General features: G+C 42.4%; 1 long non-coding RNA gene across 1 annotated transcript; it reads left to right on the plus strand.

Annotated features, from left to right (window-relative positions):
* The first annotated feature begins 4,232 nt into the window (after positions 1–4,232).
* On the plus strand, positions 4,233–108,753 carry LOC123365952. Its single transcript, XR_006577851.1, has 4 exons — positions 4,233–4,323; positions 44,530–44,583; positions 107,013–107,183; positions 108,512–108,753. It is a non-coding gene; the product is annotated as an uncharacterized LOC123365952 (long non-coding RNA).
* The last annotated feature ends 35,426 nt before the right edge of the window (positions 108,754–144,179 follow it).

Consider the following 144,179-nt stretch of genomic DNA (forward strand, 5'->3'; position numbering starts at 1 on the left):
TAAAAGAGCCTTTGGGGACTTCTGGCGAAATATTTGAGTTTGCAGCCATTACCTGCAGTAGCTGTGAACTGTCTCTTTTATTTCTTTCTCTCTGGGGAAAGAGCCCAGGTTATGAGATTTCTCTATGGCTCTGGCTTCATGTACGGTGGCATGCAGAGCACTTACACTGCATGCTCCCCAGTACAGGTATAAATAGCAGTGTAGCTGACAAGGCACAGCTTAGGCGAGTACAGACACGCCAGACCCTCAGGGTATGTACCCTACATGCTCTCTACACACCCAAGCAGTGCCTCCTCTGTCTACACTGCTGCTTTTAGCAGTGTAGTGCCCCTCTCACTCCCCATTGCTGGAGTCTTTCACTGTCACGTGTAGTGACACACTGCAGTCAGGATGCAGCCTGCCTTTCACTGTGGCATGTAGCTACCCGTACTTTACCCGCTGCCGCTGCCAGTGTAGACAAGGCCTAAATCATAACTCTGTCCAGTAGTACTGTGTAATATCTGTAGGGGAAGTAAAACTGATCGGGATGGGCAAAACAAGTTTGTTTAAAAATAACTTGCTCCTTTGAGGCTGTCATGGTGATACAACCTTCTCAGTTCAAAATGATGCTAATTGCCTACCACCCAGTTACCAAAGGGAGGCTCTGTGATTTCAGATATGGCACCTGCTGGAAATGGCTAGAAGACAGAAAATGTAATCATTTTCCTCAGGGAGTGGTTTTTATCCTTTTAAAAGAGTTCTTTGTGAAGAGGTATTTGATAGAATATCCCTGGTGTAAGATAAATCGTTTCCCTGAGTTCAGGACTAATTATCCTCAGGGACACAACAGACTGAACAGCTAGATGAGCCAGAAATAAAATGGTATCTTGTGGCTACAGTGGAAACTAGGCAGCTACACTCCCTCAATACATGATTAGATGGCTATCATGCTTGTTATTATAGTAGAGAAAAGGACCAGCTTTCTCTTATGGTCTCAACAATATACATGTATTTTGTATTTGTAGCTGAATTCTGTTTTTTCTTGTGTGTATTTGTATGTAATTTAGATATAGAATCAATGGATTCTGGTAGGCATTTGTGTTCTATACCAGGTATTTGCATGTGGGAATTCTTGCTTTAGATTCTTCTACATATTATAGTGAAACTTGCTGTGTGTGTTGCTGTTTATATATACGTATAAAATACACAAACACGTAAAGGCATCTTAGTTTGGCATAGATGGATACACTGATATGGAGGAAAAGAATAATATATCAATTCTTTGCCCATTTCTAGGACTAAATCCAAACAGAACCTTTGTAGTATTTCTGAAATGTTGTGGTTGAATTTTCTCTTCACTTTTTGTTTCATTCACATTCTCTATCTGAATTTCAGATGTGAGGTTGTGACTGGAACAAGAAGGGCCATCATTATGTTGAAATTGTTCTTGTGGTATTTCTAGTCTAAACAGAAAATACCAGAAAGATCAAGAGAATTCCAGGCAAAGGGCTCAATCTTGAAGTCCCATGAAAGTCAGTTGGAGTTTGGCCTGAATAAGGACTGCAGGATTTAGCTATAAGAGTTCATTTGCTACATAAGCCCTGGGTAAGCATCTGAACTCTAGGAATGTGGCATAACTTTTAGATCATTCTTGATGGGAATCTTGTTCCAGGACTAATCTTGCCAGGCCATTAGGGAAGGCTAACATAGGAAGAAGAGACCTAAAATGGCAAGACTCGGGCTCATCCTGAGGAACTGAGGAAACTGCTGAGAACTTTAAAGATCAGGACAATGGCCCTGAAACAGAACTGGAAGGGAGACACTGTGATATGTTCTGTTTACAATGTCTTGTAGTGGACTATTGTGTGCCAGAGCTCCCATGAATACTTCTTGGTCTTCCCCAGACAGAGTTGCAGTGTGTCACCTGGAGGAGACACAAGCATACATTACTGTGGCTAAGTCATCGTCGGAGAGGAATGGGCATAATTTCCTGACTTGCTGAAGACATTTCTTGCCAACACTGCTCTTTATATATATCTAGGAGAGACTGGGTGTAATAGCCACAGAATCGCCATGTAACTAACCTTGACAGGTGGAGGGCAGATGTCCTTAATAGAGAGTAGTGAGGTCTCTACTTTCCCAGTGCAGCTTTGAAACTCCCTGATTTCTAGTGGGACCTGAATTACCTCAGTCCCACGCTGTCTGGTAACCCTGTTGGGAATACCCTGCTGTACCATTAAAATAGCAGCCTTCACTGAGACAGCAGCTCTGTTCCCAGAATAGAGGTAATAAATCAGTGACAGGTATTCCTGAAAACTTTTTGAAAATTTTTAATACTGAAGTTGCCAAATGAAGAATTTTTAAAAAAGAGACTAACTCAAACTTCAGCAAATATATTCTTAGTCAGTGTTTTAACTAACTGTTGAGTGCTCAGAAGCCTAAACGCAGGGGGTATGCTCGGGGAAGTGTGAAACAGACCTTGTGTAGCTCAAGCAGTAATCCTTTCTGCGTGTTACTTTCTGTTCCTTTAGGCAGTGCAGCTGACATGATTTGGAGAGCAGTCTTCCAACATCCTAAGAATTCCTAACTTTCAAATGAGCATTACAAATACGCATTAGAATGCTCTAAACAGAGCCCTTGTAACTTGTGCATTCATATGTTGCAGTGGCAAAGCTATGAAATTTCTGATTTTTGTCACACTCTGATAAGATTAAAAAACACAGTTAAATTTGCTCCTGCTGGCTGAATTGCAGAAGTAATTTCTCATACAACTGAAATCTAAAACTTTGGAGATTTCTTGCCCAGTGGGATGGAAAGTAATTTATCAATTTCTGTTAACTTTATCCACCAATCAGGGAAGTGTTTATTTTCATTTTAGAAAAGCCATAACGTGTGCCACCTACATTTCATAAGCAGATGTGAATTTCAGAAAGCAAACAGCTAAAGCTAAGTGTCTTTCCCTCTTTAGGAAAGCTCCCTGGATAAGTAAAATGAAGTTTTATATTTGCTTTGCAACTCTTACAAGGAAGATTCAAAAATCACAAGCATGGTGTGCTGAGACTTGGCAGTTTTAAGGCACTTTCAGCTGCTTTGTGTTGGGAGCTCTTGGCCTTTCAAACCTCTCCTAGGCCTTGTCTACACTACCACTTACTTTGGAATAATGTACGTCACTTGGGGGGGTGAATAAGCCACTCTGCTGAGTGATATAAGTTACACCGACCTAAGCACCGCTGTGGACAGTGCTAGGTCAGTAGGAGAAGCTCTCTCCTGTCCACCTCTCACGGAGGTCATTTTATTATGCCAATGGGAGAGCTCTCTCCCGTCAGCACAGAGTGTCTTCACTGGACAGTGTTTCTAGTGTAGACTAGCACTTAGTCTTGTACATACACATCTGAATTTCCTTCAGTGGTTGCTCATTTGATACACAAACATTTGCTAGAGACTTAAGATGACCACCCATTACATTCCTTTCCTGGCCTACAGGGCAGAAAAGGGGAGTTGCCCATCCTTTATAACAACAAGAGTAGGGATATGTATTATGTTCACTTTGGGTAAAAATGCAAAGTATAGGGTTTGCTTGAAAGGATAATTTAGTTTCTTGAGTTACCTGCACTAGAAAGCTTGGAGGGAAGAGATACCGCTGAGTGGGCCAGCTGTATTGATTTCTGCCTCTAAGGAAAATAGGAAGAAGAGAATATTTACTGTACTAAAACACTGGAGCGTTAAACCAATTCATATTGGAGATTATCTTCTGGTTTTAATCCTCCTCTTGGTTTTGTCTTTGCAGAAGGGAAAGCTGAACAATGTATCAATGGAGGACAATGAGGGAGTTTTATATGTACAATAAATCATATCAGGCCAAAATAAGGACTCTTAAAGAAGACTTGTACCCAGCTTGCTCTGTGGCGTGTTTTGTGAAGCAATATTCACATTATTATAAACTCAAATACATTTGAGATTTTAAAAACTCTTATTTCTAAACTTGGTCACTCTCAATGACTATCTTAACATTGGTGTATTATCAGACACAATCAGAGTAGGTAAGGTTAAAAACCATTTTCATTATAATTGTTTTGTTTCAGTTTATATCAGAACCTTTGGGCTCCATTTTTCCATTCTTGGTCTGTGCATGGAGTTCTGGGAGGGTAAGATGGAGCAGGACTGGGCCAGGAAAGCTCAGGCACTACTGAGCATGCTCTTGGGGAAAGAAGCAGTATAAAAAGAATTCCAAGCCAGGGGGAGAAACCCCAAAGCTGTCCTGAGACAGGAAGAGCTGAAGCACTTACTGAAGAGGTCCAGCTGTGAGTCTTTCCTCTTGTCCCTTGTTGGAGACATCACCCAGAGGTACGGAGGACAATGTGGGGCACCAAAGGGTTGTCTTCATCAGCCCTGAGACTCTGGGGGTTGGCGCAAAGGACTATAATCAAAGAACAGCCACGCCATAAACTGAGATGTCGGATGTGGCAGCAAGTGGCCAAGGGGAAGGTGAACAGGAGGTGGGTCAAGTGTAGACCAGCACATGCTGTCACACTTTCAGGGAGTGAGAGGACCTGGGTCCCCCTACTCACCCCAGATTCCCCTAGGCCTAGTCCTAAGATGGGCAGGACTTGGGTGTTCCCAGCAAGAAAGCTGACCCCCCAGCCAGGCATCCCTGAAACACTGAAGTGAAAGAGAGACTAGAGCAGCAGGATCTGGCCACTAGGCCTGCTGGCTGAACAGAAACTCTCTGCAGCAGGGTTAAGTAAAACCTTTTTTGTTTTGGAGTGTTATGTAGGTGACTATTTTTTCTTCCCCATCTGGAGAAAAAAAATCATTGCAACTTTTGCTTTTTAGTGAAGGGTAAGTTAAAAATGACTGAACTCTGAACAGTATGGTTGATGCATAAATATCCCTTATAGTGTGGTTCTAGTCAGAAAAGTGATTCTATAAAAATGGCACCTTCTTACTCAGCTGACCTGCAATCTGTGTGTATTCAGAATCAGATCACTTACTTCAGTGACAGAAATAGGCTGGGTGAATTTTTTTGGCAAATAGTAAATTTGCTGAAAAATGCATTTTGGTGGGACAGGGGAAGGGGAGCACAAAAGCTATTCATGAATTTGGGTGAATAGCTTCAGCCAAAAAACCTGAAACAAAAAATTTCAGAAATATTGAAATAGTGTGCTGCTGGAAAAAAAATCAAAATAGCTTCAAAAATATAATTTCATAATGACAGTTTTGAAATGTAAAGTTGACTCAAAGCAACCTTTCTTTTTGACCCCAATGAATTTTTTGAGGGGTTTTCATTTCATTGCATAAATTTTTTGGGGGGGAGGGGGGTTAGTTCAAAACAAACTAATTTTCCCCCCAAATCTTTTGATTTGGCCACAGATCCAAAAAATCAGTTTTTTGCTTGTTAGACCTGCAGAGACAACCTAGCTAACAGACGAGCTGGATTCTATTCCATCTTGTGCATTAAGGGCCCGATCCAAAACCATAGAAATGAATGGGAGCCAGTTGACTTCAATAGGCTTTCAATCAGGCCCTACAATAATTGTTGACTGATGTCTAATCAGTTACACCTGTGCAAGCCCACTGACAATAATAGTGCTGTAGGTGTAGACAAGGGCCTAATTTAGCCTAGAGAATCTTTTTTATGCTGAAGTATGTGTGAGATGGAAAGACTGTCAGAGCCCACGCTGAGTTTGTGGGGCCAGTAGTTAGAAAAAAAACATATGTCTACTTGTAAACTGACCACATCTGATATGGAAACTGATTGACAGGCAATAAACATGGACTCATACAACATTATTTTAGAGGCCCCTTTCAGAATGGAACTGCACCTTAAATATGAATAAGCACTTGGCTAAACTAGGGGGGTTGGGGGGAAGGAGTAATTGGATGAGAGCTAACACAATTAAAGCTTTCAAAATGCATCTACTAAAAAGCTGATTAGGCTGATGAGTGAGTGACAATAACAAATAATTACTTGGGACAGTATTAGCATAAATTCCACTTAATGGGAATTGATTTAGTGAGTGCCATGTAGTAAAGTGGTGACTTCCTGAATGTTAAATAAAATCTGCTTCCTGATACACAAGTTGCCAAATAAAGATAAAGGGGCATATTGTACTTGGTACCCAGGAGGTCTAGGTTAATAGAAGGCTGGATTCTGCTAGCCTCAGAAAAGGCACAGGCAACTGTAAAGGCAAATAGTTCCAGATCTTGGAATTTTCCTTTATTTAAAAAACAAATCAAACAAATAAACCAAGTCCACTTCACTCCAGAAGCATCACATTTATAAAACAAAAATATTTTAAAAAGACCACTGCTATTAAATAGAACTTTAAGGCTGAGAAATCAAGCACTCAAAAGTATGAAATGGAAGGGAAGTTTGAAAGGTTAACCTTAACTCTGCTCCTGTGTTCTTATACTTAAATATACTTAAACTCTGGATATCATTATTATAAATAATACAACACAATACAAACTAGATTTTTTTTAACACCACCCTAATACAGTACATAAGTCTTCAAACTTGGGTTAATTCTTAAGTCTGAATGAGATCTACTAAACAAGCAATGTTTGAAGAAAACCTGTTCACTTGGTCTAGCTATGGTCATTTAAAGCTGAATGATCCAAAAATTGAAATGGTGATATAGAATAAAAATCAGAGGTCTAGCTAATGTGCAGCCTAGGATCTTCCCAGAATTAGCTAATAAACGCCTTGAATCATTCATGATTATTTTTGAATAGTGAGGTATTAGACGTTTTGAGAGGGAATGGGGGTGGAGGAGCAAATGTGATATCAACTAATGGAAATCACTATCTGTCCTTAGTAAAATAATGAAACAGATCTTAAAGGAAAAATATCTGCAAGCACCAAAAGGCTATTGGAATCATAAGAAATAAATGCAGAGGTTTATAAAGAGTAAATCATCTCTGACAACCTTGATTACCTTTTTTAATTACAAAATGTATGGCCCCTGGGAAGGATGGCATAGACATAACATACAGTACAGTTCTAGATACTAGGAAAAGTTTTGATACAATGCCTCCTATCTTGACCAATTAATTGTTACTGACTTGGGGATAAGCACTGTCACATGGATGGAAGGAGTATAAATAAATGGCAATGATTTGCAGCCAAGTATTGAATCCTGGAGAGGTGTCCACCTGGGGTGTCGCGAGGATCACTGTTAGGCTCGATTTTATTTACCATCTTTATTCATGCCTTGGAAGAGAAGGGTAAACAGCACATTTATTAAATCCAGCTTCTAAATTGGGAGGTGTAGCAGAGGATGGACTAATCACTTTATCATTCACTAGGTGTACCGAGCTTGTATAATTTAGTATACACAGATTAAAAGTAGAAATAAATCCTGCCTGATAGGAAATTTATTTCCTACGTTTATTTTTAGAACTATGGTTTATTTCCTTCAGATACTATATATCTATTCTTTGTATGCTAAAGCATCTGCTTTTCCCTCCTTCTCACGATTGTTTATATATTAAGAAAAGTGGAAATAACAACAAGCATTTTATATAAAAAAAATTGGGCAAACACTAATGGGGCTGGGGAAATAATACAGAGGGATCAAGGAAGGCTAGAAGGATGGGGGCAGATCATGTGTTGGTGAGCCCATGTGGCTTTATTCCTGTTTGTGCAAAAGTAGGTGCAACTGTTTACCTGGCACTGTCCCCCAGTTTGCATAGGGATGACCAGGGAGGGTGGAATCACAGATGACTCTTACCTCCCCGCAACGCATTCCCAGAGAATTTCCAGACAAGCTAATACCGTCTGAGACTATATTGACTTTCTGTGGAACCCTCTGTACTGTGTGAAGCCCCCTTTAATTCAGTCCCTTTCCCTCCTGGAAGGCCCCTGTAAGTGTAGTGAGATGTCCCTGGAACTGCATCTCTGTTGAGTACTGATCTCTAGGTAACCAGGGGAGAAAGGGAGCCCTGGAGCCAGTGTGAAGGCAGAGAGACTGGGCATGGCTAGCTTTCACCTCCAGAGCATCCTGGGAGTGACACTTCTTTGTCGCTTGCACAGGGGGCACACCTTCCGCTTCATTGGATCCTTAGTACACAGTCAGTTTTCTCCTTTAAATTTAACTTTTTAGTAATTTTAATGCCTGTGAAAAAGGCTAGACTGACAGCCTTTAGAGACAGAGATCTAATCACTGGGCAGTTACAGAAGAAGCAGGTGCACAAGCTTTTCCTCCCTAGAAATGTGGCCAAACCTTTTCTGGGAGGAAGCAGTTTAAGAGGGTGAATAGTGAGTTATCACATGGTCACTTATTCTTTAGGAATTGGAACAAAACCCCTTCTCCCTAGAATCTATGTTACGTAGTTCACCAAACAGCTGTTGAACGGTCCGTGCTTGATAAATACAGGAGTGCTCTGGATTCGGTCCAGTAGTCTAGGAGCGAAAGGCTTTGTGTTACCAAGTGCCTGAGCCATCTTCATTAGTAAAAACCTATCTATTTTTTAACAATCATCCATACTGATTGGGCTTGACTGTGCTCTCCTTATAAAAATGTCTATCGGAATGATTAAGCATCGCATAGCAAGTGCAGTCACTCCTTTCCCGTTTCCACAGACGCTTTTGCAGGCATTTTGTTCTGAAGTACCCTCCCCAAAGTCTGATAAATCAGGTACCATCTGGCGTGGCTGAGTTATTCCTATGAGCAAGTGTTGGAGCCTGCACATGGATGCAATTAGGATCAGTTGGAACCTTTGCTTTAACTTTGTGCTGGAAACTTAAAAGAAAAATCAGAAATCCTCCAAAAAACAGATGGGCTGCCAGAATTAATAAGAAATGGCTTGAATGGGCCTTGTTTAGGGACAGCATAGTGACCCCATCCCAGGGCTGCATTGGGGACATCCTGCTTCAAGTGAGTCAGGGTGGTGTTGGAGTTCCCCACACATACAGGGGAAGCTTTCCCACAACTATAATTTTTTTATTGTGGGCTGTAGATTATTGCCCCATGTGCAGCCAGCCAGTCCCTGAGGCCCATTTTCTCTTTATCCCCTTTGAGACACCGTGTACCTCCTGGGAAGTAAGGGAGGTGGAACCCTGGTACTGTTCTGAGCACAGAGATCGCAGTTCTGTGTGTTCTTTACATGGGTTGCTCAAGTGAGGGAGGCTCCTTGCACTCTCTCCTCTATTCCTACCATGTACTCACATAAGGGCCAGACAGAATCTGGCCCAAACTGAGAGAGAGCAGCAGGTGTCATTTAAAAGAAACACTCCTGTGATGCTTCTTTGGGGATACCCAGCATTGTCAGGCAACCTGCTACCAGCTGTCCTTTGCATAAGGAAGCCTTGTCTGCTTGCCATGGGTCAACTCCCCAACTCCACTAGCCATGGGCAACACAAGCACTCCTCTCTAGTCCTTCCAGGCCCTGCTGTCTCTACAGGTTAGCGATAGGCACACTCCAACTCTTGAGTCCTCCGAGGTCTTCCCTGGAGCATCCAGCCCCTGGTCCACTGGCAGGGGCGGCTCTAGGTATTTTGCCGCCCCAAGCACGGTAGGCAGGCTGCCTTCGGGGGTTTGCCTGTGGGAGGTCTCCGGTCCCGCGGATTCGGCGGCACACCTGTGGAAGGTCCGCCGAAGCCGCGGGACCAGCGGACCCTCCGCAGGCATGCCGCCGAAGGCAACCTGCCTGCCGCCCTCATGGCGACCGGCAGAGCGTCCCCCATGGCTTGCTGCCCCAGGCACGCGCTTGGCGTGCTGGTGCCTGGAGCCGCCCCTGTCCACTGGACACTCAGTGTTCACAGATTTGCTGCTTCCAAAGAAGCAGTACACCCGAGCTTACCAGCTTCACCTCAGATCACCACTTGGCTTAACATGCAGCCCTCAGATTTGTTTATTTTGAAATCAGGTAAAAGTTTACTAAACATAACATGGAGATTCAAGAGCACGTTGAAATATTGGAAACAAATGGTTACATATAAAATAAAATCTTAACATGCATTCTAGAGCCTAGACTTACTTAACTAGGTACATGCACATCTTGTGCAGTAATGCTCACCCAGCGTTTTGTAGTCAGGCTTAGCTATGATCCCTCCGCCCCCACGTTCATAAGACAAACATGCTGTTAGCTTGCTGCTTCAGTGAAGGATCCAGGGTGTATGTCTGCACCCTCCCACTCTTCCCCCAACCCTGCCCCAGATATATCCCAACATTCCATTGTCTATAAACAGGATCCCTTCCTGCTGCTTGTTTTTATTTTTCCCCTCTAAATTTCCCCCTCTTGAAGATTTTTGCCATCTCTTGACTAGCATTTGACTCTGTGTGCAAACAGGCATTCAGGATCAATACACACATGACCAGACAGAGCTAGGTGTCTACTACCTCCTGCTTGAAAGGAACCTAACTGAGACTTGTCACTGCCTGGTTACCTGCCTCAAGAACACAATTTTCATTATAGATACATACTCAAATATTCTCCTTACATACATTCTTAAAATGATTCTGACAACCAGTGGGGTCATGGGGCTTGGTAGAGACCTTACATGCCACCCTTTAGTGATGTATTATGTGTATATCTGACCCAGTGGCTCCCAGTAAAACTCTATGCATCCCCTGTACCCTCTGCCAGTTGGCACCCTGGGTCACACCCCCTTCAATACACCTGGTATTTTCTCTTATTGAAAGCAGCTCCACCAAAGTGATAGCAAAGAAAACACCACTTTATCACATAGTGCGCTTTTAATAGGATGCTAGTGCACCACTGCCATCCAGCCGATCTTCCCCTGCTTCTCCGTCTCTGCTGCACAAATCACATGGTCGAATGCCCTTCATGGTTCTTGGATTTGAGTCTATCCTGTAAAGATTAAATAGGGTATGATTATTAAATGCTGTTTAAAGGCCCAATTTAGCACCTCTTACTTGGGCAAAAGTCCCAGTGACTTCTAATGACTCTGAGAGGAAATATAGCTATTTGGAGGGCAAATGGCTTCAAAAGTACGCTGTTAGCTAATGCAAAAGAAGGGGCTGCTGTTTTTATCTGAGGCTTTCCTTTAGATTCCTGCCTAAAATATGCAGTGATTTGCGTTTAAATTTAATTATTTAAAAAAATTATTTCCAGGAATGAGCTGAGAGGCTTTAGTCTTTTGAAGTATCTATCTCTGCAAAGGGCACATGTCCAAAGGAAAGGATTTCTGGATAGCTCTTGCACTGTGTTTGCTGGTATAATTCAGGAGGGTGGTAAAGGTTTAACACTTGCCTGAGGCAAGCTTTAGGCATACTGGCATTGCAGCTGTATTGCTGCTTTGCAAGCAGAAAAGTGGTACCATATAGACTGATGAGAGAGACACATACAAGGGAGGGGTAGAGGATTCCAAGAGGTTTCAAAACATACAACTTGTGTGTGTGTGTGTGTGTGTGTTTAAAAAAACCCTCCTAAAAGATTATCTTAGAAAAGTGTTTAATTCAGTATTTTCAGAGTTTGACATCTATAGGCCTGAGGCTGGTCTGCTACCTTGAATTGAAATCAGTGGAATTACACTGATTTCACTGGGGTTGCTCCAGACTTACACCAGTGTAAATGAGAGCAGAGTTGGGTGCATTATGTAGAGCTGTATCAGAAGGGTAGCCGTGTTAGTCTGGGTCTGTAAAAGCAGCAAAGAGTCCTGTGGCACCTTGCAGACTAACAGACATATTGGAGCATGAGCTTTCGTGGGTGAATACATGCATGCGTCCGACGAAGTGGGTATTCACCCACGAAAGCTCATGCTCCAATACGTCTGTTAGTCTATAAGGTACCACAGGACTCTTTGCTGCTTATGTAGAGCTGAGGCCCAAGCCATAATTTTGAATCAGGATCTGAATTTCACACCCTAAAAGTTGGAGCTGTGTTCAGATCTGGGGTGCTGGTTAGGCCCATTTTAAAGGCAGGGGCAACTGGTGAAATTCAGATCCAGTTCTGGATTTGTCCGTCTCCAATACTAAACATTCCAGAATAGGACTTTACACTGATAAGCATAATCCATGCTTTTACTATTATAGTAAAATTCTACCTTACTTGAATTTAATGATTATCATGCCAGATGCTGGATTAAGTTCACTGGGCACTGAAGTGCATTACAGAGCCAGAATCAGGGACAGCATGCGCAGTTCATGTGCTGCATTCTCCACCCCACCCATTGCTCTTCTGGAAGGGCCACCTGAACACTGTCATCGGTGGCCAGAGGTCTGTGTTTAGAAAGCATGTTTATAACCTATAGGGGTGGGAGCCAAACTGCCTTTGACACTAGGTTAGAATATGCTATTTTTAAACATAATTCTTTTGTCATTTTATCTAGGACAGAGGAAGGAGATTGTATGGTGATTCCATTTCCATACTGCTTCATTTCCTGGTCTCTTTAGAGAGAGAGTTGATACACTGGCCAATTTTGAGTTACTTCAGTGATGTCACAAGGCAGTAAAAGGCGGGGCAGAATTTGTCCTCTTGAGTGTATGCTGAAAGCCATTCTGCTTTGTTACATTTTTCATAGCAGGACAACTTGGGTTTATCGCACCCCTCAGCGACGTAGCTGGGTCAGTTTAAATTTCTGGCTCTGCAATGCACTTCAGGGCCTTTGGATAATACTGTTGCCTATTTCCCCCCCTTTACTAATAGTAACAAGGGCATTCTAATTTTCCCCATCCCTGAAAAACAGACCAGGATGGACCCCTCAAGAATTTTTCAGCATTTGTTATACTTTTGTCTGTTTGACCCTAATTCTCTCAGCAACCTCTCATACGCTTCTTCCTTCCTTTTTTTTGACTCATCAGGCAATGTTAATCAGCTACTTTCTCACAACAGCCTTCATCCCAAATGATGTTTTCAGACATCCCTTCAGTAACACTGATCTTACAAATCAGTCTCCTCACCACTTTCTCTACTAAAATAGTAGTTTCTAATTGGAATCCTCAATCCTTCTCCCCCGCCCCCCCCAAGGGTCAGATTAATCCTTGGTATTGCCCCATTGACCTCAGTGGATTTACAACTAGAATGTAATGTGCCTGTAGTATTCCAGTTCTGAATGGTCGTAGTGATAAGCTTACTGTGCAGTTTTACTAACTCTATTTAGAAGGTGCCATTAAAAAAAGACGTATTGCTCTGTGGTATTTGGACTTTACTATGATATTTGTAGCATTTCCTATACTTAGAACAGGAAGTATTGCAGTAAAGTCAAATTCTGAGGTGCTGTAAATGTTTACTTTAAAGCACTCACTGTATGCTGACAAGATACACCTAATACTTTGGTCTATAAATATAAAAATTGATTCAAGACTATGTCCGGGGAGGGAGAGAAAGAAGTGACATTTTTCTGTTGGAGAAGTTGCTGCTGGTGAGTATCAGTTACATCCAGACTTTCATTTTTTTTTTTTTTTTTAGTTACTCCTTGTATAGTGATCTTTGGCTTTTCTTTTTTTTAATTGGTTCAACTTGTTTTGGTCAGAATCATAGAATCTCAGGGTTGGAAGGGACCTCAGGAGGTCATCTAATCCAACCCCCTTCTCAAAGCAGGACCAACCCCAATTAAATCATCCCAGCCAGGTTTTTGTCAAGCCGGGCCTTAAAAACCTCTAAGGATGGAGATTCCACCACCTCCTTAGGTAACCCATTTCAGTGATTCATCACCCTCCTAGTGAAATAGTGTTTCCTAATAGCCAACCTAGACCTCCCCCACTGCAACTTGAGACCATTGCTGCTTGTTCTGTCATCTGCCACCACTGAGAACAGCCTAGCTCCATCCCTTCAGGTAGTTGAAGGCTGCTATCAAATCTCCACCCCCTCCCACTTCTCTTCTGCAGACTAAATAAGCCTAGTTCCCTCAGCCTCTCCTCGTAAGTCATGTGCCCTAGCCGGCTGATTATTTTCATTGTCCTCCGCTGGACTCTTTCCAATTTGTCCACATTATTTCTGTAGTGGGGGGGCCCAAAACTGGATGCAATACTCCAGATGTGGCCTCACCAGCGCTGAATAGAGGGGAATGATCACGTCCCTCAATCTGCTGGCAATGCTCCTTTAATGCAGCCCAATATGCTGTTAGCCTTCTTGGCAACAAGGGCACACAGTTGACTCATATCCAGCTACTTGTTCACTGTAATCCCCAGGTCCTTTTCTGCAGAACTGCCACTTAGCCAGTTGGTCCCAGGCCTGTAGCACTGCATGGGATTCTTCTGTCCCAAGTGCAGGACTCTGCACTTGTCCTTGTTGAACCTCATCAGATTTCTTTTGGCCCAATCCTCCAATTTGTCTAGGTCACTCTGGACCCTATCCCTACCCTCCAGCATCTCTAACTCTCCCCCCAGATTAGTGTCATCCACGAACTTGCTGAGGGTGCAATCCATCCCATCATCCAGATCATTAATGAAGACGTTGAACAAAACCAGCCCCAGGACAGACCCCTGGGGCACTCCACTTTATACCGGCTGCCAACTAGACATGGAGCCACTGAGCCTGACGATCTAGCCAGCTTTCTATCCACCCTATAATCCGTTCATCCAATCCATACTTTATAACTTGCTGGCAAGAATAAGGTGGCAGACCATATCAAAAGTTTTGCTAAAGTCAAGGTATATCACATCCACCACTTTCCCCATATCCACAGAGCCAGTTATCTCATCATAGAAGGCAATCAGGTTGGTCAGGCATGACTTGCCCTTGGTGAATCCATGTTGACTGTTCCTCATCACCTTCCTCTCCTCCAAGTGCTTCAAAATGGATTCCTTGAAGACCTGCTCCATAATTTTTCTGGGGACTTAGGGGGGCTGACTGGTCTGTAGTTCCCTGTATTCTTTTTCTTCCCTTTTTTAAAGATGGGCACTATATTTGCCTTTTTCCAATCGTCCGGGACCTCCCCTCATCACCACGAGTTTTCAAAGATAATGGCCAATGGCTCTGCAATCACATCAGCTAACTCCCTTAGCACCCTTGGATTCAGTGCATCCAGCCCCATGGATTTATGCATGTCCAGCTTTTCTAAACAGTCTTTAACCCGCTCTTTCTCCACTGAGGGCTGCTCACCTCTTTCCCATACTGTGCTGCCCAGTGCAACAGTCTGGGAGCTGACCTTGTCTGTGAAGACCGAGGGGAGGGGGGAAAGCATCGAGTACTTCAGCTTTTTCCACATCATCTGTCGCCATGTTGCCTCCCCCATTCAGTAAGGGTCCCACACTTTCCCTGACCACCTTCTTGTTGCTAACATACCTGTAGAAACCCTTCTTGTAACCCTTCACATCCCTTACCAACTGCAACTTAAATCGTGCTTTGGCCTTCCTGATTACACCCCATGCATGCTCAAGCAATATTTTTATACTCCTCCCTAATCATCTGTCCAAGTTTCTACTGCTTGTAAACTTCCTTTCTGTGTTTAAGTTCACCAAAGATTTCTCTGTTAAGCCAAACTGGTCACCTGCCATATTTGCTATTCTTTGCTATTCTTGTCTCTGGACCATCCTTGCCAATGGCCCGATCTTGTGAGATCCTGAGCGCCCACACCTCCAGTTGAATGAAATAGCTTTTGTAGGAGTTTGACACTTCACAGGACTGGGCCTCCAAAGGAAAAATGTACTATTTTAGGTCTTAATCCTGAAGTGCTGAGCACCTGCAAGTCTCACTGCACTTCACTCTGTAGAATAAATAAGCCAAATTTCAGATTTGGGTGTCTTAAGTACCTTACATAAAAAGGGACCTAATATTCAAAGCCGCTATGCAACTGCTGGCTTCAGTGGAAGCTGTAGGTCCTCAACTCCTTTGAAAATTACTAATTATTTTGCAGATGATCTTCAAGAGACTTGTAAAAAATTCTCAGCTGTGCCTCTTATTTGAGGGGAAGATTTGTCAAATGGGATGAACAAGTTAAAATCAGTCATTGATACAACTTGAATTACCATATGCAACTCAGTTTACGGTGCCATATATTTGAAACCCTCTCTCATTGCTGATGCAAGAAAATAGCAATTTTATTCACTAGGTCTGTATGGTTCAGAGATTTTCCGCTTCCTATATTGTCAGCCCCATTTAACTTTTACCACTCAACTGTGTTGACCACAGAGAAATAACGTACTGAAACAGACTAACACGTCCCTTTTAGCTGCTTCTTGCAACCCTCTTCAGCTATAGTCTATGCCTGAATTAGTGTTCACCCAGCTGTAACAGTGCATGTGTAGCTTGTTGGGCATGTTCTGGTTCTCCCTATAGCCTCAGAGTTTGCCACCTCTGTTCTCATTCACTGTTAAAGAGCCATGTAACTGGATCTGCACGACGATGTGGCAAGCTGATGCAGTGCTTCACTACTGCATGTACTGAGCCGTGACATTAGCAGTCCCCAGCTGCCGCAAGACCTAGTGAAAAGTGCATTAAAATAAAATGTTGACACGGAGAAACATTTTACATCTGGAATAGTGAGATCCTTTCAGGTATAGTCATGCTGTAAGGAAGCAGGACTGAAATACTGATGCAAGACACCAGGCAGCATCATCACAACTGCAGGATCAATCACATCCTGTTCCTATTCCAGTAGACCCAGAGGTACCGCCTGAAGAAGCCTTACTTCCCCCTCCCACAACATCTTTAGGTTGGATATTAGGAAAAACTTTTTCACTCAGAGAGTGGTGAAGTACTGGAATGGGTTACCTAGGGAGGTGGTGGAATCCCCTTCCTTAGAGGTTTTTAAGGTCAGGCTAGACAAAGCCCTGGCTGGGATGATTTAGTTGGGAATTGGTCCTGCTTTGAGCAGGGGGTTGGACTAGATGACCTCCTGAGGTCCCTTCCAACCCTGATATTCTATGATTCTATGAAATAGATGGATCTGTACTGCCATAGTGTGAGCCTGAGTTTGTAGACCCGGGCTCTGAGACATGGTGCCTCAGGTTTTAAAACACAGTGTAGACATACCCTTATTGGAGACCTGGGTCCATGGGTACAGCCATTGTTACCTCCTAATAACTGTGATATTAATTAAGATTCACTGTTTCAGTGAGCGAATTGGGATGTATTTAAATGGTGTGACAGCTTCTGTGACATAATGTCGCAATATGATTAAAAATAACATCAATAGTTAAAGCAGTATTTTTAATCTAGTTCTTTCTAAAATCCACTGCTTCGGCAAAGAATATTTCTTTCTGTTATGCTGCATTTATCTTCTTTAGGTTTTTTTAAAAACCAGACAGCACCTCGCCAGAAGCTCAAGATTTCTTTAACATGCATTAAAAGTTCAAAACAAAGGAATCAAGAAAATTGCTGTGCTTGCGTTTGTTAAACCAGAAAAGAGGAGAAAAGATCTTCACTTCAGCCACACAGTATACCCCTGCACCCAATCTTCAGCTTGCCCTCATCTTCCCCACCAAAAGCCTAGGAAAAGAGATGGCCTTGTAGTGTGCCCTGAAGAATAACCCATCTAAGCTACACTGAACCAAGGATGGGGTGAGGATCGAGACAGAATTCTGACATCTCAACCCCTTCCTGGAAAAGACTCTGCCAGCAGCTCCCTCTGTTAAACAGAACAGGGCCCAGCCCGACTATCTCTGGCCACAGCTGTGGCAGTACAGCATGGAGAGCGAGACAGTCTCTCAAATTGGTGGGGATGTTAAACTGTGCCATGTAGCTCAGGATTCTGCAAAACAGTCCCAGAATTGGCATATTTCTAATTCAGGGTAGGTGGAAGTGAAGGTTCAGGTATCGGCCTCATGTGACATCACTTTGCTGGTCCTCCAAAGGCTGTTACATTTAAAGGCACCATTATGATCATCTAGTCTGTCCTCCTGGATAACACAGGCCATAGAATTCCACCCCCTAATCTCTGCATCTCTTCTGTTTGAGCAATCGCCTCTTAGAATGACATTCAGACTGATGTCAAGTGATGAGGAATCCCCCACATCATAGAATCATAGAATCATAGAATCTCAGGGTTGGAAGGGACCTCAGGAGGTCATCTAGTCCAACCCCCTGCTCAAAGCAGGACCAAACCCAACTAAATCATCCCAGCCAGGGCTTTGTCAAGCCTGACCTTAAAAACCTCTAAGGAAGGAGATTCCACTACCTCCCTAGGTAACCCATTCCAGTTCTTCACCACCCTACTAGTGAAAAAGTTTTTCCTAATATCCAACCTAAACCTCCCCCTCTGCAACTTGAGACCATTACTCCTTGTTCTATCATCTTCTACCACTGAGAACAGTCTAGATCCATCCTCTTTGGAACCCCCTTTCAGGTAGTTGAAAGCAGCTATCAAATCCCCCCTCATTCTTCTCTTCTGCAGACTAAACAATCCCAGTTCCCTCAGCCTCTCCTCATAAGTCATGTGCTCCAGCCCCCTAATCATTTTTGTTGCCCTCCGCTGGACTCTCTCCAATTTATCCATATCCTTCTTGTAGTGTGGGGCCCAAAACTGGACACAGTACTCCAAATGAGGCCTCACCAGTGCTGAGTAGAGGGGGATGATCACATCCCTCGATCTGCTGGAAATGCCCCTACTTATACAACCCAAAATGCCATTAGCCTTCTTGGCAACAAGGGCACACTGTTGACTCATATTCAGCTTTTCGTCCACCGTAACCCCTAGGTCCTTTTCTGCAGAACTGCTACCCAGCCATTCGGTCCCTAGTCTGTAGCAGTGCATGGGATTCTTCCGTCCTAAGTGCAGGACTCTGCACTTGTCCTTGTTGAACCTCATCATATTTCTTTTGGCCCAATCCTCTAATTTGTCTAGGTCCCTCTGTATCCTATCCCTACCCTCCAGCGTATCAACAACTCCTCCCAGTTTAGTGTCATCTGCAAACTTGCTAAGGGTGCAGTCCACACCATCCTCCAGATCGTTAATGAAGATATTGAACAAAACCGGCCCCAGCACCGACCCTTGGGGCACTCCACTTGATACCGGCTGCCATCTAGACATGGAACCATTGATCACTACCCGTTGAGCCCGACCATCTAGCCAGTTTTCTATCCACCTTACCGTCCATTCATCCAGCCCAGACTTCTTTAACTTGCTGGCAAGAATACTGTGGGAGACTGTATCAAAAGCTTTGCTAAAATCCAGAAATAGCACATCCACTGCTTTCCCATCATCCACAGAGCCGGTTATCTCGTCATAGAAGGCAATTAGGTTAGTCAGGCATGACTTGCCCTTGGTGAATCCATGCTGACTGTTCCTGATCACTTTCCCCTCCTTTAAGTGGTTCAGGATTGATTCCTTGAGGACCTGTTCCATGATTTTTCCAGGGACTGAGGTGAGACTGACTGGCCTGTAGTTCCCTGGATCTTCCTTCTTCCCTTTTTTAAAGATGGGCACTACATTAGCTTTTTTTTTTTTTACATCCCTAAGTAAGTTGTTCCAGAGATTACTTATCTTCACTGTTTAAAAATTTTCACCTTATTTTTAGTCTGAACTTTTACTAGCTTCAATTTCCAGCCATTAGATCTTGCCATAATGTTGTCTGCTAAATTAAAGAGCCCTCTGCTATCAGAAATTTTCTCCCCTCGTAGGCACTTGTAAACTGGGGTCGAGACACCACTTCAGCTTCTCTTTGAGATACTTACCAGACCACTCATTTTGACTCTTTTGCTGTAAGGCTGATGTGCCAGACTCTGGTCATTCTTCTGACCTTTTTTTCAGAACCCTTTTCAGTTTTTCAAAATCCTTTTAAAAGTGTGGACCCCAGACACGGTATTCTAGTAATGGTTTCACTAACATTGTATACAGAGGTAATACCACCTTCCTCCTCCTACTTAGTATTCTTCTGTTTATACATTCAAGGACTGTGTTAGTCCACTTAGGCTTTGTCTTCATTGGAGGGGGGGATTTTTTTTTAAATACATGTTTAGCTAACACCTGTTTATTAATTATTAATATCTGTTAAAATGCTAGGGTGAAATTCTGACCACATTGTAATGAACAGCAAAATTCTTATTGACTTCAGTGAAGCCAGTATTTCACAGCTAGTGTAGACAAGGCAAGTTGTAATTTTAACATGTATAGTCTGATTGAGGTAGACCCTAGGTTCCCTGCTGAGAGTTAACCTAGTTTGACTAATGTGTTAAAACTATAACTTGCCTTGTCTATACTAGCATTTTAACATGTGTGTTAAACACTCTTTCCCCTAAAGCAGATATGGCTTTAGCCAGATCATTGCACTGTGGGCTTGTGCTCCGTGACTTCTTCACCAAGTCCCCTGAGCCCTTTTCAGAGTCACTTCTTTCCCAGATAGAACCCCCATTCCCAAAAGTGTGACCTGGTGCCTAGTTCCTCCAGCACAGTGAGGGAAGTGAAATCCTGGTATTTCGAATGCTAGAAAATGTAAAACATTTGAAACCATCTTTATCCATCTTCAAGGAAGCAGTGCAAGGCAAAAAACAGGGGTTTTGTTTTACATTTGACCTTTAACATGAGAAAAATTGACACAACTCAAATCTTTAACATTGAAAAGATACTTGTTTTTAAAGATAAAATCCAGTTTACTCATACTAGAGTTTGGCAGATTGATGCAGCATGTTAAGATGGTTCATATCCAAGCAAGAGTTCACTGGGTAGCTGGAATACATTGTGTGACCAAATTAATATGTATGAGAACATCCAGTGTGCATATGCAGAAACTCGTTGTTTTTACGGCCCCTTGTTATACAGGAATTCAGTGAAGTCAGTGGTGTAGTCTGAATTCAAGTTACTTTGCAGTGAATTGGAAATCAGGAGACGGCTGAGCTGTTTTGCATTGCTCTAGTTGGTGAAGTTCATTAACGTTCATTTTGGGAATGATTTAATGATGAGTAGTTGATACATTGCCAGCTCATAAAATCAGTTCAATATCAACTCATTAGCAAGAAGTTGAACTCAGTTTACAGTGTTCTGAGACTTGTACCATAAACAATTCTTAAGGGAAAGTCAAATCTTATTAAAAGAAAGAAGGGGGGAGGGGGAGAAAGGAATTTGAGAACCAACTTTAAAAAATGAGGGTGTAAGAAATGTAATAATTCTGTTGCAGCTTAGGAACTGGCTTACAGAGAAGCTCAACCTTTTAAAAATTACCTTTTAAAAAAATTGATTAAAAAACATCTGTGACCCAACCTATTTTAGGTTCTAACACAAACGCTAAAGTGTGGACTGGTTAGGGTTGCTTAAGTGAAATTCCCACCAATGAATTGTTCAAAGGCTAGGAAATCCCCTATTAATTTAAGTTACATTCAACACAATATCCAATTAATAGCAACATAGAGAAAGCACCCATAACACATGTATGTCATCCAGCACTCTAGGAAGGAAATGCCTCCCTGAAACAACCTTATCTCTGGGTCCAGATATAAACTTTGTGGTAGGCTTCTATTTCTATTTGGGATAGGCCAAGCCAAAACTGTGTGTTTGGCTATTCGGTTTCTGCTGCCTTAGCTGACTGACCAACTTTCCTGGTGATCTCTGGAAAAGAGGGTAGAAGTTGTTCAAATTTTGGGAGTGAGAGCCCTGCAGTGTTTTCTTTTGCAGTCAAATTAGGGCTTGTTCACACCGTGCATTAGTGCACACCAGCTGGGGTGTAAAGTTTAATGCGCACCAGCATGTTGCACGCTAACCGGCTTAAGTGGGGTGCGTACTAGAAGTTCCCTAGCGTGTGTTAATGTAGTCCCATTTCAACCGGTAATAACTATTTCACCGATTATGGAAGTAACGAAGAGAGAGAAAAGGAAAGACGCAAAAAGATCTAGAAGGGAGAGTAAATGTGCAGGAAAGCTGAATTCTTGGATGCTTATTTAGGGCTTGAGCATCTTGGAAAAATCAATTTTGTTTTGCTTCTGAATGGTTTGTTCATGTAGAGCCATTAGAAGCATAATAATTTGTGAAATAGCCTGTGACCCTCACTACTTCTCCCTGCTGTCTTAACAAGCTTCCTATCTTATTGTCAGAAGCCTTTTGAGGCTAAAATGATAAATGCAGCAAATCATGCCTTGTTAAAAGGTGAATTAAAGGTTCTTCCTTAACCAACACATAGTTTTATGTGGAAGCAGAGAGTTTGTTTACTATTCATCTTGGAAAGGCAAACAGGAAAGGACAAATTGTACATATTGAAACCCTTTTGGGAAATCTAGAAAGGGAAAGAATAAAGAGCCAAATGTCTCTTTCTTCAAGGTGCACCAAGAATAGCTGTGGCATATTATGTAGATCATGTTAACAGAGAAATTGGCAACATTGTTTGGGGATATAGGCACAAGTTTTTGAAACTAACTTGCATGCACAAAGTATGCATGCTGGGGACAGTGAAAGGCAAACTTATACACAAAGAATGCAGCTGCATATGTAAAAGAGTTACGCATGTGGTGTTTGTACATGCACATACAGGCATCTGCTCAATCACTCCCTTGTTTTGTTGCACAGTTTACCCAACTTGTATGTGTCGCTGCATATTTGGCACCATTTTTCTGTTTGGGGCTGCAGGCATTTATTTTCCATGAGCAGCTCACACGTTTAGATTTGAAAATTTTCCCTTTGTTGGTTTTATTTGAATAGATGCCACTAGGCCCCTATCTGCATTTTTAGGCTCCTAAATACCTCTGAAAATTGGAGTCATCGTTTATAAAAGATCTCTGCGTACTCCTGTTTCTGTTCCTTGACTGAGGTGATGCTATTTTTAGCACTAGCTGGCTATATTCTATGGTCTTCAGTCTCCCATGTTTGCTGTAGTAGAGCCCTATTACAAATATAGATAGGCCAGCAGAACATGACCCTTCTTTTCTTGAGTTGTCCCTTTTGATTTAAGGCTAAGGTGAGCTGGATTAGACTCATACAATGCTACTGTAATTGCTCCATCTGTTTAGTTTTCCTCATTTATAATAATTAACATTTTCACTATCCCCTGTTGGATTGTGTTGGTTACAGAATCAGTTTCCTGGTTTATAAACATGGCTAATATCAAATTCTAATGAGCCCATGTTTTACACCGTGTTACAGCCTTTCAGCTGGATATGGTTTTGACATAAGCTTTCGGGACAAGCTGTCATTTGTCACTCTCGTGAATTTTTTTCCCCCTTGTAAACAGGATCTACAATGTCCTGTTGCCCAAAGGATAATCAGACATTCTTTTCTTGTCTGCTTTGTTTGTTTTTCTTGCGCCACTTATTGCTCTGCTTGAGTGAGATGCACAGAGGCAGCTACTATCCATATTTATTTGCAGCAGGCATTAACGTAGACTAATACCACAATTATTTTTTTTTGGTGATCTTCAGGAGAAGCTAATAGCTGGGCTAGGAGGGAGCAATACCTATGAATAGAACTTGGAAACTTTAGTCAGTTAGCTTGAATGAAGAACTGTCAAGGTCCACTGGACAAGATGTTAGAGGATCTTACCTGAACAATCCTATGATGAGTGCTGAGCAGTAAGCCAGTGCAGCTTTTAAGCTATACCAGCCAATTTACTCCAGGCTACAGATATGACAAATCCCTCAAACTGGAGCCCTCTGTAGCCAGGGCCAGATTAAGCCATAGGCCCTATAAGCTTTTGCCTTGGACCCAAGTTCCTGGCATCATGCAATGTCAAAATCTCAGCTTTCATTAAAAATCTTTGCCCTCATGATTGTCTAAAAAAGCCTGAAAATGTGACCTGAATGTAATTGATGCAGTGATGCCTGCTTGAGTCTGTAGAGAGCCTGAAACAATAGCTGCAAGAGGTGTGAACTGCACATTACACCTCAATGGGGTGTTAGCACCAAGATCCTTGTCTCTGGGCAGACCCTGCCAACACCATCGCTGCAGAGGACTATGTGGCAGGAGGAGAAGAGTGCAGCAGGCCCAGCCCACACACCCAAAGAGAAACACCCTGCCTGCTGGGGTATGTAGTAAAGGAGCCCCTGATGCTGCCATTGATTCTCTGGAAACCAGTGAACCCTGTGCCACAGACCCACCAGGTTGGAGAGTACAGCCAAGGTATGGGGGTGGGTGGGAACCACAGGCAGCTTGGTGTTATAGTGGTGTTAGAGCCAGTGACTGCCTTAATCTGACCTTGTCTGTAGCTCTTTCTTCATCCTGAATTGAATAACTATGAAGGTCCTGACCATAAGTTAAAAACCAGGAGATCTAACTGATCATTCGATAACTGAGAGTTCTTCATGCATCCGACGAAGTGAGTATTCACCCATGAAAGCTCATGCTCCAAAACGTCTGTTAGTCTATAAGGTGAGAGTTCTGGTTAACCAGGGTTTGTCTGACTGAGGTTTGAATGTACCTGTGTCTCAAGGAATTTATAAAACCAATAGGCAAAGCCTATGGAGTGTTAAACTCTACAAATTTGATTAGCATTCATTTTTTATCTAAAGAAAGAAGGACCAATCCAGAGCTAAAAACTAACAATGTAACTCATGTAGGTCAACCCTACATCATTCAAGGGGTGGGGTTGCGGGGGGTGCTTAAAAAAAAAGTGCTGTGTTGGTCCCAGGATATGAGACAAGGTGGGTGAAATAATAGATTTTATTGGACCAACTTCTGTTGGTGGAAGAGACAGCGACAACCTCTTGAGCTACATAGAGCTCTTCAGGTCTGGGAAAGGTACTCAGTGTCACAGCAAAACATAAGGTGGAACACATTATTAAGCACAGGAGTTGGTTGTAATAAAAACATTCAAAACAGAAAATTCCCAGACACAGGTGCTGACTCCGTGGGTGCTCCAGTGTTGGGTTAAGGGATGGAGTGGGGGCGGGGCCTGGGGCAGTGTGAGGGTGGGAAGGGGTGGAGTGGGGGTGGGTCTGGGGTGGAGTGGGAATAGAGAGAGAGAAAGTTGGCGCCTATGTTCCCAAACTTGGGCAAGATCCTCAGACTAACTTTTTGGCATCCAGAGCAGCCTTTGGTGGGGGTGATGCGAGACAACTTTTTGACTGACTCCCTGATCCACAAGCTAGTTTGAGAGAGCAACATAAGGCAGTCTTAGAGATGCTCTAAGTTACACTCCCTGATTACACCCTGTCAGGTCTGATTCCCCACTCTGGCAATTTGAGTGCAGAAAGTGGGGGCCCGCAAAGATTCTAAAAATTAATACTGGCCACTCCAGGCTTGTATTAAACTCCCTATATTACAGAGGGCTGGGAAGAGTGATGTAGAGCTGGCTATGCAGCCATGCGCCAGGGGAATCAAAAGGTATCACACTCTTCAAGCCAGCAGTGCTGATGTCTCTTCCTTTGGTGTCTGAGTAAAGCCAGGTGAGGGACCTTTTGCCACTCACCTTTCATTGTGGTGGAATTCCATAATTCTCCAACTCTTGTCTACATACACACGAGTCATACTGCTTTTAACTGCAGAGATGACCCCTGATAGTGGGAGGGCACAGTGACAGCAGCAGTTTCAGTAGGTGTTACTGAGCATGCTCAGTATAAGACAAGCAGCATATGGGGGGGAGGGGCACGTGACCCCCTCTACAGTTAAACACAGGCAACACCATGGTATTTATAATGGTACAACACCCCCTAATACAGATACAGTTATATTGGACTGCAATTGACCCATGTGATGCAGAAGTAATTTATTTCAGTTTTCCTTCTTAAATGTACTTCCTTACCTCTCTAATCTATCTATGGGTTTTTATGCCAACTTCAGTGCCATGTTATCTGAGTGCCTCTCATGTACTACTGTTTGCTGTCAAATCACACACAAGTGAAATCTACAGTACATACGATGTGGCTGTGTTGACATTATAGGAGAACAGATATTTAGAATTTTCTGCTTGATGTCACAATTTAAGAATTGCATTAAATGCTAGTATTTAAAAATTTGGTATTTTACTATTTGTACAATGACAACAGTGTACTAGGTGCACTAGCCCGTTCTGAGAACAAAGTTTAAATTGACTCATTTTTATGCATTTATATAGTTAAACCTAACACTGCATTAACATTGCTTATTTTGCATAGAATTAGATCCAAATTTCTTATAATATCCTGCAAGCTCTAGTAAGAATCCTGTTTCTCTTCTGTTTTGTGGTAGCTTTCACAGATTTTATAGCCTCTGTTTACCTTGGGCCCATCTGTAATCCTTCCTTGGAAAAGTTACGGTGACTATCAAAAAGCAGCACTTTAATTTTATAGGGGCACCTGTGCATTTAATTCACTCTCTAAAACTGAAAGGGTCATTCCAAACTCGAGGGCAAAGCTATGATTATATCATCTCAGTGTACTACACAAGTGCAATATATTGAATCTGACAATGAAGTGTTCATTAATCCTGAAACCAGTCAGTCCATTGGTTATTCTGAAGGGCATTGCATTAAAATGAAATGTCCTCTTATGACAGACAAAGGTCTCTTTATTAAATTATTATTATTATTATTACTTACAGTTGACAGTCACAAGTGGATGACAATAGCTGCTAGTAAGATCAAGGGTAGTTAAAAGTTTTGCTTTACTGTATATGGTTGAATATTCAAGCCAATTGGTTTGAATAGAGATGGCTCAAGTCACAAAGTCCAGATCCAAACTTACTCAAAAGTTTGGGTGTTTTGGGGGTCTGGGGTAGAGGGGTTCATTTCTAATTCTGCCCTCTGTGTACATATTTTTATGAGCTAACTTTTCTGAGGACAGTGAAATGGATTTGCCAGCATAGGCTGTGTGATGGGTTGGAACACAGAACCTCCCCCGCCCCCGGGAGCTGCCAACTGATGTGCCAGGACTATCTCTGCTCCTGTTTTTTCCTGCCAGCTCAGGACTCCAGCACCCTGTCTTGCTGAGCCAGATACTCCCGTCTGCTCCAACAAAGACCCAGAGTCTGAATTACCTGCTCCAAAGCTGCAGGTTTACCTGAAAACAGCTCACAGAAGTGTGCTTGTCTTTAGCACTCAGATGCCCAACTCCCAATGGGGTCTAAACCCAAAGAAATCTGTTTAAATGTAATCTCATAAATTGTTCACCCTCTATAACACTGATAGAGAGATATGCACTGTTGTTTGCTCCCCCAGGTATTAATACATACTCTGAGTTAATAATAAGTAAAAAGTGATTTTATTAAACACAGAAAGTAAGATTTAAGTGGTTCCACATCCGAAGAAGTGAGCTGTAGCTCACGAAAGCTCATGCTGAAATAAATGTGTTAGTCTCTAAGGTGCCACAAGTACTCCTGTTCTTTTTGCGGATACAGACTAATATGGCTGCTACTCTGAAACCTGAGACAGAACAAAGTAAATCACCAAGCAAAATAAATTAAAATGCGCAAATCTATGTCTAATCAAACTGACTACAGATAATCTCACCCTCAGAGATGCTTCAGTAAGTTTTTTCCTCAGACTGGACACCTTCCAGACCTGGGCACAATTCATTCCCCTGGTACAGCTCTTGTCTCAGCTCAGGTGATAGCTAGGGGATTCTTCACGATGGCTCTTCTCTCTCTTTGTTCTCTTCCACCCCTTTATATATCTTTTGCATAAGGCGGGAATCCTTTTGTCCCTCTGTGAGTTCCCACCCCCTCCTTCTCAATGGAAAGACACCAGGTTAAAGATGGATTCCAGTTCAGGTGACATGATCACATGTCACTGCAAGACTTCATTACCCACTTGCCAGCACACATGTATACAGGAAGACCTACAGGTAAAACACAGCCATTTGCAGACAATGGTCCTAGTTAATGGGAGTCATCAAGATTCCAAACCATCATTAATTGCCCACACTTTACATAATTACAATAGACCCTCAGAATTATATTTCATATTTCTAGTTTCAGATACAAGAGTGGTACATTTATACAAATAAGATGATTACACTCAGTAGATTATAAGCTTTGTAATGATACCTTACAAGAAACCTTTTGAATGAAGCATATCTCAGTTACATTATATTCACTTATTAAATTTTTATAAAACCATATAGACTGCACAACGTCACAGGCTGTGATTAGAAAATGGGGATGAGCAAACTGGTTTGGATGCAGTAAGAAGTGACTTGACTCTTTCCCCAAAATTTATTTTTTTTTAAATGTGGATAATATTGTTAAATTTTTAAGTTATGTTTGTTTTGTGCCCATCTGTTCCTGAAGCAGAAGTGCTGAAATACCATGATCAAGGCTATTCTCAGATTACTCATGGCTTGATTAGACACAGAATATATCAAAACTCTCAAGACTGTCCTTTCTTCTGGGACGCTCAATCTAATTTTGTAGACTCAAAAGGGGAAATCCAGGCCCTGTTAAAATCAATGGGAACTTTGACATTGATTACATAGGCCCAAGATTCCATCCAAGAGATGTAGATAATTCATAGGAGCATTCATTCTTATGGATGGCTGGTGTTTTGAGTGATTATCTGAACCATCAAGACTTGCCAGTCACTACATGTGGATGATATATATTTTGCATTTTTTTTTTAACTGGAAAGGCACAGGAAGAAGGGCAGAAAGGCAAGAAACATGTAGTCAGCAGTCCTTTCCATAACAGTTTATGGCCCACTATCGGGGACATCAAAGTCCCAGTCCGACAGTGCACTTATGCACTTGCTTAGCTTTAAGAACATGAGTGCTCCCATAGACTAGTAATAGCACTGTTTATATGTGTTTAAGAGGATGATTAACTTTAAGGGCCCTGCTAGATCAGGGTCCCAGTGTGGTGACACTACACAGAACCGGTTGTTGTTTGTGGCTATATTTTAAATGACAAAAAAGGGTGTGTGTTACTGCAGGATAGGGTTACCAGATAGCAACTGTGGAAAAAACGGGACAGGGGGTGGGGAGGTAATAGGCACCAATATAAGAAAAAGTCCCAAAAAACGGGACAGTCTCTTTAAAAATGGGACATCTGGTCACCCTACTGCAGGATAACTAACAAGCATTAGCCATCCCAGATTAAAAAGTCAGCGAAGTTAAGGCACTCTGGTTTTACTGCAAGGCAAACTAGACAAGGCCCACTATGGGCAAGGGGGATAATGCTGACTTTGCCTAGCTACCTCATGGTAAACACTACCAGTGCCTTGTCCTCATTTAGGATTTTACATCAAGATAATTATCACGTTTGCTATCTCACTGTAACTCCCACCCCGTCAAATCCCTCCCTCCAAGTCCACCTTTGTGTTAGCAAAGACAAGAAGCCTTAGTTTTGAGAGCCATGGAAAACTTCTGCCCGAGTCCAGTGGCCTCAATAAGGAATTTGTTTTAGATTCAGTATGATTGAATTCTGTCTCTGGGACAGTACAAGAGTGAGGGAAGAAAGACCCCAAGAGGATGGGGGGGGGGGGAGAACAGACACAAAGCATGATTAATATAAAATCTGTGTGCAACTCTGCAATATTTTGACTTCGACTTTGCCTTATACATCTTAACACTGTGTTCTGTTTGTTCTTTACTCTAGCAAAGGATGATTGCTCCATATTTTTGCAAATACTAATGGCCTTAATAGATTAAATCTGTTGTAATGTCTGTGCAACCTAAGAAAGCTTGATCATTTGTAATCCCAAGTATTATGACTTCTGTTCTTATAGTATTGGCAAAAGGGAATATGACCGCTAGGGAAACAAGTCTAACAAAACAAACAAAATCCAAAAAAGATTTCTGAGTCTTCTGACTCAAAGTAAAATGAATTTATAATGAAACAGCATTCACAAAAGGGAGGCTCTGATTCTTCACTGGATTTTCTTTTCTAGAGACATTCGGCAGCGGTACCCATAATTTGTAATCTGGAGTACAAAGAAATTATTTTCATTTCTTCCTCACTAAAATATTCCCTTGGTGTTTGGGCAATAATATAATATGTTGCACTTGTATACCACTTTGCATTTGAGGACCTTGGAACTTTGCAAACACTGTTGAAGTAAGCCTTACAATAACTCTGTGATATAGGGAAATACCCCCATTTCACAGAAGAGGAAATGGAGACTCAGAGATCATGATTTGTCCAAGATCATGCAGTAAGTCTTTGGCAGATGTGGGAATAGAATCCACATTACCTGATCCTGGTCCAGTGCTTTAACCACTTCAATGTGCACTCCAGAAATTGGATAACTACCTGAAATACCCCAGTCTCTTGAATCTGGATATAATGCAAGAATCTGTCCACCTGGCAAGAACCTGGAAGTGCAGAAGCATGTGAAAATGAAGAAAAATATGTTGCCAGTGGGGGTTGCATTGGGTTTGACTTAGGGCAGAATTTGACACATAGCTGTTGTCTTTGTGCTCCACAGAGCAGCCTGTGCTAGGTGTAGTGGTAAGAAAACTCTCATCACTACATTCTCTCATGTCCTACTCCTTTATTTTTTTTATATAATATACCTCAGTGTTAAAAGCTTCCTCGTGCTCTTTTCTAGTTTAAAAAAATCTTGTGTTTTATTTCTAGAACAGTTGTTTCATTAAATAGCTGTCTTGGGCTTTTTTTAAATTTTAGGAGCAGGCTTTTTACTTTTCCTCCATAAAATCCTGAGCTGGAGATATTAATCAGTCCCAAGATGTGCCTGCTACAGTACGTTTACCTACCGTAGGCCCTGATCTCTTGCTTCTAATTAAAATGTGCTTTGTGATGTTAGCTTCTAAGAGACTCTGAGTTGAGCTGGTGGTAGAAATGGAAACATCTTTTCCAAGTCCATTTTGGTGGTTGTTTTACAAAGCATTGTTGGGGGTTTTCTAACTTCTTGTGCCATTGCACATCACATTTGTTTCTGCAAGTCTGTCCATAACATTCCTTATAGCCCCCATTATTTGGCCCAGAATGGATTTTGCTTTCTCTACAGTACACCTTTAAATCACTCAAGGCTATGCTGTCTGCAGAACAAGACACCATTTTGTGTTGTGTTCTGTGCAGGCTGTGGGAGGAGAGGCTCACGCTGTGGGACCGGACGTGGAGCTTTTCCTTTCATTCTCATCTTTGTTAATCTTACACAAATCAGGTTGGCGGAAATGTACTTTCACCCTTTATGTGTGCGGGGGAAAACCATAATAGGGTTGAAATGAAACTCTAGTACAATAACTTCAAATATATTTGTCCAGACAAGTAATTAAATTAGATGCAATAACCAATACTATTTATTGGCTGTATCACCATTTTCCAGCTGGGCTGCTTTGCTTTCTGTAGCCTTTTCCTAAACCAATTCTGAAGCTGCAACTCCTTTGCCCAACTCTTCAGGGGCTGCTTTTCCTGCTCCAGACCCTCTGGTGCTCTGCCTGCAACCTTCTCTACAGTCAGCTGCCTCCAACCAGCTGTCCTTGCCCCGTGTTCTATTTCTCTTCCTATTCCAAAAAGCAACAGGAAGAGACATGTTTTTTTCTAACTTGGAACAATATTGTGAGGTGGAGCCCATCAAATTAAAACTTTAGAAAGGATTCTGTGTGTAAGCCAAATTTAGGGTTTGTTAGAGATTGTTTTTTCTTACTGCTAGCTGGCTAGTACATTTCTTTGCTATACTGTGGAACCAGTATTACTTGACACCCAACCAATTACCTTAGTTAATTGTGACTCTGTGTGCTGAAGTAGCTGAGAGAGAACTGCTGCTGGTTTAGATCCTGTTAAGTCAAGCAGAAAGGCCAGCCTTGTTTGTATCTGTGCAAAATGAAGTCACATGTAACTTTCAGAATTAGCATTGTGACTCTCTATTGAATTCTTTTATTCTAGAAAGCACTTAAGTACACGCTTTAAATTTTAAGCATATGCATAAGTGCTGTCCAGAATCTGGGTCTTACCACTGACCTGGAGGGGTTCTCTTTAGAGGATGAGAGAGGTGGTTTAGGCTTGCTGCCCAGCTGATCCTTGGTGTCTGATTAGTGGAGATTATTAACAGAGGTCCTAATTCTGGTGGTGGCTTTTTGACAGTCTGGAAGGAGTTGAATTGACACCACCAACTCTTTTCAGGTAATCCTCTGAATAGCCTTCAGAAGGCTGCTGTCTCTGAATGAACTGGGGACATCGACTCACAGCACGGCCATCAGATGCTCTCATTCTATGAGTAAATTTTAAATGCTTGTTCAATACGATGCATGGTGGTGGCTTCTTCTAGTGCACAGTTTGTATATGCTTCAGCTAATCTCTGCATGCTCTCTAAAGCTCCTCCATGTACTATACTTGCATTTTTACTGTTATTTTCCTACATTTTTATACTTGGATACTTTTTTTTTTAATTCACTTAATATTGTTAGTATTCCTTAGTCTTGTAACTCTTCAATCAGTTGAATAATAAGCTCCCATTGTATCGGCTACAGTCACTCTGGGTAATGATATGCCTGGTAGTTATTTAAATAATAATATGCCTGGTAGCTATTTAAGATATTTATTATAAATCCTCACCTACACCCACCTTCCCCCCCACTTTTTTTTTTAAACTGCCAAGATGACAAGGGAGAGAAGTGAGTCACGATTGTCTTGGTTAATGCAATTTCAACTAACATTTTACAAGAGCTTATAAGCTTCCAGAAGTTTTAATTGGTAAATGAGCAATTGGTATACGGGGGAGTGGGTTTGGAGTGGGCAGGCAAAAATCCTTCCCTTACCTCTGGTGAATTCCCCCAGGCAGCTCTGCTTGGATTGTGGGCCTTAATATAATTCCTATGTACAGTTAATGTGCCTGCACAAAACTGAATGCCTTTTGTTTCACAAAGAGTCATGCAGGCCTTTTTCTTTTGGTTAGCATCTATTCTTCGATCCTGCGTATTGGGTTGAGACAATATCTCTAAATGTTAAGTAAATCCTGGCTGAACTACTAACTTTTGCCTGGTTTTGGGTGGAAAAATTATAATAGACAATTGAGTAACTATTGCCAGTTCTCACAAAAGAGCATAGTTCAGCCCCAAGATTCACCTGAAACTTTGACCTAAGATTGCCAACAGTTGCCTTGGGTTTTTACAAAGGTTTGCAAATTTGCCTAAACTTAGGCTGGTAACTTGAAACCAGTTGAGATTTTCTTTTCCTGGCTTGTGAAAATCCCTCATAAAATTCAAACTTTAGTTATCTGGCTTTTGTTCTCACTTTGCTCTGCCCCCGCCACTGTAAGAGTGCAAGTAAGATAAGCAGGCGCTTAGGGCTCCACCTATAACTTGTTTAGAGTCTTCCCCTCCCCCACCCCCTCAGCAGTGAGATCAGATTGACAGGCAACTCATGGCTTGATTTCTCTTCCTGCTTTTGGCAGCAGGACCTGATGGAAAAGGATATCCAATTTGAGTTCCCAGCCCTACCAGCTTCCCCATAAACTTCCTTGCTTGTGAAGCAATTTGTTCTAGCCCTGTCTTTTCCCCCTTCACATCACTGACTCTCCTCCTCAGAAACTTTAGTAAAAAACTCTCATGGCTACCCTTGACATCTGACAAGACTGGCTGGCTGGTGACCTACCTCCAAGATTATTATTGCAGTGCCTAGGAAACACAGTCATGGATGAGGACCCCATGGTACTAAGCTCTGTACTAACACAATAAAACAGTTTTGGCACCAAAGAGCTTACATTCCAAGAAGACTGATGTGTTGGTACCCAGCCACCTCACAAGTCACTTATAAAGCAGACAGCTGCTGTTTTAATTTCATATCCCAAATCTTAGCTCCATATTGTTTGGTCAGCACCACTGACACCTGGGGAGAAAATCATGAGGATACTCCCAGTACGAAGTAGGATTCCCATGAGGCAACAATCTGCTTTGCCAATAAGCCCCTAGGCAGGCTACTTAAGGATGTGACTGACAAAGTGATACAGAACTTGTAAAACAAAAGAAGGTGTTATGATGTATTGTTTCTGCTTACATGGTCCATGACAACTGGATTGTCATTATATTTCAGGATAGGTAGGGGGGGTTGACTCTTTAATTAAAGAAGGCTATGGAACAATTCTAATAATGTAGTCCTATTTAATGATTTCGTTACATTTTTCTCTGGAAGAGGAAGGAATTGTCAGAGTTTTGCAAATGGGAGAGAACTGGCTTCTAACACCATCCTGATATATAAGACTTCAACACTTCTCTTGTCTCTGGTGAAAAATGAATTCCATCTGATGACTGACCTTCCAAGTAAGGGTACCTTCTCCAGAAAGGCTCTGGAGCTATTGGTTTCCAGCTGCTGCTTTGTAAGAATCATTGTTAAAGTTTGCAGGGGAAAACTAGTTACTGCTGAGGCTTGATTCAATGAACAGATTTTTTTTAATCCCCAAAATAAAATAAATCTGTATATAAGCAGAATGTGACTTCGGGTTTATGTGGGAAGGGGACTATTTCTGAAAACTGATGGGGCCTGGTGTAAGTCAAACAAAAACACCCCAGACAGCTTAGACTGAATTTACTACCAGTGCTGAGGAGAGGGTGAAGGGTGGCCCCGTGCAGCTGCCATAGCTGCAGGACTTTGGGTCAGAAACCTACATCCTATTGCAGGCTCTTCTGCTGACTTTCTGGGTGGGTAACTGGCATAACATCTGTGCGCTTTTTTCCCAATGTCAAATGGTGATAATGCTTGCCTACCTCTATATGACAATTCTACATGTAATAGTTAATTATTAATTAGGGGGAAGACCTCATTACAGCAATTGGATCCGTCTGGATGGACCCCCAGCAACTTCAATGGGATTCTGAGTGGGTGCAAAGATCCACTGTCATATAGCTGGTTACAGAACAGGAACCTCGCTTGGAAAGGGCTTTGCACACGTAGTGCAGCATATAAAAAGTGATGCATTGCTTTTATGTGTCAATCTCTGTGGGGTAGATTGTCACCTTAGATCTGCCCTGAGCAAGGAGTAGCACATTGATGGGAGTTCCATTTCCCTCGGTGGTTCCCCTGTGCTCTGGGGGGAAGTAATCTGCTTACTTGTCTATACCAGGAGCAGACTACTCTTCTCTCAATGCTACTGGCCAGTGTGTTGGAGGAAGTGAGGGGTGAGTCAAGGTTCCACCCATTCTCTACTCACCTGAATAGGAGAGAGTAGTGGTCCTGCAGAGGCTATTCTCCCTTCTCATCAGCCCCAACCACTCACCGACCCATGAGGTGGGTAACCATAGGCACCAATTCGTAGGTGCTCCGGGGCTGGAGCACCCACAGGGACAAATTGGTGGGTGCTCAGCACCCACCAGCAGCTCCCTGCCCCCCCTCCCAGCTCCCTGCCACCTCCCCCCTGATAGCACCACGTGCCTGCTTTTCCCCCTTAGCTCCCAGCGCTTGCGCTGCGAAACAGCTGGGGAAGGGGTCCAATGGGGGCAGAGTTGGGACGGAGACTTTGGGGAAGGGGTTGGAATGGGGGCAGAGCAGGGGGAGGGCCAGGGGTGGGGGCTCGCGAGCACCCACCAGCGCCAGGGAAAGTTGGCGCCTATGTGGGTAACCCTCACAGGGGAAGTTTTGTACCCTCATTCTCCCCTGTGCCATGTCATAAAGATAGGCCACAGTCTCACTCAGTGCTTGTAAAGCACTCTGAGATCTTCTGGTGGTGCTAGGAAAGTATATGTTATATTATTTTCCATAACCTTTTCCCTGCAGTTTGTAAACTGCTGAGAGGAAAATCATCTCTCCACAGTTTTGAATGACAAATACATCAGAGAATGGAGTTTCTGAGAATACAATAGGAAACAGTAAATTGAGATTTTTTTCCCCCCCCAATCAACCTTTTAGCTTTCATTTCTCTAGTCCTCTTCTCCTTGCTTAAGCCTCTGCCTCCACCAAAACAAAAATCCTTGATTCCGGAAAAACAGAATATAAAGCAGGATATGAAATACAAATCTAGTAAGAGGCAATGTTTGGGAACTCAACTCAGAGTTGCTTTGCTATTTCTCATTGCTCATTTTCCTCTTACTGAAACTGCAATATGTTGCCTGCATTATTTTATAGTCTCCAAGTTTGCTCACTAGTCGCCAGACATGTCCAGGGATTGCTGCTTCCTTTGTTCTGTTCCTTTCCTCCAGACCAGAAGGTTACGGTTTCTCATAGACTGAAAGTCGTACCACTTATAATCCTCCAACTTCTTGATTGTTGATGCTGCAATCACCTAGTGGATGACTTTGCAATATCAGTAGTTTCATGAGAGCACCTTGTGATGTGCAGCCAGAGGAAGAGCTGACTTCTTTAGATTTTAGTTGGATAAAATCTTTGGGTTATTGCCTCGTTTTGGAGGGTGAGGATGGAGGGCTGCCTTTTATGGATAAGTGAGTTCTGAAATGAATTTCCTATTGTTCTGTATAACTTTGTAGTCTGTATTTTTCCTCCAAAAAACCATTCAGGTCTGAGATTTACTTTATTATTTAACTGCAGAGGTAAAGCATATAATGTAAGGAATTCAGAGATTAGATTGCTGCTATACTGACAATAAGCCTTTGTAGATAAGGCTGGGGGGAAAACTATTTTTAATTAAAACCAATTAACATGAAATTGGAGTTTCTGGTCATTAATTGTTCAGAGTGAATTGAAGGTTTGAAACTATCTGGGTTTTGTATGAATGCTTTAATTCATTGGCATGTGGGTGACATGAGCTTCATGAGTGACTTTGAGTTGAATTTATTCTCCAGTCTCTGGACTGATGCAACTTGGAGTCAGCAAACATTATGGAAGGGAAGCGGAGGAGGAGTAAACTCCACAGGGTATGTCGTCATACAGGGTAGAGTTAGCCTGAGTTTTCTACATTTAAGTAGACTCCTCTTGAGTGTGAGTGGCCACACTGGGACATCTTCAAGTTGCTGCACCATCTTCTGCGTGGCACTAAGACTTCCGGGGGCATGCCCCATAGTTCTTAGTGTAGTAAGCTGAGTTGCAGAAGGAATTCTTTCGCAGTGCATTGTGGAAAAACTTGTCTATCCTCTGTGGAAACACTGGGGCATTGTGGGAAGGCATTGGAGGACTAGCGGCACTGTAATGGAGTTAATGAGTTGTGCAGTAGTCTATCGGGCCCAATAAGTCAGCCAACTTCAGTTAAAAGCTCCACTATGCTCACATTAAGGGGTTCTGTGTGTTGATGAGAGTCAAGGTAGGGACAATACTCAAGTTATAACTTGAGTTACTTTTGCAGTAAAGACAAGCCTTTAGGGTATGTCTACACTTAAATCTCTACAGTGGCACAGTTGCCGCACTTCAGTGTAGACACTACCTACGCCAACAGGAGGGGTTCTCCCATCAGCATAGGTAATCCATCTTCCCAAGAGATGGTAGCTAGGTCAGTGGAAAAATTCTTCTGTCAACCTACTGCTATCTACACTGCAACTTAGGTCAGCATAGCTCTGTCTCTCAGGGGTGTGGATTTTTCATGCCCTGAGTGATGTAGCTATGTTGATATAAGTTCCCAGTGTAGACCAGCCTTATGCTCACCAAGAATGGCACAGACTAATGGGTGATTCCTGGCCGGGTTACCTTTATGACTGTCAGGGCCACATGCAGAGGTGTGTGAACCTTTCCTTCCAAAACTAGATTTGATGTGAATATTGCCTGGCTCTGGATTCACAAGCAAACTTCAAACCAGTAGGTTCTTGGTTTCATTTTATTTTGATGACATTGTGTTGCCAGTAACTGAGTACAATTCATCATTGTCACAAATAAATTAGTAACTATGTTTTGGGTGTATGTACGTAGGCCTTCAGAGTTGGCAAGGACACTCAAAAATAATCAGTCAGGCCCCAAAAGCTTGAGACTGACTTAAAATACATGATTTTTTTTATCTGCCTTCTGGCTTCTGAGGTTTTTAAGCGGCACTTGCTTTTGTTTTCAATCTTTTTTTTCCCCTTTTTAAAAAAAACAAAAAAACAAAAAACAACCATAAGGGCATTAAACTCCTTTTTTTTTTTTAAAGGAAAGCATATTTTCATGTAATCTCCTGATTCCGAGAGCTGGGGCTTTAAGGAATACACCAAAAATCACAAGACTTGTGATAAAACCATGAAAGATGGCAGCATTGCAAGGGGATGGTAAGATCCTGTTAGCAGTCTGCAGCAGGGGTTTGGGTGGGAGGGTCATGGGACTGTCCCATGCATCTCTGTTAATGAAGAATTGTTCTACCTTTATCTGCCTTTACTGGTCATCAACCCAAACGATGAACAAGAGTGGTAGCAATGGAGGGACTCATAGGCCAGAAGGGACCATTGTGATAGTCTAATCTGACCTCTTGTATAACACAGGCCATCGGACTTCGCTGTACTGATTCCTGTTTGAATTAAAGGTTTTTTAGAAAAACCTCTAATTTTGATTTCAAGACTTCCAGTGAGAGAGAGTGGTCTGCCCAAATGAGGTCTTTGGGCCCCCCATGGATACCAGAGGACAGTCCTAACATGTGTAACACCACCATAGCCTTGTCCTCCCAACTTTTTCATTTAGTTTGCTAGTGACAGGGGAATGAAGCACAGAAACTGTTATCTCTTGAATACAGAGGGAAAGGGTCAGTCAAGGGTCCTCTTTTGAGTCCAGAGAATGTGGTGGAGGCTTTTGTCCAATCAGTTGTGTAGAGGACGTTAGTGTAACTGGGAAGTTGGTGTCCATTGGTAAGTGACACTACATGTCTTTCTGCAGCTAACACTAGCAAGCCAGGTCCTGAGGATTCCTCTGGTGGAAGAGTAGTTCCTGCGTCACCTCCCATCCTGGCCTCCAGCATAGCGGGCATGGCCAAGGAAAAGGAATGTGGCTGGGAAACCAGTACATCCAGCCAATCCCCAGCTGCTATGACTGCCACTAAGGACTGCTACTAGCTGGTGCAATGTAAAGCAGCCCTGGGGACTATTTAGGGGCTAGTGGACTAAGGACCAGGGTAATAAAGTTGTTTTACAAACATTTTTTGTTATGTTTTATTAGACGTCTGGAAAAGTTTTACTATATTGTTGCCATCCCTTATTTTATTTGTATTTAAATGGTGACAGGGTTCTTTCTTCTGCACAAGATACAGAAGAAGACCCAAGCCAAGGGATTCACAATCTATGTGCTGTCTTTTCATTGACAAGTTGACAGGATTTCAACTTTGCATTCAGATGTTAGGGGGCTTTTGGTGATATTCAGATTTTCACACAGCCTTTCTCCTCTAAATTTGAATTCTGCTTCAGGAATTCAACTCTGCCTTGCCAATAAGAAACATGTCTATTCTGGCCCAGCTGAAGCGAAGCCCCTTCTATCACATCAATGTCAAGTCTTGCTGGGACAATGTGTTGACATTTGTAGGCTCATACAGGAGCAGCCAAACCCTGTCTCCCAGCTTGGATTTGCTCCCTCTAAGAAGTGAGTCCCTGTGGCTGCTTTCAAAGCTCCAGTCTCAATTACAAAGATCTATTTGACTAAACTAGTCTCTTACAAAAACTGCAAATCAAACTTCACAAGTTGCCTCTAGGGACTCACTCCTCTGAAAGGGTGAGTCCAAGATAACTGCAGCATTTCTGTGGAAGATGCAGCTTGATTGCATGTTTAAAGTGATGGGACTCTACATACGATATAGTATGTAATATATACTAGAAAGAAAATAAAGCTATAATCTGCCTATATACCTGCTAATGGATTTTAATAACATCGTGGTAATGACTGATGCTCTAATGGTTTTGTGATATCAATAGAAGCCTGAGCTACTGGAGGCGGGAATCTTTATTCATCGCTTTTTCTGATGTACTAAATACCGGTACTTTCTAAATACTTGAAAGACATCATAAGACTTTACTACTCCCTAAAAGTATATTATTTAAATAAGTAAATACCCTCTGCCACCCTAGTTTTTCCCCCCTTATGGAAAAGTCTTACAAAATCTAACAAACAAAACCAAAAAGTTGCTTTTATTATTTATTACAGTAGTGCCTGGAGGGCCTAATTGGAGATCATGGCTCTAGTGTGCTAAGAACTGTAAACATAAACAGAGTGCATGTTTGAACTTGTGGCAGGGACTTTTTTTTTAAACCTGAAACATGAGCAATAAGAAAATACAGATAAAAGTAATGATTACACAACATATGTAACATGTCTGAAGTACAGACTGTTCATTCCACAGAAAATACTCTAAAATCTAGAGAATGTAATAGATCAGTTTGTTTTTACATAGGTGGTTTTTTTGTTTGTTTTGTTTTAACCATCCAGTAGCGTTCTAAAGTGGGGATCTGTTTCTCCATTAAATTCTATAGAAAAGTTATAATTTTTTTGGTCTGATTCTGTAGGACATTTCCATAGAGGAAGGTGGTGTGTGACTGTGATATCAACTAGACGGTTCAGTCGGATCATGGTTTTGAAGGGGAACTTTGTTTTAGCAGGCTGTGCTCAGGAGAGCTCCATCACAGCATTAGGATGTCTAAAGACCTCCAGGACAGGAGTGTTTAAAGATCTGCAATGAGGTGCGCTGGCAGAGCTGCAGCTAGGTGGGGACCTGATGGAGAGTCTATCAGCACAGTACTAGGTTGCAGCCGGCGCTTAGTACGTCACCACCGTCATCTCATCAAATCTGCTCAAAAATTTACTACAAACCAGGCCAAATCAACAATTGCAATTAAAAAAAAATCCTCTGCAAAATGTTATTTTTCAATCTTGGCTTGCACTTCATAAATTCCTGTCTGCAGCTTCTGCTTTGTCTCCATATTCATATCCGAGTGCTGTCATATTTGCTGGTTTTCTTAAGAATTGTGCTGCCAGTGTTCAGACAATTCACTGCTGCCATGATAGTGGCATTGCTGCAGGGCGGTTGTGCTGTGTTTGCAGTGACAGGGCCTGATGTTCAAAGCTTGGCGTCATCCAGTTGCTTTAATGGGATAGCAAGTGAATGCCTGCCTGCAAGCTACAGCAGCCGTGATGCCAAATCTGCTAAGGAAGCCTGCATTTCAGAGGTGAGAGCTCCCTTCCCTGTCTCATTAGGTGGTAGGATCTGCTACTTTGGCTTCACTTGAACTGTGTTGCAGTCCAATCTTGCCCACACCTTTTCTGGTTTTACCTGAATCATTGGCATTCTTCCTCTCTGTATTTGAGACTCCAGTTAGGATACTGGATTGAAAAGGAGCCTAGAAGATACAGCAGGCACACCACAGTCTAAATCAGCCCTGATTAGAGATGAACAATTTCTTTCTCCTTCTTTATTGAGGCATTGTCTGTCTGTGAACATTAGCATTTTATCCACTCATAAGATGCCAGCCACAATTGAATATTCTTTTGAAATTGGGGTTTTATTGTTAAAAACCACTTGTATTTTTAGATTTCTGAATGTTTATTTTCTTTTTTTTCTCTTTTTTACTTGATGCAATTGATCTTAGCTCCTTGTTTCTGATTTCTAGCTTCTGTGTCAGGGAGCAGAGTGAGCAACAGAAATAGAATGTCAGATCTTTGCTCAGTTGGTAGGGAATTTGTTCTATGCTGTGGTGAAGAGGGTGACAGCTACAGAAATGGTGGTGAGAATGAGTGAGGGGAAAACCCAACCAGGCTGTCATTCCAAGACACTGCTCTGGCAGAAACCGGGTGCGCTACAGCACTATAAAGCATTAGAAAGTGGATAAAAAATTTCACACATTTCCCCTCAAATAAAATCCTATACATGCACTCATGCACACACAAATATTAATCTGATCTCAGTTTCCTTGAGTATCTAGCTATCCTGAGCTAGCTAGCTTGCTGCCTCCCTGCTGCTGCTCTCCCCCTCTTCTCACAGGCAAACCAGGAGTTAACTACCTATTAAACCTCCCTCCTTTTGAGCGCCTATTGACTAATTACCAGTAAGTCTTACTGCCTGACTATTCACAGCTACATAACTGGATGGCGCCATCTATTTTTGAACCAGGGAGCATTTGCTGGGAATGGGTGATTGGTTGCTGGGTCAGTGTGGGCTCATTTCACTCTAACAAATCCTTCCTGTACCTAGGCACAGAGGGCCAAATGAAAGCTGTAACGGCTTTTTCCTTCATACGTGGAATTTTTATTTTGTATGGGTCTTCTGGGGTGATTTTCTTTCTTTTAAGAAAGGGTGCATTTGAAAAATCAGCTGTAGTGCTACAGACATGTGGGGTCAGGGACCTTTCTTCCAAAGAGTTCAGTCTCTAAGGCCCTGGTGCTCCAAAGACATACACACCATGCTTAACTGCAAGGTTCGGAGTAGTCACACTGTCTTCAGAAGGACTATTCATGTGAGTGAAGTTGCTCACATGTTTAAAAGGGTTTGTAGGACTGAGGCTTAAGGACTTGATCTACCACTGATGAGCTACAGGAGGCAGGGGTGCTAGAATTGGGGGTGGGGTGGACAGCAGGCCATGGCCCCATCACTTTTTACCATTCGCAAGGGCGAGCAACAGGACGGTGGGGACAGAGTGGGGGCAGGGCCTTGAGAGAATGGGCCACATGAGGGCAGGGCCTTGGGGGAATGGGCAGTGCCAGGGCAGGGTTTTAGGGAGGGTGGGTGGGTGGGTGGCTGAGGTGGAACCATGGTTCAGGCACTGGTGGCCTCCTTTCTTTTAGGAAGCTTTTGCCGCTCCTGGGCCTTGCAAGCCCCTTGTTGACAAAACCTTTTCTTTAGTTAAAGAAGGCTTTTGGTCCTTGTGCTTAGAAAGATTGCCTTGGAAATGTTAACTGATTGTAGGGGTGAAAATAGTTGCTCAGCACATCTGCAGCAGGAGGCTGGGTGGGACCTTATGGTCACTTATGCAAAATGACTTTAAGTTTGGGGTGTACCCCAAAGAACATCATGCTGACACGCCACAAAATTTTTAGCCTGGCCCCATACATAGTCGCACAGGAATGATAGACAGGACTTCAATGGTTACTTTTTTGCAGTGGGTATCTTTATGGACTTCATTACCAGAGTATCTGAGCATCACATCATCTCTACAATGTCCTTAATCTTAAAACAGACTGTGAGATAGGGACGCACCATTATCCTCATTTCTCAAATGCGGGACTGAGACACTGCCTGCCTTGTCCCAGGTAGAGTGTGATGGAACAGAGAACTGAGCCCAGCTCTTCTGAGTACCAGGCCTGAACCGCTAGACTGTCAAGAAGTACTAAGCCTGGCTTTGCTGGTTAAAATGCCCAGCCTCACAGTGAGCCAGCTGTACCACACTCAGGCCAGCAGGAGAGGAGCAGGGATGTGGCTAGGGGAGGACAACAGAGTTTGAGTGGTTTAGTTTTGGGGGGAATGGTTAGAGGGCAGAATCCTTGGAGGGCAGCATGGCTTGTGGGGAAACCTGACTTGAGAGTAGAGGGATTAGTGTTGGTGGATGGGGTTGTGGAGGAAAAGCCTGTCCATCTCTCCTGCTGCATGGTTCCAGATTTCATTTGGGAAACTTTTATTCACTCTACTTTTGTGTCCACCACTGGTACATATAGGAGTGCGTGTGGGATGAATTGTCCCCAGCTTCCTCCTGCAGCAGCATACTAGGGAGAGATGGTGAGGAAATGGCTAAGGTGCTGCTGCATTTGATTGGGAATCCTGCAGCCACAGAAACCTACCTTTCTCCTCCCCAGTGCCTGCCCACCCAGCCCCAGTATGGAGTTTGGAGAACCTGGGCATATAAAAAACTGCTCTGCTTAGGGGGTGGCAAAAGAATGCTTTACCTAGGGAGTGTCCCAAGTATTGCTGACAGAGGCAGAAGCTCCTTGAAGGAACACCACATTAAAATGTTGGCTGCACATTGCTGGATCCTGCAAAAGGCAAGCAACTCCTGCCAGGTACAGAGCACCCTTGGAGCATTTCCTCCAGTAGACAACATAAAGAGTAGAGCTAAGTGAACAAGGAATAATTATTCTGCAAACATAGTCTGTCTCTGCTCACAGGAAAAACTATAAGGAGATCACGATTTCTTCAAATGTATTCTTTATTCATATTTATTTAATTTTTATTGGATTGATTGATCATGAATGCTCCAAACTGGAGCTGTATTATTTAGTTGACAGGTTGGATAAAATCTTCTGATGTGAAGGTCTGAATTGAGAATTCATTTTCTGTGAACACTTGTGTCTGACTTTGAAATTTTTGCCCAGAAAACTCAAAGGCTTGAATGTTTGCAGAAGGCAAACACAAGGATCATGACTATGGTGGTAACAAGTTCAATTAAAAATTCTGACTAATAGCAATTTTGTTTTTCTTTACATTTGCCCAGTTCTAATACAGGCAAAGCAGTGGGGTAGAGATTCAACACAAGGTTATTTTCTCACCGATTTAAAAAACGTATTTTAACATTTATTGGGGGGATTTTAACTCTTTCTTATATCCAACCCTTCTTTACCATCCCTCTTTAGATTCTTTTCTTCTCTATGCCTTCTTGACCCAGCATAACTATTCCACCATCAGGGGCGGCTCCAGGCACCAGCACGCCAAGCGCGTGCCTGGGACAGCAAGCCACGGGGGGCGCTCTGCCAGTTGCTGCGAGGGTGGCAGGCAGGTTGCCTTTGGCGGCATGCCTGCGGAGGGTCCGCTGGTCCTGTGGCTTTGGCAGACCCGAAGCCGCGGGACCGGGGACCTCCTGCGGGCAAGCCACCAAAGCCAGCCTGCCGGCAGTGCTTGGGGAGGCAAAACACGTAGAGCTGCCCCTGTCCACCATAGACCTTTTTGTAGCTCTCAGCTCGACTTCTTCATCAACGCTTAATTGTCATCAGGTCCTTTCCTCTCTCTTGCCACACTTTCTCCCCATGTGCTGTTACATCCCCAAGCGCAAAATGAAAAAATATTTCTGAATAGCTGACCTGTTGTTTTGTATTAAACTCTCTCCCTCCTCCTCAGTCTGCAGGAGAAGTTGTTTAATTAGTTTATAGTTCATATTGCTTTTTTGTTTTTTTAGTGGGTGAGTGGGCTGTGTGCACAGGACTTCCTGAGGAAGAGCCAAGTCAAAGAGGTGAGGTTTGTTTTTTTATATTTGTGTTTAGTTGCGAGGGACAGTTCCACAGTCTAGGTCTGGCTCCTGGGACAGAAAATGCAGTTTCTGCAAAATCAAAATCTTCTGCAGGCAAACATTGTATGTGTTTTGCTCAAAAATGTCATGCGGGAAGCAGCTTGACCTGCTTGAGACAAACCGGTGTGAATGCAGACTTTCAGTTCAGTTATAACCATGTAATTATAGTGACCAGTTCTGTCAAACTTTGTGGACAAGGCCTCAGATTGTGACCCTTTTGAGGCAGGGACTCTCTCTTGCAGTATGTGTATACACACATACAATGACTAGCACAGTGGGGTCTTGTTTCCTGTCTGAGGAGCTCTCCTAATATAAATAAGATCACTACTACTTGTACTGGTAGCTTTGAGGGAAACTGCTTTTAAAGGCTTGGCTACCTAAACATGCTCAGGCTTGTCTCATGAAAAGCTTTGGAACAAAGGCCTATCTTAGCTGTTGCTAAGAGAGACACACATGGGTGAGGCACAGGCTAAGGCACACGGAGAAGCAGCTGAAAAGGGATGGTGCAGCTTTGTGTCTGCTGAGAAAGAGAGGTGAAAGGATTGTGTCAGGTAAAGGAATTGGGAGTATTTCTTCATATTGTTTAGGAGCCATATAGCAGGCCCACCAGTCCTCTGGAAAATAGCGGTTTGCAATGGAAAAACTGGCAGAGTTGGTTACATCAGCATTAACAGGCATACAGGATAATTGAGAAAGCTGGCACTCACTGAAAACTGAACTGCAAACTTTCTCCTTGATCAAGGAGAGTTTAATACATCTCTGCTTCAGGTAGTTTCCCTTCAATGACAGAAATCCTATCCTGATTCTAAACTGGGTAACATGTCACATCTTTCCTGCCCCACTCCCTATACCCACACACTGATGAGGACTCATTCATTCAAATCACCAGTGAGGGTAGCTCTACTGTACTCCACTGCATGGCCATCCATGCATGAGCAATGTCCAAACAAGTTTTACAAAGCCCTGTTTCCCAGGTCAAGCTGTATAATACCCTCTGAAAGTCCCTAAGTCAAGGAAGAAAGGAGGAGGGAAAGTGGGAGGGTTACTCATGTTTCACAAGTCCACAAACCGCAGCCAGACTCAAAACTGCTTAAGCCTGGGCTGACTACAAAAGGAATTCAATATTCCATTCTCCAGAGTGAATGACTCTGATCAAAGCAACCACTTCTGAAAAGACACATTCTCTCCTTCCTGTTCCCCAGTTGCAAACTTGTCTTTAGACAGCATCATCCAATGATCTTTCAAACTGCAAATCTTCATTTCCTTGAACCAGAACATCCCACGGCCTTGCCCCTGACACCCTCCTGAATTAATAATGATTTTTATTAAGGGGCAAATTCTACCTTAATCTTACTGCAGGCATCCCCTGGCAGCTATGGAACAAAGTATGGTTCCATTGTGCAGGGAAGGAAGAGGTCCGGAATGTCACAGCCCATGGCAAGTGGTCTCTACCCCTGGTGCTTTACAGAGCTCTGCTGCTCCCACTGAGTGTGTGGGGAGCTGGTGGATCTATCACTGCATGGATCTTCTGGGAATTTCTTCCTGTCCCTGTAGATCACAGTATAGGAGCCACAACTGCTGCTGCAGCTTAGAGATTGCATTAGTGGTTGTGGCTCAGTTCAGCAGCTACTCTGTGGTCCCTGAGGAGGATTCCTGCCTGTCTCAGGAGTGCCCACAGCACAGCTGGTTACTTGGGATGTGTTCTGGGAATTGGGTGTGGCCCTCAATGTGTGTCATCCCTCCCGGAAAGGTTTTACATGCAAAACACTAAGAGCTAAAACAATAAAAGCATAAAACTGCATCAGATCAAATAGCCAAAATTATAGGAAACATCTGAGACAAAACCACTTTTCATTTAGCTCTCTGGGGACACTATATTTTTTGTTTGAGGCCTATTATTGACAAAGCACAAGTTCTAAAATTATAATAATTAAAATGGTGATTATAAGTGTCAAGGATTGTACTTTTTTTAATAGCTGGGAACAATCTGTTCATTATTAAAGCCAAAATTTGGCTTGAAATTCACATCAGTAAAAAAAGAAAAGAGAGGATTAATCTGAGTGCAGAGCACATGCCTGTCCATTGAGCCTCTCTCTATAATAGACGTGACCTTTCATAGTTTCACTAAAAAAGGAGGATAGCCTTATGGTAAAGAGAGAAGCTTGAAAATAAGCTGGAGGTATAGAGCTACTCAGTTTTTGTGGACATTCTGGTGAACTTTAGCATTAATCTAGCATGTTACGAACACCGACTGGTTGGTCACTGCAGCTCCTCCTCAGAGATGGGCATGGGAGTTACATATTATGCCCATTTTACAGATGGGGAAATGGAGGAAACGTTCAAAGAAGTCTATGGAGGGCATTGGTGATAATGCAGGAATCCTTTGGTCTCAATTCTATCCTTAGTTCACTACACCAGATCACGCATCTCACCATGGAGCTGTTTTCCCCTCATCTATCACTTATGGAAAAGGCCACACTTGCTGCTAGGCGGAGAAGCTGCTTCAGCTGCAAACAGCGGGCTGGGAGAAAACTCCTAGTGGGGTGGTGGCTCTAATGGCAGCCGCAGCTGAGGTGGTGCTGTGAATTGCTCTGTTATCACACAGGGTTGAGGGACCAGTGACTGTGAGTTTTCACAGGACCCAAGGGCTGGACTTGGATAACAGGGGGTGAGCGGGAGGAATCAAGACTAATCCGAGCAGAGGTGATGGTGGTAGACAGAGGGAAGTATTTGGGGAGTCTAGGAGTACTCTTGGAGTCGTTGCTGATGATGAGTATTGTGTTGCAAAGGCTATGGGTAATGCTTTCTACCCTCTCCAGTTGGATAGGAGACTCTGTCCCATCCTGATGAACAAAGACCTGGCTTCAGTTATTTATGCCTTTGTAACCTCTTCGCTGAACTACAGCAATGTGACACGCCTGGGCATGAAATCTTCAGTGCTTAGGAAACTCAAACTAATACAAAATGCTGCAGTATGTCTCCTCAGCAACACAGGCTCCAGTGAGCATGTCACATTTGTCCTCTGCTCTTTACTCTGGCTTCCCACAGAGTTTCGAATCACGTTCAAAGTCTCCACTCTTATCTTCAAACAGCTCCATGGTCTTGGCCCAAGATAGCTAATAGACCGTTTAAAGCTCCAGGACAAAGACCGTGATCGACAACTTCCCTCTTCTAGCATGATGAAACTCTCAACAATGAGAGTAAAGCCTATCTGGGCAGGCGAGACAGCACCTTCTCCAAGGGCAGTTTGAGACTGTGGCATGTACTCCCTCCAAGATTATCCCAAACCTCACCACTTTCCACACAAGTGCAAGGTGCATTTCTTTGACCAGGCCTTCTCTAATGTAACCACATAGCAACAGGTATATTGAACAAATCCCCATCAAAACAGGACAGATTCCTCTAGATTCTAGATTCCTCTCTCTCTGGGGTGAGGCTGAGAGAACAGACACGTGATATGTGCAGTCACATTGCTTAATGCACTACAGGAAGGTCCTCGGATATTATGGTGATGAGTGTGGTATAAAAATCTCTAATCTTCATGGGGGGAAAAAAATCAGTGGCGCAAACATCCAAACCTTGATTGGCTTTATGTTTTCAAGGCAATCCTTGTAATAAAAGGTTATAAATGTACTCTGCTTGTTCTGTTTTACAGGGTAAATGGAAGTTGATTTCAGCTCTAGCTTTGGACGCCTGTCCAAAACTGTGGAAGAGGGAGGAGGGAACCCATAGTGTAGGCTACCCGGGCCGATCTGTCTGGTCTGGGAGTTGCTTTTTGTCCCTGCATTGATCATACCAATAGCTGAGAGGAAGCGGCTGGGGAGCAGCCGGGAAACGGAGAAAGAATGGGAGGGGGAAGGAAAGGGAATTGGAGAAATGTTGATAAATTCTATTTAGTGAATAATACAATGCGTGTAGCAGCACAATGGCCTTTTCTGCAGGCAGATTATCCCAGCCAGAGTCTTTGCTATATTAAAAAGAGGGGGGAAAAATAGAGCGCCAAAGAAAAGGAAAGGCGGGCTGTACAGCAGCAATCAATGCTGCCCTTTGTGCTGCCTGACATTTGAGGGACTTGTTATCAATGATTGCTGGCTGCTTTATCTAAATGTATCTCCCCAGCTGCCAGGCACAGCACTGATAGGCAGCAGAACGTGCTGATGGCCCCAGCCGATACCGTGTCCACCCAATTCACCCACCTGCCTTCCTGTCAGGTGCTTGATGGCTTCTGTCATTCCACTGCTGACATGCTTTTGCCTAGCTCGATAAAGGCAGTGGGGGAGGGGGAGACGTTTCCCACTCCTGTTCCTCCTCTTCCACTTCGGTCACGTCTTTCTTTTTTTAAAGGGAAAAAAGACAAAAGGCCAAATTTAACAAACAAACAGGAAGCTGAAGGGGGAATGAGTTGGAGAAAGAGGGAAAATTCACTTTATTTTTTGTTTGTCAGGCAACAGCTTTGTCATCTGCTGCTCTGGCAGAAATTGCTTTGCTCTCTTTCCCTCTCTCTCCCCCTGGTTACTGCAGAAGAGTGATAAGACTAATCTACTGCTTGGCTGTTAGCTTGTCTCTATTGTGGAAAATGCCTCTCTTTAATATTGTATATACACTCTGTATAAATACACACCCAATTCTGAGGGTATAGGGGTAGAGGGTAGTGCGTGCATGTAGAATAGAGTTAGTTGCTGCAGTTTCCTAAATTCTGGTGCATGGTGGGGAAAAAACCCTCAAACAGTCTTTACTGGAAAGTAGTTGCTTTTAAGAGTGCAAGCTGGGTCAAAGGAGCTAAGCATTTGCTAAGAAAGTAGCCAATTACTGACAGCTCTTAAAGCACAGAGGCCCTTGGTTGTCTATGGCTTCTTATTTGAAGAGACAGCTTAAATTATTACTTTTGCTGCTAAAAAGGTTTTGAGGTTTGCATGGAAATGTCCGCTAATAGGCTTGCATAGATATTTACTCTTGCTTAGAGACAATGAATCCATTTAAAAAATACAATATGGGCAACATTTTAACACTTCTCTAACAATAAGCTTTCTGTTGTCTTCTTCAGGGAATCGTGCCCTCTTTAAATTGAGTATTGAAAAAACACGATGTATAAAGTAACCAGAGACTAATTCAGCAATCACTATTAAATGGTTGGTTTTTAATGATTCTTCATCGAATCTGAAGTTAATTACATAGAGCTCTCATAATACGGAATGTCAGGAGGTCAGGTTATGGTCTCACCTGTCTCAGGTGTTAAATATTTTCTGTTTAATTTACACACTTACTTACAAACCAGGGACCTGATTCTGCAAACCTGCATGTGTTTGCTCCTGTTGAACTCCACAAGGCTATTCACATGAATAAATGTTGCTGGATTATGGTCTATATATAATAACATAAAATTATGATGAGCCAAAGGTATATAATTAAAATAAAGGTACATAAAAAGGTTTCTTGCAGTAGTCTTCTCTTTGCTTTTTGTTCTGGGGTGTGATGTGTTTACTTGGAATGTAAGGTCTTCAAAGTACGGACTCTTTTTTTGGCTTATGGTACTTATTGTACAGTACTGTGTAAACGGATGCTTTCGATCAAATTCTGCAATCCTTCATCAGTGTTTCCTCAGTACTTCCTCAAGCAGGGTTGTTGCCTGAGTGAGGACTGAATAACTAAGTATGGATTTCAGGATTTAGCCCTACATAAATAAACACTGATGATAATCAAAAGAGCCAGTTCTCAGAAAAGCAGACGTTTAGAAGAGCTATTCCAGTCAGTGAAATCTGTTGAAGGAACTAGAGCTAAAGGTCAGAAATCAGTGTGTGTTGAATGTAGTAAAAATAAAGATATTAATAAAATGTAAAATTGGTCTTTTTAAAATGGGACAATGCTAATAAAACTTCAAGCGTCAAAGTCAAAGACATCTGAATTAGGGGGCATAATGTCTCAAAGGATACCTTGATGAGATTCTGAATAAAAAGACACAGCATTTAAAAAAAAATAGACAGCCAAGACTTTAAAATATAACACCACCATTTGCTTATTAATTCTAGCTTTTATCTAAGGCAAGGGATCAGCTGAAGGCAAGAAGAAGAAATTTCATTGCTAATGGAAAACTAGGAAATGCTAACGTAAGTTATGGAGAGTGAAATAAAATGGGAGAGGGGGTGTCCTGTCTAATTTCATAAGACCACCAAATTGAGAGAGAGGCAGTTTTAACGACTCCTGTTAGTTGCCACTGAATCCATTTGGGTTGTCCTTTGATCAGACTCAACGAATATAGTGTTTTCTTCTACACCCTTTCCCTTCCCATACACCCACGCCTGCACAGATAGTTTCAGCCAGAGCCTATGCTCAGACATGCACACGGCATAACCTTCTAGAGAATTTGTTTCTGTAGAGCCAATGAGCATTAGGAAGCCAATTCCTCCCAAGAGCACATTTATATCCATCTAAAATTCATTTCAGCTGAAATATTTATGATTTTTTTGTGGGGGGGTGTGAAGGGGTGGACTGAGTTGAGCTTGGTCAGATCAAGTTAGCTGCTGCAGGCAGTGCTGATAGAAGCAGTAATCTCTATCTGTCCCTCCCCCCTCAGACTTAAATGAGCATTTATTCCAATCCCTTTCTTAATGCTGTAACATAATTCATTAGGACAGTCATAATGAGCTGATAATTAGTCTGGTGGGAGGGGGTGAGTAGAGGAAACAGAAATGCTAGACAGAGAGAAAGTCAAGCAGGCTGGGGCATCTTAAAGAGCCCTGAGAGAGCTTTTTGTCAACAAAATGGATCAGGCTTGCAGGCAGTAAAACTTTCAAATGACCTTCATGTCAAAATATTAGGCTGCTATTTTTTGCTAGATGGTAGTTTCATAAACATAAAAAGCACACACATCATTCAGTGAGCCATAAAATTTGTCTCAAAGATGTGGTATACCCCCCCCCTTTTTAAAAAAAAGCTAATACAGCCTCCAAATATGGGGTGGGGGGGGGAATGGAATATGACATCTAATATCACAGCCTTCCACTTAGCCTGAAAATGATATTTACAGCAGGCTTGCCTTTGTTCTCTGGGTTGTGTGTGTGATTGTTTTTTTTTTTTTAAAGGAAGCAGTAAATAATATACATTGCTATATAAATAGATAGATCCAGGAGGTAGATATAAACCTATGGAGAAATTTCACATATTCCATTCAGGAAAATTACCCATTGAGGTTTACAGTTTATGGTGAAAGCTAGAAAATGACAACCATGTTGATATTCTGTAATTTAGAAGATAGATATGATATGATTATCATAAAGAAGGTCTTCCCTGGATGAGTGAAACATCAAAACAATCTGCAGTAGGTGTTCTCCCTCAGAAGTCCTCTCTTCCCAAGGCAAAACTTCAATACAGGAGGACAGAGGGTTGAATTTACACTGTCTAAAATTACAGGAAATAGAAATGTGTTACTGAAAACTTTTAACTGCTTTGGTATTGCACTTGTTTTTAGGCTCCCTCCCTGTCTGTCCTTATCTAACAAGTCCCAGAGCTGTGGGACTCATGTAACTTGAACTAGCAAAGGACTGATAAGACATCACTGAAGTTGAACCATAAAAACATGTGTAAGCAGCAGCAAATACAAGGATGACTAGCCAATTTAATGAAAGTAGAACTAAGCAGGTAGCCAGGAGACAGAAAAGTTGGCTTACTGATAAATTGTGTTTAATTACTTGTTTTTCCACTATGACATATGGAATTGTTAAACTGTTCTCTTGCTCTCGCTCTCTCTCTCCACCTCCAGCCACCCTGCCTGTCTTTTCCATTTGAGTACCTAATCTCTTTACCACTAGAAGTCAATGCACTGATGCTCACAGCAACACTCTTAGGTGATTTTTTGCAGCAAGGCAGTAAACCTTTAGACCATGTTTACACTTGAAAGAGCCCTGATTTCAGCCACAGGTGAGCAGCAGTCTGTGCAGCAGTGCTGACCACTAATTCCAGGCAAAGGCAAGCCAGGGAGTGCAATGACTGAACAAATCTATGTTTAGCCCTCCTTGCTGGCCACCAGTGGCTGAAGCAGGGCTATTCCTGAGCGTAGACCTGGCATGAACTGTATAAAATGTTTTACCACACAACCAAAATACCAAAATCCTTTGGTTTCAGAATGTCTTTCTAGCCCAGTACTTAATCAGACCAAATTTTCACTAGGGCTGGCAAGCCTTTTGGGTTAGGCTGTACTAGGGTTGCCAGCCCTGGCCCCCCTGCCCCCTCACCTAAGCCCTAGAGACAGCCCCATGCCATTCTCTCCCCAGCACCCCTGCCTCCTTCTCCCTGCTGGCAAGCCTGGGGTCCATCCTGCTCTGGCTCACCAGCGCCAAGAGGAGCCACTGTGGTTTTGGCAGGCATGAGGGCCTAGCATGCAACATGGGAGCTAGATGGCTGGGAGTGCATCTGACATGTGATGTGTGTGGTAGTTACAAGATCACTGTGTGGCCTGCAGCATACAAGGAATGTTGGTCCAAAGTGTTTGTGTGTGTGTGTGTGTGTGTGTGTACATGTGGGAAATATGTCAATCTTTTCACTGGCAAGCAGTAAAAAACCAGCCAGGCTGTCCCCAGTTTCGAATGAACCTGAGTTAGTTTACATTTTCTCTTCCAAACTTGTGTGGATATTCACAGTAATGGCAAAAAGTGCTTGCCTCCAGGGTGTTTTGCAATGTTTTGGAGTGAAAAAACTAACTGCAATGGAACTCAGGTTTTGACTGAACTTTGCTTTAAGGTTTGAGGGTTCCTCCCCCGCACATTAAATTCAAAACTTAGGCTAGGATAAAGTGAAGCATGGCATCCCCATCTGGACCCAAACAGGAGAAGAGGTTTACATGAATATCTGGGAGGGTTAGACCCTCTTTTTCCCACAGTTCTAATTACGGGTGATTTGGAAAATTAAACAATGTAGCTGGCACAATTTTTTTCCAGGAAAGTGTCTGTTTTTAAGTACTGTCACAGTTGAGTTCTGCCAAAAAAGCTGAATATGGATCTCAATGACCTCTAATGAACATGCAGTTTAGTACACATTTTTTTAAAATGGGGAACCACCATGCAGTTATAGCATACAGACTCACTTAGACTCTAGATTTGATCAATTTAAAAAGAGGCAAAACTCTGACATTGCATTCAAGTGACATTGGATCATGCTGGCTGGCTAGATCAAGACTATTGATAAAACTCTCCTTTTATTTTTCTAATTCCTTCGTTGAGAGACAGCCACTTGTCTCCGTCTCCCAAAAAGGTAACAGTTAAGAACCTCTAGAAACCAAACCCACCCCGATGCCATAATACTAATTGAATACTTAATAAAGGGCATGTAACTGATCGCTAGAATGCAGGGCACATGCCTGCATTTTAACATCTTGTGCCACATTCTTATAATTTATTAAAAATGTTAAAAATTTTAATTTACATTGAATTGTTGTACTGTAGTTAGAATTGGGAGTTTCCATTGTGTGACCATTTGCTTCTCTTTGTGTAACTGTCCGAGTGGTATGTGTGGATTTAGGGTAGAATATAATTACAGGAAAGGCTGGTAGCAGTGCCTATTAAGGTTGCCTGACACTTCTCATGATAAGATCCTGTTTTCAGTTGCTTATAACATGGCCAAACCTTAATCATTTGAGCTGAAATTTTCCATGCTGGCTGTCTGCTTGAGACTGAATTTTACTTCTGTAGTTGCAGCCAAAATGGTTCAGCTGTTTGATAATGAGGCTGGGGGGAAATGACATTGTTTTGCCCATGTTGAAACATTCTGATGATCTTTTCTTGAGATGCTCTAGTCTTCCCTCCCCCCGCTCCCCATATGCTTTGGAGCAGGGGCTAGAAATTTGGTAGGGGAGTGATCTTTGTGTCAGGGAAAAGCCTTTTGCTATCCCTGTGGAAAATCTGCCCAAATTTGGCCAAGTTATAAGTCTTTGGGGAAAAAACCACAGTTTATACCTGCCTAGAAGAGACTTGTAAGACTGCAGGTAAATATCTTGCCGATTCCATCTGCACAGAACATGCTCCATCCTGGGGCTACATGGTTGCTGCAGGCTGGGCACCAGAACTGAAAGCAGGGAGTCTCTCCTGGGCTGTTGATGAGCCCTGCTGGGCCCAGGAAATATGGAGGAGGTAGCTGCCTGATTTGAATGCAGAGAGGACAAGATCTGGAATGGGGAAGTGGGTGGAGGGAGTAGATTGGGAAAAGGAGCCTGAGGGTGTGGGATATTGGGACTAGAGACTGTGAAGGGAGAGAAGGAAACCAGGACTGGAAGTTGGGGTGAATGTGGAAACTGGGACTAGGGTTGGGGAGAGGAAGAGAGAAAGAGTGGACAAGGAACTGGGAGGAGAGGAACTGAACTGGTTGGGCAAGGAGACTGGGAATGTGATGGGGACTATGGAGAGGCAAAAAGACTGGGTCTGGGATGAGACACCTGAAGAGTGGAAGTTGTAACTCCACAGGCAAGGAGAATAGGATGGGGATGAGGAGCCAAGGGTGGGGAAGAGAGGACAGATAGGGTCAAGTTTTGAGGCAAAGGGCAAAAGTATCTATACTAGAGCATGTTCCCCTCCAATGCCTGGAATGGAACCCAGGATTCCCAAGTCACACCATTCTGCTGCTGTCAGCAAATATGTGTGAAACGCATTGGCACAGTGTTCCATCCCTATCTAGCCCTGGTCCACATAGAGGATGAGAACCCATTACTGCTATCAGTTTCTCCATTAGCTGAAGTGGCAGAGGTTTGTGTGGTGAATCTAAAGGTTCCAGCCCTGATGATCACCCATGTGGGTGTCAGTGATATTCCATGATGGATTTTTTTGGGAGGTGGGAGTTGTTAGTTTACTTTCTCTCACACTCACAAAAGAACACCAATGCTTGACTTTGCACCTTAATAAAAAGTTAGGAAGTCCCAGAATTAAAGTTGCCTTAAGGATGATCTGATGGTTAAGATGGTTAAGCTGAATGCTACCTTGGAGAATTGGTTTCTATCTCTGCCTCTGCCACAGAGTTTCTATGATGTTAGGTGTCACTTAAACCAAAATTTTCATATGTGGTCACTAATTGTATGTTCCTTGTTTCCTGTATGCTGAACTTGAGACACTTGGTTTCTGATTTTCAGAAGAGCTAAGCAATCACAGCTGCAAGTCAAGTCAATAGGAGCTGTGCACTGAACATATAAAGTGCTATAAATATGCTAAGGACTCTGAAAAAACAGGACTTAGATGTCTCAAAGTGGACATGCAAACCTATTAAACGCTTAACAATTTTGGTTTTAATATTTTTGTGACTCAGTTCTCCATCTGTAAAGTGGGGATAATACCACTCTTTCACCTCATGGGGGTGTTGTGAAATTAAATTAATTTTTGTGAAGCACTCGGATATTCTGAGAGCATAGTTGAAATGTCCATGAGGAAATTAATAATTTTGTATTCAGGGCAGGATTTGGATGGTATTTTTAAATAAGAGCCGGGGCTACATACTGAATGACACGGTCACATGTCTTTGGATACCATTTCAACTGAATGAAGCAGGGATCCAGCAGGAAAAAAAAACTTCATGGTCGTGTATAATTAAAGACTATATTATAATGCATTCTAACAGGGAAATAAAATTAAGATTAGGTGGGGGGGGCCTTATCTTTGTCATTTTCAGACCAAGTAAAACAACTTTGCTTCTGCAGGGTGGTGTATAGCTACTTACTGCATGGCTCTAAGTGTCAGCATGTGAAAAGTGCAATTATACATATATTATGCTTACCCTCACCCGAAACAACAACACCCCTGCATTATTAGGTTACAAAGTTGAGCACTCAAGTTATGCAATGCCAGAATTGAAGTTGCCTGTGCATCCTTAATTCAGTACCCTTGAGCATATACATTACCATAGCAGTAATAGGCTGTCATCCTTTATATGGATAAGTCATTATAGCGGGATGCGAGCCATACTCTGCCAGTGGGCTTCATAGCTATTTCTTAGACAGCAGAGAAAAGGGGTTACTCAAGACTCCTGGCTTCTATTCTAGGTTCTCATGGGAGTGTTCTTGAGGGGTTACAGACTCTTCCTTCCTGTCTGCTGTAGCCTGTTCCCCTTGCTCCTCTCTTTCTGTCCTGCCTAGCATGTCCTTATTTCCTGTTTGTTCCTGTTGTCTCATCGTGCCTCTCCCCATCCAGCCTGTCCAGGGGCAGCTCCAGGCCCCAGCACGCCAAGCGCGTGCTTGGGGCGGCATGCCGCAGGGGGGCACTCTGCCGGTCGCCGGGAGGGCGGCAGGCGGCTCTGGTGGACCTCCCGCACGCATGCCTGCGGAGGGTCCACTGGTCCCGTGGCTTCGGTGGAGCTTCTGCAGGCACATCTGCGGGAGGTCCACCGGAGCCGCGGGACCGGCAACCGGCAGAGCGCCCCCTGTGGCATGCCGCCTTGCTTGGGGTGGCGAAATGACTAGAGCCGCCCCTGAGCCTGTCCCTGCATCTGCTTCTTATCCCTCTACATTCTAGTCAGGATATTCCCTCCTTTTTCCTCCACTCTTCATGTGCATGAGCAGCTCAGCACTCAGAGCACAGCAATGAGATTCTCCCTCCTCTGTTTTGTTGTCATGCTCCACAGTAGCCCCTAGCACGAAGGAGGAACAATTGCAAGGAAAGGCCCTGGGCTGGAACATGCTCAGTGAAGGTTGTATTTAGCTGACATTTTCAGCCATTTGTACTCCACCAAATTTGTATAGATGTTCACAGTAATGTCAAAAAACACTTCCTGCCAGGGTGACATTTATCCCCAACCCAGCCAAACTTCAAGTCCTTGCTCTTTGGAGGTACTAAAGCTTCTCAATTAAATACCTGTAAGATTTTTTTTTAAGATTGGCAAAACAGTTTTCCCTAACCCCATTCTTAGGGTACGTCTACACTACGGGATTATTCCGAATTTACATAAACCGGTTTAGTAAAACAGATTGTATAAAATCGAGTGCGCGCTAAACACACTAAACACATTAAATCAGTGGTGTGCGTCCACGGTCCGAGGCTAGCGTCGATTTCTGGAGCGTTGCACTGTGGGTAGCTATTCCGTAGCTATCCCATAGTTCCCGCAGCCTACTCCGCCCCTTGGAATTTCTGGGTTGAGATCCCAGTGCCTGATGGGGCAAAAATCATTGTCGCAGGTGGTTCTGGGTAAATGTCGTCAGTCACTCCTTCATCTGGGAAAGCAACGGCAGACAAGCATTTCGCACCTTTTTTCCCTGGATTGCCCTGGCAGATGCCATAGCATGGCAATCATGGAGCCTGTTTTGCCTTTTGTGACTGTCACCGTATGTGTACTAGATGCCTCTCACAGAGGCGATTCAGCAGCGCTACACAGAAGCATGGTTTTGCTTTTGCATGACAGCAGAGATGGTTACCAGCCATACTGTACCATCTACCATACCATAAATTGGTAATAAGATGATCATGGTTACCAGTCCTTTTGCACCATTTGCTGCTGTCATAAGTGCCCCTGGCTAAGATCAGCCAGGGGCGCAAAAGCCAAAATTGGGAATGACTCCCTGAGTCAATCCCTCCTTTTTGGTATCTAAAAATAGAATCAGTCCTGCCTAGAATATGGGCAAGTGTACTAGAAAACCACTGTATCATAGAACCAGAGAGCACAGCTGCTCTGTGTCAGATCCTGCAGAAATTATGAGCTGTATGCTATTCACAGGAGATGCTCCTGCAACAACCCCACCTGTTGATTCCGTTCTTCCCCCAGCCTTCCTGGGCTACCGTAGCATTGTCCCCCCACTTGTGTGATGAAGTAATAAAGAATGCAGGAATAAGACACACTGACTTGTTAGTGAGAAATGAGTGGAAGGCAGCCTCCAGCTGCTATGATAGTCCAGACAGGACAGTAAGGAGTGTGGAGGAGAGGAGCCCAGCATCCCTCTGCTAGTCCAGGGGCAATTGAATCTTTTGTTTACACATGAAGGGTGGGGGCTGACGGAGCTCAGCCCCCTGTTTCTATGATGACGATGGTTATCAGCCATACTGTACCATCTACCAGGAAAAATTAGGGCCAGGCGCCCTTGATCGACCTTACGGATGCTAGTCAGCATGGTTACCAGCCCTTTTGCACTGCCCCATGTGCCAATAGGCTGATGATGAGGACGGGTACCAGTCGTTTTGCACCATCAGCCACCCATGGCAGGGGGGAGCAAGGATGTTGGTGTTGAGTGCTGCAGCATCGCGTCTATCTGCAGCATTCAGTAAAGATAGGGTGACATGTAAAAGAGTCAAGAGAGGATTGTTTTCCCTTTCACTTCTGGGGGTGGGTGGGGGGTTGCGTAAATTGCTGAGCTATGCCCTGACCCACCGCGGACACTGTGTTTGACCCTAGAAGCATTTGGAGCTCAGCCAAGAATGCAAATGCTTTTCAGAGAGACTGCAGGAACTGTGGGATAGCTTGAGTCCTCCAGTCCATGAGTGTCCATTTGATTCCTTGGCTTTCCGTTACGCTTGTCACGCAGCAGTGCGCTGAGTCCCTGCTATGGCGTCTGTCTGGAGATTTTTAAAAAATGTTTTTTAATTCGTCTTCTGTAACGGAGTGCTGATAGAACAGATTTGCCTGCCCTTACAGCGATCACGTCCGCATGGTCCATGCGGGAGCTCTTTCTTTATTTTGATTTTTAACTGCATCACCACACGTGCTGATCGGAGATCCATGCTGGGCAAACTGGAAATATTCAAAAGTTCGCGGGGCTTTTCCTGTCTACCTGGCCACTGCATCCGAGTTCAGATTGCTGTCCAGAGCGGTCAGTGGTGCACTGTGGGATACCGCCCAGAGGCCAATACCGTCGATCTGCGGCCACACTAACCCTAATCCGATATGGTAATACCGATATTAGCGCTACTCCTCTCGTTAGGGAGGAGTACAGAAACCGGTTTAAAGAGCCCTTTATACCGATATAAAGGGCCTCTTAGTGTGGATGGGTGTGGCGTTAAATCGGTTTAATGCTCCTAAAACCGGTTTAAACGCGTAGTGTAGACCAGGCCTTAAGCAGCTGAGCAACTTTTGCTGAAACTTTCTATATAACCTCAATCTGAGGAGAGAGACAGCACAGAAAATTTCAGCCAAACAATTAGTCTGGTAAAGTTAGAACAACTGAAAATAGGGTCTTATAATGAAAAACATCAGGCAACCTTAACTACAGGTATCACTATGATACATTCAAATAATGTGTTCAAACTCATGAAGGTTAAGAAATGCTAAATTAAGGCTAATGTTCTGTTCTCGGCTCACATTGATGTGGAAAAAAACCATCTCTTAGCTACATTCAGCCTGGGGAAAAATTTTATGGTGGAGTTATAAACCCCTGCAGGTAGATGTTTTTAATGGAGTCACTGTTAGACCTTAATTACAACAGTACAAGTGGCTTTCATAAACAGCATTTAAAATGTGAGCCCAATGGAGCAGGATCCAAAGACATAAGTCAGTAGCTTTGACAGTATTAGCAGTAGCCAGATAACAGTGAGCATTGTAAGGGTGTGTGTGTGTGCATGACATAAATGAAATAATAAATATGATTTATTTTCTTGAAACACTGAGAGGCAAACCTGAATTAATCTCATGGTTTTATCTGTAGTCTACACCTTACCCTCAGTGCAGGCAGATGCTTACTGTTGAATAAGACGAAATGTCTCACTGTAACATTGAAATGAAGTGCCAATTGTTTTTTTTTTCATAGGGACAGAGACAGTAGATACTTGACTAACATCCAGTAATAAAGCATTGCAAATTGTGTTGGCTTCAGTAGGGGGTGGGTAAAGATGGTTATCTAACTGCAAATTTGCAATGGGTTGGGGCAGAAAGAGGACTACAAGGATGAGTGGAAATGGGTGTATCAGTGATCAGGTGCAACCCTGGGAAAATTAGAAATCAATATGGGGGGTGTGGCGGGGAGAAAGCAAAAGAAATTCAGACACAACACTACACAAGACATTGGGGTTGAAAAATCTTAAAACCAAAAGCTAAGAACACTTGCTCCCAGGAAGAGCAATGCATACTAGGAAAACGACTACTCTTAAGTCTCTGAGCATCTTGTCTGCTGTGGGTGGATATTTCTATGTGACATCTGAAGTGCTGCTACTGGATGTGCATTTTTAGTTGCAGCAGAGGGCAGGTAGAATTTAAGTAAGTTTTGCTGCTTATCTCTGGTGTTGCAGGAGAAAGCAGGGAGAGGTTGCTGGCGGGAAGAGTCTGTGGGAACAGGTCATCTTGTATTGGTAGTATTTTAGCTTCTGCTCAAATGTGGTAGCAGTGGGCATTCACTGTCTACAACCCTTTTTAAGGAGTGATTAATTAACTGGCATTGCAGCTTATCATAATGGTGAAGGTGAAGGTAGACCAGTTGTTCCACTGCCAAGGAGAAAGTGGTGTGTAGATTCTGCCTTGGATATTTGCCCATGAGTCACATTGGTATGAACAAGAGTTGAACATGCCTATTGGTGAGCACCTGTTGAAAGAATGGGAAAAGCCTTTTACGGAAAGGAGCAACTTAACAAACTCCTCTACCCTCACAAGCCAAATCCTGCTCCCCTTTCACAAGTAGCCCCATTGAAGATTATTTGCACCAGGAAGGTGAGCAGGATTTGACCCATGGTGACCTTCATAGAGCTTGGTGTAGAAGAGGAATTGTGTAACTCCAACCAATGAATGGACAAGGGAGACTTGCAGCCTGCAGTTTCTTTTACTTTGGCAGGGGACATGATCTTCTCCACACAAATGCTTGGAGCAGGAGGTGGACATGCGAGCTGTGGCATGTTTAACTTTGCTATGTTTCTACCCTGTCAATCATATATATTTGTATATGGAGGAAGTTCTGGCCAGTACGGTACCTTTTGACACGGGGTTGATGTTAAGTTAATCTAAAGCAAGATAAGAGGAGGAGGTACTAACTACAGTGACTCCTCACTTAATGTGCTCCCGCTTAATGTTGTTTCAAAATTACATTGCTGCTCAGCTAGGGAATATGCTTGTTTAAAGATGTGCAATGCTCCCTTCTAACGTCGTTTGGCCGCCAGCTCTGTCTGCTGCTTGTAAGATTCTGTGGAAGATCAGTGACTTTACAAGGGAGCATTGCACAAGTTCCTCTTCTCCACCTTCTCCCCCTCCCTCCCTGTGCTTCTGGTGCTTAGGTCTTTAGCGGGGGGAAGCAGGGATGCACCGTGCTCCAGAGAGGAGATGGAGTGGGGCTGGGAAGAGGTGGGCCTGGAGTGGAGCGGGGATGGGAAGAGGTAGGCCTGGAGCATCCCCCAGCAAAGTTAGCGCTTGTTCTTCTCCGGGGAAGCTGCTGCTGCGAAGGTGCTTCCTAGCATCCTAGCCTGCAGCGGGCTGTGCCTGTGTGGGGTAAGCCAGGGGCACTTCCCAACCACAGTACAGTACTGTACCATATAGTATATAATGCCTTTTTGTCTGCCCCCCAAAAATTTCCTTGGAACCGCCCCCCACATTTACATTAAATCTTATGGGAAAACTGGATTTGTTTAACATTGTTTCACTTAAAGTTGCATTTTTCAGGAATATAACTACAACATTAAGTGAGGAGTTACTGTAGGGAAAGCAGAGATGTAGGAATACATCAGTATAAATGACCCCTTTATTTTGTATTGACAAATCAAAATGAATGCTGGTTGGAATTGCTATATGTCCCCCAATAACAATAAGCGCCACAGGAACCAGACAGAAGCACGTTAATGCATGCGATGTCTTCCTTTAAAACAACATACCCATGCTTTAGTTTAGAGGGCTTCTCGTCTCTCTCCTCTGCATTCCACTTCTTCACAGCAATAGCATCTTACCATAGAATGTTTTCCTTCCTTCCTCCTGTAAAGGAACAGTAAATTGAACTTGTGTCTCTTTATGATTTAAAAAGGAAGTTTGAAAGGGTTATATTTTTAAAAAGATTGTTTTTCTTGTTTGTTTTTGTATGTTAGAAATTTAAGTCCCATCTAGGCCGGAGGACTCTGATTGCTGGGGAAATAGTGGTGAAGCAAGAAAGTAAAAGTAGAGCTATTAAGAGGGGAAGGGATTATTTTAGTCAGACTGTGTACAATTTTTATTAACTTCCACTGAATGAAATGGGAGCAGGATGGGGTGCCTATGGCTATTCTCACTTGGTATAGTACCAGTACATAGCTTCCATTAATATCAGTGAAAGCTATGTGCACACTCAGAAGAAAAGATTCTTTAGCCCCTCTGCTACGTTTCTACCTTGTCAATCATATGTATTTGTAGACATACAATTCTGATCTTTTTGAAATAGCCATTTCAGGCCTGGAATCCAGAGGGTTAAACCTTCTCAGTAGGTTTAAAAATGGGGCAATAAAACAAAAGAGAATCTCACACCAAAAAACATTAATAATAATAATAAAAAAGACATTTTGGCCATTTGGTCATAAATAGTACTGTTCAATAGCACAAGAAATCATGCAGACTGTGCAGGGAGACATAAAACCACTGAATTATGTATTAATGTGTCATATAAAAGGGAAAAAGCACTAAAGAAATATTGTAGGGAAAAAAATAAATAAAACCACCATTAAAAGTCAACGTGCCCCATTTGGTCAATTATGCTAAACATAAAACAACAAAAAGCATGATTTGGAAGTTAATGAGTTAAACACTTAATGGAAAATCCAGTATAAAAATTATAAACCATAGAAAGGTGTGGCTAGGCTATAGGTTCAAGAATTGACTTTATGTCTGCACTCATCTAAATCAGCTTTTGGGTGTTTTTGTTTTTTAAGAACTTGGAAATCTAGAGATGTATGAGCTGGCTGACATTAAACTGGAGCTGACACCAGCTTAAAGAGGGTATTTTGGATGAAAAGAGCCTAAGATGAAATCTCCTGGCAAGAGCAGTGAGACTGGTGCTTTTCTGCCATAAGGTTTGTGGTGGTGCTGGGTACACACATGTGAAAAAATTACATCTTGTGTGCAGAAGCACAGACTGTTCTGAAGAGAGGAGAAAATGTGAAACAGTACAGGGGAAGGTGGCCCAGCCCACTTCAGATTGCAGGTTTGATTTCACTCATTTCCCCAGTGGCTCTTAACATAAAATGGCAGTTGCCAGTGCCTGACTGACCTAGTGGAATTTGCTGGCACAAGGCATGCAGGATGTAGAGAAGGGTTGCCCACACTCAGGGGTGAAAGTGGGCCGGAACAACGATACCGGTAAGAAGCTGGTACCGGCCTGTATGCAGCTGACATTAAAGCGCTGCCCTGGCAACGTTTTAACGTCGCTGCCCCTTTTGGGCCCCCCAGGCCACTGATCGGGGGAAAGGGCAAAAGGGGCAGCTGCCACGGGGCTGACGATTGAAAAGGGTCCGGGGCTCCCGGCCGCTGCTACCGCAGCAGCAGCTGGAGCCCCAGGGGGCACAAGGCAGGCATCGTGGATGGGCTGGCTGGGGGAGGCTGACCCCCACCTCCAGCTCTGCCCCTTCTGCCTGAGGCCCCGCCCCTTCTGGGGGCCTGGCGTTGGGCCTCTGTACTGGTAAGAGTTTAATATTACTTTCACCCCTGCCTACATTTTGCTCAACTGGGTCCACTATGACAATTTCAAGGACCCCTCTTTTGCCATGCCCACCTAATTGGTGTAATGCTGAAGAGATTGTAGCTGCCCTCCTCTTCAACATGGAAGTGCTGCTGATGGAGATTGCAGGATGTGTGCTGCTCAGTCTTGGCTAGTCAAATCTAGATGGTGCATCGGGACCTTTAACCCCTGTGGGACAAAGCTCCGTTTTGAGGGCTGTGTCAACAGAACATAGCATAGAACTCTGTGGTTCCATTTAGCCCACAAGGCCTCACTTCAACCCCCTCCCCCGGTTTAGAAACCATGAATTTCTGCCTCAAACACAAAACTCTGGAAGACTTGTACATTATTTTGATAGGCCCGTCAGGAAGCACAAATAACATGAAAACCACTATATGACTGCTTTGTTCTACATCGCTACAATGCATTCTACAGTCTTCGTTCTACATTCTAGAGCTGTATTTCAGATGTAATTCCAGCACATTTTGGAAAAGCAAATTTCCCTTTGGTCATCTCTAGCATGATTTGTCTGCATCTTAGTCCAGCCCCAGTGGTGCCAGTAACATCGTCATTGCAAGGTGAAAAGCATTCAGCTGTTGTTGTGACAGCTGTGGCTGATTCAGGTGCTCAGACACCTGTATGTGTGCTGCTCCCATCTGCTGTTGCTTGTTCTTATTCCCCAGCTATGGTGTAGAGAATCTATACCGTTTCCACTCTGAGAGTCCATAGATCAACACCAGATGAAGACAGTGAGGCCTATCTCCCTCCTAAGATAAATGGAGATGCCTAAAATACTTGTAAAATATATTGCAGTCCAATATCTCTTGTCATCTGTAGAAAAGAAGAACCTAAAAATTTACTCTGGGGTTTTGACACCAGTCTGTGGATTAGATTAGGAGGGACCTGAGCTTCAATGTTTTTTCTTTTCAACAGAAGCTGATCTCCAGAACTAAAAAGATGCTAGATTTTATATTGTTCCACTTGAGTATAAAATGAGTGAAACAGTGTTAAAGGAAATTAAAAAAATCAAAAGAATTGACTACATACTTGCCATGTATCTGAAGACCAAGGGTGTGTCTACATTGCCATAAACTCATGGCATTGAGTCTCAAAGCCTGGGTCAATTGACTCAGGGTCACAGGGCTCAGGCTGTGGCACTAAAAACTGCAGCGTAGCTGTTCAGGATTTGGCAGTTGCCCAAGCCCAACCATCGACACTGCAGATTTTAGCCCCGCAGCCTGAAACCTGTGAGCATGTGTCAACTGACCCAGGCCAGCCATGGGTCTTTTATTACAGCGTAGATGATGCCCCAGTGATCTGTATTGCTTACTACTATTTACCATAGGCTCTAGCACTTGTGTGATACTCCCCTGCTCACCTGTTGTAGGGTTATGTAGCGTGTGTGCAGATCTTGGCAAATCTGTATTTTTAGTTTTATTAACTTTATGTAGAAGCTAACATTTAGCTTTCTTGTAGTGAGTAATGTTGTAGCATATGTTAGTGTTGATACTGCATTGGAAACTGATCTCTTGACTAGAAATGGAATTTTATAATCTAGTAATTTCATTATTTTGCAAAGTTTAGAAGCTAAATTCATTGGGACAGGTTAAATGAAGCAAGTTGCTTGTTAGAAGAAATACTGCACCATGTGTCTCTGTGTCTGTGATTGCATGAGTCTGTCCTGGGTGATCAAGAGGATCAGCCCAAAGCAGAGGCGGTTCATTTCAGAGAGAGTGAAAATGTAGATGAGGTGGGGTTGCTTTGCATATTTTCTCTGATTCAGCTGGGAAAATGTGTGTATTTTGGCAGAGATGCCTATAGCTTTTTTCCCGGTCCTGTCTGTGGGTATTGCACTCCAAGCACGTGCTTGGAGTGGCAAGCTGCGGGGGTGGGTGGGGGGGAATTCTGCCAGTTCCACGAGGGTGGCAGGCAGGTTGCCTTAGGCGGCTTGCCTGTGGAGGGTCCGCTGGTCCCGCGGCTTCAAGGACCTCCCGCAGGCCAGCGGACCCTCTGCAGGCAAGCCGCCGAAGGCAGCCTGCCTGCCGCGCTTGGGGCGGCAAAATGCCTAGAGCCGCCCCTGCTTTTTACAGTGGGAAATATATTTGTTTCACTGAGTTCTCTACTGCCATCAGATGTGTATTATTGCTAGCCAGAGGTCTGGAGAGTGTCTTCTCTAATTTTCCACAGTTAATGGGAAGTGTTTTAATAACACTATTCAAAAGAATGCATGTGTTCCAAATACTGGATCTGATTTTGAACCTCTTCGCCTTGCTGGGGTTTGGGACTGATGGATCCGTTTCAGCCTGTTCTATATGCCCTTGTTGTAAAACTCAGATCTCAGACCTTCTCTAAGTTTTGGAGTGTTTTGGATTTGGGGCTGATATCTGTACCTATGTCTAATCATTTATATTCTGGTCAAACCAGCAGATAACTTCTTTGTTTCCCTGACTGTGGAGTTCTCCTGCATCATCAAGCTAAGACCTAGAATGCATGAGTCCTGGAGGCTGGGAGAGCGAGATCTTGTCCACACTGAAGGTTTGCCTGAATGGTGGCCTGCCATCGGAGTAATCACTACACTAAGTAGGGGCTGGTAATAGGGAATGTTCAATTTTGCACTAGTGGAGCTTGCCCCAGTTTCAAGCAAGGAGTAAGCTTAGGAAAAGCAAGTAATGGCTGTGCTCATTTACATGAAAGGTTTTCACTGGTGGCTGGTCACCAACAGCTGTAATTGGGCCAAACCCCCAGCACAGAGAAGATCTCGGAGTTTTTAAGTGCATAGCACATTTTACCCGCTGCAGTTCCCGTTACCAGCTTAGCTCAGATGTACCTTAACTCCCCTCCCCTTCCCTTTTTTTTGTCTTCTGTAGTTAGGTTTGGCTGCTTCTGGATATATAAAAGCCATCTGTGTGGGAGGAAGAAAGGGAGTGTCAGTTTTTTCCATTTGTTTCCCTTCTCATTACGTACATTTTACATCGTACATGTATGTTCTGTCTCTGAAGTTCACTCTATTCTCTGAAATATCTGTTTTCTTTATTTGATGAAAGTCTTATGGGATTTCTGTGTGCAGCACACAGCTCACATTCAGTAATAAATAGCTTTGGCTACAAGTAAATAACTATGGCCTATGACCTCGTCTGATGTCTCAGGCAATATGTCTGATTTCACAATGAACAGTGAAAGAGGGTGTTGTGTGGCTAGGGGCTGTTTCATTCATGCAAGCATGAATATTCTGGCTTGTGATTCTCATGCAAACCTAATCAGAAAAGTTATGGATTTACTTTCAAACCAGAAACAGGCTCATACAGTTCTGTGAGACAAGTACTGTAAACGTTTTTTGTATTTTGTCCAGTTTTGTTTTGAGTACAATGCGGATACATTTTAACTGTGCTCTCCAGGCTGAAAATAGAGGGAACTATTGTGAAGTGAATCCTGAAATTACTGCTTTCAGGAACAGAAAGAAAATCAGGGCTGAAATATGCTTTTAATCTTGACTTGAAGATATTTACAGAACTGGTGTTTCCTGAATCTCTGGTAGTGACATGTCCCAGAGCTGAGGGACATTATAGGAAAAGGCTCTGACACCTAATGATTTCTGTACTAGCCAGAGCCCAATGTCTGCTGAGCACAGAACATGAGCGACTGGGGTGACAGGGAACCAAAACCTCATTTAGTTACAGGGGATCCTGAATTGAGCAGTGCTTTAAAAATCAACAGAATCTTAAAATGAATCCCATATCCACATTAGTAGCAAGTGAAAACACGCGGGGGAGGTCTCTTTGATTAGCTTTGTATTGTATTGAATCTGGGACAGCTGGACTCTACACATCTCCCAGTCTTCTGAAACCTGCGAAAAAGGACATTTCAGTGATTTGGTAAATGCTCCTGCTTCCATTTTCAAGCCATTTTGTTGTCTTGAATATTTCCTCAAACACTTTTACTTTGGTTTTCTGGACACTCTTATTCTAGCTCCATCCTCCCGTCTTTTAATACTTTCAAATCTAAAGCTCACCAGCCTCAGAAATCTAGCTTCCAAGGCGTTTGCAAGGAGAGGTGATTTTTAAAACTAGAAAATGCTGATTTGAGGCTATATGAAATAAACTCATCTAGGAAGTGCTACTGCATGGCGTAACTTCCTACTTTTTAATTTATTTATTTATTTAATTAGTTTGGGAACCCTGAGGACATAACTTTCAATGGACTGACCTGATGGAAAAATTAACAATAAATGTATGTATCGAGATGTATGTATATGCATTTTGTGTGGCATGCCACTAGGAAAGGTTCAAAAGTAATGGTAGTTTTGAACACACTGGTATTCAGAATTATGCAGGTGCTTAGGAAGGAGGGACAGTGCAAAACTCGTTTTCTGATCCACACTATAAGGTACAATCATGGGTGGGTGGGTAGTTGTGCATGCTTGAGAGAGAGCAAATTATCCAGAATTAATATTTTTTGAGGTAAGTGCTGAGTAAAAGGACCAGAGGTCTACTGCTGCAATCCTCCACAGGGTTGGATTGCACCACCAACTATAATGTACCTGGTACTCTGAGGCAGTAATTATTATTGATATTACTCCCTATCTGCACCAGGATAACTCAGAGACCTGTGTATTTAATAAATCACGTTTGGAAATGAACTTGCAGGTTATAAGATCTTACAATTTGCTTCAATACTATTTCTAAACCAATTTTAAATAGGCTTTACCTCACTGTATATAACTGAGTACTTAAAAAGAACCAAACTGATCCACGTGCATGGAAACAAAATGAATGCTGGCCAGTCCAGCTTACTGGATATTTATACCCCTCCTTCCCCCACGAAACTCCAGCTTTCTATGGAACAAAATACATTTGAATTTGAACACTGGAACAATCAGTAAAACCATTACACTGGATTGACAAAGATAGGAAAAAGCTGTCTTTAGCCAGGGAGAACTGAAGTTGACAAAGTGATAGTGGCATCTATGTTTCCTCTTGTTTCTCACTACTTTTCTCTGTGACTGGACTTGGGGGAAAATCTTTAAGTCTTTAAATAAGCAGAATGAAATACTCCCTCTGATGTGCATTGTGGAAAGTCCCTATTACTTATTCTGTGCCTGGAGCTTCCGATGACATCAGTAGTTGTTCCACCTGCACAGATAATAAGCAGTGTGGAAAAGGACGCTTGTATAGTGCTGGCTGGAAAGAAGAATTGTCCTTTTTAGTAGAAATTCATTGGTTTGGGCAAAATACAGCTTTTATTTCCAGAAAAGCTTGAAAGCACGACCGGCCTAGGGAAGGAATGAATCTTCCAGATATTTCTTCCCTTTGAGAGGGGAAAAATTGAGAGTAAATTATACCCTATTTTCTTTGGATGTTCATGCCAGACATTGGATACTGGTTGCTCTCAAGGAATGAGTTTGTGCCTGTGCAATGTCAGATTATATCAACCCACCTCAGATGTTCATTCTTATCTTTCTAGGTTTTTGTGCTATACCCATTGCCATGAAATCTGAGTGTCTAATTGGTCAGACTGGTATTTCTTGCAAAATATAGAATGTGCAGCCATTCTTATATTCCTAATGCAAATTGCTACTGCATTAGGAACATATTGGCTTGCTTGGCTCCTTTGCACAAATGTTCCATTTGAACAATGAAACAATTACATCACTATTGCATCTGCCAGCTGAGGATCTCAAAGCACTTCACAAATCCTGTTATGTTTAATCTTGTAACACCGGTGACAGGTAGCTATTGTTTTAGTTTTTGCAAGAGCTGAATGAATAAATCTTGGTGAATAATTAATTCCACAGATTTGGCCTCTTTCCTATTTGTGAATTGTCCAAAGGCACCTTTTGATTTTTTTTAAACATATTGCTTGTTCAGAATTACCCCTCAATAATCTCAATAAGCAATTTTTGCTCTTTGTGTTGCCTGTGGGAAGTTTATTGTGCATATTTAATAACTGAACTTTGATTCATTTTGACCAAATTTCTATGTAGATCAGACACATGGGTGACATGGTATGTTTCTATGTCAAATCAGTTTTCTGCTGCAAATATTCACATTTCTGAAATCACAAATCATGCTTCACTAAAGTATGCTGCTTTAATAAACATTCCTGTGACTAAATTCATTTGTTAGAATGTTGATGAAAAGGGACCGCAAAAGAGATGTGAAGCAAATACATTTCTAAAAAATTGGGTGAATATTTGTTGAGAATTTTTAGAAGGGGGAAAACCAAAGCATAGATACAAAGTGAATATTCTGAGGACATAAAGCAACTTTGTGGCAGAGTGAACCAGTACTGGAACCTAATAATACCTAGCTCTTGCGTAGCAGTTTACATCCATAGGTCTTGAAGTACGTCACAAAGGAGGTCAGTATTATCTCTGTTTTACAGATGGGGAACCTGGGTCACAGAGGTGTAGTAACTTGTTTGAGGTCAGTGGCAGAACTGGAAATAGAACCCAGATCTCATGAGTCCTGGCCTAGTACGCTATCCACTAGGCAAGCCTAGGTCTCCTGACTCTCAGTCTTGAGTTTTAATCACAAGACAATGCTTTCTCTTTTGGGAGAGGCAGGTAGGACACAAACATGAGAGAAAACAAAAGTTGTCAAAGCAGTTTAGTGCTTGTATCAACATCTTTATTGTGTTTTCATACAGCACTCACAGTCTGGTAGACATATTAAATGTAGTTACTTGAGCCCTCTCTGTTCCATGCCAGAGCTGAATCCCTGAGTTTCAGTTCTGAACAAATTCCTTCACTTGATTTCTCTTCTCATTCAACTGAGGAGAAGCATGGTCAGTGCACGTCGTTAAAATCTTCTGTGCCACATATACAAAACTTTAAAGAAAGACATGCCAGGAAGGAACAATTCCTCATTACAAATGGTCATAGCACAATACATGTTGATAGTTTGATGGTTTATAATGCATTTCACAATAATGTTCCCAACTTTTGCTGAGGGTAAACATGTGGCCTCCCTGCCTGCCTGCTTGTGGCCTCCCCCATTTGGTTCCCTTCTCATTACATACATTTTACATTGTACATGTATGTACAATGAAGTTCACTCTATTCTCTCAAATATCTGTTTTCTTTATTTGATGAAAGTCTTATCAGTCCCCAGTAACTCCATGCTATCTTGGTCCTTTAGACAAACAGTTGATGGACAACAAACATTGGTCCAGATTTCCAGCTCTGGAGAGATCGCCAGATAAGGTGCTCCACTGCTCCGCTACATTCAACCCTATCTGGCCCTTGGCTCTAGCTCTCCAGCTTAGAGCCAGCAGGCATCTCCCTCTGCTGCTGGTTCTCCTGCCTACAGCCCTCTGGCCAGGGGCGGCTCCAGGCACGAGAGCACCAAGCGCGTGCCTGGGGTGGCAAGCCACGGGGAGTGGCCTGCCGGTTGCTGTGAGGGAGGCAGGCAGGCAGCTTTCGATGGCTTGCCTGTGGGAGGTCTGCCGGTCCCAAGGCTTTGGTGGCAATCCGGCGGTGAGGACGCCGATAGCGTGGCACCAGCAGACCTCCCGCAGGCAAGCTGCCGAATCCCCGTGACCAGCGGACCGCCCGCAGGCGTGCTGCCGAAAGCCGCCTCCCTGCTATGCTTGGGGCAGCAAAAAACATAGAGCCGTCCCTGCCTCTGGCCCTGGTTTTCTGGCTAGGAGATGCCAGCCAGCAAACCCCTCTTGCTGCTCTCCTGCCTTTAGCCTTCTCTGAGGAACCACTTTCTCTCTGTCAGCGAAGTTCTCATGACTCTGTTCTCTGTCACTGGATGTCACCAGACCTTTTTTAGCTCCCCAAGTGATGCCCGTCCCTCTTATTTGGGAGCAGCTGGACTGGAACAGGAGAGCTGAGCCCAGTTTCACTTAATGGGCCAGCCAGTTACAGCTTAGCAGGTACCGAACATTTAGCCTTCTGAATGAAGTTATGTATGTAAGGGTGGAAAGAAGTCAATGGGCTAAACTTGCTATTGGCATAAGTGATGCAACTCATTGAAGAAGACCCTTATGGCAGTAGTGACTATGTCCCACAGTCTCTGACTTGTTTCTTCTTTCTCTTACATCTTTCGGTTTACTTTTTCCTATGCTCCTATGTTTGAATTCATTTTTATAACTATTAAGAGTAACAATTGGTGTTTTGATTGTGTTATCAGTTCAAGATACTCAATGTGACATGTTTAGTATTTTTTGGCTATGCATTTTGATTATTATATACATTATCAGATATCTATTGTTCATTCTATAAAGAGCCACTGGTATTTTTGGGTGCTGGATAAATAAGATGGTGTGATGTGCTATTAATAAGCTGATCCATAGTAAACGTGGTGTGATGTGCTATTAATTAGTGTTTGGTAAAGCTGGTTAAATTTTGTGATTGATTTTCCTGCCAAAAAGTGGGGTTTTGTTGGGAACAAGATTTTTAACAGAAAAATTTTGTCTTGAGATTTAGCTAGGGGAAATGGGAATTTGTTTAATTTTGAATTGCATTTTTTGTTTCTGAAAATAAAGAAAATTTTGTATCGAAATGAAAAATTTCAATCAAAATTAAAAAAAAAATGCATGTTTCATTTCAAAATCCCCTGCAAAAACAACTTGGAATGAACATTTTTAATGGGACTGGGGGTGAGGAGGCGGAAAAAACCCAAAATGTTTTTTTGACCAGCTCCAGTGTTTGGACTGAGAACTTACTGGAGAAAGGGGATGCAGCTGCTATTGGTGCTTATCTAAGGAGTAGGGTGAAGGATTTAAATAAAGGTCTAACAATGATAAATGTTCTAATAAAAGGTCTGATGTTGCTAAGTGCTGAGCATCTCTTGGGAAGGTACAACATAGACTGTTAGTATGCCCAAAACATCAAATACTGTAAGGTGTGGCAAGATAACTTTTGTTGTTGACACACAAATAATTGTTTGAAATTGTGTGATTTTTTTTTTCAATCAAGGTGTTTAAAGAAATCATACTATCCTGTCATAATAAATAAAAACACTTCACAGCATATCATATGTTGTTATTAATGAGATGTTACATTCTGCCTCTAAAATATGGATCAGAGCCAGTACCAAAATGGTGAACATCCATGATTAATCAAATTGTTTAGAACACAATCCTGTCTCAAGTTGATAAGCAAAATTGGATATTAAATCTCAAAAGTTATCTCTTCTCTTGTGGTTTTAGGGGGGAAATCAGTGAATGTCTACAGGCGCCCCTCTGAGGTGGGAAATTTTATATTTTCTTTTAATCCTCGCATTTTTCTAAGACTGGAAATACCTTGAAGTATTACTGAGGCTGAGTCATTGATACATTATAAAGTTATTGCCAATGCTGCTTAATATGTACTTCATTTAGCCGTAGGTCTCATTGTCTGGAAGATTTAAGAAAAAACTTTTTAAATGAGTCCCAACTATGCATTTAATTTAGATTTATAAGACAGTCATTTGTTCTAGTAATTAAAAAAAGACACTTCATATTAAAAACATATTAATTGGGGATTTTACACAGATGTAAAAGATTTAGACATCATTAATGAAGGTATTCTAAAGAATCAATTGGCATTTACGAGAACTGATTATTGTAAACATATTTGAGGTTTAACAGCATTAATGTAATTGCTGATTTTGAATTCTGGATGAACAAAGACTTGTCTGATTCAGGTCAGGGTACTTTGGTTCTATCATTTTTCTGAGGCAATACAGCTGATATCTAGTTCGGGACCACTTCCTTTGAGCCTTTTTATACTTCATTTCAGTTTTTTTTTTTAAATGTATTCCTGTGAATGATGCCATCAGAAACACTGAGACACTTATAGTCTATGGACGGAAATTGCCTTCAGAACACAGAGTTCTGCCATTTTCACTACAGTTTAGGTATACACTGCTGGTTGGCAAAGAGTCCGATTCATATTGTTGCGGTGAAGAGGCACTGCCCTGTTCCAACAGGATCTTCTGTTGCTGGGTGTGGAGGGGATTCACCCAAGAGAGGGCTGTCAGTGTTAATATCCATGTGCTCCCCTGGGGTGCCTGCTGGGGAAGGATTGGGGAAGTCTAACTTTGTGGCTACTGTTGGGGTATATACCTCTATGCTGTAGATGGCAGCGAGCCTCCCAGCCCTGATTAGACATGCTTCTGCTAGCAGGGCTCAGCTGGTGTGCTAAAAATAACAGTGTGAATGTTGCAGCTCAGGTTCTCCAGCCCACCCAACCCCCTGGGCCTGAGCTCGGGTGGCTAGTCCAAGCCTCTGCTGCAGCTGCAGGTCCACACTAATATTTTTAGCATGCTAGCTCGAGTCTGACTAATGCATGTCTGTCTACCTGGTTCATTCCTAGCTGCGGTATAGATGGGGTGGGCTGAATTGATGTGTCCCCAGCCTCTGTGCTCCACCCAACCCAACCCAACTGGACCCATGAAGATTAAGTGGAAAAGTAACACATTCTGTAATTTATATTCCTTTTCATTGACCCCCTCTCCCCTTTGATGGGGGAGAAGGTTAGGGGAAGCCTGGGAGTCATGCTGCCAGGTGGGTAGGGGAGGGGATGTCAGCATCTAAGGTACGGCCTCCATGTAAATGACGGTGGTTTCTGGCAGGACCAAAAGGCTTGGGGGCCACACTCATGCCATGCTTTACAGGTAGAGCCCTGCAAGTCCACAGATACCTGCAGATCAGTTTAGAAAATTGCAGCACAGATGCAGATAAAAATTTTGTATCCGCCCAGGGCTCTGCAGCACACACTTACCCGAACGGAGTGACTGTCACCCAGGCTGCAGGCTCCAGCTCGGCTCTCTGAATCACGCAGCAACATGCTGGGTATTCTGGGAGGAGTTGTCCCCAACTTGCTCGTTGGGAGGAGGTAAATGACAACTCCCGGAAGGGAGTGAGCCAAGCGCCGTTTTGAAGGTGGGGTGGTTCTTTAAACAAGCAGGCAGCAATGGCTGCATGCATTAGAGCCGCCACAACTGCATAGGGGTATCTGACTCCCCCATGAAGAGGGCAGCGCTGCATAGAAGGTCCCAGAATTGTAAAATCAGCAAAGAGTCCTGTGGCACCTTATAGACTGAGGGCTGGTCTACACTAAGGGGGAAAATCGATATAAGATATGCAACTTCAGCTACGTGAATAACGTAGCTGAAGTCGAAGTATCTTATATCGATCACTTACCCGTCCTCACGGCGCGGGATCGATGTCCGGGGCTCCCCATGTCGACTCCGCCACCGCCGTTCACGGTGGTGGAGTTCCGGAGTCGACAGGAGCGCGTTCGGGGATCGATATATCGCGTCTCATCTAGACGCGATATATCGATCCCTGAAAAATTGATCGCTACCTGCCGATACGGCGGGTAGTGAAGACGTAGCCTAACAGATGTTTTGGAGCATGAGCTTTTGTGGGTGAATACCCACTTCGTCGGATGCATGAATTGTAGCCTCCCTGCTGCAGTGGGGAAGGAGGTACGGCAGGGGCAGAGCGGGCAGCAGGACAGGAGGCCTCTGGGGAGAAGTGGGGCTGGGGGGCGGTTGGAGGCTTGACACAGCCCTGTGTCACTGCTGAGCAGTAACCTGTGGAGCTGTTTAGAGCCATGCAAATCTGTGGATATCTGCAGACAATTTTTGCAGATTGCTGATCAGATGCAGATACACCTTTCTGTATCTGTGCAGGGCTCTATCTGCAGGGGCTTGTAGGGGTGGAGGGAGAAGATAAATCCCCACCTTCCCCGGTGGAAGGAAACACTGACAGAAACTGGCCTATGTTTTTAACCCAATCCTTACTCAGGCAAATCTTCAATTGTCTTCAGTTTTGCACAAGAAAGAACTGAGAACTTGACCTAGTAATTGAGGGGGCTTATTTTAGGATGGTGCGGGGGGAGTGAATGCAAACGCTTTTTGCAAGCACAATAGTCTTTTGCATTTATTTTACAGGGTACTTTTTCAGAGCACCTGGAAGAGGGGGAAATAAGAGGCTAGGGAACTGGGCCAGGCTGTGGCTTCGGTCAAGATTGTTCTCCTCTTTTCAGCTTGTGCCGAATAGGGTGACCAGATGTCCCGATTATATAGGGACAGTCCCGATTTTTGGGTCTTTTTCTTATATAGGCTCCTATTACCCCCCCACCCTCGTCCCGATTTTTCACTTTTGCTGTCTGGTCACCCTAGCGCCAAAGCAGCCGCTACCAGGGATGACTATCCCATTGTTTTTGTAGATCAGTTACTGCCTCAGCAATTTCCTGTCCTTTCATTCAACTTTCAGTCCTGCCCAACAAGTTATAAGTCAGCTTCAGGAAAGCATTGACTTTGATTTGACGTCAGCATTCCCTTGTGCACTGTGAGACAGTGGACAAGCATTACACATGATCTTGCCTTCAGGGTTGCAATTCAGCCTTGTAGCAGTGTCTGGCAGGGCTGTATTATAAGTCCTTATCATGTTTATTTCACTTTTCATTCGCATTCCCTCCAGTCCTTTGATTTTTTAGCCTCAGGGCAGATTCAGCTATATATCCAAAGAGGCAACTTTACATTGAATTAATGTGTATCTATTTGCTATTTAAGAAGTTAACAAAAAAGGAGTAGGTGTCACTATTTTGCTTATGGTAGGAATTTGACAATGCACTCAACCAACTACAACATGCACCTAGAATCTTAACTAGTCTCATTGCACCATCGACATGGTTATTTCGACAGCCCTGCTTTCCAGCATCTGGCATAATTGGAAGCAGCAGCCAGCAGGTATCAAATGTCAGTATGAATTGTCTCCTGCTGCGTAAGTACTGACTATGAAATTGATTTGCGGTCTTTTTTATGCAGTTTTGTAATGAAAATAACGCATTGTCCATAATGGACACATTTACTATTCACTCAGGTGCAGTTTAAAAGAATATTTTCAAAATTAGGAAGAAAAATCCCACCAACAAAATAGAATGGTTCCAGCAAGGCCTGCCTCTCCAGAGATGGTGATAGCACTTCTCCAAGTGCTTCTAAAGCTGAGCTGAACAAATATCTCAAAACTGGTTCTTGCATTCCAGGATGTAATCTAGATCAGTGAGGGGTTGTCACCACCTGCCCTGCAACCTTGGGTGCCTCACAATATTTGGTGCTATAGATCTCCATCCAGAAGAGGGTGCAGTATACATACACCCTATTCAGACCACTATGGTACTTACCTGCTTCACTGTAATGTTATGAGGATTTGATGAGCCTGAGCCTGCTTAAGCCAGATGAATCATCAGAGGCAATTACCTGCAGGTCTTGCGATAGGCCCCATACCCTTCAATGAGGGTTCAGCCAATCCACAGGCAAGGATTCACCCAGGTGATCCCAAGGCAGGTATATAAGCTCCCAAAAGAAGCGGTCTCTCCAGCCTGCTAAATGTCACTACCTGCCAGGAGCACTTCCATGGTCTAATAGTTCTGACAGTGCCTGTGCTCCTGCTCCCCCTTGCTGCTGCTTTAGCCTCTGGCTCTTTCCACACTAGCCACCCTCTGCTCCAGCCTGCCTCTGCTGGCCACTCAGTGATTCTGACAGAGGAATAATCCTTCGATGTTATAAAGTGCTTTGAAGTACTCTGTTAGTGTAACCCTGCTCAAAGGTGGAGCTCTGGGCTGCTCAGCCAGGAAATGCTCCTCTTCTCTTCTAGGGGGTGATCATATTCTCCTGCTGAGCTCCTTGTTCTCTCTGGAAGTACCCTGAGGAGGTTCAGGCTTCAAATAGCAAAGAGCGTCAGAAGAAAGAAAGAGAATGTCCCCATCTGTGGCTCACTTAACTGTTGCAGGGAGAAAGGGTATTTGCTGCATTGGTGAAACAACTGCCTGCTGTGCTAGATGCCTCTGAAATCAAATGGAAAAGAAGAGGGAAGTGATCCAACCCTGTTTTCTGCTGAGTATTAAGGAAAAAGGGAACCCACCTCCTTCACTAGAAGATTAGTGTCACTAAAGGTAAAGAACTGTTATATGTTGGTGCACATTAAGGAGTAGAAGAAAGAAGATTCATATAAGAAACTAACAAAACAAAGCTATAATGATGAGTTAAATATCAACTGTCCTCCAACAGCAAAACATAAGCTGCAAGCCAAATATATTTTTACCCACCCAACAAACTTCAGCAATCTCCTTTCAGGTCTATCTGCCCCTTCACTGTCTTTCAGTGAGTTCATTTATCTATCAAGCATGTGTTGTGTTGCGAACATCAAGTAGAGTAATATTGAATATTGCTGTCTCTATAACCCTATTCCTACTTTTTCTAAAATGCACCACAATCATTTTAACATGACGGTTCTGGCTTTTACCTTTCCTTGCTCCATCAAAAGCCACTTGGGAATTCTATAACCTACATTTCTCAAAATAAATGGGAGCAGATTTAATATCTAAATCCAGTATGGCAGGTACAATAACTTCCAAAGATGGCCCAGGAGGATCCTAATGTGTCTTTCTCCAATTCTCTCAGGTGAGCGTTCAATTGTTGTTTCTCTCTCCCTTGAGTGATTTATCTCTCTTAAAGAAGAATAGACCAGCTTAGCTTGTTCAGCCTTCTGCTCTTAGATCCTTTACAGAGAAATTTTCAGTGGGATCAATCTTAATGGAACCTGCATAGTTAAACTCATGTCTCTGCAACTTGCTGAAAACTTACCTCTTAGCTATTGTTTCAGTAGCTCTGGAACTTTTTGCAAGTGTGAGAATTTTTTGAACCTTTTGCTGTTGCTTTTATAGCAAATTTTGCAGCACAAACTTTTCAGATTGCTCTTATGAGCATTTGATTTTAGTGATGTGAATGACATAAATGAACTTGAGGAACATGCTGTCAACTCAGGCTCTCAGTGCCCTGTTTATTGCTGTGACCTGATTGCATAGTACAAAGAGTTTCCTGCTGAACTTCATGCAGCTGCCTAGCTGAAAAGCATGTGAGAGAGCTTTATTTGTCAGGCACAAAGTCTGAGATCTTCTTGGAACTGGCTCCCAGAATCCCTAGCGAGGCGGCTGTCTATGATATCACCACACAGGCTTTCTAAAGAGCCTGGCCTGCCTGGAATCTGCAGTTATGGAATTGGACTGATTACAGCATGCAGTTCAGCATATTGCTCCAAATAAAGTGACCCAATAAGGATTAGTCAGCTATGGACTATCAGAGCAACTTTGTCAGTTTTAGTTGAGAAAATGAATGTAAAGGAAGTGAGCATGGGTTTTGTTTCCACTGATGTATAGTTTTATGAATATATTTCTTTTAAAAGTCATATAGGCCCTCTGTCTGTATACTGCTAATACCAGCAAGTAAACTTTTCAGGGATCTTACCTCATCTATGTCTGTGAAGTGTTTAATAATAATTCTTGATCCAATCGCTTCATGAGACTGTTTGTTTGCCAGCCCAAACCACAGCAAATTGTGCAGTCAAAATGAGTAGGAAATATTTTCAAATAATCCAATGAGCTGCTGTTCTGGGTCATTGGCAGGCAAGGGTATGGTTATCCATATCAGTGGAATATGTTATCATCTTCCCTTTCTTGTCTGGATGCCCATCATAGGGCTCAAATGCCAAAAGGCAGACAAGGACATTTTTTCTGGTGGTGCCATCAGTTTCTTAGCTTACTTATGAGGTGGCTGTGGAGTATTTTCGAGTTGTTTTTGAGCCTTCATGTGGTTCCAACACTGGTCTCTTCAGATAGCTTTGCCCTTTGGATGCTATTTTCTCCTGCCTATTTTAAGTCTGACAAGTTTTCTTCATCTTATTTATTTTGAGCTGTTATCTTGGTCCTACTGAAGTCAAGGGGAACAAGTTTGGGCCCTTGAGGATATAAGAGGAGACTCTCCAATTCTGCTGTGTCCCTTGCACAAGACCTTAGCATTTCTCTGTCATGTTCTTTTAAAACAATGTAAAGTTATAGTAACAAGCCCACATTCTATTTATTATTTGTATAGAGCCATAGGCATGCGTGGCACTTTACAAATCAGTAAATTAAATGGTTCTTAAAATTTTAAATGATCATTACATGTTAATGATCTTGATTGCATATGAAAGAATTTTTTGTGTATGTTAAACTTTTTTATTTAAAAAAATGGGAGGACTGTGTAGAGAATCCTTGGCCAGCACAAACTTGTACAAAGTCAAAACCAAATTTTTGTAAACAAATTCTCCTGGACACTTCTCTTATTATTCCTGGTATGTGGACCATCCTCTCTCCCATTTTCCAGTTCCCTACTGTCTCTTTTGCATCAATGGCAATTGCTTATATGGAAAAATAATATTAGGAAAGTATTTAGTGTATTTTTAGATGTCTTTAATACGATGTAACAGCTTGAAACGAGGAGGCGAGCCAGCAGCTTGTGACCAGCCAGCTGTTCATGGACCACATTTTGGGAGCCATTGATTCAAGAGGTTGGCAATGAGTTACGGAAACTTTCCCATTTACATCACTGGTTCATATCAGCACGAGGTAATAGTGACTGAAAGTGGTTCCCATTTGAAAACCGCTCAGTGGCTATTGCAAAATGTTAGATGTCTTTGTCCAGTTACTGGTGGACAGTTGTCTGCTTAAAAGAAAAAAAAATCATGGTCACAATTGACACTAATTGGGACTTTTGTCAGTTTCAGTAGAGACATAAGAACTTCATACTGGGTCAGGCCAATGATCCATCTAGCCCGGTATCCTGTCTCCAACAGTGGCCAGTGCCAGAGCTTCTGGGGCTGTATACAGAACAGGATGTATACAGTTGGAATGATCCATCCCTGTCTTTCCCTCCCAGCTTCTGGCAGTCAGAGATTTAGGGTTGCCTAAGCATGGGTTGCATCCATGACTGTCTTGGCTAATAGCAAATGATGGACCTATCCTCCATGAATGTATCTTTCTTTCTTTTTTTAAAGCACAGGAAGGAATTCCACAGGTTAACTGAGCATAGTGTGAAAAAGTAATTCCTCTTGTTCGTACTAAACTTGCTGCCTATTTATGTCATTGAGTGACCCCTGGTTTTTGTATTGTGGGAAAGGGTAAATAACACTTCTCAATTTACTTTTTCATGATTTTATAGACCTCTATCTCATCCCTCCTCACTGGTCATCTCCTTTTTTTCCTAAGCTGAACAGCACTAATCTTTTTAGTTTCTCCTCATACGGAAGCCATTCCATACCCTCTATCATCTTTTCAGATAAGGGCAATAAAGATAAAATATATTATATTGCCCTTATCAGAACCCTTTCCAGTTCCACTATAACCACTTTGGGATGGGGTGACTAGAGCTGAACACAGCATTCAAGGTGTGGGCGCACCATGGAGTTATATAGATATAGATATATAATATATAGATATATAATATATAATGGTATGATATTATGTCTTGTCTGTCTATCCCTTTCCAAATAGTTCCTAACATTCTGTTAGCCTTTTTAACTGCTGTTGCCAGATGTGCTGGAACAGTTTTTACTGTGGGGGTGCTGCGAGCCACTTTGATTGAATGTTAGCACTGACCCCCCACTTTGTAAGGCAACTCCCATCTTTTCATGTGCTGTAATATATATATATATATATATATATATATATATATATATATATATATATATATACTGCTTACTGTATTTTTCACTCCATGCATCTGATGAAGTGGGTTTTAGCCCATGAAAGCTTATGCCCAAATAAATTTGTTAGTCTCTAAGGTGCCACAAGGACTCCTTGTTGTTTTTATTGAACCAAACTGTAAACCCTGGATATAATGGAAACCACTTCAAGACAGGGGTACAGCAGCACCTCTAGTTCCAGCACCTATGGCTGCTGCATGTTCAGCTGAAGTTTTCATAGAACTATCCATGATGATGCCAAGATCTTCCCTAAGAGGTAACTGCTAATTTATATTCCATCATGATATATGTGTAGTTGGGATAATTTTTGCTAAGGTGCATTTCTTTGCACTTATCAATGTTGAATTTTTGTCTGCCATTTTGGTGCCTAGTCACGCAGTCTTGTGAGATTCCTTGTAACTCTTTGGACTTAACTATCTTGAATAATTTTGTATCATCTGCAAACTTTGCCACTTCACTGCTCACTCCCTTTTCCAGATCATTAATGAATATGTTGAACAGTACTGGTCCCAGTATAGGTCCTTGGGGGGACACCACTATTTACCTCTCTCCATTCTGAAAACTGATCTTTTATTCCTACCCTTCATTTTCTTTATTTTAACCAGTTACTGATCCATGAGAGGACCTTCCCTCTTGTCCCATGACTACTTAATTTCTTTAAGAGACTTTGGTGAGGGACCTTGTCAAAGGCTTTCTATATCAGCTAGATCACCCTTATCCACATGTTTGTTGATACCCTCACAAAATTCTGATAAATTGGTGAGGCATGATTTCCCTTTACAAAAGCAGTGTTGACTCTTCCCCAAAATATCATATTCATCTATGTGTCTGTTTCTTACTATAGTTTCTGTAATATACTGAAGTTAGGTTCACTACCCTGTGATTGCCAGGATTGCCTCTGAAGCCCTTTTAAAAAAAATTGGCATTACATTAGCTACCTTCTAGTCGTCTGGTACATAGGCTCGTTCAGCGACAGGACACATAGTGCAGATAGTAGTTCTGCAATTTCATGTTTCAGAACTCTTGGGTGAATACCATATTGTCCTGGTGATTTATTGCTGTTTAATTTATCAATTTGTTCTAAAACCTCCTCTACTGGCACATCAGTGTGGGACAGTATTTCAGATTTGTCAACCAAAAAGAACAGCTCTGATATGGGGATCTCTCCCATATCCTCTGCAGTGAAGACTTATGCAAATAATTCATTTAGCTTTTCTGCAATGGCCTTGCAGAGAAAACCAAGGACTTGCCTGGGCATGGAGACTGAGGCAGACTCTTCTTCTGTGAGGTAGTGTTTTTCAGAATAGGGGGTGGAGGAATTGCAATGTGGGGAATAATGCACATAGCAGAAGCTTTTCTGTGGCTAGAGCACATCAGCCTCTACAGCTGTCACTCCTGCACCTTCCTTCAACTCCCTTTAAAGTAAAATGGTAAAACCGCATCAAATGACAATAAGTGAAATAGGGATTACGAATAACTCATGTAGCGTGAAGCTGTACATAAAGGAGAAATACCTCGTTAGTGCATACACCTCTTACAGAGTGAAGACATGTAATAAATGAATTTAATATGAAAGCACTGAAGCCTAAACCATTTACAAATAACAGTGACTAAAGTCAAACTTCTGAACCAAATCCTATAGCTTCTACTGCCATTAGTTTCACTGGTAACTTAACCTGAGGGTGAGGTTCAGTTTCCCTGTGTGCTGTGTAAAAGTGCTATATAAATCCCCAGATATTACCCCAGACAAATCCCCCTAGTGCAGGAATGGAGGCAGAAAGCAGTAGGCTGTCTTCTGAAGACTCCATTGCAAGCCCTGGTATAGGGCGAGCACCAGGGATTGGGCTGAGTGGCATCCCAGCACCAAGTGCTATGGAGATTCTGGATGGCCACTGCTGCACCACAGGTGGGCAGCAACAAGCTTCTGTAACTGAGGTAGCACCTACGGCTGTCTAAATTACCCCGGGGTGGGGGGCCTCTTTCCCCCCCAAAACAGCCCAAAATGTGGAGGGTACAAAGTTATCTGAAAGCCACCTTATCTCCCTGTCCCCTGGGCTGTGAGGTTCTGTGCTGAATCTCTCATAGACATAGCCTAGACTTTCTCCCTGAGTATGTACTTCAAGTTTTCATCCTATGTGAGTACTGGAGGCCTTGCTTCAAAGTGTTTGGCTGATAAATAGTGCCTAGCACAGAAATTTCCATATCATGCAAGAAATCCCAATGATCAAAATCATTTTAGGTGAGTCTTTCCAATTAAGTAGCAGATAGTACAAACCAGAGACCAGCTCCTCAGCACTGATGTCAATGGAGCTACACTGATTTACACTGACTGAGGAGCTGGTCTGCTTTTTAAGGAATTAGGATTAAATAAAAGCAATGGGCATTGACCTAGAATCTGCAAAGTCTGTCTGTATGAAACTCCTGCATGTTTTCAGTGTGCGGTATTCATAAACCGTTGCTTGATGAATATGGCCTGAAGTGATGCAGGTGATTTAGTGTAATTTTTTTTTTTGCTGTGCTTTGTTCGGATTCATTTCCTAGTCAGTCAGGTTGTACATTCTGTAAATTAGCACACACATTTTGAATCCATAGACTAGTACTTGAGGTGAAATAGGAATGTTTCAGAGCAATAATGACCTGAGTTTCTAGAAATAAGCACAATAACAAATGGCTAGTTTCCCCAGTCAAACACAGGGAGCAGGAACTCACAGGCTCAATGTAAGAACACTTCCCTTCTCTCTAATGAGAATCACATGGATGTGAACTGAACCAAGGTGAGTTTGTTTCTGTAACTTGTCTGATCTCCTTTTAAAACAGTCCACCTTAGGAAGAAATATTACTTCATAGTCATTTAAAAAGTGATTTTGGGGGGTTATATTTGTTTGGCTATAGAGTTATACAATAGACATTCAAACTGAGAAGCATTCAAACATCTGCATTTTAATTTTATTTTAAGAAAATTGTATAGATTATTCTTTTAATTTTATTATTGTCTTTCAGCAAATGTTATTTTTAGTCACCCTCTCCCCCTACCCTCCATGATACTCGCACCCCACTGTAAACTAGTTGTGTAGTGTGCAAGGCACTTGTTTTTGGGGAGATCTCAGCTCAGATTGGCAGGGTTGGGTGGATATGGAGAGGCCTGTTCCACTTTTGAAGAATTCACTTTAAGAAGATTCCACTGTGTGCCTCTTTAAAGACTTTACCTCATGGGAAATTCCCCTTTGAATCTGTGGCTTTCCTCTCTTCTCAGGACCTTTTGAATTCCTGACTTGCATCATATGTTAACTGTAAGAGACTTCCCTCTTTAAAGACTTAAAATGTCTTTTGCAGTCTGTTTTTTAAAGGGAAAAGGCTGGTGAGGAATTAATGAAATACTACAGAAGCATCCAAGGATGCTGTGACAGATATGGCAGTTTCCTGCAATATCCTTGGGAGATCTTATTAAATTAAGTTTAAGTATTTTGGGGGGGTCCATTTGTATTAAATGAAAGGTTTATGTATTGTGGGCTGGGACTGTATGTAACTTCTTGAGGGGGAGAGGTGACAGCTGTTTGACCTGGGGGTTCAAAGGACCATTTTGAACAAAATGAACAAGAATGGACTTTTGGAACAAACTGTGTCAAGTGGCTTGCCTGGAAAAATCTCTAGGGGGAAGTGAATGCAAATTCCCCACCTCCAGTTGTGCAGAATCCCAGCCCTTTGAAGCTAGGCCCTGAGGAGTGAATCATTGTCTGCTGATCACCTGTTATGAGTCCCAGTTCAAAGGTCCAAGATGTATAAAGGAAAGACAGAATTACTCATGGTTGCTCTGGTTCTGAATGTGAGACAGTTATGAACATGTTACCCAGTTGTGGGTTTTGAAGGACTGACACCAACCAGAGCCAAGCCGGGTGCTGGGGTGATCTCTGGTATGCTTTTTAGCATGCATGTAAGGTTCTACCATAAGAATACATGTGCTTGCTTATAAAGATCTCTAAGTGCAGGCAATTACACTGTTCATAGCCTCTGGAGAGAAAGGGAAGTGCAGATGCTTGCCTTTTAGACAGTCTGGCTTTCAGGGGAACTCAGTTCCCTGTCTATCCTGTGCAGTCTGGAAAAAAACTCAGGAAGGAGAGAGAGATGGGTCTGCCCAAGACAGGTGAAGGCTGAGGAGCTAGAAGTTTAGAATAGGTGCCCTCGAGAGACCCTGGAGTGGGAATACAGGTGCAGTTGCCCTGAAGTGTGACAGATGTGCCTATACTGGCAAAGCTTCTACCTCTAGTTTAGCAGCCCTGCCAGTACCAACAATGGTGGAGGCTGTAGTGTGGATAGATCGGAGTTAGACATTTTTATCATGTCTTCTACCTTGCCAAGCCAATACCTTGTCATTCTCCAAGTCCATCTTTACAACTCACCTTTTCTACAATGCATAAAGTACTGAGTGATAATGGCAAGTCAGCTGCAGAGCTGTGATCACTATTACTGGCTGGCTAAGAATTGTTTATATCCTATTATATTTGTTTGTTATCGTGGCCCACTTTAACAGGTGGATGAGATAGACATCTTGTCTTTTCGAGAGTAAGCTCTTCGGGACAGGGATTGTCACTTACTATATGTTAAGTTTAATAATGATCATTAATAATAGGTGTAACCTTTCTCAGAACAAATTTGGGGGGTTTCACTTCCATGGCTCCAAGTTCTAACAGCTTGTCTCCACTGAGAGTTAGTGCAGCATGAGCCAGAGTGTGGATCTACAGCAGACTAGCCTTGCCGCGCACTAAGGCTACATCTATACTTCCCGCCCGGGTCGGCGGGTAGCGTTCGACTTCTCGGAGTTCGATATATCGCGTCTCATCTAGACACGATATATCGAACTCCGAACGCGCTCCCGTCAACTCCGGAACTCCACCACCGCGAATGGCGGTGGTGGAGTCGACGGGGGAGCCGCGGACTTCGATCCCGTGGCGTCTGGACGGGTGAGTAGTTTGAACTAAGGTAGTTCGAGTTCAGCTACGCTATTCGCGTAGCTGAACTTGCGTACCTTAGTTTGACCCCCCCCCCAGTGTAGACCAGGCCTAAGTGACTGTGTGGACTCTGCTACCATGCACTAGAAGTTCTGTAGTGTGCTTTGATGTACTTGAAATGGCAGAAGGTCAAAGTGCACTAGGATCTTTCAGTGCACGGCAGCAGGGCCCACATGGCCAGTTGGTGTGTGGCAAGCAACACACTGTAGAGTCACAGCCTGGCTTGTCACACACTAGCTCTCTCTGTAGAGAAGCCCTGACACCAAAAGTTTCAACCATGTGATAGCCTGCTTGGTGGCTGTGTGGAACAAGTTGGTGGTTATAACTGAATGTACCCATGTATTCACACCCTACCTGCTGTTGTAATAATCTTTGTGCAAAATATGCCTTGTGAGGTATCATTGGAAAATGAATAACTCACTGGTCAATATCATGATGAAATGTATGTAGAAAAGTTACAAAGATAAGCTGAAATTAGGTCTGAAATGTGTTTATCAGACAAATCTGGGTAAACCAGTTTCTCAAAGACAAAAGACAAGCTAATGATCATCTAGTCTGACCTCCTGCACATTGCAGGCCACAGAACCTCATCCACCCACTCCTGTAATAGACCCCTAACCTCTGGCTGAGTTACTGAAGTCATCAAATAATGATTTAAAGACTTCAAGTTACAGAGAATCCGCCATTCACTCTAGTTTTAACAGCAAGTGACTAGTGCCCCATGCTGCAGAGGAAGGTGAAAAATCCTTGGGGTCTCTGCCAATCTGAGCTGGGTGAAAATTCCTTTCTAACCCCAAATATGGCAATCAGTTGAACCCTGAGCATATTGGCAAGATCCCCAGCCAAACACCTGGGAAAGAACTCTCTGTAATAACTCAGAGTCCTCCCCATCTCCCACCATTGGGGAGTTTTGCTACTAGCAGCCACAGATTGGCTACATGCCATTGTAGGCAGTCTCATCATACCATCCCCTTCATGAATTTATCAAACTCAGTCTTGAAGCCAGTTTGGTTTTTTGCCTCCACTGCTCCCCAGGGAAGGCTGTTACAGAATTTCATTCCTCTGATGGTTAGAAACCTTTGTCTAATTTCAAGCCTAAACTTGTGGATGGCAGATTTATACAGAAGGTCAAATTAAGATAATCACAATGGTCCCTTCTGGCTTTGGAATCTATGTCCAAAGAGTGAATGAGGCTGGAGAATGAATTTTTTTTATCCTCTATTTGGGTAGACAAACCAAGTCAGCTGCTGCTTGTGTTGAAACTGCTCCTTAGCTAAAGAAACTCATTCTCCAACGCTGTCAGTCTGGCAGCTGCTAATTTCTGGGTTGTATAGTCCCTCCCTCATCCCTCTTTTGCTTTGATGGGCTCTGCCCACCAATCCCAGTTATCAAATAAGATTGGTACTTCTCATTAGTATGGAATTTCAATTTTTTTAAGCGATGGGGTAAGGGGGATGGAGATAAAATTTATTATGGATTTTTACTGAGTGTGAACTTTTGAGCCGCCTTTGTTTTTCTAGAGGGATTAAGAATATTCATATGTACTGGAGAGAAACTAGCAAACTGGATTGGTCTCTGGTTATGTTTGGTTACATTGGAATCTTCAGCTATCAAGGAATCCCAAGAAAGAAAAGCAAAACTAATATGTAACCCATCCTTCTATTGCCACACAAAGAACAGAGCTGATAGGCAGAAGAGAGTGGTACCGATTAGATCTGCAGCAGTGATTCACAGCCTGGGATTATAGTTTCTGCAATTTGCTTGAGTTTGTACAACCCAAATATCAGATAACATTAAGGTTTACATTTTCCATGGAACGGTGTCTCAAGAATGTATTGATTCCTGCAGCATCAGATTACTCCAGAGTTGGAGAAGACCAAAAGCAGAATTATACATTTTTTTTTCCTGCTGACCTTGGAAAAACAAGATTGTATAACCACATATATAGCTCTGTGTGACCTTGAAGGACATGAATCTGAAAGTTGCTCACGATTTACCACAGCTTTTCTTTAAACAATTAAAAGGTACCCTTACTACATTATAAGAGAAACATTTGTTTACTTGTAGTTGGGTTGGTGTTGGAGAAGTGTGATGTACAGAAGGGGTGAGATAAATTACTGCAATTCTGTGCCCTTCATGTACAGCCCCTCTTTATGATAGGCTAGGCTCTGACATTGTTACTCTAACCTGGCAGTACCTGAAAGCCTGATCCAAAGCCCACTGAGAATCCTTCCGTTAACTCCATCTGGGCTTTGGGTGATCAGGCCCTGACTTCAGAAGTACTTCCATTGATTTCAATGAGTCTACTCACAGAAGAAGGTGCTTTCAACAGGAGTAAGGAACTGGCCCTTTGTTTTTGCGATACCAGTTGACTGTGCGTTTAAATTAAAATGTAACCTATTTTCTGAAAGAACTGATTTTAGGAAAATGAGATGAAATCTCAGACCAAATTTTCCAAGTTAGATATTAGGCATCATATGTTGTACCAATATAATAAAAACCAGCAGGATCTTATTAAGAGGGATAAGGCAAAGATGCCACATTTATTGTAAATACCATAACAAAACAAAAGACAATGTTTTCCTACTTGTTTCTATTACTACTTATTCCTTATACACACACACACACACACACATATATTCATCCACACAATCATTCATTCAGGTTCTGTATAGATGTTATAGTTACCAGCCTAGATGTTGCTCATGCCAAGTTACTGGCCAGGTATCTTGGTCATGAGGATGGAGCCGAGTCTGTGTCAGATGCATCTGATGCTCCTGGAGGCTGGCAGCAGAACCATAGACTCAAAGTCCTCAGTCTTTAGAGTCCAGTTTTATAGGGATTTTTCCCTATGTTAGTTCATAGGAGTTGCTTCATTCTGCTGTTGCTAAATCAATCAGCAGATGGCTGGCTCCATGTTATTAGATGTTTTGTTTTTCCTTCCTTTGAGGTGTGGTGGGTGGATTCCAGTTTGCCCTCCGGGGGGTCATCTGGTTGATCCCACTTGACACCTTCTTCAGCCGACACTGAATTCTTCAGGCTGGTGACTCCCTAACCATTCATTCATTGTTTAAACTAGGCATGCATTCACATACATTCTCTATCTTAATCACATCTATTTCACTGTCTCTTTACCTTTTGGGGTGTTACCAATTTATGTGAGACTCCCTGTCTTTTAACAAGCAAAGATAAAGTGAGATGAAAACTTACAGAGGGTGGGGGTCTCTATCTATACACTATAACAGCTACTGTTTTGGCTTACTTAGAGATAATTAATGTTTAACAACTTTTATACAAAGTATTTCTTTGAGCTTAACAAGTTTTATACCAAGTATCTCTTTGAGCAGGCTTTACACAGACACAGCTGGTGGCTTGCAGGTTAGAAGCTAAATGCTGGGGATCACAAATTTACTTCTAACATAAACCTTAAGTTATAAAGTATTAATTAACAATAAATCAATAAATCATTTCTCATATAAACCATGTTTAATATAAACCTTCTTTAATATCCCTACACATAGTCCATGTTTAGGCACCTAATTAGAAGTGGCCTGACTTTCAGAAGTGCTGAGCACCTACATTTCCTACTGGGTTCGTGTTTGAAACAGGGAAGTCACTGGAAGTTGTGACTGCCCAGCACAACCTCAGAATCACACCACTTCTATTTATATGCCTAGCTGTAGGCACTCAAGTTTGGCCTAAGATCTCACTCTGTGGGTGGATTTTTTTAAACTTTTCAGCTGCTTTGCTTAGAAGCCATAGACGTCTCTTTGTAAAAGTGCAGCTGTGACTAGCCTGTCATACAGTATTTTATTTTAAGAGTGGACAAGAGCTAGAGCAACATAACTCCTATTGTTACTTGTCATCGTGCATTAGTGAAATTCAATGTGTGCAGTTGTTCATCAAGGAGATGTGACATTGTAGCTGCATATGGAGATGAAGGCTCCCCAGATGGACTGCAGTGAAAATTCCAGAGCAAAGATCACACAGCAGTTTTGCTCTTTGGAAATTGTATAACTGTATAAGATGCCACATTACAGGCCTGGTAGTCTAAAAGGAAATAATAGCAATGGCTATAATTGGTCACATTATGATGGAATGGAATGCGACACCTTTAACATGCTGGGGCCGGGGTTCTGCAATGTAAAATGTCAATTTGAAGCTAGTCCAAAATACTATAATAGTACTAAAAGTGAAATAATTGTAGAGGATGAATGCCAAGGTGCTTGAAATGCATTTGTATTTGAGGTACACTGAAGTTCAGCAAACATCTTTAGATGTCAGTGTCAGTAAAACAGGTCCAGGGGATCTGGTAGTAAACAATATGTTACAAAATTCAATTTATAGTGAAGCAGAATGAAATTCCCAGATGCACTACAATAGGCCCACTGCTCTTCTCGTTAGAGCTAAAATTGGACTGAATCCTGTGCCTCTGGCCAAGTGGGAGGCATTTCACTGGGTTAGGAATGGACATTTTCCCCACTTCACCTCTGAAGTTGTGGGTGGAGTTTCTGTCTCCCTTCTCAACAAAAGACAGTGGTCAATGAATTCTTGTAATGGCAGAACCCCCATCTCTGCTTCTGTTCCTTTACTGGCTGCCGTTCAGAACCCCTTTGCAGGGACAATGCACTGACCCTGTTTAGGGAAAGGTATTACAACAAGCAGGGAGTCTATGTCCCTACCTAAGATTCCAAAATTTGGCCCCTCCACCACCATGGGACTGCATCAGTTTTGTTGTCTAGGACCTTTCATGGCTACAGAGAAGGGAGCAAAATTTGCCACATAATGAAGTTGCTCTGTGGAAAAAAAGATGATTTTGCTATAGCCTTTTGATGGAATCTCTCTCTGTAGATGATTATATTGATAGCCCTCACCTTAGTATCAGTATCCAAGTGCCTTTTCCTTGGTAGTTTGGAGATGTATTGTAGCTATTGGTTGGTTTCCCCACATTCCCAATAAAGGGTAGCCCCCATTTCTCCCATATCTGATTCCTCGTTATCAGCAATCCCAGTGCGGCCTGTCCTATTGAGCTCAGCAATTACATTGGCCTTTTCCATAGCAGACTTCAGATGTTCAGGGGAAAACACATGCAATTACTAAACTGATCAGGATGAATGGTGATAGTTGGTAGGAAACTGAAACCAGTCAAATCAGTTCATGCCTTTAGTGTATTAATATGTGAAATAGTCTGGTGCTGTATATAGTAGGGGGAATACACAGCTACTCCCTGACCTACTTCCCTGGCTAGAGCCCCAGTATTCAGAGATAGTTAGCCAGACTAGGATCTGGTGACAACCTTTGCATAAAGCCACCCCACAACACACACAATGTGCTGGTATGTATATAATGAGAAAAACTGCTGTAAAGTCTTCTAGACAGTCAAGAAATCTGGCCTGTATTTTTCTCTGTATATCAGTTATAAAGGAACCCAGCTGTATTGAAATTTGGTCTGCAGGTATGTAGCCAAATGTTGAGCCTCTTTGTATGTAAAAGAGGATCGGACGAGATATAAAATGTTCTGAAATTCCCTAGTCCTGCTTATCTCTTGCTATCTTTCTTTCCCTAATGGGCTCCTCCACTGTCCCCACTGAGAGAACCAAAGCCCCTGGGTTTGTTTTTAGTTTTTTTGGTCAGGTACTTCTCCTATTCATAAGGCATGAGTCATCCAATCAGGAAGCGGAAATAACACCGTGTGACTTATCAAACAGCAAATGGCAAAACACTCAGACTGGACAAACGATTCATGTGCTAATATTTGTTTGCACAAATAATGAATGAAGCAACTAGGAATACTGAAGCCAATTCACAGCAATAGCTAAACGGATTGGAAAAAAATTGTTATGAATTATTTGCTCAATTTTTAGGATGTCTCCCACCTCTTCTCTTGGATTTTTTCTTAGCCTGAGTATATAAATCACAGGGGATATAACACTGGGATTTACAAGAAAAAAATTAACATTATTCTCCTCTATTTTTAACAGACTTTTTGTCAATGTATATTCTGTTGTGCCTCACTCCCACCCCAAGTTGTTACAAAAAAGTTGTATAAAACGTATACAAGGTGCTGTGTGTTTGAAATAAAATGTTGTCGTTTTGTTATTGGCTTTTGAAGCTGTTACTGGACTATTCCTTTTTTAAAATAAAGTATCTGCTTAATCTTTTGAGAATTATGTCCAATATTATACAACTTTGTAAGACTGTATGAAACAGCAAGATATGTTATGAAATGTTTTTTTTTAACCAAGGTCTCTCATGAATGGTTTTTTTTTTTAAATTTATAGTGTGCTTTTTTTATTCTTTGTCAAAGTATTTTATTTTTTTCTACAAGAGGCTGACAGTAACTAGGACTGCAGTTGTATTTTTATATATCTACAAACTGCTTTTCTTTGTAATGATGTGCTGTGTATGCTATGCATGGGTCTGAAAATACAACAATATAATAAATTAGAGAATGTTGATGATTGATTTGAAGAGACCTATTATTTTTACCCTAGTTCTGCTAGAGGAATACCAGGACTGACATTTTTAACCAGACAATCCACTGCTATCAATATCTCTTTAGTTATGCTTTAAATAAACCATTGGAAAAACACTCTGTACATCTCTTAGGAAGATAATAACCGCAATTAAATTGTGATTCTTTGGGGAGAAACCCTCAGCAAACCACTGATGCAAATTTATTTGAGATCTTCTTTAGTAAGATATAGAGATATAATGTAGAAAACATAAGTGACCGAGCATCCAGAAGACAAATCCTTCTCTTGTTGGATTGCAGCTGGAGTCTAGCCACAGCAGGTGTCCTGGATTTGCGGTGGCAGGCACAGGCTCCTGTGCCTATCACCTGACTACAATCACAAGCCCTATCCCCAGATTCTTGCCCTCATCTCATTCCATCTTTCTGACAGCTGCTGCACTTAGCGGCCCTGCTGTTTCCCAAGCCACCATGTAGCCCCTGTGGTAACTGACACCAGGATCCAGGGTGGAAGGTCAGCAGAAAAAGAAAAAAATAAATAAAAGAGTTGCAGTCTTAAATGGATGCAATGCCACTAATTCCACAGGTTCATAATGACCACCATATTTGGGAAATACGTTAAGGGGCATCATCTCTGAGGATAAAATAATCCGTGTGTGTGTGTGTGCAGGGGGGAGAGGAGGATGTTCCCTCTCCTCTCAGGCAATGACAAATAGCTGAAAATCTCCCTAATTTCAGAACATATGGTCCTCTCTTAGACTGAAAGAATAATACTTGTTGGTATAATTCATTCCTGCAAGGGTTTCAAATCACATTGCAAGTGACTAATAAAATCTCCAGCCGTTCTTGTGACATACATAAGTAGTAGTATATCCATTTTACAGCAGGCTAAGATAAGGCACAAGGTGCTTAACTGATTTGCTGAGTAAGTGACAGACCTGGGAATGGACCCTGGGGGTCTGCCTGACTCCTGGTCTCCTTCTCTTTCAGTGTTAGACACCAGTCCCTCTGTAAAAACTCTAAAAATAAATCCATGGCTAGGGCTCCCAGGCTCTAGGATAATACAAAAACAACTAATAAATGTATAACAACTTGTTCTGGATAGAATGCGGATTTCCAGCTTGATGTGACTTGCAGTTGTTGAGGCAGAGCATCATGAAAATAGGGTTTATAACTTGGAATAGCCATAGTTGAAATGGTGTCCTCCAATAGACATAGCAGGCTAAATCACTATTTATTTTGTATTCATTCTTTATTCAGGCAAACTCTCATTGACTCCATGGTAGTATCCCCCGTGTTCAGAGGATCACCCTTTCATTCCCTCCACAGGAGAATAAAATCAAATCAAGCACTATTCAAAGTGACGGCTGTCTGAGCAGTACTATTCAATGGTAAATATATTCTGCATTACACCATGTACAGTAGGTAGTGAGTCAGTGTAACCAGAGCAAAGAATAGCAGCAACCTGCTTTCAGGTATCTGATGTTTGAGTTCTGCATTCTGAAAGGAACTTATTGCTTGCAGGCAGGACTGTTTTATTGCGGGAGCAGTAAAAAAAAAAAGAATGCTGTATTGTGTTTAAAACAATCAAGATTCATTGGTATCAGTCACTAATGAGTCTGTGACCAAGAAAGTGATGAGTAACTGTTAAAACCAAACTGTAGTGACAATGCTCAATGGGTGACAGGAAATCAACATGAGCTTTGCTTGAGCTGGAAGGAGTAAAATTTTCAATAAGAACCTCAGCATTCCAGCCAGCTGGAGGGTTGCATGCCCCATGCCCAGCCAGAAGCTTACTTCCTGCCACCAACTGAGTATTGTTAAAACAAAACTGCATTAACAGTGACTCATCATTTTCTTGACTGCTTCTTCTGTAGTAGAACAATTCAGCCTAACACCAATCAGTTCCCTTCAGAATAATGTTCAGATATCATTTGAAAGAAGATTGTAAGGAGGCTCTTCTGTAGTAAAGAAGAATAATTCCTATCTCTTCAGAAATTTCTCAGATGAAATTCTGTGGCCTGTGTTATACACGAGGTCAAACTACATGATCAAAGCCATTCCTTCTGGCCTTAAAAATCAATGCATCTGTTGTTCTTTGCGCTAGCTAAGATGGCTTACCCTCTACCTGTTGTAATGCATTGCATGCTTTTCACTGAAATACCAGCATTCTGCTCTCTGTAACTTAGAGCCCTGTTTGATTTTCTTTTAGGCCATTGGGAAGGGTTGATTTTATGCATCCTCTTTGTGCAGTGAGGGTACCCTCATCTTTTTGTGATTTAATGCCTCACCCGCCCCCAACCCTTGTTGTGACAAATCTCTCTGTGTGACATGTTTTGTTCAGCTTTCCTTTTTGCCTCAGTTTCCAATCTTCTGCTTCTCTTGCCTTTTGTTTGTCTTGTCTAGTTAGGTCCAGATTGTGGCCTGCCCTGCATGTTCATGTAGGGGAGTAAGGGAAGTAACACATCCCTTTATTTCCCTTCCCCAGCTACCCATACTGTGGGAAACAGCGCAGAAGGGAAAGTGGCTTCCATGGGGTTATTACATTCCCCACCCCTGGACATGTGGGTAGGGCGAGGGCAAGAAAGGGTGGGAAGAGGGCAGATTTCTTTTTTGACTCCTCCCCCCTCCTTCCCCGCACAGGCAGGGCTATGTATACTGTAGGAGGTATAGGGCTCGGCTCAGGATGCATCCCCTATCACCTCTCTAGTGCAAGGGGAAACCAGGAAGCAGATTGTGACACTGAATCACAACTTATTTGGGGTGTGGGGGAGGCCTGCTCTCTGGGCAACACAGCTCTTTGTTGTCCCATAAATGCAGATTGTGGAAAAGCCACAATGTAGCTCATTGATGGACACTCTTTAGGGGTTCCACAGCTGTTTCAGAGTACCTGTTTGTTTATACAGTGACTAACACAATGAGGCCCTGAAGTTGGTTGGGTATTGTAATCCAAATAATAATAAGGAAGTTGGAGACTGGGTTTGTTTTCAGGGTTCCATTTTCATCCCATCTCTATTTGACTCAAACATTTTCTTGTTTAACATCAATCACCGACTTGCCTTTGTTTATTTCCCTTGCTATCAAACCGTGATTACTAAAATTCCTCCCAGTAGAGCCTTTTATAATTCTCAGCTTCCCTAATATCTTTAATTTTCTGTCCCAATTTCCTTCCTCACTGCTAATACCTGCGATTTTTAACTGAAAAATGTAACAGTGGAACCCTATTGAGTAATGTAGCTATGGCGAGCTGAAATGTCCTAATCAAATCTCACACCTAATATGGAGCTTGGATGTCAAGGTAATTTGAAAGTGGGTAATGCACTTGTTGTTCAAATGATGAAAAGTCATTCATTATTCACTATCCTACACGTCAGGAAACGTGGAGACAAACAGTGGGCGTTTGAGTTAGATTGCAGGATGGGGTTCACTGTGGTGTATAAGTATCCTAAAGGAGAAGGAGTTATTGGGAAAAGGAAAGGAGCTGATCTGTAGTTGCACAATGACATGTTTCATTTAAAAAAAAATTGTGAAGAATTTGGGTATCTGAACCTTCAGGAATCCCCTCATTTCTCACTGAACTCAAGGGCATTATAAGTCTTATATTTACCACACAGGTAAGAGCATTAAGGAACATATCTTAAACGTATGAGGCCCAAAATGTTCCGGAACATCAGGCCTCCATGACTTCAATTTTCTTTAATAAGTAGCATCAGGTTTTACTTGCAGTAGGAACCGTATCTCTACATTGTGACTTGGATTCTATCTAGACAGCTGTGGCCTAGTTCTAATCTTCCTTACATGAGTTTAAATCACGTGTAAGCTGGCAGACATCAGTGGAGATATAGTGCTTTAAAAACCGGTCTGCATAAGATCAAAATCAGCCCTGATGGGCCAGATTCTGCTCTGTGTAAATCTAGAGTAAGTCAGTTGACTTCACTGGAGTTGCTACTGATTTACTCTAGTGTAAGTGAGAGGAGAATCAGATTTTGCTTTCAAGAGTGCTCCTTGACCCCTTAGCTTTCAGTCCCATAGGATGCCTGGTAATGTTTGCACTTTTCTAATCCTGCTGGTTTTGTGGGAGGAAATTCAGGTTAATTATCCCACTGGGCCTAGTGATCAGATCCAGAATGTGCCTTTATCTCACTTGCTTGGAATGGGGAAGGTAAGAACAGATTCTTCCCCTACATAACCCAGTGATGGGGGTGCAAGAATCTGAATAGGATAGAATAGCCCACAAACAGGAGAGGAGGTTGTCATGCTGTCTGGAGTGGCTCACAACTGTGAGTGCCTACCACAGGGCAGACTGTCAAAAACAGGGCAGACACTCCAAACTGGTGGTGTGTTCTATCATTAGATTTCATCAGCCTGGTAACAAATGTGATCACTGCTGGATCCCTATGACAGTCTTACCCTGTAGTCACAGACAGTCCCCTTGAACTCTCCACTCTATCTTGCCACCCAGACAAACTGTACTTAGCCACACACACGCGCGCGCGCACACACACACACACACGCACACACACACGTTGCTTCCAGTCCCAGATCAATTGGAACCTTAAATCGTACACCACAGACAACACCTGTAGCCAATCCTGTAATAAACCATCCAAAGGTTTATTAACAAAGAAAAAGGAATCAGAATTTATTTACAGGTTTAAGCAAGCAAACATATACACATATGAGTCACCATCCAAATCCGAAGAGTGACAGAATTATAGCGATCTGTCTAGTCAAAGTGTCTTTCAGGGAAGCCCCAGGAGGCAGCCCTGGCGATCTCTGGCTTCAATTTACAGTCTCTGGCCCTTCAGAGTTCAAACAGCGAAAAAGATGCAGTTTTGTCTTGTCAGGGATTTTTATTCCCATAGTCCAAGATGATGAGACACGTTCTCCTCTTCAAGGTGGTGGTGGTGGTGGTGGTGGTGGGAGCAATCAACAAAGTCTTTTGTCCTCTGATGTTCCACACTGGCTTGCCTGGTGTGTGTGGGCCTTCTTTTGTTGGACAGGAGATAATGCCTGTGGCAGACTAGCATTTCACACTAGGTAATGTTTCTCTCCTGACTGTGGGGTTTACAGTTACAGTGCAAATGCTTAAATATTAACTTATAATGTGGGGGTATAGATATTATGAGATTCATGCATGCAGCAACATTCATAGAGTCTAAACACTAAATACATTCTTGGAAGACTAATACCTCTTTTGAGGAAAACTAACATACAGGTGACCTGGTCTGGTCTCCAGCTATGAGGCTGACAGGTCTTAGCTAATGCTTACAGCCTGCTAGTGCCACGGACATGATGGCAGCTGGCAGTCAGAGCCAGGCTGGTTTGGAATGTGCAATCTCAAGAAACAATTGAATGGAAGGTGATATTCAATAGCCATGCTACTCATTTCCTGTTAATCCAGGCATTTCGTAGCCCAGCCACGAGTATGTGTGCTAGTACTGGCAATTCTGATTCTTATAGGTAGTACTCTAATGACTTGATTCTTCTCTCAGTCACACTGAAGTAGATAGGGGTAACTGCCCCTGACATCAATGGAGTCACATGGTGATAAACTTTTGGGAGATCAGGATCAGACATCAAGCATAGGTCCAGCCCTGTCTTTAGGCAAAACCTGCCATTGGCGATGGGACCCTAAATCAGTAAGCACAAAATCCATGCATTTTTAGGCTAAATTTCCATATCCATTTATAGTATTCCAGTAGCAGCTAGGGAAGTTTCAGTTACAGATCCCAGCCTTTTTGGGCTAGGTGCGGCACAGGTAACAATGAAGAAAGGCCCTGCTCCAGAGAGCGTACAATATAGCTGTCAAATGACACACAATAAGGCAGGTGATCTTCAGGCAAATGGGAATGGAGGGTGGGTTGGGAGTGTGAGGTAATCAATAAAGTGAACGGAGTATGGCCTCAAAAGAGAAGCTCTGTGGGAGTGATTTGAAGGCATTATGCCAGAGGTAGGTTTTTAAGGAGGGATTTAAGAGGATAAGATGGCAGCTTTGTGGAATATGGTGGGGAATTTTTTCACATGTGTAAGGGGTAGCATGGGAGCAGTTCTGATTACAGGGGGTGATGAAGGCTGATATCATTGGTAGAGTAAGGTGAGGGTCGATGGCTCGGCAAGCTAGCAGATCTGATATAGGGCAGAGCTATATGGCTAAGGGCCGGGGAGGCAAAGACTAGAACAAGTGTGATGTGGTAGAGGAGAGGGAGGAATCTGGTTGGAGGCATGATCAGGAAGATGACAATAGCAACATTTGGAATGAATTTGAGGGGATGGGGCATGTGGCTGGTAGCAAGGCAAGAGAAGCAATAACCTAACCTTCCTCAGCACTAACATCGGTGCACAAAAGTAGAGAGCGTACAAAGTATAAATGGGTATGAGTTGGTCCATTTACATGTAGGACATGATTCTGACCTGACACCAGTTTATTCGAATGTAGCTCCATTGGCTTCAGTGGAATTACTCTGGAATTACACCCATATACATGAAAGGTAGAGTAAGACCTGTAGATTCTCTATGAGCACTTTTATGCTCAAAAGTTGCACGTAGGACTGAAGGCCTTTGAAAATTTGTCTCTGTGTCCCAGGGTTAGACTACTGTGCAGAATATACACCTATCAAGCCACTTAGAAGATCCGCTGCTGAATGCAGAATATGCATCAATAGGTAGAAAAACCTTAGAGCTTCAATGTAAATGATGAATTACTCCATGTGTTTGAGAGTGGGATGAGTAATCGTATATATATATTTAATGACAAACCACCGCAGATCAACATCTTTTTTTTTTAATCAAAAGGATCAGGTAATAATTGTGCTTAGCTACTTTGCACACATGGGTTTTATTCATATAAGAGATGTAATAATCTGTCAGGACACTTCTACTCAAAGAGAAATGAATGTGTGCAAAATGGCAAACTGTATGCAAAACAGTAACATTCAGTCCCATCAGCAACCAATATATCAGGCATTTGCTTATGTGTGCCTCCCTGGGTAACTATGGATTAGTGGGGGATTAAACTCCAGTGTAAGAAGAATCTCCTACTAAATTTCCCTGTTTTTAAGGCTACCACTGAGAAGACAGATCTGTAACATTCCACCTGCGTATAAATCGATTCCAATCATCATTTAGAAGGTTTCAGGCTGCTTCACCTGTAGGATAGCACAATACAGCAGAGAAAGTATTTTCCCCCCTTCTCTATTGACAGTTTTGTTATGAAACATGGAGCGTTTACATTTAGGGTATTCAGCCCAGTGTCTCATAGGCATAGCTCTGTTATCTTGGCTTCAAGCCTATTGTAAAACTCTCATTACATGCGGCAGTGTCCCTATCACAAACAATGGGCCGCCAGCTCCTGTAGATAAGCCTTTTTTGGATATAAATGATATTCTAAAAAAAGATTGATGATTTCCTATTTCCTTTTAAGCTGTATCTGCATTAAAGAAATGTGCCAAATTGCTCATTTCAGAGCTCTCCCACTTCTCCTCCCAGCCCTGCTCCCAAATCCTCGGATTCAGCTCTGGACAAGGTGAGAGGTCAGAGGCCTCCTTGTTAATGAGAGAGGAGCCTCTGATTTCCACACTAATTGAAGCATTTACATTTTTTCTGACGAAGTAAAATGCAAAACTAAAACCTTCTTTGGAGATTTATAACCCCACAATGGGTTCTTTTACCCCCCACTCCCTTAATTATCCCAAATTATCCTAACTCTCACAAAGAAGAAAAATTAATATTAATATGCCATTTAGAATCTACTCTAAAATGTGGTAGAAAATGGAGGCAATAATAATGATAAAGAGGGTATCTGAGATGATTTGGAATATATAATCTTCTCTTCATTGCAGCTTCTTTATACTAGAGTAAGCCAGGAATAGTTTGTCTTGCATTCATTTAGCAGAGCAGCAGAGCAATTTTTGTGCTGCATTGATTTTCAGTATATAAGTAAAAGCTTGGTAAAATATTGCCCTGTCCATTAGATACAACATTTTGGCTTCCAGCCTTGATCAGAAAGCATTTCAGGGTAAAAGAAGTCAAATAGCTTGTACAGAAGAGATGTGAGATAATGTGTTTGTGTTTGTATGCGGAGCAGGTCATGGGGTGAGGATCATTTCTGCATTGTAGATGAAAGAGAGCAAGAAGAAAAGAGCAGGTATAAAATGAAGATGAAATGAAGCAGAAATTATAATTTATGTTCAGCAGATGAAAGAAAGGAGAGATTTATAGCTATTGGAAGTGCAAATAGTTGGGTCAAATTAATCAGAAACTGCAAATGTTCAGTCCATACATAATGGACCTACACCAGAGTGGGGTGAGGTGTGTGACTGAGTGAGAGAGAGCGAAGCAGACAGTTAAAGGGAATAAGGCAAAGATGTGAAAGACAAAGAGGAGTGTCTCTACAATAAGCTCACCTATTTGCTTGGGTAACTTCTTCATTTTAGACAGTGAAGGCTGAGCACATGCCATCGTCAGCACTAGCTGTTGCTTAGCTTTGCATGATGCATTAAACACTTTTAACATATCTTTAATAATCAGATGATTCCATACTGGCACCCCAAATCCCAACTTTCCTTCCTCCAAATGTTGGGGTCTTCGGTTTTAGTTCCAGAGCACGTCCTTCAAGTGACCCTCTTTCCTGGGTTTGGTTTGGAAGTGGATCAAGATGTCAGAAAACCTGTGAGAGCAATTCACAGGATTTTGGCTCCATTGACTCTGAACTCAAACCTTAGTCCAGGTTTGACATCAGACCTGAGCTCAAATGTACATGTGGGTCTCATCATTACCTCCGAGTCCCAATCTCTGATTGTTATAGCAGCTTTCAGGGCTTGCTTCATTAGACTGCCATTGCAACCACAGCATTCTAAATAACACTTGTCCTATGAGAGTCTTGGACCACACCTGCCCTGACATTATGCCCTCATATTTATTATCCTCTGTAAATTATAGTCTCTCTTTATTTTTCATATGGTTTTGGTAAAGTTTAGTCCTGTGCATAGATTTAGATTTTTAAGGCCAGAAGAGACCATTAGATTATCTAGTCAGACCTTTCAGGAAGGTGTCTAGTTGCACTTTTCTTCCTATTCTATATTCACCTCCATTCATTATCTTAGGGTACATCTATACTACCTGCCAGATCAGGGTATCAGGGATCGATTTATCGCGTCTTGTCTGGATGTGATAAATCGATCCGCTAATCGACGCCCGTACTCCACCTCGGCAGGAGGAGAAAGCACAGTCAACGGGGGTGCCGTGTCAGTCGACTCACCACCATGAGGACGGCCAGGTAAGCTGAACTAAGATACTTCGACTTCAGCTATGCAAATAGTGTAGCTGAAGTTGTGTATCTTAGTTCGAAACGCCCCCCCCCACCCCAGTGTAGACCAGCCCATACAATGATAACTTTGACAGCGTATTACTTGGGTGGTTGAAAGCACTAGCCAAAATGAAGCCTGTCTTGGTAGCTGCTATACACCATCACATATTGTGCTTAAGGACTTTGGGAGAAGCACCTGTTTGTATTTTAAAAGAAAACAAATCAATAGCATTAGTAAAAAAAAACCAAACAGTGATAACAGACTCGAGACCAGCCTTGCAGTGAAAAAAGCAAATCTTTATTGCTCTTTAGGCTGAAAACAGTCTTTACTCCTTTTACAAGAATGCACATCCTCTTTATGTTTTCATAGCTTGCAGGAATCCAGGGCCTGTTCATGAGAGGTACTGAGAAACACAACTCCTGTTAAAGTCTGTGGGAGTTGTGAACACCCAGCATCATGCGGGATCAGGAGTCTATAGTATAAGGACCCACGTATTTGTTATATTGCAGTTGTGACTGCTTGTGTATGTTTAGATTTTTGTTTGCTGATATGGAGCTACAGTTAAAGAACTCTGGAACATGAATTTAGTTTTGGCTTAGGCCATCTGTGAACTGAGTTCTGTATGCCTCAGCATTCTCTTGAAGGACAGATTACTTGAGAGGAACCATGATCCTAGTGGTTGGTGATCCCTTATTGGAAGGCAAAGTTTTCAACCTCCTTATATTTAATCTGAAAGTAGAAAAAAATATATCAATGGTAACAATAAGCCTATCTAATTTACTTATGGGTGTTTTGAGAAGCTGCCAGAGAATATTTGACGAAGGATAAGGGTGTGCTGGGAGTGCGGAAATGAGATTTTCTTTGTTTTAGATTATAATAAAATGTCCAGTGCTTCACAGCCCTCTTGATTGCCTTTTGTGACATCCCCACCTGTCCTGGGCATTGTGACAAATTATCTGGAAAACACTAATCTAGTTAAAACATAGGTTTGGGAACCAAGAGATCTGGGTTTTATTCCTGGCCTTTCCATAGACTTACTCTGTGAGTTTGGCCAAGACAATTAACTGCCTTTTGCCTCAGTTTCCCCATCTATAAAATGGGGATAATTATAGCACAACACCTATCTGAGGTAGATATAGAATTATTACTAATGTTTACAAAGAACTTTTGAGATTCTTGATGAACGCGCTGTAAAGAAGCACGAGGTATTATTGGATTTCTACCTTGTTTCAGAAAATCGCTAGTGAGAAAATTAGACAAAGAAAGTGGAAGCCTTCATATTTGAGGGTAGTTTGAAATGGCTACCATATGCTATTATGTTGAAGGTCCCAGGATGCTAAGTTTAAATAGCATATTCAATATCTTGGTCAGTTGGTCACTAAAAATATGTGACCATAATGGCATCAGTCAGTAACTATTACCACAGTTAACTTTTACAGAAATAATAAAAAGTGCTGCATTTTAGATACCCTCTTCATTTTGGTTTCTCCAAAAGGTGATAGGGGACACAAGGCTAGCGTAACAACGTTTTATTATTAAAACAGGGATTTAATTTCATAAACTCCATTTTGATTTGTTCTCTGGTAAAAAATTTTTTTGGGGGGGATTACCTTGTTAGTTTGCAGGATGGTTTGCTACCAAAAAAAAAGATAAACTATCACAAAAAGGGAAGGATAACATTTACGAGAAGAGGAGGAGGGGAATAATACAGTAACTGCCTAGGGATGATCTAGGCTGAATATAAATCCTTGTAGCTGTGTATTTCTTTAACCACACTTTAAAATTTTTTTTATTAATGCTACGGGAGAAAGCAATCCAAAGGAGTGGCTACTTAACATTCATTTGAATAAGGTATTGGTGAATTCCAGATGCCGACCTCATGTTTTACTATTGTTTGGGGAAATAAAAAGGTGTATTTCCTTTATGCTCTTATTTGATTTTCTTCAAGAGACTAGTTTTATCCTGCATCACAGGAGAAAACTGCACTGTGGCTCATTTACATGAAAACTACAGAGTCTGTGTGTCTGGCTGGCTGGCTTGACCTGACTGGGGAAGGCTTGCTTTTCTCTTCCTTGTTGGAGGCCCCAAAGGCCACATTTGTCATACAGTCACTTTACTATCAGTGTGTAATTAAATGTAAAGCACTTTGGGATGCTCAGATCTATAAAGAACTGCTATAGAAATGCAAATAGTATTTCTGCAGACAAACACAAAAGCAAAACGAAACAAACAAGAAGGCTTGTACGGGCTAAAAATGTGAATGTTGGCAGATACATAAAATATTACAAAGAGAAGAAAATATTTCCGAAAAACAAATCAATACAGGGGGAGGGGAGGAGGGAGATTTACGTGGGAAAGGTGATTGATGCGAGAAATTTCTGGCTTGAGAACAGAGATAATTAAAAAGAGAAAATGCAACCTACAAAATACAGTAACATTTCTTGGTATTAAAATTTGTATTGCTAGAATGTAGTTTGAGCCCTGATCATCCCCTATGTGGGATAAATCTGCACAGGGGACTAGAAACACTGCGAAAGTCCCATTTCAGAATCCCCCTTGATGTTGCTCCACTGGAGATGGTGTTTGTCTTCCTGTGAAATGAGCATGGGGTACAGCCACCCCCTCCAAAACTGTGAGGCCATGGAATCCACCAGGAGGCCAGACCTTTTGTGAAGAGGCTCTGTGCCTCCATATTGCCGTTGGAGCTCTCCTTCCTTGTGCACCCTACTTAGCTCCATCACTGCCCATATTTTCCAGAAAAACCCACCCACAAACCAAGCTTCCTACCTTGGAGGTCCCAGATGACATTTGGCTCATATTGAAAAAAGCCTTGCTTGCTTGCACATGAATCCAACCAACCTTTTTTCCTTCTCTTTTACCCCAGTGTAGGTCTTTGCCTTTTTTTGAAATCAAGGGACGATGATTACAATCTTTACCATCTACTAAGGTTTTGTGTGTTTGGGTTGCTGTCATAGTTAGGGTTCAGATGCACAATAGGATTAGGAAATTTTCATTCACAGTTCTCGTTCTCCTCTCCCTTTTTTCTTTTCTCTTTTAGTTGTTCATGGCTAAGGCTACGTTTTAGTCACAGGTATTTTTAGTAAAAGTCATAGACAGGTCATGAACAGTAAACAAAAATTCACAGCCCATGACCTGACCATGACTTTTACTATATACCAGGTGCAGGTGGGCTGTGTGTCTGGGACCCCCACTGGTGTTAAGGGGGAGAAGGGTGGCAGCACATGGCCCAGGACCCCTGCTGGTGCTGAGGGGGAGGGTTGGCAGGGTGGGTAGTCTCCCTATCCAGCTCCGACTGGTATGTCCCTGCAGCTCCTAGGGGAGGGGTGGCCGGGAAGCTCTGCGTGCTGTTCCCACCACAAGTGCTGGCTCTGCAGCTCCTATTGGCTGGGAACCACAGCTAATGGGAACAGTGGGGGTGGCGCCTGCAGGGGCAGGCAGTGCATGGAGCCCCATGGCCCATCTGCCTAAGAGTTGTAGGGACATGCTGGTGGAAGCCGGGGAAGACCCCTCCTCCCCCCGGTAAGCACTGCCCCACACCCAACCCCCTGTCCCAGCCCTGAGCCCCATCCCACACACCCAAACTGCTGCTGCTGCTGGCAGGGGGTGCCCAGCTCGGGCAGCCCCTGAGCCAGCACCAGCCACTGCAGAGGTCACGGGAAGTCATATAATCTGTTACTTCCGTGATCTCTGTGGTAGACACGCACCCTTATTCATGACAAAACCTCAAATGTGTTACCATAATACTGGTTTAGTTTGTCTTGGAATTTCTAAATTAATTAATTAATAAATCTTCACATCAGTTGACAAAACGCATAGTACAACACATTCCCTGCCCTAAAGGACTTATGAGAGTACACTTAGCCCGTTCCCTAATGCTTTGCCTATAGTTGCTCAAGACTGGGCCTAAGTGAATCCCATACAATTCTGTGATTAGTCTCTTAGGCACAGCCATAGGAAAGCTGGAGCATTCACATGCATGAGAGTTTGAATAATGATGTGCACGGCCAATTTCTTACCAACTGAATTATAAATTCATTTGAATAAGGCTATGGTCAATTCCAGATGTTGACCTCATGCTTTCCCTTTTATTTGAGGAAATAAAACTGTATTTTCCTTATGCTCTCATTGGATTTCCTTCAAAAGACTAGTTTTCACCTGTGCATCGCATGTAGAATCAGCAGTGTGGCCCATTTACAAGAAGAATGCAGTGTGTGTCGGTTGTGTTCTCCAAATTGCTGTTTACTCTGTAGACCATAATGTGGTTGAAGGTTGGCAAACGGCATCATCTGACTTGGATTAAAAAAGGCTGCATCTACACTGTCAAAATTTAGACCCCCTGAGGGCAGCAATTGTGGGAGCTGTACTGTAGACAGGGTTCATTTTGTTTTGTTTAACCCATGAAGGAAGATGAAAGTCAGCCCTGTTTACACTGCAGCTTCCATTGTTACCATCAGGAGAGCTTCATTGACTTTGAATTATTAACATGATTTTCTTTCCTACTGTAGATGAGGCTGTATCCCGTACCCAAAATGGCTGTACCCCTGATTTGCCGATGCTTGGAACAACAATCAAATGATTGATCCATTTTACTACACATCCATAGCGTCTTTCGAGCCACACATCCCTGAAGTCTCTGTATATAATGCTACAGTTGCAGCTGAATTTTGTGATGACAGGTAAACCAAATTAGATTCAGTCTTAATTTTAAAAAATTGAAAATCCATCAGCATCTCTGTCTTGCAAAGAGAATAGATTTTTTTCCAAATAGGAAAGAAAAACATATCCTCATAAAAGCAAACTTCAGTGGACACAACAAGCTGTCTAAGTGGCTTTTGTACATTGACAATCCATTTTCCTTTCTTTACTTTGTTTTAAAACATTGGACCCTAAAAGGTTTTAAACAAGGAAGGATGTTTTGAAAGTGGAATAATAGAAAGCACTAAATATTTTATTAGTGATTTATGAAAACATGCCTTTACTTTATTTCTTTAATAGAAAAAAACCCTGACAGTTAGTGAAATGATGAGGATTAATGTATGAAAATGTGTTTCATGGCAGTCTCTGAGTAATGGATTCATAAACAGTTCCCTTTTTTCTTTTTCTTTTAAGTCAAAGTGGATTACAAGATGAGTGGCGAATTACTGTAGTCAGATCAAATAAAACAGGCAGGCCATGGTTTTTCCTGTAACCCCAGACTCAGGTCACCAAATCTTCCATTCTATCATGTACCATCTCCAATAGGACCCTTTCACAGCTATTATCCTAAAGGTTCACTTTGTGCCATGGGTTATAGCAAAGAACAGGTCAGGTGAATATTTGAACAGTTTAATTTACTGCAAACATTGCTTGCTTTAAGCTACGTTTCAGCCGAAAAATGATCTTTCATTCTCTATTTAGGCTTTTTTTGCAATTACCAGTAAGTTTATGGCTTTCTTTTCATAAAGGTGACAACTTAATTTTAAATATTAATAGATGCCAAATCTCATGCTATAGTCTGAATAGTCTGAGCTAAGTAATAATAAAGAGCTTTGGGAAATAAATAAATAATGTGAGTTTTATACGAAGAATAAGCAGCCTTTTTGAGACTTTCACTTCCAAGTTGACTGGATGCCATTGTGTGCTAAGGGTCTGATCCAAAGCCCATTGAAGTCAATAGAAAGTCTCCCACTGACTTCAATGGGCTTTGGGTCAAACCCTAATTCAGCCTATTTATTAAATGATTTCTTTACTTCTATGGAACCCAGCCTTGCTTCTGGGCAGGGATGAAGAGTGGAGGGGACTCTAGGAGGCAAAAGGAAAGCTGACCACACAAACGCAACATTGGATACATTAGTCGTGGTATACAAGGGGTTGTTCAGCCTCCACAAAGGACCAAACTTATTCCCATGGAAACCAATGTTTGGAGATGAATAAATGGCCTGGCTCTCAACAGTTCCTCTTCCTTATTCTCTTTTCATCTTTCTTGGGATGTTTTGTTGTTGTGTTTTTTCTTTTTGTTTGGTAGGTTTTTATTTTTAAGGGAGAAGAAAGAGGCTCTTCGCTTTCAAGCAGCTTGTAAAAAGACTGATGACATTCATTCCACTAATAAGCTGGCAATTAAGAAAAAGTCCCAGATTTCTCAAAGAGACGTATTTTTCAACGGGAGCTAGTCAAGATGTTGATGAGGTTTTGTTTTTTGTTTTTAAATGGGATGTTCTGTCTCTTAGCAGAAAAAGGGCTGCTAAACTGGTGTTGTAAGTCTGCCCTCACATGTCTGTGCGCAAGGAAAAATCTCTTAAGCCTTAGGAAGAGGGAAAAAAATCAGCGAATTCAACGGACTCACACCAGCCTTTCCCTGGTGTAACCAAGATAAGGATCTAATCTATATTTTTATTGAGTTTTAGGTACAGATGTGTACATTAATAATGAGCTACCTACACACAGATTACACAAAGGCATGTGTCATCCATTTGAAAAAGCAGTTAAAGGGCATTATTGTTACAGCACAAAGTACATAGTGAATACAAATACAAGCATTAAAAACATCTCATTGATAGTGTCGATGTTATATTGTGTTGTAGCTATTGACTCAAGTATAGAAAGAGACAAGGAAAAGAAGGATGAAACACAGGAAGAATGGAAAATTAACAAATAAGTTACAGTAAGTAAGAAAAAAGAGAGAAATCACAATCTCACCAGTTTGGAAGAAATTTCTCATGACAAATCATCAAAATTTGAGTCTCTTATTCAAATCTGGTATGCATAGGAAGGAACCTATGGAGACATTCCTCCTGCAAGAAATTGGGTTTAGGGTTAGGAAAAGGGGTTAATAGTAAAAAATGTGAATTCTTGGGCTAGAGTTGGAGGTGTGCAGAGTATGGTAAGGCGTTAACAAAAATACCTTGTGTGGCACTACGTGCTGCTTATACCAGAGTACAATCGGATCCATACTTTCAACTCTCCATTCTGGTTTCTTCCAGGTGCTGTCAGCAAATGCACAACTCCACAGCTGGAGTGTTGTTGAATGGTTATAGCAACGAACTGAGCATAAGAATGTCCATACCTCTTCGATCCTTTGCCTGGCTGCCAGCTACAGTCAGTTTAGATGATGGTTCTAGGAAATTGGTTGAGACCACCAATCCATTTAACACACCCACTTAAATAGCCTTCTGAAGGCTTCTGGCTGCTGCCAATCTGACCTGCACTGGAACCAAGTTTATGAGGGATAGGTTTCATACTCTATTATCAGTGCTCTGAGTTATTGCTTTCCCTGTTTAAAATTTTTAAACGAACCTTTAAAAAATGTTTCCAGAAAGTTGCCCCTTACTTTGTTTTACCGGTTTCCAGGACTTAATTCCTTTCATATTAACTTTGAGAGATCCTGTGCACATACAACTCCCACTGCAATAAATGGAAGCTGTGGGTACCCACTATCTCTCAGGATTTCCTTTTTTATCTGCAGTGAGCAGCTCATGCTATTTCCCTCCCTCCCCACACTTCCAGAACTGTGGTTAACAAATTGTGTTTATCTTTGCAGAAAACTGAAATGCTCAGCTCGATTTACCCCCCTCTTTCCGAAAAACAAAAAAAAACATTCACAGCAGACTCTTCCTCCTTCAACACTCACGGTCAGTGATATTCCCCTTGTTGAGATCTGCTCAACTCCCAACGTGTCTTTTAAGAAGTGGAATTTGCTTTATGTACTAAAAAAGGCATGTGGCCAAAGCTCCTTGTGTTGAATTTTTGACGGTGTGAATACTGAGTGGAGGAATGGCATTGCAACTGCTTTCCAGGGCGAGTTTATCTTTAGTGTTTTGTTTTATCCTGAGGCACTGACCTTTCTATTATCAGTTTCTCTGAGGCAAGCAGTACAACAATGTCTTGTCTGTATCAGCTTGTTTATGTTTTATATGTGGCTCAAAGTTCTGCCAGAACTTTGTGTCATTTTACTGGCTACGTCTACATTCTGCCTGCAATATGCTAATTATTGGGATGTGACAGAGCACTTATTCCTTATCATAGATCAGAGTCTGTTATCCAAGAATTAAACTTGTTTTGAGTCCTCAAAGGATGTAACCATATGAAATAGTCTCAAAGGGACAGATCCTGATCCCATTGATAGGCTGTAGCTCAGACAGAAGTTATGGCCTGGGTGCAAGAATTAGTGGGTGAGGTTCTATGTGGTCTGTGTAATCCAGGGGGCCAGACGAGATGATTTTCATGGTCATTTCTGGCTATTAATTTATGAATTTTGATTATTAAAACTGAAATAATTTTTAAAATAGACCTTAATTGTCACTAGTAATGCTGTTTGTTTTCTTACTGAATGCCACTCATCTTAAATAATGAACATAGCCTAATCAGTTTCCCTTTAGTTTCTGCTTCATCTCCCATTCTGATTCTCATGTACACCTCTACCCCGATATAACTCGACCCGATATAACACAAATTCAAATATAATGCAGTAAAGCAGCGCTCCACGGGGGTGGGGCTGTGCGCTCTGGTGGATCAAAGCAAGTTCGATATAACGTGGTTTCACTTATAACGCAGTAAGACTTTTTGGCTCCTGAGGACAGCGTTATATCAGGGTAGAGGTGTACTAAGAGAGCATGCTGTTGTGTTTGAGTTCACAAAACGGCAGAAGAATGTTAAAGTTTAAAAAAGAAACACATCTGAGCCATAAAACTTTAAAATAATTCCTGAAAACATTTCTATTCACATTATCTTGTATAAGGACTCTCCTTTCATTTTATTTACACAACCTAATTCTGGGGCTTAGAGTAAGTTGGCAGAGCCTATGTGAAGTGCCACCTCTTACAGGATCTGTTGTATGTATTTAGGCACATATTTTAAAACTTTTTCTGTTGCAAATATAGCTCTATAATGTTTGGTTTTCAGATCCTGCAGGAAGTCTTCACCCTTCCCCTCCCCATCCCCCAATTGGTTATGTGAACAAACACAATCTCCTCTAGCTTCAGTGCTGACTCATAGTGGCATCTGCTGGTGGCACTGGGGAAGACGCATTCCATTGTGGGATACTAGAGTCACTCATAGTTCCACTGGTTTGAGTCCTTGTCATGTGTGCAGAAGGCTCAAAAGATAAGTTTTTAAAGAATCCACCTCCATGAAATGAACGGTTATCTCCTTTCAGCTGACATGATGGAATTTAGATAATTTCAAACTATTTTGTTCTGCTGCATTTCCCTTCACTTTGGCATCAGCATAGCAGGATAGAGGGTTGATCCTAGCGATCCTTTTGCAGTGGTGAATTTTCTCATCTTACCATGTTGCACTAATAGCTTAAAAATGTGGTAGGTGAAATCTTATGCTGGAGATTTCTTTTTATAAAAAACTTAAATCCAGAACCTGTGAATTTTCCTGCTTTGTTTATTTAGGCCTGGATTCTGCAAACACTTACACACTTCAGATGTCTGACTTTAACAAGAGTGCTTGTGTGTGAAGTTACATGCATAAATGTGTGCAGGATTGGGGCTTTAGTGTGTAATTGATGACATTATTTTTCTTTGATTAGTTGGGATTTTTTGTTGTATTTTTGGGGGGTGATGGTAATTGCCTGCTTGTTAACATAAAGATTAAGGGAGACACTATGTTGTTTCTGTTCAGTGATATTTACTATGTCTTATTTTGAATGTTCTCCATTGATGGTTTCTTTTGTACTGAGGTACATTGGAATATGGTTACTGAGGTCTAGAACTATGAGCATGATGCTGGAAGAGATGTTTCTTTAATTCTAACCCCAATTCTAATTCAGTATTTTGCTTAATGTAGACTGTCTGAATCTCATTCTCTTCTGACTTTTACCAGTTTTACACTAATGTAACTCTGTACAATTAACCATTGTTACTTCTGATCTATACCAATAGTCAAAGAAAGCCAGACTCTCTATTATAAGGTCATGAGAATGGGCACCATTGTTGGTTATTGTGCTGGAGATGCCTAATCTGATTTCCCTCAAACATCAGAGTGGATTTTGAACTTCCTTCACCAAAATGCATAGTTGGTCACAAGTTTTGTGATGCAACGCATTTCCGCTGGAAAATGTTGATTTGGATAAATTGAAACATTTCACAGGACCATGCCAGTTCATCAAAACGTATGGAAGAAATTATCAAAATGTTTCACTTTGACTTTATCGTTTTGACTTTTAGATTCTATTACAATATGTATAATTTAAATTATCATTTCAACTTTTATATTTTATTATAATATATATAACATCAAAATCAAAATCCTTTTTTATCAAAAGGAAACATTTTCAGAATATTTCACTTTTCAAAAAATTCAGAGACTTTGACTTTTTGTCCCAATTCAGGATGAAACCAAATGTCAAAATCTTAGAATTTCCTCACAGGATAGAAATTCCAAATTTTGCGTAGCTGCTCTACTAAAATCTCTATTGTCCTTCACTTTGTTATTGGAAAGTGAATAGAAATGCCTGGCTGTTTCTTGAGGGGAGGGTTTGTTGTTTTTGTTTTTTTGTGGTTGTGGTGGTAATGGTAGGGAACCCAAATTGGAATCTCAATCCCAGCTTCATCCATTAAGCTCTATCCTAAGATTACTTTCTTTCCCCCTTCTGTTGCAGCCCCTTTGCCCTTGAGGGCCTGTAGTATAGCCACCTTCCTGACAAGGACTTGATAAGAACATCTTTTTTTGGACCTTGTCAGTGTTAGGAAAATTGCTGTGGAGCATCATGTGGCACTCTCCCTATCCCTGGGCTTTAAAGTTGCTATTTACAATTAAAGTGTTTGTTTTAGATAAGATACTCAGGCTATAACAAGGTCAAGACTTGTTGACTGTTTAAAAATACATAGTTTGTAGAGGGCTATCAGATCTTGTACTGTGTTAAGGGATAAAAACGGACAGACCAGGTACAGAAATGGTCAGGGGTATGATGCTTTTGAAGAGTATTTTACAATTACTCTGATGACATTGTTTAAATCAAGCTGTAGTGTTTGATTATGTTGGCGTTCTGTGTGATGCAAGGTAACATGGAATAAGTGATGTAACAAGATATGCCCTCCAAAATCTAATGTGCTTCGGTTTTAGTCAGAATGTATTAATTCACTTGCTGAATAATTGACCCAAAGAAATTCTGTCAAACAGTACTAAATTATTCACTGGATTTCCAAACCAGCACGCACTGGCCTTAAATATTTAAGAATCATGTCAAGTAATTTTCTGCACAAAAATATTCCTTTGTGTTGGTATAAGCTCTTTGGAATTTGTTTGCAGATAAGAGGGATGGGCTAATTAAACAAAAGCCAATCAGTCCTTCAGAGGGGCTAGCATATCTCCCAACTGCCCCACCCTCAAACGTCCTTCACACATAACAAGAAAGAGAAGGTAAACTTTAGTCTTGTTCAACTGCTCCACCCAGACCGATTTCATTTTCTATCAATTTTTCATTGCCTAGCCCCCATGTTTTCAGATGAGACCCACACCATTCAGTTTTGAATTTTGTGTGTTTTTTTCCATGTAAATTCCATATCAACAGTAAGTATCTCAAGACAGGATGCAGCATCCCATAATGCTCAGCTAAGGTTGTTAGGCACCTTGCTCTTCTATGCCCTCAGGCCTTACAGTCCCTCTCTAGGTGTGCATTATGAGATAACAACCTTGCAGGATCAATTTTGGTGTAGAAAATAGGTTTCCTTAAAAGAGGGACACCACTGTAGCAGCATTCAAGTTCTACCAATTACAGTGCCTGACACCTTTCCCCTTGAAGGTTGCATGCTGAACCGGCATAGTGTATATTTTTGGCTTGTTTCAAAAGGATGAGAACAGACATCTGATAGCTTACATTAATTACTCCATTTCCTTCTCCCTGTATATGTTTCCAGAATCTAATTGTGGTGCACCTGGCCCCCCGCTGTCTGCCAGGGCCCAGAGATTACTATAAAGCCACAGGAGGACAGTTAATTCCCTTTACTGTTGCACAACATTGTAAATATATTCCAACAGTCTTTTGATGTTAACATTTTGATACATTCATCACCGCTTTAGTGTCTGCAGTGTTACTTTACAAGCTCTACTTTACAGCTCCTGTTACTCCTATTAGTCCACTCAATTTTCCACCTGAAATACCACATTTGTCTAGTTGGGGCTTGACATCTATTTTCGGGGGGGGGGTTGCCTTTAATAACAAGTTTTATTTAATCGTATCTTCTTCTTCTCCCAAAGAATATACTAGGCAATCTGTTCTGTATTGTCAATCAACCAAGATGCACTTGGCTGCACTTTCGTGTTTTATTATCTTGGCCCTGATAAGGAGGCATTTTTGTGTGTGTGTGTGTGTGTGCATCTCAAGGCGCTGAAGTGTAATTGTTTATCTCTTCTTCTGCAGCTTTATTTAGAGTGGAACTCATTGCAATGCCCTCACAAGTGCAGGAATTTGTACTGGGGTGTGGGCACGCATGCCTTTAGTGGAGAGTGAATTGCATTTCTCACTAAGATTGCTATTCAAAGCCACCAATGCTGTCCCTTTGAGATTCTTTTTAAAACAATCAGTCTTAAAATATTAAGTATTCTTTATTTGTAAAAATAAATGAAGAATTATCCTTTGTCTCCCCTCCCCTAAAGGCATTTAGAACTGACTTTAGGCAACAACAAAACCTAATAGGACTCCGGTGCACCAGAATTTAATGAAGGAGAGGGGAATCCAAACTCAGAACAAACAGTTTGTTCTAAATGCGAAATGGAGTTTTTTCCTTGTCAGAGGGCAAAGAATAACAACAATGAACATAAATGTTTCTACCCACAGCAAGGACAAAAACGCAGGATTTATCTAAGCCTGTATGGCTCAGTACAAATCTGCAGTGTCGTCACAGGTATTGGCAAACTTCACAGAATGATGCACTCTGGAGCATGAACTGTGCACCGAGAGTTGGCCAGTGACTGATATGATTGGTCTATCCGTCTGCCTACTGCTTTTCTAGAGGACACATTGCTGTGGTATTAAAGCACTGCACCGATCAAGGTCCATAGTGGACTTCATGGAATCTTCTGGGTTCTTTTATAGGGAGCACTGCTGGGGAGTCATGCGCACACATTGTATACAGTCAGTATTATAGATGGAGCTGGAAGCAATGGCTATAGTTAAGATTGCCCAAACTTCACACTGAGACTCTGTTTTCAGTTGATGATAACTTTGCCAAATTGTAACCTCCAGGCGGGTTTTTTTCCATGCCATGTGTCAGCCTGAATTTTTTCTGGAGAATTTCATTGAAAATGGTTCAGCCATTTCCGAGAATGAGGTTAGGGAAAAACATAGTTTTTCCCCCCCTTCGTGTGAAAAAATTATTTAAATCATTTCTTTGAGAAGCAGCAGCTCTTCCATGTTGTGGAGCAGGAACTTGAAATTTGGTCTCCCTCATGACAGAGGTGTGCCTGTTGCTGGCCCTGTTAAATCTGCCCAAAGTCTCAGTCCACATATGTTCATTATAGACTTGCTAGTTTGACAGCCCCATGATTTTTCCAGGGACTGAAGTGAGACTGACTGGTCTGTAGTTCCCCGGGTTCTCTTTCTTCCCTTTTTAAAAGATGGGCACTATATTTGCCTTTTTCCAATTGTCCGGGACCTCCCCCAATTGCCATGAGTTTTCAAAGAGAATGGCCAATGGCTGTGCAATCACATCAGCCAACTCCCTCAGCACCTTGGATCAGGGCCGGCTCCAGACCCCAGCGCGCCAAGCTCGTGCTTGGGGCGGCATGCCGCGGGGGGCGCTCTGCCTGTCGCCGGGAGGGTGGCAGGCGGCTTCGGTGGACCTCCTGCAGGCGTGCCTGCGGATGCTCCACTGGAGCTGCGGGACCAGCGGACCCTCCGCAGGCATGTCTGCAGGAGGTCCACCGGAGCCGCGGGACTGGAGACCGACAGAGCGCCCCCGCAGCGTGCCGCCGTGCTTGGGGCGGCGAAATTGCTAGAGCCGCCCCTGCCTTGGATGCATTAGACCTGGACCCATGGATTTGTGCATGTCCAGCTTTTCTAAATAGTCCTTAACCTGTTCTTTCACCACTGAGGGCTGCTCACCTCCTCCCCATACTGTGTTGCCCAGTGCAGCAGTCTGGGAGCTGACCTTGTTTGTGAAGACCGAGACAAAAAAAGCATTCAGTACTTCAGCTTTTTCCACATCATCTGTCACTATGTTGCCTCCCCCATTTAGTAAGGGTCCTACACTTTCCCTGACTTTCTTCTTGTTGCTAACATACCTGAAGAAACCCTTTTGTTACCCTTCAAATCCCTTGCGACCTGCAATTCCAATTGTTAAGTTCATGTGTTTGTAGTAAAAATGCTTAGTACTAGAGCTGGTCAGGAATTTTTTCACCAAACTTTTTTTGGTCAGAAATGCTGATTTGTCAAAATCGACACCCTATTTTGTCAGCAAGGTTTTGCAGGTCCAGGGTTGAATTTCAAGACAGTGAAAGCTGTCCAGCCAGCTCAGGTTAGCCAATAACTAGGCTTGGCGAAACTTAAATTGTATAGTTTCTTATGGATAATATCAATGTTTATTTTTAATCTTTTTCTTTTATTTCGTTATAAATTTTAAATTTTCACAGTTGTGTGAATTTATGGGTTTTAAACACTTTTAAAATTTGTATTGATTTAAATGTTCACAGCTGCAGGAAACTGGGGTGTGTGTGTCAGACAATAATGATTTCATGACGCTAAACATTGAGATTCAACAAGTTAAAGCTTTCTAATCGTTAAAACTCAAATTATATATTTTGACAGATGTTGACAAACTAGCTTTAAATCAAACTCTTAAGTTCTCAAGCAGCATTTTTCTTACTTTGTCTACTGTAAATTTTGATTATTATTGATGGAAATATTTCTGTTGTTTTGTGTGTATGATGAAATTGATGTTTACCAATAGAAATCTAATCTTTCTGAGCCTATGAATAACCCAGGGATTAGGAATCCTTGCTCTATATCAGGTAGAGCAGGAATTTGAACCTGGGTCTCCTACATCCTAGATGAGGCTTCTAACCCACTAGACTATTGACTAGTCTGGGAGCCTCTTTCTCTGCCCACTTTTTCATAAAAGGGCTTGCGTCGGTGTGAACAGAAATGTTAAACTCAAAATTATTTTGTGAAATGGAATCTTATTTTCAGGCCAGCCCTGCTTAGTGCTAACATAGCACCAGCCAGTCAAGGCTTTCACAGGGTGGTCTTGTGCTCAAAGTGCTGGGCTCGAGCTGGGAAGCCCCATCAGAATCTTCCTGTGTGACCTTGGGCAAGTCACTGAGTCTATCTGTGCTTCAGTTCCTCAGCTGTAAAATGAAGAGACATAGTACTTTATTCCTCCCACCCTGGGTCTGTCATGTCTGTTCAAGCCAGGGACTATTTCTTTCTGTGTGTTTACACCATACCAGGTTATTGAGGTCTTTAGGTGCTACTGTAATAATACCGATGATGAATACAGGGAAATTTTAACCTGTCCTCTATGGGCTTGGAGGGCCTGGCTTCAGCAGAGCCAGTTCAGTTCTGCTATGCCGAGGAAGGCAGTATTTGGGAAGCCTGCAGAAGAGGGGTGCACCCTCCCACCCAAGTGCCTGCAAAGAACAGTTCTGTACAGGTTGCCTTCTGTCAACTACGGGCTAGTTGACAGAGCCTCACAGCTCTGCTTGAGATAGGTTTTGTAGATGTTATTCTCAGTCTATCCGTGGATACAGAAAGGTTGAATAACTTGTCTGAGGTCCAGACAAAGTCAATGTCAGAGCTGGGATTAAAATCCAGTTTCTTTACTTCCCGTACCTTGCTCCATCCACAAGACTACACTCCCTTTCCTAGCACGATGCTGTCGAATGGCCCATACATTTCGGTGTTCTGTACGTCAGACTGGCTAGGTGTGAAGGTGTTTAATATAGACCATGTATTTCAAAACATGTTTTGCATCTGAGCTCAGGACTTGTCTGCCACGAAGAGCCCGGAACAGAATTTTTATGGCTGAGTTACAGACCCTGAAAATGTTTTTCCATGAGAGAGGCTGACAAACCTTTAGAGAAACTACCCTTAAAAACTTCACTGTAGCAGTGCTAGCAGGCAGCTTAGTAACATGACTGGATTTACTGTATGCATGCTGGTGGGCTTACATGAGTATGAAGTAAACATCTTTTGAATGACTTGACGCCAGAGGGGGCATATATGGCATCCTCAGACAGCCTCAGTGAGACATCTGACCGATTAGATATTTAGGTCAGGCACTGAGATACCAAGGTCATGCCACATCCTGTTTCTCTCATACATCTGGGCCCTGATAAAATAGCAGTTGGTGAGACCACCAATCAGATAAGGTGGCAGTTTGCGACAGTCTCAAATTATTGTTAGAGCAAGGGAGGTCCAGATAAGATCAATCAGACACTGGAGTGATTTAGCTATTCCTGAGATTTTTTTCCCTCCTTCCTGAAGACACTTTACACAGCCAGTTTTTTGAATATGAATGCAAGGAGTACTCATGTAATCTTTTAACCATCCTCAGAGCAAAATACAAGGGTTGATTTATGGGCTGGATTACCGAGAAACAGTAATTCTTTGCTCTTTATGATGTTTTGTCGGAAGGTGCAGTACCCTGCAGTCAGAACAGCATGATTTCAAGTAGGTTTTACAAAAGGGTCTATAGACTGGGATGGCAGCGAGTAGGACAGCTCCTATAACAGAGCAGTTAATAAGTCGCAAGCACATAAATCATGCGACAGGTATTGAGTTTAACAGGGCAAGGCAGTAGCTTTTAAAAACAGCAATTTAAGTTACTGCCCTGTAGAAAGAAGCTGACTGAATGCCACAGATTTCCCCCTCCCCCCCCCCCTAAATTGCAATTAAGCTTTTTTGTTTTTGCAGTCAAAAGATTTCATACATGTTTTGGGAACCCAAAGGAAATGGATGGGGAGAAGAGCTCAGTGTGATGCCTAAAGCTGAGTCTGTACCTCTCATTTTGAGGGACATTGTTCATTTTAGTTCCAAAGCTACCTACGCTGCAAGCAAACGTATTTGGTATTTACATCAGAAATAAAGAATCATAAAATGGAGATTATAGAAAGCTATTTACACTAAAGGAACTGTTCCCATAACGTTTTACTTTGCCTGCATGATGCATTGTTTTGTGTTCTTCATTTTGGGTCTTTGTCACATACTGGCTCACACATTTGTGCCTTGGCAGGATGAGAGGGATGGAGGAGGCCAAAATAGAATGGTGCAAAGGATCCAGAAGGTCTCTTCTACTGTCCCTAGGTGGAGTCAATAGGTGATGTCTTGAGCGTGTTCTCATGAATGCAAAATTGGGATTGCCTGTATCCCATGCCCTGCTCTATCACCTTTCGGTAGGTGCCGGTCCAGATGTGCTTGATGAGTCTGTTTATTTTTCCACACAAACCAAATTTTCACTTTCATGGAAATTTTTCTTAATTTTGGGGGGTTTCATCAAAAACTTGCAAATCGAAAAATTTCAGATAAACGGAATTGCTTTGGTTGCTGCAAACCAATTTTGATTTTTTTTTTTTTTACAAAATTAAAAAAAATGAAACCTGACGCTTCCCTATGAAACTTCCGGTTTTGATGAAAAAGCATTGTGACTTAAAATTTTAACCCGCTCTACTTTTACCTTTATGGACATGGATCCCCTCCCCCACATCTGCACAGTGCAGGTTCAAGCACTATAGCATCACCTAGTGCATTATGCAAGAATTTTTTTTCTTTCAGTATCTCACACTGCTTTTTAACTAGTAGCAAATAGATTAATTACATATTATATGTTAGTTATGGGGATAAATCCATGTGCATTTCCCCAATACCATGTTATCAGGCCAAGTTTGTGGTGGTGACTTATTTTTACATCCAATCCTGACAATATCAGTAGCAGTAAATAGTTCTTCCAAGGAGATTCATAGCATTTCAGTACACAACATCTCATCAGTAAAATCTTGTGAGATAATTTTCAGTGAGGGTATTTGGTCCCCATTATAATATATTAAGCTTTCTAACCAATGAAACAAGAGCCTAGAAATTTCTATACTTGAATACACAAAAGGTCCATCCAGCTCAGTATAGACTCTGACAATGATCAACGTCTGGTGTTTCAGGGGAAGGCAACCCCTTCTCCCCCTTAAAATGCAGCTAACAGCAGTGCAGTGCAACTGGAGAAACTTACTCCAGATCCTAGGCTAATAATCAGCAAATGCCAAGCAGCAAAAGGTGAAGAGCACAATTATGTGAATCTGCAGCTGAGAATAATAAAACAGAGCTGCACAATCAATGTTGTCTGTTTCTGTAGTATGTCTGGAAGTGAAGCTTTCAGGCCAGTAGATTGGAGGAAGGGCTCCATCTTGTGAACACAGCCAAAGATTTTGGAAATAGGGTGTATAGGCAGGATGTCGGACGTGTCTGTAAATTGCCAGCTTCTCTGTACAGGGGGATGCTAGCTGCAGGTTGAGTATGTTCTTCCTTTTATAGGATGTATGTGTTTATTGGGTCAGATCCTCACCTGGTGGAAATCAGCACAGCTCTGTCCTCAGTGAGGGAAACTGGCAAACTCCATTGAAGACAGAGGAACTACACCGATTTTCTCCAGCTGAGGATCTGACCCACTGTGTTTCAATTGTCATTGCTGGTTGTATCTGGAGAGTTCTTTGTGAAACTTTTATAGACTCAAGAAGATGCTTACTAGCTCTGGAGCTGGTTGAATACCATTAGTCACTTACTCAATGAATGTCATGACGTTTTCTATATTAATTATTATTTTTAATATTCACTTAGCCATACAGCTGGGCTAATACAAGAAAAAATGTATTTAGGAAATTTATTTGGCAAATTTTGTGATTAAAAAAAAATAAATTATTTGAATTTTATGTTGTTCTGCCATTTGTTGCCTCTCTGTAATTCCTCTTCACATCATATTCACAGTCAAGCTGTCCACCAACCAACAAAACTCTGACAAATACACTAGTCTATTGCATTTGTATTTGCTTCTCAGTGAAAAACCTTTTTCTTAGTCCAGTTCATCGCTTAGTTTCCATGATGGCTGACAGGATACAAATATATGCGTGAGGGGTGGCCTTCTCCACCAGGCTCTGGTCCTGCAAACTTTTATGAGTGAGGCCGTTGATGCCCCACCAACAAGGCTGTGTGGATAGTTGCTGTACCCACTTTTCTCCATTCTTTCTGTAGACAGGGAAATCCTGGTCCCATTGAAATCAGTGGCAAAACCTCCACTGATTTCAATGGGGCCAGGATTTCACCCGAGGAACAAAGGGATAATAAACATCAGAGGGTAAGGAGATTGAGGTGACCTGCTCCCTCTTTCTGAGACAGCAGGAATCCTTCATCATGACAGACTTCAGATACTTTTAGCACAGTGCCAGTGTTAACAAATAACATAACTCATTCTCAATCACACCCCCGCTCCTTTATACTACATAAGGCAAACCTAACTCAGTCTCTTCTCAGGAGTCTTATTTTGAGTCTACGATGCAGTTAATACAAAAGTATTTCTTTTTTCCACATTCAGAGTTTGAATAATGGGATTGGGTTTTGTGTGTGTGGTTATTTATTTATTTTTCAGAAAATGGAGGAACACAAATGCATGAAGTAGTGCTATAACTGAGAATATATTAATAGTTCTGCTAAGAGAATAACAAAGGTTCTGTTAACAAACCCAGATACAAATGAAGTGCAAGAAAGTAAATTATACCAAACAAGAATATGTGTGCTGTTTCCCCCCCAAGTTCTTTAAAAGAGTCGGAAACTTTCTCCCAGTAGTTGCTATGTAAAGAATTTTGGTGCCTATGTAGAAGCATCTGGACCTAAATATTTAAAATCAACAAAAACATGAAACAAACTACCCATCTGGGTTTTCCAAGTAAAGCCACAACTACTGGAATTCATTAAGTGCCTTCATCTGCAAAAGCGAATGCCTCATTTGTTTCAGCATATCTATCATCTTCCATTTAAGATTCACACAACCCTCTTTAGTGATTAGTTTTTTGTTTTGTTTTTCATTTTTCTTCCTCCTAATCAAATTGGAAATTACTCAGGCTGGGTGAACTGGTGACTCAATTAGAAAAGCCTTTTTGCAAAATTCTTAAGTCCCAAAATTTCAGTGTGTTGGAATATGAATACAGGATCCAGCAAACTGCATATGTATAACTGGCCTTGCTACTTATACAGCACCTTCCCACCCCCAGAAAAACTATACATGGAAAGAATGTTATGGTTGCAAATTAGGATATGAAGAAGGGTGCCAAATGAACGTTGCATGGGCAATTTTAATTGTGTCATTTCTTAATTTTGGAGTGCTTGACTTTTCAATCTCAACATTCTTTTAATGTTTTTTTTGGAAGTAATTGCCCAATATTTTTAAAACAAACAAAAAAAACCCCAATTTCTATCATGAGGAACCATATTGACCCCCAACTCTGGTTATTTAGGATATGTCTACAGTGCAATAAAAAACCTGTACCTGGCCTATGTCAGCTGACTCAGACTTGTGGGCCTTGGACTGAAAGACTATAAAAATTGAAGTGTAGACATTTGGGCTCAGGCTGGAACCTGGGCTTTGAGACCACATGAGAGGGGAGGGTCTCAGAGCCCAGGCTCCAGCCTGAGCCTGAATGTCTACAATGGAATTTTATAGCCCCACATGCTTGAGACCCAGTCAGCTGACCGAGGCTTTGAGACTCAATGCCATGTGTTTATCGCAGTGGAGACATATCCTACCAGGGTACAGACCTCTGGATCCACAGCACAGACATCTACCAATTGAGCTAATGGAGTAACTGATAGAGGATAACAGCCTACTACTGCTATGTGGACCAACTGTTTGAGGGGAAGGGTGGATTTCACAGATATTTGCTGAAAGCAAAAAATATAGAGATTCAGAAATCCTGGGTTCAATTCCAGGTTCTGGAGAGGAGTGTTCTATAATGGTTATAGATCATTCTGCCCCTGTGTCCCAGCCTGTACATGTCGCCTTCAAAGGGTCCCTGGCTCTTGTCTCCCTCTGCTCCTATCTACCCCACCCCATTCCCAGCTACTGCCCTTCTCTGTGCCTATCTACCTCCTCTCCCTCATCAACTATCCATCACCCTGGCTGCTACCCTCCATGCTTCCATTCCACTTTGCTGTCCTTTACCTTCTGGCTCCGAGTCCTGCAACACCCTGTGTCCCTCTGCCAACTTCCTCATCTCTCTGCATTCCAGTCAGGCAGCTTCCTTCCTTCTCCATGCTAGATGGGCACCAGCACTGATAGCACAGGCTAGACAGTCTCTCTGCACTGTTCCCAGCATCACGAAGCAATGATAGGGAAAGTCCAGCTCCGCCACTGCAGCCCTGATATGGAACATGCTCATTGCTGTCCTGCAGATGGACTCTCTGAGTCCCTGCTCCAAATCAAGCTGGAGCTTCTTGACAAAATGCTTGTAAAAATTCTTTGAACATGGTCAGAGCAACATATTCCAGAAACCCTCCCCTGCCCCCAAATCTCATTCTTGGAAACAACTCTTTTACCTGAAGCTTTCAAAAACAATTCAGCCTGGCAAGGAAAATTCAGCCCGAACAGTTAGTTTGACAAAGGTATTAGCAACAGGCAACGGTCTTAAAATGGAAAGTGTTGAGCAACCTTAACTCTAGGCAATGCCAGCTCTGCCTGTAATGCCAGAAAAGGCCTATAATGTGGCATATAGTAATAGCACCATGCTGAGTGATGTAGAGGTGCTCTACTTCAGTGGTCCTTCCAGAAGGCAGCATGCTCCAGAGAGCTGCCACGGAGTGTAGGTAGGCACCCTGCCACTTTAAAGAAGGTACAGTCTGCACTCTGCTCTCTCACCACCCCAATCTTCTGACTTACTGGAGAGGGGACAGGATCTTACCTCCTTCTTGTCCTTCCCCACCCCTTTGTACAGTTCTTGTGCTTCCTGAGTACAATGACTTCCATTGTGTCTGGCCCTCAAAATAGGCACTTTCTCCTTCCTTTACACATCCGTGCAGGGGGAAAACACAGGCTGACCTTAAAAATCTTTTTCCAACATCAGCCAACAAGTTTACGTTCAATATAAGGAACTGGCCAATGTGTCACTAACAGAGAGGAATGATAGTCCAGTGGTTAAGGTGCTAGGCTGGAGCCAGGGGTGGCTCTAAACATTTCGCCACCCCAAGCACGGTGGCATGCCGCGGGGGATGCTCTGCCAGTCGCCGGTCCTGTGGCTCTGGTGGACCTCCCGCAGGCATGCCTGCGGAGGGTCCGCTGGTCCTGCGGCTCCACCAAAGCCGCGGGACCAGTGGACCCTCTGCAGGCACGCCTGCGGGAGGTCCACCGGATCCGCGGGACCAGCGGACCCTCCGCAGGCATGCCGCAAAAGGCTGCCTGCCTGCCGCCCTCCCAGCGACCAGCAGAGCGCCCCCCATGGCATGCCGCCCCAAGCACGCGCTTGGCGTGCTGGGGCCTGGAGCCGCCCCTGGCTGGAGCCACAGGTTCAGTTCCTTGCTCTGCTGCAGGCTTCCTGTGTGACCTTGGGAAGATCTTTTGGCTTCTCAGTGCTTCCTTCTCCATCTATACAATGGGGATAATAGTACTTCCCTTCTTCACAGGGGTTGCTGAGGGGGACTCATACTACGGTAACGGAGGTAGATCCGTGTGACAAACATTGGTGGCTGTGGGTCTGCTGAGCAAAACTGAGCCTTCTTTCGTGTTATTTCCTGCTTCTGTTTCTCTTCTTTTTCTTCTGTTTTCTTCTTACCTTCCTGTGCTCTGCCTTTGCCCTCTCAATTTAGACTTCAGTGCTATATTTACAGTTTTCAGAGACAGTCCAATCCAGTATGTGGGAGTATATGTATGCCAACTTGTAATATATCCCAACACCTACATCAGTATATGTTTAGTGAATAGATGCACTTTTGCAAAGCTATTTCTGTTTCTTTGTTTTAAATTAATGTGGAATATTTAATAAGTTTCAGTTTAAAAAAATAAAGGCAGAAAAGGTAAATATCCTAAATTCTTGTTGCTTTCTTAGCAATAAGTCTTCTTAGGCCCAATTGCAAGGAGAGCAAATTACTCCAAGATGTTCTCAAGAACAGAGTTAATCATTGATTTTTATACTTGTTTTCTGCCCTCCTATTTGGTGAGGATTCTATATAATTTTAATAAAAGGGCTCATTTTTTTTCATTGTAATGTCTCTTTAACACTGTGGGAGTTATAAACACTGTAATAATTTTACCACTTTCATATTTAAAAATAATATGCCCTCTAAACATTTACAGTCAAGATTTGTTTTCCTTCAGATGTGTAAATAACACATAGTAATTTGCATCTCATGCATAAATCTCTCTCCTGTTGAATGCAAATTAAAAATAAAAAACAACCTTCCCTCGCTTTTTTTTCACCTTCTCATATTTATGGCAATTTAGCTTGGTAATTCTTCCAAGCAGGATTTGGGGGTTTATATGTGTTTTTTTGTTAATTTTTTTGGGGTTAAATCTCTTTTTGCAGTTTTCTTCCACTGAATATTAAGAAGTTCAGAATCTATTAATCGCTCTTCCTTTTGCAGCCCTAATGAAAGTATTTCAGGCTTTATGTATCCCAGGTGAACGCATTTTAAATATGGGTGTGGGTACGTGCATGTGCATGGACACACCCGTCTGTCTCTTTTTGGGATTCAAATGAATTAAGATTCTTGGTTCCTTGTAGAACAATATCAGTGCAAGTTTCATCAATTTGAATTTGCTGGCAAACCAAAACCAAGGCATTTATCAGGATGAACCTTGATGGACTGAATGGGCATTTCTTGCTGCTGAAGACTCTTCTTGAAATTTCATGTCATTCACCTGAAAGTTGTTAGAGCACGGAATTACAAGAAGCTCTTTTCTGTCTTGCACTGATCATGTTGTCTGGTGAAACCCTAAGGGCTGTTTTACTCTCTGAGTTTCCTGCACTGGTAGTTTCTGTGCCTACTGATCAGTTTCCTGGGTCTCAGCCCAGGAATAAATACTTTCTCTGGGGAGTCTGTCTGCCTTTGTAAAAATGTGACAAAAATATCTCATCTAGTCGTCTTCCTCAGCTGTGATTGACTCAGTGTAAAGTGTTTTGTGAGGCAGTGAATGAAAGGCACTATCTAAAATAAATTGCGTGGCATTGGTAGCTACACCCAAGAAAGATGGGTTGCAGCTCCAGCAGCCGAGCTAGCTCCCGTTTGTTGGTGTTTGGTGTGCTCTTCACATCAAGGGTAGCATATCCCCGACAGCCAGTGATATGTGCACTAAAAACTCCCCAGCTGTCTGAGGCAGGAGTTATTTTAGTGGTCAGTTCTAAAGGCCCTGATGAGCTATGGGTGAGCGTTTCCTCAGCTGCGGCCTGCACACAGCACTGCTAATTTTAAATTACAGCAAAGAAAGGAAAGGACGTGGCAGTGGAATGATCGCAGCTGCTCATTGCAGGGAGGCAAGCAGCATTTGTGTGAGGAGAAAGAATGCCGGACCTCCCAGCTTACTCCCACAGGAGATGACAGAAAAACATTTGCTCCCATCCCTCTGCACTTTCAAAAATAAATAAATCTGCAAACGCTGTGTTTTTCCAGAGGTGTTTTGGGTTTTAATCTTGGCTGCTTGCTGCATGGATACCCCTCCCCCTCACGACATTGAATAACATCAGGCCTGATTATGCTCTCATTTAAAGTTCTGTGAATCAAGATTAACTCCACTGAAGTTAAAGGACCTGACCCTCTATTACCTTTGTGTAGTCATTTCACCGATGCAAAATGAACACTACGGCAGTATTCTGGCATCCACTTTGCGCCGACGCAAAGCATCACACACATGGAGGACTGCGCCCAGTGGCGCTACACTGATGCCAAGGTGTTGTGGAGAGAATCAGGCTCACCACTTTATCTGGTTTCTTATCTGCTATTATATTGTTTTATGGTGCTCTATAACTGTGTTTGAAATTGCTCTACTGCAGACCAGGCGCCTTGGTGGGAGGGAGAGGCTGCTTTATCAGTAAGATTATTGTTCATAATTACGGTTTGGCAAACAGTTAAGCACAGGATCTTGTGTATCTGGAATTGATTGTGGAAGGTTTTTTTTATCTTCAAGATATGGCCAAGACAAAGAACTGAAAACCCCACATGCCTGTAAACAATTGCTATGATTGTGTGTAGTCTGCTTCTCACAAGCAAGCAGGTGAAGCTTCACAATGATGGCCAGACATGTCTGTTTTGAAATCAGTTTTTCAGGAACTGTCACTTGTTTGGCTCTTAGCAGGGATCTGGTTGTGCACCCCTCAGCTGCCTTCACCCACTGAAATCAATGGGAGTTTTAAGTGGGATGTGAATACAGCACATGGCCGTAGGCTGCCTGTCCCCTTTCTTCCTGTTGTGTCATTGCTTTACTGGGGTTAGTCCAGCTGACTCCAGTATACCAAACCCCATTGCAGGAATTCAGAGCAATACAGAGCATCTGCCACAATCTCTGAATTCAGACCTTGCTCTCTAGCTGGGTACTCTGCTATCAGTGAGGCTGGTAGACATCACTGGCTGGAAGTTATATGAGCAAGTCCGTTAATGTTTGCCTTTATATAGGAACTTGCATCTGACAATCTCAAAGCTCATTTAAATAATTATTTAAGCACAGCACTTTTGTGGGCAGGGCATCATTATAGCTATTGGATAGGGTGACAAACTGAGGCACAGAGCAGTTAAAATGACTTGTGCATAGCGGAGCTGAGCTACGAGTCATGACTCTTAATACCCTGCTTTAACCCCTGGACTCTAACCCATCCCTTCCAGTTAGAAGCGATTGGTAATTCATACCATTGGCTCTTGGAATGGCAGTGGTAATTTTGCTGTCCTTAGATACCCAGCACATAAATCACTATTTTCCTTCCAGCTTAGTGTATGAAACATCTGTAACCACAAGTGAGATTTTGAAGCACTGGGTCTCACCTCTATCTCCTCCTTCCATCTGGTTAGAAGTGAGGCTGTATTCTGTTCTGTTTTTAATCAGGATTGATCATATACAATACATATTTAGATTGCACAGTGTATTTTTGGTTTGGGGTGTTTTTGCTGCAGCTTCTGCTAGCAGATCACATCCTTATTTCACACTTGCTTGTCAGGTGCCAGCTCTACAGTCAGAGGTGAATGTGGCCAGAGAGTAGAATACAAGTTTCCATTGCTTAGATTGGAGGAGATGACAGGTAACATGATCCTGACTTCCGAAAGTCATGGACAGCTCTGAGACTGGGTAACCTGAACCGTGACTTGTGCCAATCAGAGAACAATGACACTTGGTGGGTTTGTAGCACAGACATAGTTGGGTGGGGTTTCATTCTTTGAATGTTTTTCCAATTGGTGCTATATTGGATTCTAATTCCTTTAACCTCGGAAGGATATTCAATGTGGATGTGGGGAATGGCTTGGGAGCATAAGAGGCTCTTTCTTTCATTTATCAGACACAGTTAGACAAAGGAAAAACAGGCTGATTTCAAAGCTGATTTTATGTGTTTGAATTTTTGGATGGAGAAGAGATAAGGCCTTGAGTAAATTATAGCCTTGAATTATGTCATGAAGACCTTGATATTCTAGGGTTTTATTGCTTCCAAGCTGTATACTTTCCTGCCCTTTCCAGGGTTCTGATTTCATCTCATCGCATGACTTTAGGAAAGTCAAAAACTCTCTTATCAACAGGTTTTGGTAAACTTCAGGGACGCTTCTAATTTGTAATATTTGTTTCCAATGGATTTTTACAAAGGTTCATCCTCATCCAAATGCCATTGCTGTTGTCTCAGAGGTTCTCAAAAGGTGGTCCATGGAGGTCTGAGGAGAAATGACTAGTGACAGGGCATCGGCTTCTCTGTTGGGTCTTCAGATGCTAAATTACATTAAAAGACACTAAACATACATGAAATATCTTCTTTTACCATATAAGCAATTGTGGTCATTGCCACAGGGCTGGTATGTGATTGTGACTATTGAGGAGGGGATCAATGTAACTGGGAATGGGAAAGTCTCTGTGTTAAAATGCGGTCCACGCCATGAAAGCCCTAGCTCATGGTGTTCCTCCCACGCAGTATAGTCCTGTGTTGATCCAGGCTTGATTTACATAGTAAATCTTATTTGTGAATTTATAGACTGTGGATTTATAGACTTTGAAGGAAGGATTGTACCAGGCTATTTATTTAAAGGCTTTTTTCACAGCTTTTGAGATGTAATACCTTATGTACAAAAATCCCTGAGTGGCAGCAGCTCTGCAAGCACACGATACTTATAATACATTTCACATTATCAATAAAATGTTGCAAGACATGTCATAGATCTTATTAATGTAACTGTAAATTATGGGTACAAGTCTGACCTATCTGCTGATAGATTAGGAGCCAGGCTTGGATTGTTAAACAGTAGTGGGAGGCTCAGGGCGTCACAAAACAAAGTGTTTCAAGTGCCGCCTTGGTATTTCACCACTAGATCAGTGAGAGCATACCTTGAAAGTGAGCAGAGCAGACACTCCCTTTTCAGGTTAAAAACGGTAAAAGTCGAAATCATTATTGACTCCTCTTCTTGCTCCATTTGTAATAAACATTGATCCTGATTGCGATTCAGGTTGTTCCCAAAGCCCTGCATTACCTGCAAGAATAAGTGTTTTATCCTCCTCCGATACAAGCATTAAAACTAAAATGTTTTGAACCCCCAAGATGTCTAAACAGAAACAGCATGATTGTGTAGCTGTAACACTTTGAGTGTTTGCCTTTAGGCCCTGATTTTACATCAGGATCTGCTAGTCTGAACTCCTGGCCGGTGAGGGTGTAAATATTGACATACATGGATTTGTAAGCTCATTTCTTGTGTACTGTCTGTGAAGTACCTTGCACACTTGTGCATGCTATAAAATAATGTATTGAGTTTATATAATGCTTTCTATCAAAGATCATGGCACCCTTTAGAAATGTTAACTACTTTAGACCTTAAAACAGCTGGGTGGGGTAGGAAGTATTATCCCCATTTTAGTAATGGGAAAACTCAGAAGCAAGAGCAAATAAGTGACTAGCCTGAGGATACATGGGTCAGTGTTAGGACCAAGAATAAAACCCTGATCTCCTGACTCCCAGTCCTATGATTTCTCCTGAAATCATAGAACCAAAGGGTTAGGAGGGACTGCAAGAGTCATCTAGTCTAACTCCCTGCCAAGATGCAGGATTTGTTGTGTCTAAACCATCCAAGACAGATGGCTATCCAGCCTCCTTTTGAAAACCTCCAGTGAAGGAGCTTCCACACCCTCCCTAGGCAGTCTGTTCCATTGTCCTACTGTTCTTACAGGTAGGAAGTTTTTCCTGAAATTTAATCTAAAACTGCTGTGCTATAGTTTGACATTGCCTCTTGTCCTGCCCTCTGTGGCAAGAGAGAACAACTTTCCTCCATCTATTTATGGCAGCCTTTCATGTATCTGAAGACCACTATCATGTCCCCCCTTAATCTCCTCTTTTCTATACTAAACATAACCTGTTCCTTCAGTCTTTGCTCATATGGTTTTCATTTCATCCCTTTGATCATCTTTGTCGCTCGCCTCTGGATCCTTTTCAGTTCCTCTACATCCTTTCTATACATTGGTGACCAAAATTGGACACAGTACTCCAGGTGAGGCCTTTCTCCTGTTAGCGGGATGAAATAAGATACGTCTCCCCCAGACCTGCCTACTTTTAAAAAATTATTTAAAAAACCCTTCTTTGAGGATCTGAAATTTTGGGACAACTCTTGTTCTGTCTTGTTTTCTGCTTCCTGTTCCTAGCAAGGACACTAACTAGACGTGCCAGCCCCACTGTCCCAGAGAAAGTCTCCTCTTGCAGCATTTCTATTAGATCTCTGGATCGAGCACAGAATTAGGACCAAGAGAGTAATCTTGCATTGACCAGGGACATTGTGTAAAACATGTGTCCAGCTGGTCAGTAAGCCAGCATACACCACTGAGTTGTTAGTAATGTTTATTCTCCTGAAGTGGACAGTCTTTTTGCTGTTGATAAAAAAGTAACTTAGTCCCTCACAGGTCAAATTAAGAGAACACAGACATGCACTGTAATCACAACTCATTCTCTATCCCTGTGCACTGATCAGTAATAATTACCTTTTGGGAGGAGGTGGAGGGAGATAACCTCAGAGCTTTTCAAGTTAATTATTTCTCTGCCGTGCTCCATAAAGACACCAGTATTTTAATAACAGCAACCTTTTTGTGCCAAAGGTCCTTTGAGACTTGAAATTGGCAACAACAAAATAGCACATATCTTTAGACAATAACAGTATAAGTCATCGCACTGGGAAAAAATGATATAATTTTTTTTTCAAGTTTAAGAAGATCCACTTTTACTCCTACAAGCTCATACACTAAATAAATCCCGGCACCAATAAGTGCACCTGTCAGGCTTCCACTGAGGTTTCCTGTCTCTTTATGTTAACCTTAACGTTTATTATGCTTAAAACGAAGAGTATCTGATTGTCAAGAAGCCAGAATAATGACATTTTGTGCCATTATTCTAATGTGTTTTTGCTGTGCATTTTCTTTAATTATTTGCATGAATAATGTCATTATGCATTCATGCCAATACAGTGCTGATAATTAATTTACAGGAAGGCAATTTCTTAATGATTTTGATGTCAATGTTAATAGCAATATCTGATAGTCGATCTGTGTGGCGCTGACATAAATTTGACTTTTAATGCATGAATGTCAACACAAACAGTGGCACAGAATTGCACTGGAGAAAAATAAACATCCACTGGGTAAAAACATCAGTGGAACCCCTCTCCGGAACCTTGTTTGATTATGGGTTTCAAAGCTCCAAAACAAAATCTGGGTCCCTAGACCTGTTTCATGTCTTTTTGTTTTGTTTTGTTTGTTTGAAATCATCTTGACAATCTGGCTTTAAGAAGTTCAAAATATATAAATAAATAACATGCAGTCCTATGTATTAAAGTGGCACATCAATTTTATATATTAAAAAAATTAAGCTCATGTATTCAGATTTAGTTTTTTCTTTCTGGTACCAAAAGCCTGACCTGCATTCCATACCCAAAACTCCTACTGAAGCCAGTCAAGGAATGCAGGATTAGCCTGAGCATGAACTTTACCCGTTCTCTGAAGTTTCCAAAGCTCACAGGATTTTGTAGTTACACAGCTTACCTGAATGTCAATACAGTAGCATTTGTGTGGGAGCTATTACTATTAATACCAATAAAAAATGAAAGATGTGCAATATATTATAAAGTTATGCAAAAATCTGTAGTCAGCACACCTACTTTAGGCTTTTTAGAGTTGTAAGAGTGAATATAGATATGTGTGTGTCTATACATGTGAATACATACACATAAGTATTATAATAATAAAATGAGTACACTATAAAATGCACATTCTGCATCCAGTGTCTCTGTACTTTGAAGATCTCTCAAGAAGTTTATAGGGAATTTTATTTACCAGTTAAATATTTTAGCACACCTTGCTCTTGGTAAATGTATTTGAAACAAATTATGGTAGCCATAATATGGTTGTTATTGTTTTTATTTTTACAAATGCAAAGCCATAGTCCATAACACAGAACCTGACACGATGTTTATTCCCACCTGTTTCAGCCAGTTAAATTTATAGATAAAATGTTAAAAACAAAATTGATCCTGTTATGCATTGCAGCCTGTTCTCCATGTAGCTTTTCATCAATAGTATCCACCGAGTGAGTGCACACTTCACTCTATATGGTGAGGAGATAATTATACAGTCTCAATTAGACTCTCAATTGCTGGAGTATAAACAGCTAGTGGTGCAGAACCAGCTCATCTGCCTTTACAGTTGCAGTAACCTTTCTTTTAACTTTAACTTCCACAGGCATATCATTCATGGCCATATAAAAACAACTCCTTCTCTTCAAGGTTGTATGACCTGATTCCTTCTGGTATTTTCATATATATCTAGAACAGAAGAACATTTCACATGTTTATTCCCCTGCTCCCTCACCCGTCCCAAAAAAGCAAGCAAAGTTAGGCACTGAATCTGCAAAGGGTGGACCCTTATAATCTGCCTAGCCCTACTGAAGTTAAGGGGGCTCTGTCCAGGAGTAAGTGTCCATGATTTTGTGGATCCATTTGCAGGATTGGGCTTGTAAAAGACCAGTTTGAGAAAATGAAGAGGTGATGAAATATCAAAGCAGCACTGTTAGATGAATCATTTAAATGGCTGTGTTAAATAATTCCCAACTGAGGCTAACTTTGGACCTAAGGTAGAGCTGTCCTAGAGGTGTGCAAAGCATACAGATGTATAGGGAGACTCTGGTCACTCAGGACATCTGGGGCCACTTTCATAGGCTCATTCCAGCCAATTGGTGGTACCACAGCTGCAGCTCCTCCCCTTCCCCGCCCCCTCCACTTGCCTGCTGCCTCTGCTGAGCTAGAAGCTGCAAGTTGGTGCCTGCCACATAGAACTTAGAGGTTCCCAGCAGAAGTGGCTTCTGCTCCAGCCCTAGGCTGAGTCTTCTGGTGAGGCCCAGAGACTGTAGGAAGAAGGGGAAGGGATATGATGCCATCAGGGAGAAGAAGCCAGGGGAAGTGAAAGGAGCAGGTCTGCAGGGGGAAAGTGGCTTGTTAAATGTAGGTAGGGAAAGAGGGGCAAGAAGCCTGCTGGGGCAAAGGCAGAAGGATACTGACTGAGTCTGCAGGGAGAAGTGAGCAGGACAGAATTGGGTTGCGGAAGGGGGTCAAAGAATGCCCCCTCTGCAAGTGGAGGGGAACTCGCATGTATGGGTCCTGGCTGAAGAGAGGGAAGGAATGGGAAAATTTTGCTATCCTAGCATGTTCCCCTCTTTTTCTAAATCCCATAGAAGCCCTTGCATCTTGGAAAGAGGCAGGAAGCCAGGCTGTCGTTCCTCAAATTCTAATCCCACTTGACAATAATCTGTTTGGGGAAGCGCTGGGTCAAAGTTGGGTCTGACAATTATCAGAGATGAAAAAAGGCCTTAAAGGGTCTGTTTCCCTCCAAGTGCAGAAGGTCCTCTCTGGTACCACAGCAACCGCATTCCCCACACCAGCCCCCAAACCCTCCCAACCCAGATCCATCAATGAACTCTGCTCTCCCTAAGGAAAAAGAACTGACTATCCCTGATCTCTGGGTTAGGCACCCAGAGCACTGGATGGGCACCTAAACATGTATTTTACAATTTTGATTTAACAAACACAAATACCATGGCTCCAAAATATAGCTCCTTTCACCCCACAGGCTCCATAACAATTTTCCAAAATGAAATACACACAGCATGCCTGTGATGGGGGGTGGCAGCCAATCAGCTCACAGCATTCTGTAAAAAGAACAGGAGTACTTGTGGCACCTTAGAGACTAACAAATTTATTTCAGCATGAGCTTTCATGAGCTACAGCTCACTTGGAGGCAGGAGAGAAAGGGAAAGGTTTAGCAAAGGACACAGGGCAAACTTGTTCTTTTATGCACAGTGCCATGGGATCCTCTATAACTACACGAAGCAGACAGGCCCATGGGTTGGGAACGACCTGTGTGGTATTTAATGTCACTACCATGGAAGGACGAAGGGTTGAGCTGAGCCTGCCAGCATTTGAACCTTTGGTTCAAGGGACTCTAAATAAATAAACTCGTGTTAATACAATTAAGGCATCCCCATCGGAGAGAGAAAACGAACCATTCGTGTCTCTGCTGATGTGATACTGCTAACGAATAATGAATCACGTTTTTTTTAATGGCTAGTTGATTAAAAGGTGGATTTAAAAAAAATAAACAGTTGGAGTTACTTTTCTCTTCTTTCTAGGCTCCAGAAATCCAGGCATGAGAGCTGGGGAAATGGAGAAATCACAAAGAACAGTTTATAGACATGCGACGGCAGCCAAAGTACGAGTATGTCTGGGACAGTTATTTGACAGTTATTTTAAAGTCAAGCCTGACTTTAAAAACCTCTAAAGAAGGAGATTCCACCCCCTCCCTAGGTAACCCATTCCAGTGTTGCACCACCCTCCTGGTGAAATAGTGTTTCCTAATATCCAACCTAAGCCTCCCCCATAGGAGGACTGGTTTGCGAAGCGGGCATGGATGTGATATCCTTATCCCCCTGTGAGCCCTGATTACCTTTGCAGCAGCCCCTTGGGGCCCCTGGAATCTGCTGTCATATATGCATAGGCCTGGCCTAGTACCCAGATGGCCCCAGGATCAAGGGAGCAGAAAGGTGCTTGAAAGTACATATCAGATACATCCCTCCTGAACTGTGCTGAGGACTGCTCAGCCCATAGTCCAAAATCTCCACAGTGTACAAATACAGAATGCTCAACAGCAAAAAACAGGCTGTGTTTAACAATGTGCACTCTTCATCAAGGGATGGGGGAGAGAGAAAATCCACTGCATATTTACCTTGGACACTTTTGAGCTCAGAGGTATGACTACGTGGATGTGCTGTAACTGCTTTTGGTCCTTCGTGCAAAAGTTGGTTTCTGCAAAGGTGGTAATTAGTCAGTATGAAGCCTCGCTACTAATTACAAGGTGCATTGTTTCTTTCCTTGTCAGCTAAGCTCAGGCTGGTTATTAACATGAAGAAAACTTTTGCCTTGGAAGTTGTATTGCTCTCTCCATCCCTCAGCATTCTATTCCCCTCCATGCCAAGCCAGACTAAACCAGTGTTGGCTCAACCGAGCTTCTTTTAGGTGCCCTTTGAGATACCGTTGTGAAAATCTCTCATCAAACCAAGATTGCAATACATGACAGGAACTTACTTTGATAGAGGGAGTCTCTGAGTGGCCGATGGCTGCGCTGCTATAAGTCAAGTCCTGAAAAAGCTTTGCAGCAGAAACTACATGTTATGTAATTTGGCAACTTTATGACAAGGAGAAAATTATTGCCTCTGGTGTTTGTCGTATTAGACTCGAACATGTTGAATTCTCTTTGTATCCATTTGGATGTCATGCACTGCAGAACTCAATAGGAATTCCATTGTAACTGAGCGGTAATTAATGCCCATTTATTACAGTGGCACCCATTGTTTTAACCCAATCAGTTTACTGACTAAATATACTGGATAAAATATATTATCTTTTTGAGTATAATATGTATTTATAATCTGCAGTGCTTGAATACAAAAAACCTTTAAAATATGCTGTGGTTGACTCCTAAATCACATGATTTTACAAGGAACTAGGTATATTTCTGGCATCTGCTTTAGACTTTCACACATACAGTATTTCCAATTGTTTACATATGTTAGAATCTCTTGCATTTAAATAGCTCATTATGTAAATATTTAGGAAATACATTGATATTTATTTCTACTGTACTCTCTATTCAATCAGTGAGCTGAGATTTTTAATGTCTAAACATTGTCCACAATGCTGTATGTGCAGTAATGAATGATGAGTGATTATAAACGCTATACAATTATATATACACACACACAAACTACATTAAAAGAATGTTATTAAGGTTGCAAAATCAAGCATGCACACGTTGGGAAATGCTAGGATTAAGGTAACCCATGCAAACTTAATTTAGCCCCTTTGTGTGTATGCATGATGATAGTCTTTAATTACATGATCACATGCTCCCTCAGTGCACAGGATGGACAGTGCGCACTTAATGAGCAGCTATTCAATATTTTGTATTATCCTCTTTGTTCGATGTGTGCCCCCCAGGCCCTTTTTACTGCATTCAAACCCAGCTCTGGAGATAGAATTATTAATTTCCTCATAGGCTTTTATATGGTGCCCATCAGTGTAAAATCTGAGTGCTTCACAAACATTAATTTATTTTCACAACACCACTGTGAGGCGAGGGGGTGGTATTATCCCCATTTTACAGATTGGAAATTGAGGCACAGAGAGATTAAGTTTAAATGTTTCTAATAATTTTGGGCACCCAGTGTGAGATTGGATTTGGATAAGATAAGAATTCCCCTAGAAGTTAAACTGAATCTAATCTGAACTTTTTCCAGTTCAAAACAATCTTTTTAACTTTCCAAGGTGTTTATTTGAATGTAGCTGGGCATTTCCTGATTTTGGAAGCAGAAACAATAAAATACCATGAGAGAAGCTAGTGTTGCAATAATTCTGACCCAGTCAAAACTTAGCAAATATTAGGAACCTTTTAGAAGGAAAGGTGCTCCTAAGCTTTCCTGTCTAAAGAAGATAATGTAATATTTAATAAATCATGCAATAGACAGGTTTATTGGAGAGAAGGCTCAGCACGTGAGTATGGCACCCAGTCAGTCTGCTCAGGCTTCTGGAAACATGGAGTTGATACTGCGCGTGCTCAGAGGTTTAACACAGGCTGTGGTATAGACACACCCATACAAACGTTTACATTTTCCTGCCTACATACTCACTTCCTTACTAGTCCCCTGTTTTTTATACTTATATTTCAGATTGGTTTGGATAAGCAGGTTTATCCAACCCCCGAAACATCTCTGAACTTCTTGGGGTTTTCCCATCTGTAGAATCTTTGAACTACTGCTGTTGCTTCTGGGAGCCAGCGGAAACTACAGAAAATGCGCAATCTTGTTAAAAATACAGACCTGGGAGGCAGAAGGTTCAGGGTGGGATCCTGACTCCATTGAAGTCAATGTGAGTTTTGCCATTGATTTCAGTAGGACCAGGATTTCACCCTTGGATCCTATTGCTTGTTCTGCCACAAGTTTGCCATTTGACCTTGGGCAAGTTCATTTCTGTGTTCCTCCATTTCCTCATCTGTAAAATGGAGAGAACAGTACTTAAGGACCTCTGCAGCCTGTGTGACGTTAAATTCTGTAATGTTAGTGAATTACTTTGAGATCCTCAATGGAAGGTGCTGTGGAAGTACAAAGTGGTGGTGTTGCACTGAGAGGATATATGTGCAGTTACCGGTAAAATGGCTGGAGGATTTTGTGTGAACATTCTTGTCAGCAGCAACCTCTCTCCTAAAGTTAAGAATCTCATTCTATTCCACCCGCATTTATTCCATTTCAGGTAAAGCCCCGAATGTTTGCACTTAAAAAAAAAATAGCACAAATAACAAGCACCTGTAAATTTCATGTGATTTCCCCCCGGCCCACCGAAAACTGGTGTGTGTGTGTGTGTGTGTGTGTGTGTAGTATAATCACTGCAACTTGTAAATAGGAAATGAAGTCACAATCCTCAAAATTATAATGGCAGGCACACAAAGACACAGTTGCTGGCACGGAATTCAATTAACAGATAGCAATCACCCTTGGGTGACTGTGTGAGGTAGAAATATACAGGCATGCTAATAAGTAATATCTTAAAGCCAAAACGTTTATCAGCCAGCAGCCAGACTTGGGCATGAGTGCGGGCAGACAGCACTGCTCTAGGATATTTAATAAAACCTGCTCTCTTCATTTAAGGATTTGTGTTTAATCATTTGGTAACATTTTAGGAACATCCAGGCTGGGAAACTTCTCAAACGGAACTGCTTAGGTCAGAAAACGTAAAGAGCTATTTACCGATACTAAAATAGCCAGAGGAACAGAGTGAATTCTAGGGTGATTTAAAAAAATTTGTTGTTATTGCCATCTTTTTGACCTTTTGAGCTTCTATGGTATGTCTGCTACATGAATCACAGCCTTATCTGGGGAAACATGCAGAAGGGGTTTATTAATTCTGGGTAAGCAAACGATTGAACTGCTGTTTTAAATAATATTTTAGCTCTTTGGCTTGGTTTAAAGCCTGGAGCTAAAATCTTCTAGGTTCCTTGAACTTTAATTTGCATTGAATCCTGGGTGTCCAAAAGCTTGAGCCAGCCGAGAGCTTGATAATCAGTTAGAAGTCTTCATTTTAGGCCTTATTATCAGAGATATTCCTCACGCAACAACAGTGTGGTAAAACTGCAGGACTATTGTTGCATGGTAAATACCCTGTATATTTTAGACACTGTTGCTTGGGGGAAAAAACGGTCTACATATAAAGCTGTGGGTTCCTTTAAGCAAGGCTAATTTAAATTAATAAGAAGGGTAGTAGAATCTTCCAGCACTATAGATGTAATGAGTGGATTTAATAGCCTCTTGGCTAGTTCTCTGGGATAAAGTTTTATGAAACAATAATGGCTCATATAGGACAAACTGAGTCCAGCCAGCCTCACAGCAGCATGGTCATCAGGTGACATGCTGGAGGCAGCATGTCAGTGCCATTAACAATGACAAGCCCCTGAAGCTGTCTGACTAGAAAGCAGATGTCCCTGCTAGAAGAACTGCTACTGCTTTTGGTGTTGACTGTGCACTGAAGAGCCAGGTTTTTGTGTGATCATAATTTCTCATTCACTCTAGTTAAACAGTGATGTAAGGCTCGATTAGGTCTTAGCCTACCCTAGTTTCTGCCAGCATGGTTGGCATTGCAGCGTCCTGTCTGCAGAAAATCTGCATGAGGAGTGAAAGGGCCTGCAGACCCCACTCCACCTTGGAAATGTTCATAGCAATGTGTGGTGCCTAAGGAGTGTGCTGATTCAGGACTCTGATGGAGTTTTAACCACACACATGTTAAATTTCTCCTCCCTGAATGGAACAGCTGCCTCCTCTCCGCAGGGGTGCATATCCCCCAGGGCACAGCAGCCTCTCCTGCTCCTCTTGCACCAGCAGTGATGCAGCCCATAGCGTGATTATACAGGAGGTACCATGACGACGTCTTGGGAAATGAACTTTGTTCAAGGAACTCGGAGGGATATTAATGGGCTGCAGTGTATCCCACAACCAGCAGCCCAGGTGTGGGCTGCTGTGCAGCCATTCTGCAGCTGACACTAGCATAGTCTGTAAAGGAGGAATCCATGTAATTTCCGAATCAGTAGCTGTGACTTTGCACTCCATATGTTCATGGAAATGTGCTTATGAGTGTAAATATAATGTAACTGGAATATGCTTTATGCAAAAGGTCTCTTGTAAGGTATCATTACAAAGCTTTTAATCTACTAAGTCTGTTCATCCTATTTGTATGAATGTATCATTCTTGTATCTGAAGCTAGAAATATGAAGTATTACTCTGAAGTCCTATTGTAACTATGCAAAGTGTGGGCCATTAATGGTGGCTTGGAATCTTGATGGTTCCCATTAACTAGGACAATTAGTTGTGAATGACTGTTTACTCACAAATCTGCCTGGGTATGTGCAGGCCAGCCCTGAAAGAATGGAGAATGAGGTCTTACAGTCAGGGCAGTCCTTAGGATTTCTGGTGCCCTAGGCGAGATTATTAAACTGGTGCCCCTGTGCCTGATCTGCTCTTAGCAACACAAATATAAGCATACAGTATTGGAAAACTTGCCACATTCACATTAAAACCAGTTTAACTTAATTAAGCACACGGTAATGCTGATGCACTAGCACTAAAGAAGTAGCACTATAGAAAAAATTCTGATTTGACAGAATGATGCAAATAATATAATTTTTTTAATTTGTCAAAATTTTATTGGAAATTTATATGAAGAGGTATTGAAACAAAAGATTTGCTTTTTAATTAAAAGCAATCTTTCTGGCTTTTTTGGCTGCAAAATCAGCTTAATAAGCTGGGTTTCCAAACAGTGGGAAAATATAACCCTAGTTTTACTGCTAGGTAAAGCACAAAGTGACCAAAATGAAGTCAGCACAGAATCATCTCATCTAGATTAAGGTAGCACAGAAATGTTACAGAAGTCCTATTTCAGAGGGGTAGCCGTGTTAGTCTGGTTCTGTAAAAGCAGCAAAGAATCCTGTGGCACCTTATAGACTAACAGACGTTTTGCAGCATGAGCTTTCATGGGTGAATACCCACTTCGTCGGATGCAAGTAGTGGAAATTTCCAGGGGCAGGTATATATAAGCAAGCAAGAAGCAAGCTAGAGATAATTTGACACCATCAGCTCAGGGTTAAACAAAGACTGTGAATGGCTTGCCAATTACAGAACCAGTTTCTCCTCCCTTGGTTTTCACACCTCAATTGCTAGAACAGGGCCTCATCCTCCCTGATTGATCTAACCTCGTTATCTCTAGCTTGCTTCTTGCTTGCATATATATACCTGCCCCTGGAAATTTCCACTACTTGCATCCGAAGAAGTGGGTATTCACCCACGAAAGCTCATGCTGCAAAACGTCTATTAGTCTATAAGGTGCCACAGGATTCGTTGCTGCTTTTACAGAAGTCCTATTGTGCCTTATTTTTGTTTGGAAAGACATTAGCAATAGCAACACATTCACATGATAAAATACATGATAAATCATTGCCTCTAAAGTTCCATCAAAAACTGACATTTTCACAGCTCTAGCATGATCTGCTGTACAGATTCTTCACAAGGAAGTGTCCCTGGCCTTTTAAACTCATATTAACTATGTATTTACTTTATGAAAGTTGAAGAAAACATTGTGAAAACGTAAAACATTGGCTGCCCAACTTCTGGGCTGGCAAAAGCTATACTGACTCACAGGAAAAAAAAAAGCAGGAGAATCTTAGTACAACATATGGTCAGTCTATACCAGGGGTCGGCAACCTTTCAGAAGTGCTGTGCCAAGGTCACTGTAATTTAAGGTTTCTCGTGCCAGTAAAACATTTTAACGTTTGTAGAAGGTCTCTCTCTATGTCTATATTATATAAATAAACTATTGTTATTATCTGAGGTCCTGGCCACCGGTCCTGCTCAAGCCACTGCCAGCTGAGTAAATGAAACCCCAGACCGGCAGCGGGCTGAGCGGGACTGGTGGCTGGAACCCTAGACAAGGATCCCAGGCCCTGCTCAGCCCGCTGCTGGTCTGGGGTTCTGACCACCAACTCCTACCGGCCAGGATCCTGGCCGCCAACCCCCCTCAGCCCACTACCAGCCTGGGGTTCTGCTCACCCAGGCTGGCAGGAGGCAGAGTGGGGCCGGCGGCTGGGCTCCTGACTGGCAAGGGGCCGGCAGCCGGAACCCCAGAGTAGCAGTTGGCTGAGTGCTGCCGGCACCCCAGACTGGCAGCAGTCTGAATCACTCAACCCCCCAGTCCGCTGCCAGCTGAATGAATGGAACCCCAGGCTGACAGCAGGTTGAGTGGTTCAGCCGCCTGCTCAGCCCGCTGCCAGCCTGGGGTTCCTTGGGGGTCCCCAGGCCAGCAGCAGGTGCTGAGTGGGGCCGGTGGCCGGTATCCCAGCTGGCAATAGGGCAGCAGCCGGAACCCCAGAGCAGTGATGGGCTGAGCCGCTCAGCCTGCCGCTGCCTACCATCAAAAATCAGCTCACCTGCCACCTCTGGCACGTGTGCCGTAGGTTGCCGACCCCTGCTTTATATGCTAGTAAGGAAATGAGCATATTACAGTTGTTGGAGGGCTCTTATCAGGAGTAAGAGGCTATAGGAAAGTCAGTCAACGTTTTTTGTTTCTCTGATGAAAACTGGCCCACTCCCTGCCTCAAACCAAACCTGTCACTAATAATTGTCAACAACTTAATTTTCTGTTTTTTGGCTAAGATATTGATTTTTTTTTTTTAAATATTGAAATTGGATTCAGGATTGTTAGCAAGAATTTTTGGCAAACAAAGTTGTTAAATGACAATCTAAATGGCAACACAGTACTGCTTTCATGCTTGGCTCACCCCCCAGCCTGCTGGTCCTACAGCTGCAGTAGACCCCAAAATCCACCTCTTGGGGTGCACAGTGGCAACAGCAGCAGCAAACCCTCAGGTCCAATCACACGCCAATGGGCACCACCACCAGCCTTACGGACCATGGTGAAGTTAGCACAGCATCTGATCTCAGGGACAGGGCACCCATGGAGCCACAGCAGCTCATCCTGCCCTGTGCAGCTCCCCCCGGATGAGATGAATCGCTGCCAGCCCGGGGGAGAGACGTGCTCCCCAGCTAGGGTGCCCAGATCCAGATGTCCTGATTTTATAGGGCCACTCCCGATATTTGGGGCTTTGTCTTATATAGGCACCAATTACCCCCACCTAGAGTGACCAGACAGCAAGTGTGAAAAATCAGGACGGGGCGGGGGGGAGGGTAAAAGGAGCCTATATAAGAAAAAGACCCCAAAATTGGGACTGGCCCTATAAAATAGGGACATCTGGTCACCGTACCCCAACCCCCTGTCCTGATTTTTCACACATCTGGCTAACCCCAGCCCAGCCCTGTGTGACATTCCAATCCTGGCCGAGGAAGTTAGTTACTTTCACTTTCATTCCTCAGCAGGCAGGCAGCCTCCTCCCCGCCACCTACCCCACAGCACCTCACCCAACCCAGCCCTGACGGAGGAGAGGGAGGAGAGAGAGAGGGATGCTCCTGGGGAGGAGGGAGAAAGGAGGGGGTGCTCCGTGGGGCAGGGCGGGAGAAGAATGGATATTATGGGGGACAACAAAGGATACTGGTTCCAGAGCCGCAGAGCCTGCCTCACCTCACCTCAGCCGGGGGAAAGAGTCACACTCACAGGTGAGCTCCTTCCCCAACCCCTCCTCCCTCCCCTTCCCAGAGACCCCAGCAGCCAATCCCCTCCCTCAGACTGTGCTGCATTGGGCTCTCTCTAGGACCCAGCAGCCTGCTCTTACATGCTCCACTGCTTCCCGTCTATCTGGGCTCCCAGCAGAGCGGTGCCCCCAGACCTTGTGGTGCCCTAGGTGGCTGCCTATTCTGCCTATGCCTAAGGACGGCCCTGCTTACAGTGACATGTGATCATGTCACCTGGTACTGGAATCCATCTTAGACCTGGTGCTTTTCCATTTAGAAGGAGGGGTGAGGACCCAGAGAGACA

Source organism: Mauremys mutica, chromosome 3 (assembly GCF_020497125.1).
Source record: "Mauremys mutica isolate MM-2020 ecotype Southern chromosome 3, ASM2049712v1, whole genome shotgun sequence".
NCBI classification, from domain to species: Eukaryota; Metazoa; Chordata; order Testudines; family Geoemydidae; genus Mauremys; species Mauremys mutica.